The sequence below is a fragment of the Sceloporus occidentalis genome, unplaced genomic scaffold (genome assembly GCF_023333645.1).
Source record: "Sceloporus occidentalis isolate IW3139 unplaced genomic scaffold, rSceOcc1.0.p SCAF_89, whole genome shotgun sequence".
Lineage (NCBI taxonomy): Eukaryota > Metazoa > Chordata > Lepidosauria > Squamata > Phrynosomatidae > Sceloporus > Sceloporus occidentalis.
Window position 1 is genome coordinate 866,290 of NW_028317069.1, and position 144,179 is coordinate 1,010,468.

Below are 144,179 nucleotides of genomic sequence, written 5' to 3' on the forward strand. Positions count from 1 at the left end.
AAATGCCTTAACACTGTGCAGGGGTGTCCATGAGCGCAGACATACATCCCAACCATGACGCGTGACGCCATATCTCTGATATCCACCAATAAATGATAGAGAACAACAGGGCTCGACAAACCCATTCCTGGCGCCCAGCCTCTTGCAGGGTTGCCATCATCAATCTGTCACCCTACGGCCAGCGGGGTCACGTAATACACGGCACTCTCCTCACCGTGTCAGTGTGTGTAGTACTGTAGGGTCAGTGTGTGTATGTATAGTGCCGGGGTCAGTGTGTGTAGTACTGTAGTGTCAGTGTGTGTATGTATAGTGCCGGGGTCAGTGTGTGTAGTACTGTAGTGTCAGTGTGTGTATGTATAGTGCCGGGGTCAGTGTGTATAGTACTGTAGTGTCAGTGTGTGTATGTATAGTGCCGGGGTCAGTGTGTGTAGTACTGTAGGGTCAGTGTGTATATGTATAGTGCCGGGGTCAGTGTGTATAGTACTGTAGTGTCAGTGTGTGTATGTATAGTGCCGGGGTCAGTGTGTGTAGTACTGTAGTGTCAGTGTGTGTATGTATAGTGCCGGGGTCAGTGTGTGTAGTACTGTAGTGTCAGTGTGTATATGTATAGTGCCGGGGTCAGTGTGTGTAGTACTGTAGTGTCAGTGTGTATATGTATAGTGCCGGGGTCAGTGTGTGTAGTACTGTAGTATCAGTGTGTGTATATGTATAGTGCCGGGGTCAGTGTGTGTAGTACTGTAGTGTCAGTGTGTGTAGTACTGTAGTGTCAGTGTGTGTATATGTATGGTGCCGTGGTCAGTGTGTGTAGTACTGTAGGGTCAGTGTGTGTATGTATAGTGCCGGGGGCCGGTGTGTGTAGTACTGTAGGGTCAGTGTGTGTATGTATAGTGCCGGGGTCAGTGTGCGTAGTACTGTAGTGTCAGTATATGTATAGTGCCAGGTCAGTGTGTATAGTACTGTAGTCAGTGTGTGTATGTGTGTAGTACTGTAGCGTCAGTGTGTATATGTATAGTGCCGGGGTCAGTGTGTATATGTATAGTGCCGGGGTCAGTGTGTGTAGTACTGTAGGGTCAGTGTGTGTATGTATAGTGCCGGGATCAGTGTGTGTAGTACTGTAGTGTCAGTGTGTATATGTATAGTGCCGGGGTCAGTGTGTGTAGTACTGTAGGGTCAGTGTGTGTATGTATAGTGCCGGGATCAGTGTGTGTAGTACTGTAGTGTCAGTGTGTATATGTATAGTGCCGGGTTCAGTGTGTGTAGTACTGTAGGGTCAGTGTGTGTATGTATAGTGCCGGGGTCAGTATGTGTAGTACTGTAGGGTCAGTGTGTATATGTATAGTGTTTCATTGAATATACGTATAATGTTAGCTAGTATGTGCCCATGTGTATAAGAGTGTGATGCTAGCATGTATAGCTTTGCTTAAGTTACAGTATGGCATTAGCATGATCTGAGTTCGCCATGGGCGAGGAGCTGGGTGGCGGAGCCAGAGTGACCAGGAGTTCTAGGGGTCCTGTAGGAACCCGCGCTGGAGATTCCTGCAAGACAAGCAAACAATTATATCATTTAGAAGCTAGAATGCGGAATTCTGTTAACATACAGGATAAAAGTTACATATATATACTCTGTTACACTCTGCTACTGTCTCTTTCACTCTGTTACTGTCTCTTACACTCTCTTACACTCTGCTACAGTCTCATACACTCTGTTACACTCTCTTATTGTCTCTTATACTCTGCTGCTGTCTCTTACACTCTGCTACAGTCTCTTATACTCTGGTACAATCTGCTACTGCCTCTTACACTCTGCTACTGTCTCTTACACTCTGCTACAATCTGCTACTGCCTCTTACACTCTGCTACTGTCTCTTACACTCTCTTACTGTCTCTTACACTCTGCTGCTGTCTCTTACACTCTCTTACACTATGTTACTGTCTCTTACACTCTGCTACTGTCTCTTACACTCTGCTACTGTCTCTTACACACTACTACTGTCTCTTACACTCTCTTACTGTCTCTTACATTCTGTTACACTCTTTTACACTCTCTTACACTCTGCTACCGTATCTTAAACACTGCTACTGTCTCTTACACACTGCTACACTCTGCTGCTGTCTCTTACACTCTGTTACACTCTGTTCCTGTCTCTTACACTCTGCTACTCTCTCTTACACTCTGCTACTCTCTCTTACACTCTGCTACTGTCTCTTACACTCATACACCAGACACATCTTTTCTCTCCCTCATACACCAGACACTTCAACTCTATCCCTCATACACCAGACACTTCAACTCTATCCCTCATACACCAGACACGTCGTCTCGCTCCCTCATACACCAGACACGTCGTCTCGTTTCCTCATACACCAGACACGTCATCTCGCTCCCTCATACACCAGACACGTCGTCTCACTCCCTCATAAATTAGACATGTGTTCTCTCTCCCTTATAGACCGGCACTAAAGATCTTACTACCTTAGCAGTGATCCACCTGAATGATCAAAGTCTGACATTTCAAACACTTTTCGTGACATAGAGTATTCCAATTTACCTCTGGATTGATGAATAAATATCAACTTCTCTGAGACCTCTTTAAGAAACTGGTCAGCCACCGGCCGACATGGTCAACCTATAACCCATTGCGTGTCAATAGTGAAGTGCATTAATGACCATGAAATGCGTGTGTTATTCGAGCCATGGAACTCACCTGGGTATTTGAGAGACGGCGGAATAGTGTTTTGTATCCCATTCATCTTCATCCAGCACAACGACCTTCCCAATCTCTGATGATGACCACCCGGCTGTTTCAAACAAGAAAAAAGGGTAAGACATTCAGTAAGTACGTCTGCATTAGCGCCCATCTGTATTTTTAATCATTTGTCCTACATTCTGCCGTCAGGAACCGTACAAGGTACGATGAGCATGCGCTGCCGGAGAATTAACTAGGACTAATTTCCAATAGGTCCCTCCTGTTTAGCTCAGTTAAGCGCGGAATGAAAATAACTCTGACAGCCGTTGGCTAAAGATTATTCATTCGCTGTTGCTTCTCACTTTCACTTGGCGGCGTTTGCCAGGAGGGATTTTTGGATGTAAACTCATTGTGCAGATTTAAAGCGATCTAATAAATATCAACTCTTATATTTTACATGTCATTAGCCTACCTAAAAAATGTTAAAAAAATAGGAGTGTGAATGCGCGTCTGTCCTTGGCAAGGAGATTCATTATTTTTTCCTTTGTTCTGATCTCTCGTAGGCTTAATTTATTCATTCATTTTATGTACAAATCTAAAATTCATATTTATAAATCTTATAGCAAAAAATGGCGTGTCTAGAACGACCTTTATCTTACAGCTGCCATTCGCCGCGAGCCTCTATAATTAATTTAAAAACAAACATTATTCCTGCCTCTTTATCAAGAGAACGTATGTATAACCAAACTGACGTTCGTGGGGGGGGGGGGATAGGAAGGGTTATTAAAGACTTGGTAACAAGAAGCAAGATTTCTGAGCCAAAACATGTAAAATAATGCATCTGGGACAGAGAACGTAAAGATATAATAGCTACAACACTGGTCACAACAGCAGAGAAAGAGACTATTGAGGCTACTCACTTAAAGGATGTAAACGCTGATGTCTTTGTGAGCTCCTCGGTGCGGGTTATCATTTTGATCACCAATGGTTATGGTTAATGTGCTTGTGGTGGCCCTAGGTGGGTTCCCGCTGTGCGTGATTATCACTGGAAGATAAAAAGCCCTCTCTATCTCTCGATCGAAGGGCCTCAGAGTCTCAATAGAGGCCGTGCTGTTTCCGTGGTCAATTAGCATGAATGTTGAAGAATTCTGATGGTCATTTGGCAAAGTAAAAGTAAATGGGGCTCCGTTCTCTGCAGTATCTCTGAAGTCTCGTTGACATGGACCGTCTGAGGCCAGACTGCGTTTTCCCAAACACTAGGTTTGTATGGAGCAGCCAATGCTGGCCCGTTGTCGCTAACATTCAGAAGGTCTCTAAAGACAGTTGCACTTCCTGTTTGAGCTGGGGTACCCTGGTCTGAGGCTACAATCACCAGGTGGTATTTGGAAGTCACCTCCCGGTCTGGGGCTTTCGCCACGTAAAACTGACCGATGACATCAGACTCCGCGTGAATGCCATAAACAAACTGTCCATTCAATGCGGAGTCGGAGTCAGAAGCTGTGACATGCGTAACGGTAGAGTCCACGGTTATATTTTCCAAGAAAGGGGGCACTTGCAAAATGGATGGAATGAAAACCGGAGCGTGGTCGTTGCAGTCCTGTAACTCGATCAGGCAGTGGGAAACTGAAGAAAAATCACAGCCCCGGACCTCAATGGCAAAGTTAAATCTCCGTTCCTCAGGGATCTCATAATCCAGCTTCTTATTAAGTTTAATTATCGCATGTTTATCCTTTTGGTTGCTTTCAATAGTGAATGCGTGGCCTGGGTTTCCTCCAACGATGCGGAATGACAATAAAGCGTTTTCTCCGTCATCTTCATCTACTGCCACCACCTGAAGGATGTTAGAGTTAATGTCACTTGTCTCCCAGATGGTAGCATGCCACGTGTCCTGGGTGAACACCGGAGCGTGATCGTTGATATCTAGAACATGAATGGTTGCCGTAACAGTGGCACTCATTCCTCCGCCGTCTTCAAGGTCTAGGTTCCTGAGGGCTGTATAAATAACACTGGTGGTGGAGTCTATGCCGAAGATGCTTCGGTTAAGCAAATCCACGTGATTATTACTGATGGAGTAAGTCAGAATAGCATTGGAACCCTTGGTTTTATCATCTCGATCAACTGCACTCATCTCCATGCCAGACGCGTTGGAAGGAGCGTTTTCCAGCACATCTCCACTGCAGGTGTATCTCTCGCAGATGAAATGAGGCATGTGGTCATTCACAACATCAACATAAATGATCACATCAGCAAACCCTGTGAGGCCATCTCCTCCTTCATCTGTGGGAAGAACCACAAACCTCCAGAGTGCGTGTTCCATCCAGAGGCTTTTGGCCAAATATTCCTCCTCTCCTTTCATCCATGATAAAAACATTATCGGCTCCGCTTCCATGCAGAAAATACTTCATAATTCCTTGTTCTCAGTCATCTGGGTCTACAGCAGAAACCTTGACATACAAACATGTTTAAAGTACAAGAGACAAGTGGTGTAGACAGGGATACCTGCAGTACCAAAACCGGTAAGTGTGACAGTTCTTCCATTATGTGACCTTGGTACTCATTCTGCGAGAAAACCGGAGTCTCATCGTTTTTGTTCAACACGTTGATCGTGACCGTGGCATAATCTTCCTACTTCCCGTCCGACGCCTGCACAGTGAGTTAACATAACAGTAATGCTGGTGCGCATGAAATGCTGCGATCCAATGAGCAAAAGGTTTGTCTGCTCTGCCGCTAACCAATTTAATTTCTCTTTATTATTTATTTGTGGCTTTAACTGACACGTGACTCCTCAACAATCAGCAATCTGGCCCTAATACCAGACAGTGTTATCAGGCGAGAAAACCCCCTATGTGGCATCAGTAACTCTAATTAACGTGCTGAACCCCTGGTCTAGTGTAGATATTGGTATGCCCCTGTCCTACGGATTGGTATGGCCCTGTCCTACGAATTGGAATGGACCTGTCCTACGGATTGGTATGGTCATAAAGCACTTTCTTTTACACGTGCAAGTTACAGGAATATATGCTATGGTTAGAAGGACCAGGGATATCTGAAGAACATGCGTCAATGGGTGCAGATTTTATAAGTTGGTACCGCGTTTAGTAAACCCAGGAACACAGAGCTATAGGAGTCAGAGTGTGCGTGTGATGAGGTTTCACGTATGAACTCACCTCTCCATTCAGTCCGAGATCTTGGTCAGATGCAGACACCTGGAGCACAAATGTTCCCAATTCAAGCCCTTCTGTAACGGTGGCCTCATATATGGACGACGTAAAGAAGGGCACATTGTCATTCACATCTGCAATATAAACAAGTCTGGCTTCACTTTTGCTGTTCTAGCAGCGCAGGCACAGAATTGATATCCGGAGGTTCTACCTGTAATGTTAATGAACACTGTAGTGAAGGCAGCAAATGGCACAGCAGCAACGGTCTGAGCTCGGATCTTCAGGATAAAAGTCCCGGTTGTTTCATAATCTAAAGGTTCAGCTACAAGAACGGAGGCAGAGCCTTCTTCTCGATTTACTGTCAGGTAGAAACGAACGGGCATGTTAGTCTCCGGGACCAATGCTTCCTCTAAACTGTACATCATGCAAGGGTCTCCCAGCAGTGAGGAAGCTTTAACGGTCTGTAGGACTGGCAGAACATTGTGTAATTAACAGTGAATTACAGTAAAAAGAAGCCCTCAACAGCAGGATGGTCTCCATAACCCATTCCCTCTCACTAGTTTCACATCAGGCCTAACGGGAAGCAGATTTCTAGATGGGAATGATCCCTGGTAGCCGGGCATGAGGGAGAAATCCATATTCAAATGAGATCATTGACCAATGGGTGGAAGCCTTCTATGAATCCTACCGATGGCTGGAAGCATTGTACAGTTCCCACCAACGGGTGGAAAAATTCTACTGGTTTCCAGGTCAGAGGTCACGTCATTCCACAACAGGCGTGTCTCTCACGGTATTTTCTGGAATCACCAGGTCATATCTTTCTTTTCCCGGAACGGAGGGTGATTCTGAGCATCTGTGATTCGAACGGCTACTTCCACCTGCGTGCTTCTATTTCCTCCGTCCGCGGTGGTGACACGAACGTGAGAAATTAATTATATTCACTTAAACCTTCTGCATTTTGCAACCTGCCCGACTGTGTGTTTATAGAGGCCAGGTCTCGCACAAAGAAAAGACAAACCCCCCCCCCCCCCAAAATGCTCTCCCAATTGATTTAAAAGCTTTAAGCGACAGATGGTTGAGGAGCTTCATGCACCACTCACATACTCTGGTACTCAAAGTGTTAATTAGTTGTATGGTACTTGTCCTAGAGGGCTTTTCATTCTATCGCCCAACCAATTTCCAATTGCAGAGCTACCCAGAGGCACATATCAAAAAAACAAACAAACAAGAAAAAAAAGACAGTGGACGATTCCCAGCAATCATATTGTATAAAGGGGTCTGGGGTCAGAAGGCGACCCCACGATATTTTAATTTCACTTGTTGAAATGTAAGTTGGTTCTCTAAACACGGCATGTAAACGCTTACTACGTTACCCGAGGTATTGGCTGACAAACATAAAGCCACCCCGTAGAGGTGTTAATGCTGAAGGCCACAGGTTCCTCTCCAGACACAGAGTACGTGATTGTTCCATTCACGCCATAATCGTCATCACGTGCCACAACGCGGAGGAAGCTGGTTCCCACGGCAGCATCTTCTCTCAGGAAATCTGGGACAAGAATGGCCAAGCTCTTGTGGACCAGCAGATCTAGGAAGACTCTTAACTCTGAATTCCACTTAACGCTATAATTAGAAGAGGACAGAGGAACATGATGGGGATTTGGTGCTTGTAGACATCTCATACTCTACCCACGGAGGCTCAATTACATTTGTAGTGGTTGTTCTCAAAGCTGGGGTCGTAAAGCTGGATCTGTATGTTGATCTGGCACAGCCCTATGAGAGGCTCGGCTGCCTGGTCTGTGGCTTTGATGGCGACGGGGAACTCTTTCTGCTTCTCCCGATCAAAGCTCTGAAGGGTTGTCAGGACTTTTGCGTGGGAAACGTGTTAATGAAAGCACGGAGGCGATGTGACTGCCAATTCCTGCTATAACATGTAAAAAACATTTTCTCATAAGCTTGTGAGAAAAAAAGCTTGGCTGATTAACATGACCTACAACCATGGTTATAACCTGCATCGCCAAGCCTATCTGACGCACTGGTTTTAACAGAATCAAATGAAGCTCCATGATGTCACCTCTGGCTGTTGACCCTGGGGTAGAAGGGTAGAAGCGCTTACACCAATCCAGCAAAAAGCATATTAAAAACCTAGAACACAAATACACTGGGAGGAAAGTGTGTCCTCGGTCACCGTGCCGCAGCCCTTTAAGGTATAGGAGGCTGTGGCACCTGTGTCCGGGTGGATGCTGAATGCAGGAAGAGAGCCCTCGCGACGAACGATCCCGTACTTCACTTGACCGTTGACGCCAACGTCTGCGTCTTTTGCCTCCACCTGCAGCACAAACGTTCCTGGGGGCTGGTTCTCCAGGACTACGGCGTGGTGACGGTACTGGGCACACTGGAAATAACGTTAAATCCACACATTTGTGTTAGGATCTGGAGCCAAGGACAGTTCTAATACGGCTTTAGTTCGTTGGCGTTCAGTAAGGGATTATTCTCCTAAGCGGTTTTCTGGAGTTTGACTTAATGTATGAGGTACCTGATGGAAGACGGGCTTGTTCTGTTTGACGTCATCGACTCTCACAACGACCGTAGTCGTGCTGTTGAGGCTGTGAGGACCTCCCGAAGCGTTGTCATCTGTGGCGGTCACGTATAGAACATACTCGGCTCCATGATGCTTTGGAAGCAGGTTAGAACCCAGACGGATTATTCCTGTTAAATGGTTTGAGGATAAATAAATCACATTATTACAAATCCTTAACCAGGGTAAGTGATACCCCCCTACTCAACTACTTAGGAATGTCAAGTTATAGTTACTGTGATGGAATTCTGGTGAGGAACTTGATTTTATCTGAATTTTCTTCCCAAGGTAGCAGAATATGCAAGAAATAGTAGGTATCTGTAAAAAGCATCGGTGTTATTTTACAAAACAAAGCTCCACGTACCTTTCTCGGAGTCAATAATAACGTTTGCTTCTCTATTTCCTTCCGAAATGTTGTAAGTCACATGATCTCCATCTGGATCAAAGGCATGTACGGTGGCAACCAGGGTGTTGGGAGCCGCTTCCTCCGATACAAACGTTCTGTATCTGGAAAACAGTCCCCGGAGTACATAATCAAGTTCCTCCGCAGAGAAACGCTACCATAGAACCATTCAGTGCTACCTCCTACCCCGAGGCTCGTCCAACACCAAACCTATAGGTCTTCTGAGCCGAAAACTCATCCCAGCCTGGCAAACCACTTGTGAGACGTTATAGAATAAAGTCTATGCAGTCGCCTTTCATTTATGGATCGTATTGGGACAAACTCTCGAGCCTTCGTTGGGAGAGACATGATGATCCACAATGTATTACAACGCATTAGGTTATGGGAGTGAAGCTGATACACCGGCTACAATATTTTACGCCATAAAGAAAAAAAACCGTGACCTCCCCGGCAGAGACGTAATAGACATCTATGCCTGGCTTTAAAACGAAAAGCGCTCTCGTCTCCAAAGAATCGTGGGAATTACAGACATGTCATCGATGATAATAGGTTAAAAAAGAAAAAAAAAAATTGCATGACTTTGTGCAAGCGGAAGAAAAAAGGGTTACCAACGGCCATTACGCGGAGACGTCTGTTCTGTCCGGATCATACGGCTGCAATTCCAAGGAGACTGGAGAGGAGATTATTTGGGAATCCCTTGTTTAATGCAGCAGGCTGGAGGGACGCTAACGCCGCTCGATAGCAAATTATAGCCCAAGGCCCCTGTCTTTGCCTCCGGTCTAACGAGTTTTAAAGCTATAAAATGACGAGGGGGAGAAAGATGGGCGTTTGGAACACTTTGCGGGAAGGTCTCGCAAGACAAAGGAGGCTTTAAAGAATAAAAGTAGGGCAACAATGTGTCGGTCACAGAACGTCTACGTTTGTGATGGGGGAGAAGAAGGGAGAGAAGAAAGGATTCCGGCAATACACCGAGATGCGTTAATGGACAAAACAAACTTTGGCCCCTCGAGACGCCTCTCTTTAAACGACCATCTCACGCTCAATAAACTGACTAACGGCCCTGCAATCATTCTGACAATCAGGGCTATACACGGCACCCCAGGTAGACCGAGTGCAACATACAGGACAACAGAAACGGCATACGCCTCGCAGAGCGCGTGCACCATTACCCCGGCCTGCGGGGGGGGGGCAGTATAGATCACGACATTCAGAGTGGCTGTTAATTACCTGACAACACTATACCTCTTCTAAATTGATCGCCTAGCATTGTATTGCCCTCTACTTCGGAGGTGAAGCTTGGAAAATTGCCCAAAGTTTAACAGTTGGGAAAGATTGCCCAAAACTCTCAAGTTTGAATCTGTTTTGGATCCATTACTTCCACGCTGTGAAGGGGAAATGTTTGCCACCTACATGTCTGCACTACCCTAACTAAGAAGATTCTCGAGAGCTGGACCTACATGGTTTGAGAGAACTCTGGAGCTTCATCGTTCACGTTGGAGACACGGATGCGGGCGGTGGCTGTCCCGGTGTTTCGGTTTTCTCCGTGGTCTATCGCCAGAACCACAAACTCGTAAAGATGGTTGGGCCTCTCGTAATCTAACTCCCGGACGGGGCTAATAACGCCCTCCTCGGAGATGCCAAAATCGGGGCTCAAAGAATAATAGGAAACCTCGCCATCCAAACCGGAGTCGCAGTCAGTGGCTATCACTGGTTAGAAGCAAACATAAACAACAATAAGCATGCGTGGCGCTCTGATACACCATATCATTACACAGCAATACAGCCGGCAGCTGAAACAGCCCTATAGTAGGACAGTCGTACGGTTTTGGGGATTACAGCTGTAATTGAGTCGACGTTCACTTTCTGTGTTCCCAGATATCACTGGGGGGAAATTATGTTGAAGCCTTAAAGGGATAATTACATTTTACCCAATACATTTATACACTTACACATACACACATATACATACATACACACACACACACACACACACATATATATATATATATATATATACATACACACACGCATATACACACACACACACACACACACACACATACATATATATATACATACATACACATGCATATACATACACACACACACATATATATATATATATATATATACACAAACACATATACATGTTGTATATACTTCCAAATATACATACTTTGTATTTACCCCAACAATACATACATACATACACACATATACATATACACACACACACATATACATACATATACATACATACACACACACACATACATACATATGTATACACACACACACGTATACATATACATACTCTGAGTATCTCACCCCATGGGTGACATCTTTCAGACTGATGCCGGAAGCTATATTATACTAAATATTATACTATTGAAATATGACAAAGTCTTAAAATATTGAAGTTTTCCAATCCAAGAATGGAGAAGGGTCCGTCTCGGTTTCAACCGGTTAAGGCGCTAAGCTGCATCTAAGCGAATAATAAAATTCTACCTCCTCCAGTAATTAACAGATAGATCCTCTTCTCAGCCGCTCTCTCCTAATATACCAATATATAGCGAGAGTTATCACCTGTGTAGAGAGCTATAAGACCCCCACGCCAGCAAGGACTATCGCATTAGCCTTGTAAGAGAGCGGCTGCCGCAGGCACCGTTTCAGGTACGTTATCCTTGCTGTAGATTCGCTGCTGAAATTCCGGCTTGCACTCATTAACAGCTGTGATTCCAACCGCCACCTGCAAGATATTTAATGAGAAAAGTATTCAATTTGCACGGAGACATCTCAATAACGTCTTGTGCTGGGGGGCGTTCTCCTAAGTCAGTGATCATGAGTGGCTCATGAGGTCAAAAATAAACATCTCCTGTTTAATATACCAAAAGACTGTAAGCTCTTCAGGGCAGGGAATTAAACCCATAGCTGTGTTTTTAATAAACTCCCTATTGAGAAGTTCTGTACAGAGACGTATACAGAGAAATACTCCTAGACGCCTCCACAGTCTGTTGGGCTACTTGCACGGTGCTCTTCAGGTCCGTCGATTTTCGGTAGTGGTAACTCCCATCAGAAACTGGTGCGGGTCACTCTCAAAATCTACAGCCCTGATGAGCGTCACCTCGCCAGTGATCCGGTCAATGGAGAACAAGCTTTGGGGATCTGCGACCATGCCGTAGCTCAGGGGATTGCTTTGATGTGATATCGCGGATTCGGTCACCAACCTAGAAGATGGAGAACAGGTCAATCCATCACGGGCAGTGGCTCCAAAACCAGAGACCATTGAATGGCGACTTACGTGCTTCCCGGGGCAGCGCTTTCTGGAACGTGTACGGTGTATGAAGCTTGTTTAAATTGTGAGGGTCTGACACTGGCGATCACAGACACGACAGCCGGGGAACCTCTCATCCCAAGCTTATCAGTGGCCTGCACGTTGAGCAGATACTCCTGACCTTCCTGTAGACTCTGGTTAGTTGTCCGTAACCAACCTGTGCTACGGTCAACGACAAATCTGTCTTCTCTACCTGGAAAGCCAATAGATGTCATAAAAATGTACATCAAATCCTCAAGCAAGAACACTCTCGCCCCAATGCCAAATTAAAAACCCTACAGGGGGCTTGCAGAAAAGTTTCTGGGATACCCACCAGAAACGGCACGCATCTGCTCTCTATCACAGCATGTCCTCTATTAAACGCAAATAGAAATCTGAAGGAGAGAGGAACGCGTCGGGATCACATACATTGTGTATATGGAATTACTACCTTCCAATAAGAAATACTCTACTTCTCCCCTCATGCCTTCGTCTTTATCCATAGCATGTAGCTTATACTCGCGTGTTTCCCGGGCCAGCAGAAGGTAACACCGCAGCCAGGAAAGGCCAGGGCTCCATTGTCCACTCTGGGCTCTGTTTATTAACGTCCACCACGGTCAGCTCCAGGTGAATGAGGCGCAGAGCCGCTTCCAAGGGAAGAATTCTGTTATAAAATGTCAACCCGCGCGGGGGGGTGACCCCAGACACAACCCGCAGACAGATCCCGCGAAAAGGGTGAAACAAACAGAGAGAAAAAGGGTGAAACAAACAGAGAGAAAAAGGGTGAAACAAACAGGGAGAAAGAGAGAGGGAGAAAGAGAGAGAGAGAGAGGGGGACAGAGAGAGAGAGAGAGAGAGGGGGACAGAGAGAGAGAGAGAGGGGGACAAAGAGAGAGAGAGGGGGACAGAGAGAGAGAGAGGGGGGACAGAGAGAGAGAGAGAGAGAGAGGGGGACAGAGAGAGAGAGAGAGAGAGGGGGACAGAGAGAGAGAGAGAGAGGGGGACAGAGAGAGAGAGAGAGAGAGAGAGAGAGGGGGACAGAGAGAGAGAGAGAGAGAGAGAGAGAGGGGGACAGAGAGAGAGAGAGAGAGAGAGAGAGAGGAGGGGGACAGAGAGAGAGAGAGAGAGAGAGGGGGACAGAGAGAGAGAGAGAGAGGGGGACAGAGAGAGAGAGAGAGAGGGGGACAGAGAGAGAGAGGGGGACAGAGAGAGAGAGAGGGGGGACAGAGAGAGAGAGAGGGGGGACAGAGAGAGAGAGAGGGGGACAGAGAGAGAGAGGGGGACAGAGAGAGAGAGGGGGACAGAGAGAGAGAGGGGGACAGAGAGAGAGAGGGGGACAGAGAGAGAGAGAGAGAGAGGGGGACAGAGAGAGAGAGGGGGACAGAGAGAGAGAGAGAGAGGGGGACAGAGAGAGAGAGAGAGAGGGGGGGGAGAGAGAGAGAGAGAGAGAGAGGGGGGGGAGAGAGAGAGAGAGAGAGGGGGGAGAGAGAGAGAGAGAGAGGGGGGGGAGAGAGAGAGAGAGGGGGGGGACAGAGAGAGAGAGAGGGGGGGACAGAGAGAGAGAGAGGGGGACAGAGAGAGAGAGAGGGGGACAGAGAGAGAGAGAGGGGGACAGAGAGAGAGAGAGGGGGACAGAGAGAGAGAGAGGGGGACAGAGAGAGAGGGGGACAGAGAGAGAGGGGGGACAGAGCAACAGAGAGAAAAGGGGGAGCGACAGAGAGAAAAGGGGGAGCGACAGAGAGAAAAGGGGGAGCGACAGAGAGAAAAGGGGGAGCGACAGAGAGAAAAGGGGGAGCGACAGAGAGAAAAGGGGGCGCGACAGAGAGAAAAGGGGGCGCGACAGAGAGAAAAGGGGGCGCGACAGAGAGAAAAGGGGGCGTGACAGAGAGAGAGAGAGGGGGGCGACAGAGAGAGAGAGAGGGGGCGACAGAGAGAGAGAGGGGGGCGACAGAGAGAGAGAGGGGGGCGACAGAGAGAGGGGGGGCGACAGAGAGAGAGGGGGGGCGACAGAGAGAGAGAGGGGGGCGACAGAGAGAGAGGGGGGGCGACAGAGAGAGAGGGGGGGCGACAGAGAGAGAGGGGGGGCGACAGAGAGAGAGGGGGGGGCGACAGAGAGAGAGGGGGGCGACAGAGAGAGAGGGGGGGCGACAGAGAGAGAGGGGGGCGACAGAGAGAGAGGGGGGCGACAGAGAGAGAGAGGGGGGGCGACAGAGAGAGAGAGGGGGGGCGACAGAGAGAGAGAGGGGGGCTGTCACGGTCAGGACTACTTGCCAAGCTGTGACTGTGTGGAGGACGTGGGCATGAAAGAGTTAATAGCACCAGTCCTCTGGATTTACTAACTTCACCCCTTAACAAAGCATAAATTACACCAAATTAACCCCCAAATCCTGCCTGTATTCCCCAAGAATTGGTTCCCATCTTTGATGTGCCAATAAGTTATGGTGGAGTAAAGGTGATGGAAACCCCTCCACTAAAGATAGGAATGGAATTCCTATAAATCAGGGTCCTTATCTGTTAGGCCATGAATCACCACAGGGGTCCTTTGGGAAGATGACACCTCTATCCAGAACAGATACAGAGGGCATGCACAAAGAAACACATTTACATCAACCTCAGATTAACTCATTGAATGCTTAAACAAAGAAACTAACCACCTCTACTGGGTTACCCTTCCATGCATCCACTACATTACATGAGTCAATCATGGCAGGGGCGACAGAGTGGGAGGGGGTGTGACAAAGAGAGATAGAGGGGTGGGGGGGCAGAGAGAGGGGGGGACAGAGAGAGAGGGTGGGTGCTTACAGAGAGAGAGAGCATGGCAATAAATATCCGTGGGCTCTGATAAATGCAGGCTATAACAGGGATCGCTCCATAGACTCCCACAGATTTCTCTATTAATTGTTTAAAAGCAAGATTTTACATGTGGGGCAGTCACCATGGAGACCAGTGGGGTGTTAAATGTAGTGCAATCACCATGGAGACCAGTGGGGTGTTTGCCATGTAGCACTTTGGCCCAGGGTTCCGAATGGACCCCTTACCGGTGCCGTCCAGCACTCTGAAGAGACAGCGGTGTTTGGCGGTGGACTCTCTGTCCAGGGTCCTGAAGAGGGACAGTCCCCTGGGGGAGACCGGCTGGAATGAGGAGACATTGAGTTCTCCAGGTTCCAGGGCGCTCACAGCAAAGCCCAGGGCGGCGTCTTCTGCTATGGAGATGGCATAGAACGCCTGGGGCGCACAGGGGATGCCCTCTTCCACCTGAAGAAGCCCGGAGAAGCCTCCTCTTTACTGGGCACCGAAAACATCTTGGCCCTGGGGCAGATCCGCAGCTGTAGGGGGGGGGGGGGGTGCAGCGCAGCGGGGGCTGGCTGTGGTCCCAGGCATACACAGTCAGGTTGAGGGGCTTGAAGTAGTCGCTGGTGGGCTCGGCGAAGTAAACCAGCTTGTCGTTGGTCCCTTGATCCGGATCGTGGGCAGAGACTCTGAACACCACGGAGCTCAGCCCCGCCGTCTCATCCAGGCTGATTGTGGAGCCGTTTGCAGGGGGCAAACCGGGGGGCATTATCATTCTCATCCAACATGTGCACGGTGAGCACAGCCCGCTCGCTGACGGTATGCCTCGGAGAGGAGCACTGCTGGCAGCACAGCCCCAGCCTGAACACATACCGGGAGCTCTCCTCCCTGTCCAGCACCTGGGTGGTCTTCAGAGACAGCTGGGCATACCTGTGGTGGAAATAGACCTCAGAGACCCCCTGTCCCTGAGCAGCTCCAGATGCAGCCGGCGACCTGTTACCCCGGAGCCCAAAGGTTGGGGGATGATCCTGTTCAGGGGATGTTTAACCCATTCACTTTAGTCCCTATGGGCCAGTGCTCCTGCACGACCCGGAGAAGACATGTCTTCTGAGTTGCCAGTGCCGTTCTTTTTGCCACTTGAAGGGTCAACAAGGTCCCAATGATGACAAGACAAATTGCCGGTCAGAGAATGTCCCCCTTTTCTCTATATTTACATGTGTTAAAGTGATATTATCTGATATTATCGTACATCCTCAAACCAGAAAGTCATCAAAAATTTGAGGGGGAGTCCTAAAAAAATACCCATCCCAACAAAAAAAATATATATAATTTTCTGCCTGTAGGCAAAAAAAAAAAAAGTGCAAAAGGGAACTTGAGACGTTTTCTTCTGTTCTAGAAGGTATTTCAAATGTTACGCGTCAGGTTTTTTTTTCTTTAAGACCATTTTTTCCCCCCAATAACATTTTTATTCTTCAAGTGACCTTTGGAAACATTAGTAGATATTTCTATGCGGAAACCTAATGGACACAACATTTTTTCTATTAAAATTATCAAAGGAAAGATCTGGAGGCAGGCTGTCAGTGTGACCGATTCCGAGGAAGAGAGACATAGCCCATCTGTTTCTATAGGAGCTTAACAAGATCTGTGAGCGTTCGGCTAAATAATGTGTGGCAAACAATTACTCGTATAGCCGTAAGCCGCTTACGATGTCATTTTTCCAATGCAGTCTTTGGTGTATGATACCCCAGGGAGTTATTCTCAAGTACTATTTAATGAGGTGCATTACAATTTATTATCTCTCCGAATGGGCTACACATTGAGATTGGCTGCCAGCTTTTAGACCACAAATCTTTAGATAACCCTCATCTTTCCTCTGCGTGAACCCAAGAACCCAAACTTGTAGCCCACTGCTGCCATCAACCTCTTCTGCAGCAGCTGTAGGCTCCGCGGACCACCGGCTATATGGACGCTCCACGGCACTGAGTAGGCGCACGGGCAGCGGGTCTATATAATATAATATAAAGACGCAGATCTGCAGATATAAAGTTATAATATAAAGACGCAGATCTGCAGATATAAAGTTATAATATAAAGACGCAGATCTGCAGCTATAAAGTTATAATATAAAGACGCAGATCTGCAGATATAAAGTTATAATATAAAGACGCAGATATGCAGATATAAAGTTATAATATAAAGACGCAGATCTGCAGCTATAAAGTTATAATATAAAGACGCAGATCTGCAGATATAAAGTTATAATATAAAGACGCAGATATGCAGATATAAAGTTATAATATAATGACGCAGATCTGCAGATATAAAGTTATAATATAAAGACGCAGATATAAGGTTACGATATAAAGAGCCAAATCCAGTGAAAGTAACGCGTGGCCGAGCCAACTACCCACAGCCATCGATTATCACATTTGTTGCACGAAGTCAGAATTATCCGGGCAATTAAACACGGAACGTCCAGTACACGGCAGAGAAACGAGGGGCATCTAGGGGCGTGCGGGAGGCTTTAAATAACACATAGCAAACAAAAATGGCAAACGGCATTATTACTATTATTATTATTACTTATATACACAATATATACAACGTATCAGCACCAAGAACTTGGAACGATCAGCTTTACCCACATGACAGGGTAACCGGCACACCGCGGCCCAGCGAGCGAATCAAACCCCAGAATATGGACATAAACTCTGCACAAACAGTAAACAGCGCTACAATATTAACACCCTGTGTGCCACAGCGGCGTGCGGCACATCGCAAGGCAAACACAATCGTATTGTTAAAGACATATAAGCGAGCGGCAAACATCTCAGATGCTACATCACAACAGCATAAAACACAGGGTTTAACCCTTTCGGCCCAGTTTGTATTTTAAATTTATTTATTGATAAATAAAACCAGATGCTTGTCTTGTAAACAAGCCACTCACCGGCCCTCCAATCCTTACTGTAATAGTTCAGCCAGAGTCCAAAATTTTGGTGTAATAATCCAGACCCCAGAGCTCCGCTGATCTGCAACCAATATTATATTCCAGGGCCTCGGCCTGCTACTTGATTGAGCAGATAATTCCCCAATTCACCCCAAACAGGCTTTTCGGGGGGCAGAAAGTTGACAGCAGCCCCCCACGCAAACTTGTGGGGTCTTTTGGGTTTACATTTCTTAATAGAAAGAGTGGATTAAGCGGCAACATCAAAGCACCCCTTTGGAAATCACTGAACAGCCCAGCAGTCCTGACCCAGGTGGCTCAATCAGGGCCGCCCTCTACCTGCAAGATCCACCTCCATTCCTACCAGGAGATCCTGACAGCCTGCAGGGGGCAGACCTCGCAGTAACAATACGTGAATAAACCATGATATTCATCGGAGGTCAACTACAGGAGCTGTAACAGGGCACCTACCGCATGGAGAGGGGCAATAATAATCATTATTATGTGAACGATGTATAACGGGGCAATATCTCCCCTTTACAGACATGGCGTCTGTTCATCCTCACCCCAGCCTCAGGGGGCACCGGAAAATTAATGGGGTTCATTGTCCACAAACATATTCACTGATGCAACATTTTTTTTAAATAAATGATTGTATCGATAACAATAGTAATAATATTATTAACAATAATAATAATAGCAATACTAATAATAATAATCATAAAATATAACAATACTAATAGTAATATTATTATTAATAATAGTAGTAATAATATTGTTAATAACAATAATAATAGTAATAATAATAATAGATGCTGGAATGTATTAGGGATGTAACACTTTGTGTAATAATGTATCAACGTCCTCATTACTCGTGCTGCATTTTATTATAGCTGAATCGTTACAATTCTCCAAAATGACAAGATTTTGTATCTTTCACTTACATTATCTGCAGCCCTAGCGCACGCTATTGCTGGTGATCATGTGACATTTGGATGCCCCCCCCCGTTATACTCAATGCTTGGTGGATGAGCTCAGTAAATCGCCCCAACACATGTATTTGACCACCGTGCAGTAAGACAAGTACTTTCATCCAAAGTAACCCTTACCCCCATTACCCCTTCACAGTAAGTGAAGTACTTTTGTGTTAAAGAAGACAATACATTTCTCCTGTTTGCTGTCCTTTGTGCTTAATATAATTGGATATATAATAATATATAATATCATATTATTACTGTTTAATATGAGGGAAGCACATGCTTCATCCACAGCTACAGCGGAATCTTTGTGTTTAATATAATTGGATATATAATAATATATAATCTCATATAATAACTGTTTAATATGAGGGAAGCACATACTTCACCTGCGGCTACAGCGGAATCTTTGTGTTTAATATAATTGGATATATAATAATAAATAATATCATATAATAATGGTTTAATATCAGGGAAGCAAATACTTCACCCGCGGCTACAGCGGAATCTTTGTGTTTAATATAATTGGATATATAATATATAATATCATATAATAACTGTTTAATTTCAGGGAAGCACATGCTTCATCCGTGGCTACAGCGGAATCTTTGTGTTTAATATAATTGGATATATAATAATAAATAATATCATATAATAACTGTTTAATATGAGGGAAGCACATACTTCACCCGCGGCTACAGCGGAATCTTTGTGTTTAATATAATTGGATATATACTAATATATAATATCATATAATAATGGTTTCATATGAGGGAAGCACATACTTCACCCGCGGCTACAGCGGAATCTTTGTGTTTAATATAATTGGATATATAATAATATATAATATCACATAATAATGGTTTAATATCATATAATAACTGTTTCATATGAGGGAAGCACATACTTCACCCATGGCTACAGCGGAATCTTTGTGCTTAATATAATTGGATATATAATAATATATAATATCATATAATAACTGTTTAATATGAGGGAAGCACATACTTCACCCGCGGCTACAGCGGAATCTTTGTGTTTAATATAATTGGATATATAATAATATATAATATCATATAATAATGGTTTCATATCAGGGAAGCACATACTTCACCTGTGGCTACAGCGGAATCTTTGTGTTTAATATAATTGGATATATAATATATAATATCATATAATAACTGTTTAATATGAGGGAAGCAAATACTTCACCCGCGGCTACAGCGGAATCTTTGTGCTTAGGCTTTTTATGCAAATTGTCCCATTTATGACAATCTCCAAGCCACTAATGATACCTCCAGACTGAGAGGGTGGATGATTGCTCTGCTATACAAATGCGCAGATTGTAGAGTGTATCGTTCTGTATATACAATACAATTTGTAACAATGCATCCCGGGAACATGAATACAGAAGTAGGGGAAGGCGATTGGAGATTATACAATTGGCCATTTTAGGAATATCAGTTTTAAAGTGTTTTATATGCAGGGAAACGACGGTCCCTCTTTTTCGAATGTATCAGTTTCTCTTGGTCTGTCAATTCTAAATTTGTCACAGCCTTTGAATGTATGGACTGTATGAGGCGCTGCAGAAATAATAATAATAATAATAATAATGAAGCAGTTCTATGTCCAAAAGCAGGCAGTGCTAAGTCGCCCTCTGCTGGAGAAGAAGCACAACTACATATAAATCAAGGTTCTTGTTCAGGATATTTCTGTTCTTCCACCAGGGCTAAGAATATTTTTTTTCTTGCATGTTGACATCTATGATTTGTATTTGTTCTATATTGATGTAAACATGCATGGAATCCATTAGTATTGTACATATGGAGTTGCCCCTATGTGTAAGATATTCTAGAGGTACATGTAGTGTAAATGTATTGGTCCAATTGAGGAATATTTTTACCCCTTTTCTGATATAGAAAAAAGTCTGTTTTTAACCAATGGGTTAAAATTTAGGGCTCTATATTTTTAAGTTGCCACAGTAAGCTTTTCCGTATTGTAAGATATTATTATGAACTGTTAATATTTTGGTACGATGGGGGAAATTTTTTAACTCCCATGTAGAATGTTGAAAAATGACATTTGCTAAGTACAGGGCTGATATTTGGGGCGCTATATCTTTACATTTTCTCAGTAAAAATACATCATATTCTCAGAAATAATAGAGGGGGGTGTGAGGTATGTGCAGTGTAACTGTGTTGGTCCAATGGTGGAATTTTGTAATATTTGCAAAAATGTTAGAAATTGTTATTTGCTGGCTATGAGTGGATATTTACCTGTATATATAAGCACTGTATACAGTAATATAACCCCCCAGCACTGTATACAATAATATAACCCCCCCAGCGCTGTATACAGTAATATAACCCTGAGCGCTGTATACAGTAATATCACCCCAGCGCTGTATACAGTAATATAACCCCCCAGCGCTGTATACAGTAATATAACCCCCCCGCTCTGTATAAAATAATATAACCACTGGCGCTGTATGCAGTAATATAACCCTCCAGCACTATACAGTAATATAACCCCCAGTGCTGTATACAGTAATATAACCCCTCCAGTGCCGTATACAGTAATATAACCCCCCAGTGCTGTATACAGTAATATTAACCTCCAGCACTATATAAAGCAATATAACCCCCAGCGCTGTATACAATAATATAACCCCCCAGCACTGTATACAGCAATATAACCCCCCCCAGCGCTGTATAAAATAATATACCCCCCGGCACTGTATACAGTAATATAACCCTCCAGCGCTATATATACAGTAATATAACCCCCCCCAGCTCTGTATAAAATAATATAACCCCTGGCACTGTATACAGTAATATAACCCTCCAGCGCTATATACAGTAATATAACCCCCAGCGCTGTATACAGTGATACCCCCCCCAGTGCTGTATACAGTAATACCCCCTAGCGCTGTATACAGAAAGCGCCACGGCTCCGGTGCGTTAGTTTATATAGTTGAGACGCTCGGCGATTAGTACTTGTGACTGAACCTTCCGTCACTTGGGCTTTTGGAGGGGACTGATGGCTAGCCTCCTGCCTGCTGACAATGGGCCCTGACATTAGAAGGGGTTCTGTTCTCGGGGAAGTGGGTACAGGGGTACATGTTTTACCACATTTCCTTGCTGTCTGCATGCAATGACTCTAGAATACTTTCATCCATTTTTTTTAATTAGTTTTTGCTAGTTTTTCCTCCTCCTCCATGGCAAGCATTCCCGTGATGCGTGCTTTTTGACCGGCTTTAGCGGCGGGGCCGTTTCATCTGTGGTGCAGGGGTGGGGGTTACGCTGCTCCCCTGTGGCTGAGAAAGCAAAATTCCAAATGTAGCTGTTTCCTTAATAAAAGCACAACTCAAAACCATGATTTTGTAGGCTTGCAAAGCATTGTGCGAGACCTGAGAGCGACAGAATCAGTTCCCATTACTTGGCATTAATACCCTGCTGGAACAGTGCATTACTGACCACTATTTACCATTTATACTTTGCTGCCATCTAGTGGAGAAAATGTATAAAACAGAGCAAGCATTTAAATGATCACTCTGCTGCCATCACGCGGGCAAAATGTATGTAGCAGAGCCATCATTTAGGTATATTAATCCTCTGCTGCCCTCTTGCGGACACAATATATATTACAGAAACTTAACTCTACTACACTCTCTTACTGTCTCTTACACTCTTACGAACCAGCGATCCCTTGTACGGTATGCAGGTTTCCTTACCTTTACACCACCAGGCAGTTGGTCCTGTTTTTTTAGACGTGGGTATATGACCCTACTTTCTCCTGACTCACAAATAATACTCATTTGCGCACACTCTAAAAGTTTCCATTCACACTAAAAAACAAACATATATATACACACAGCAATTATCACACTATAAGTATACTTCATCACCCAGCAGGACTCGAACCGGTGATGCTTTGCATGTAAAGCAGGTTATGTTACCGCTACACCACCAGGAACAGACTATTATAAGTCACCTATACATCTATATATAATTACACACACAGCCCCCTAAACCGCATACAATTCACATAAAGGGGTCATGGGGACTGGATCCAGTACGGTAGAGAAGACGGACCTTTTTTGTCTTTTAGACAGTAATAGTTATGTTATACGCGTTGGCAGCCACAGTTACACGTATAAATTCATGGCCGGCCCCAAGAGAGGTAGCCGGCTGGGAAATTTCCTGGTAGCCAAGTTTTTATAGCATGTTTTGTATTAATTATCAAGTAACTGAATATGCTGAAAGGACTATTTATTAACAAAACGCACACGGAAGCACAGCGCTAGATTAATATTTTTCAATGTATCAAACGAAATCTATGTGAAATAAAACAGCAGGAAAGACTTCTTGGGGTGTAAATGTTTTCTCTTACACCGTATACCTCAACTGCCCAATATCCACATATCCAATAGAGGCTCGCCCTCTTTTTGGACCTCTAGGAATCTTAATAATACCGGGTTTTTTGGAATGAGATTCGGGTGTGTAATTGATATTTTGAAAAAATGAATAAAATGTTCTCCAGCGGTAGGCACAGTCTACTTCAAGTGCAAACAAGGAGCTGATGAATAGTGCCTCTAGATGTTTGGTTTTGCAGTTTGGTGGAGAATATAGTGTTATGACCGATTATCCGTGTCTCCCTGTGCTGGTTCAGATTTGTACAGAAAGAGCCCTTCCGACCTAAACTGACCCAGTGAAGGTAGAGGCCCTTTTGAAATAATTCTGAACTGACATGTGGATCACAGGAGCACAGCAAGGTCACCGTACATTAAGTCGTGTAGATCCTGTAAGTTGTGAGGTGCGGCCTCCATGGATGCATCCTGGTGCCATGTACTCTTAAGGTAAATGACACACGTCCATCCACGCCATGCCTCAGATCAGACCCCTTTCTTCCATTGCTCCGCGGTCCAGTTTTTATGCGCACGTGCCCATCGTAGGCGCTTTCGGGAGTGGACAGGGGTCAGTATGGGCACCGTGACCGGTCTGTTGGTAATCTTTCTATCAAAACCGACAATAACTTTTTCAACAATTTGAACTACAGTAGTTTGTTGTATTTGACCACACAGGCCAGCCTCAATGAGCCTTGGCTGCCCCTGAGCAGGAATGTATGTATTAGGTTATGTGAGCATGAATAGACATCTATAAGTCTGTGTAAGATAGAGTGCGTGTAACATAACTGGTGGGAGAAGGAGTTGGAAGATCTGGTCTTGAACTGAAGGATGGATGAACCCTGCTTAAGAACGATTAAATTATTTATTTATCTATCTATCTATTCAGTATTTGCTCCCTTCCGACAACAAACTCTTTGCGGGTTGTGAAATTGGACTCCAGTGCCAGACGAGTTCAGTGTTTCAGTTCTAAAGAGACTGACGTAAGGAAATCAAAGCATCGGGAGGGTGAGTACAGATGTGTCATTAATGAAAATGAAGGCAGCCTTCGTATAGTCATGAAGGCCAGTTAACAGTTTATTGCTTGTTGCACCCCCTGCCGCTCTCCTTATCGAAATTCCTGTAAAGCTGAAAGGACATCTGGAAGAATTCAGCCAATTAATGGAATTCATGCTGGAACGCCTCTGAAAGGCAGATTACACAAAATCAAAGCTGCCGCATAGACGGTGCGCTCTAATCACACATGTAACATTCATTAGATGTTGCTGGAGGAGAGTTTATATGGCTCTAATGAAAGATCACGGACGGAGCATCCAGCAGGTATGTGTTTCGCTCTATGTGATTATCTGGAATACCCACATAAACACCGCCAAACACTTATCGCCAAACTGTTTGCATCAACAGAATTAACCCTTCAAGACTCACTCAGCTACCTCGTTGAAGAGTTGGAAAATATCCCTGATGAGTTTTATCAGTGACATAGTAAAGTGAAACTCCAGCCATCATATGCCCTTTAGTCCCCCCCCCCCCCATATGCATTTACCCCTTTACGCCTGTGGCAAATGTTACTTGTTTCCTCGTTACTCTCAAACCCCCTGATTGATGTTACAAACATATGTGGTTTTTAATTTACACAAATTCAATCACATTGATACAAAAACAATGAATACAATTAATCACCGAGTCCAGCAGGGCGTTGAGGGCAATATGAGAAGCCACGCGTATCAGTTTACAGGGGTCCTGAAAATAAATTAAAAAACATAAAATAAAATACCGTATCTGCTCGATAAGACGACCCTGATTATAAGACGACCCCCCAAATCTGAATATAAATTTAGGAAGAAAAAAAAAAAAAAGCCTGAATAGAAGACGACCCTATAGGAAAAAAGTTTTACCAGTAAATGTTAATTCATCTAAACTATTTTTTTAATAAAAGCTATGATTGAGAAAAATATTTTGGTTTTATTTCCTTCTATTTTCCAACCTGCCCCCCCCAGTTATGCACATCTGCCCCGGAAATGCCTTATACCCCCTATATGCTACTGTGCCCCATGATATGCCTTTTAACCCTCTAAATGCCACTGTGCCCCATGATATGCCTTTTAACCCTATATGCCACTGTGCCCCATGATATGCCTTTTGACCACCTAAATGCCTTATACCCCTATATGGCACTCTGGCATTAAGGGGGTTAAAAGGCATATTATGGGGCAGAGTGGCATATAGGGAGGTTTAAGGCATTTCAGGAGGCAGAGTGTCGTATAGAGAGTTAAAAAGGCATTTCTGGAGGCAAAGTGGCATTAAGGGGGTTAAAAGGCATTTCACAGAGCACTCTGCCTCCAGAAATGCCTTATGCCCCCCATTTAACACTCCAGCCCCCCCTGCAGCTGCGGGGGATCTGGATCTTTATTCGTCTCATAGTCAGACCTATTTGAGGTCTGATTATAAGACGACCCGATTATAAGACGAGGGGTATTTTTCAGAGCATTTGCTCTGAAAAAAACCTCGTCTTATAATCAAGCAAATACGGTACATACTTCAGAGATAAATGTCATTATATCCATATATATATATATATATATATATATATATATATATATATATATATATATACACACACACACACACACACACATACATAAAAAAACCACTCTGTCCCATGATAATGTCTTTTAAACCCCTATATGCCAGAGTGGCATATAAGGGTAAAAGCATTTCTGCAGGCAGAGTGGAATATAGGGGGTTAAAGGCATATCAGGGAGGCAGAGTGACATATAGGGGGTTAAAACGCATTTCTAGAGGCAGAGTGGCATAAAGGGGGTTAAAAGGCGTATCAGGGAGGCAGAGTGGCATATTATAGGGCACTCTGCCTCCCGAAAAGCCTTATACACCCCCATATAATACTCATCCCCCCCCGACTTACCACTGCTTCTGACTCCCTGGTGTCTGGTGGGGGCAGCGGGTGGTCTGACTGAGCACTGGAAGGTCATGTGACGCCGGTACTCTGTCATAGAAGCCCCAGCGGAAGTGCCAGCACTAGCGGAACCTGCCATCGTCAAAGAAATAATAAAATACATGAAAATAAATCTGTATAACGTCTCAAATAGTTTATTGATTTTTTGGGGGGGACTTTCACTCATTTTCATGAGTAGATTTTGGCGCCTATAGCAAATTGTACATAGCTGGGGACCTCTCTTCCACCCTGCCTCCACCCATCACATTATTTTTACCCCTGTGGCCACAAATCATCCCCATGGAAGCGGAAGATAAGGGGAGAAAGAAAGGAGCAGAATGGGGGGGCAGATGGGTGGGAGATAATGTAGGAGTAATGGTGAGAAGCATCACACGTATGTTCGACCTACTGATTTCCAGGGGCGAGGGGTTCATCTGTACTCCTTTAGAGATGGTCCCTCAGGCATCCTTTTATTTACAGAGCACCTGCAGATTATATAGCGCTAGGATAAACAGGGGAAAAAGAAAATTAACAATAATATGAATGTTGACATTATGCCAAACTGTCATCATCATTAACACAGAAGGCTATAGATCATACACTATTTATTTCATGGAGAACCTGGAAAGGGTTCCAGTTGAAGGACGTGAGTCTATTTACCTGTGACCAAACTAGAGATACATGTGTGTGAGCAACTGGGGTGAAAAGTGACTTTTACTTGGTGACTAATTCTCATGCAATGGGACTGAGAAAACTGTAAGATATTGTCATATACCGGCATATTCAGTCTATAGTGTAACTAAAGATGTTTTATTTTACCAAGAGGATGGTAGATAAGTGGAACAGCCTCCCATCAGAAGTGGTAGAGGCTGATACAGTGAGGGAATTTAATCATGGGATAGGCATAGGGCTCCTGAATCTCAGATGAGACCAACTACCGATTTAGATCTGAGTCTTCACCATCAGGAAAAATTAGGCAGACTAGATGGGCGAATGGGTCAGATCTGTGTTTCCACATGTCTATGTTTTACCAGCACGGGAGATAATAATGAAGAATGAGGTAGAGTAAAGGAGGCAGAGGGAGCGAAGCACAGAAACATCCCACCTTTAGCTGTGAAGAACAGCAGAACATACAGTTGTGATACACCAGTAGATACCATGAAAAAAGAGAGCAAAGGAAAAATGAAAATAAAAACAAAAAAACTAAGAAATAGAAGAAAAAAAGAGAAAACAGTCTGGCAGATATGATAATATTATGGAAATGAATTACTATGTTTCATTTCTCCATTTCTCCATCTATTTCGAATCAGATCAAGAAAATTGAAATATCTGTCTACTTTTTATTTTAATCAAAGAATTTAAGAGAAAGATAATTTTAAGACAAAAAGCATTAATTGGGTTAACTTGCTGAAGACAATAATTGCAGATAACAAATCATAAGTTGCCCACACATATGTATAGGGTTAGTGCAGAAAGGGTTAATATAGGGGGGAAAAACCCACTGAAAATGATGAACTGCACACATATAATGTGTGTACTAGCCGGTACCAGTACATACATGTTCAAGCTAATTGGGACCAGCCAATCAAATCCAAAACAAATACAGACCATTCTTGTAGTGAAACTCCTGATGCTTTGGGCACTTATCTTCCTATGACAGAAATGATAAAGTTTTTGAAGAAAAAAAGACAAATTACAGCTTTTTTTAAAATGACATATATGTATATACATAAACCTATTTTAAACAAAAACTACTTATATATACATTTATACATACATACATACACACATATCTCTATCTACATACATATATACACACACATATCTCTATCTACATACATATATACACACATATCTCTACCTCCATCTATCTATCCATCTATAGATCAAATGTGTTTAGGTGACATTTGTATCTTTATTTATGCCATTTAAAAACATTGGTTTGTGCTAGTCTATGAAGGGTTAATATGTTTACATCTATATACGGCAGAATCCTTACATTAGACATAATTCACAAAATATAAATTAAATATATTAACATGTAGCAAATAATTTCACGTTTTGTTAAACTCTATGGGATTAGCTCTTCTTCAGGGGGCAATTAATGCAAAACAGTGATTTTTCTTTATTATTAATATGCTAAACGGGATTGATAATCCCCAGAAATAATAATATATATATTTTTAAATTAAGACTCTAATCCTGGTGTGTCTTTTTTAAAAATGCCAGAAGGGTTATTATTCTGAAATTCCTTTTGGTACCTTTAAGGATAAATGCAGTTATTAAATGAATGCAATAATTAAATATATCGAGATTAAATACAAATTACATCATAATGTACAGAATATAATTACTACACCCTGGCATAGGAAATAAATGCAGTTATTAAATGAATGCATGGAGAATACATGCAATTATTAAATGAAGGCATCGAGAATAAATGCAAATATTACATCATGGCATAGAAAATAAATATAATTATTAAATGAAGGCATAGACAATAAAAATAGTTATTACATCATGGCATAGAGGATTAATTAAATCATTTAGTGAAGGCATAGATAATAAATGCAATTACTACACCCAAATCATAGGGTATTTAAACCATATATGGAGGAAACAGTTTTTAAATTGTCCCCCGAGTGTTTTCCTCCCCATCCTTTACATTTATCGTCTTTGACAGGGGGCATCAGGGGGTCCTGTTTTAGGGACACGCCTATCAGCCCTGCTGTAACTTCTCATTGGCTACTGTCAGGTACTTATAGGTGACTTACTATGAACCCTGTGATCAATAGGAAGAAGAGACTTATCTTACCCCATGCCTTCGGCTGCTCTCATCTCTCCATTGTTGGTTTATTCGCCCTTTTGTTCTGCAATCCTGATCCCTTGTCCTGAGTGAAGATGCCCCGGGGATTTCTGGTAAAGAGGACTAGGAAAAGCTGTGGGTCCTACAGGATACCATCTGATGAAACAGTTCTCACTGTCCTGACACCCTACACATCCACCAGTGATTTGGGGGCAGGAGCTCCTGATAACCCAGTAGAGAAAGCAGGTGAAGGGACACCTGAAGCCTCCTCTGATGTTCCTCCCATCAGGATGGGTTCTAGAGTGGAACAGATCGGACCCTGGAACCAGATACCTTTCAGTCCAGTGAAACCTGTAGACATGGAACTGAAGAATACGTTCTTTAGAAGGTTCCTGAGTTCTCCAGCTTCTGCCGAGTCCTTTCCTTCTTCAGAGTCCTTTGCCTCCATGGAGAAACTTCTTGCCCAGCACAACCCCTTTCTGCCCCCAGAATCCAGCAAGTTACAGAGAAGCATGAGCTCCAAGGAGACCCCGAGATACCCCAAACTCCAGTGCAAGAAGATAAAAGCCAGCAGGAAGCTCAGCTTTGCAGATGAAGTCACCACTTCTCCGGTGCTGGGACTAAAAATCAAAGCGGAGGAGCCAGATGGCAAATCCCTCCTCAAACGACCCCCTCTGGGGGAATTTATCTGCCAGCTCTGCAAGGAGCAATACCCCGACCCCTTTGCCTTAGCCCAGCACAAGTGCTCCAGGATCGTCCGTGTTGAGTATCGCTGCCCCGAGTGCGATAAGATATTCAGCTGCCCGGCCAACCTGGCTTCCCACAGGAGGTGGCACAAGCCCAGGGCGTTGGGGGCAGATGGGCAGGGAGGGAAGAGGCTGCAAGTCCCGCTGGATGGCAAGGAGAACAGCAGCGGGCGTCGGGATGCGGCTCCGAGCGCACGGGATCAGCACCAGACGGCCCTGGACAGCTCCCAGCAGCCAGCTCAGCCGCTGCACTCCAGCGGCAGCCCCTACCGGGGCAGGGAGGAAAGCATGGCTCACACCACAGCCGAGGACGGGGCATTTGATTGCCCATACTGCCACAAGAGATTCCGCAGGCACACTTACCTCCGCAAACACCTGCTTACACACCAACCATTTAACCCACTGGAGAGGGGGCAGATCACCTACCCATGCCCCCTCTGTGGAGTTCACTTCCCCTCCGTGGACATTAGGGATAAGCACCGACTGTGGCATGCAGTGAGAGAAGAGCTTCTAATCCCTTTAGAAGAAGCTATGGTGGCAGAAGGAGGAGGACAGCAGATCTTCCCATGTGAAATCTGCCCCACGGCCTTCTTTAGTGCCCCCGGACTCGCCTTGCATATAAACAAGTGCCATCCACCAGAAAGCAGGCAGGAGCTAATCCAACAAATCCCTATTGGACCAGGCTGCTAGAACACGGAAGGTGAAAATGTGCATCATAACGATTCTGACTGATGACATCATAATTGTCGCTTATTAATAAACGCTTCACACCCCTTCAATGCCAGCAGTTAAAGATGAGAGTTTGAGAAAACCGCTTTCAAATGATATACTGGCTGAAAATTCTTTAATCTGTTGTACTGTTTTCATTATGATTTTGTTTTAAAATATACATGTACCTAACTTATATAGATGTTATATATATATATATATATATATAATAAAGTGGATCCATATGTGAAACTAATTCAGGGCTATCATTGCAGAAAAAAAATGCATTTACCAAAAATATTGTTTTAGGCTCCCCCTAAATAAACCAAAGGTTGTGTGTATTGGCCTTGTGTTTTTTTGGGTCTGATTTTCTTTTTTTCGTTTTTTTTTTTTTAATTATTATTTAAAATAAAATGTATGTAAAGTCTTACATTGGACAATTTGTTCCATGTTAATGTTTAACCAATTTTTTAAATTACTGTAAAAAAATATATGCATAAGAAGAAAAGGACAATTACACTGCAGGGACACAATATAAATTGACTTAAATGGTTTCAAATAAGGGGAATTATATGGAGGATTAAATTTGTTTTAAGTAAATACTATTACAAAAGGAGAAAAAAAGGACTAAGAAAACATACAAAATTAAGATCTTTAGTAAATCAGACTCCTGGAGGTTTTTTGTTTTTTTTAAAGACTTTGATGCTTTTGAATGACATGCAATTTTATTCAACGCAACACGATTTTTTTCTTTTAATACAAAGTGTTAAGCACTTGTGCATAATTTCAAGCATATTAAATCCTCCCATTAATTGTGTTCTACAAGCTTCAAATAGGTCCCTAAGCTTTTGTTGAGTTTATATTGCTGTGGCAATTTCATGCCTTTGTCCTGTTAAGAAACGTATTCATTCTATTACAGATCTACACCCTAGATTAAAAAGTACATTTTTTAAAAAATGTATTTGTTTTATAACCATTTAACCCACAAACATATTTTCGACATTTGCTTTACAGTTCAAATTATTATTATTAACCTGTGACACACGGCACACAATGGGTTAATCTATACATAATGGACATTATCCATTATATGTAAAGAACACTGCGTGTGTGTCTATGTCTATATACTGTGTGTGTGTGTGTCTATATAATATATATAATATACACACGTCCATTATGTATATGGTATTATATATGGGTCTACACAAGGCTTACCCCCTCAAAATGATATGTAATTTTCTTTAATGTGGGGCATCTTTATCGTCCAAAACATAGGAACCATCTATTTTCTACTATCCCATTGCAATTTTAGTAATATTTAGTATATAAAATAGGGCACATTGGAAATCAAAAAGCTTTAAATGGGTCAAAGGTGGTAAGAAGGCCTTGCTTGGTTATATTAAAATAGTAAACAAAAACAAAACTCAGACACATTTTTTTCAAATAATCTATTATAGAAACATGTTATTTAAAATATATAAAACGCAAATAGAAGTTACAATGAAATGCCAGGATAATTCACCAATTACATATACACACAAGTTTGGGGTCACTTACCTGTTTTCAAGGGCATTTCACGCTGTAACAATTACAAAAAGGTTTTCTAACTATTAGCCTTTTAAACTTCAACTTAAATTAGCGAACACAACGTGCCATTGGAACCCAGGAGTGATGAGAGTGGTAAAGGGCCGTCAGAACCCTGGAGTGATGGCAGTGGTAAAGGGCCGTCAGAACCCTGGAGCGATGGCAGTGGTAAAGGGCCGTCAGAACCCTGGAGTGATGGCAGTGGTAAAGGGCCATTGGAACCCAGGAGTGATGGGAGTGATAAAAGGCCATTGGAACCCAGGAGTGATGGGAGTGATAAAGGGCCTCTGTACACCGGTTAAGATATTCCATTAAAAATCTACAATAGTCATTTACAATACATTTTAATATTATATTATATAATATATATATATATAATATTAATGCAGAAATTGCATTAATATTTATACATACAATAAAAAATGTGCACTGAGCAACGTTTTTGACCTTAGTACGCACCTTCTCTCTATTCGGCTTCCGCGGACTATTGACCTAGCGCTTCTCGACATGTTTCCGGACGACCTCTCTGGTTCTCATCGTAAACTGCTGGCTCACGTTCTTATTGCTGCGAAGATCAGTATCGCCATTGTCTTTCCCCTGACTTGTCTGCTGCTCTTCCGTGATTTTGTGTCTATATTCTACTTTGTCTCTTATTTTTATTTACATTTGTCATTATGCCATATGTATTGAGTGCATTATTGAAATCCTGTTTCATTTGCTCTGGTTTTCTTTTTATTGCCATATTTGCAATCTATGTACCTATTGTTTATCATCTCATCTCTTTTCTCTGTTTGGTCTATTGTAAACGCAATAAACTGTTAAAAAAAAAAAAAATAAAAAAAAAAAATGCGTTTTAAAATCAGGCCCAGTAATGTGTGTAAAATCATGCTATTATAATGGAAAACCTGGTTTTTATTTTTATATTGCATTAAGTATGGGCTTGGGAGAAAAAAAACTATGTTGCCTGAGTTAGTTATACATAATAGTTTACATTATTAATATATACACTACTAAAAGTTATTTTGCCCACTAAGCGAGCATGTTTTAGAATGTAATATTGTTTATGGTATATTGGATGAGTTCAGAAGATCATGGTTTGGAAGAAGTAGTCAATGTATTATGTTTCTGAAATCATATTCACGTTTCATCCTACACATGGATGAGTTAATCACAATCATTAAATATGAAACATTTTGGTGTGTATTATATATATCTAGAAAAAAAGCAAATATTTCAATTTATTGAATGGCTTTGAACACGTAACAAACCAGTAGCTCTCACTGACAATGTATTTACTTAAGTCTGACCCCCCCCCCCAGATTGTACTCACCTACCCATGATCCTCTGGCTTCTTCTCACGATCCGGAAGCCTCCTGGAGCTCTGAAGACTGCAGTGTTGACATCGAACGCAATGAAGCATGCAATGTTATTGTGTCTGGATGGAGGCCGCCAATGGGGACCAACGTCCCATTCGGAAGCCAAATAAGTTGCAAGATACATTAATATTTTTTGAAACATGCAGCCCTGTTGGGCCCGAAGTCTGTCTGGAAAAGGTGTCCAACACCCACGGAAAACTTCAGGTATGTTTTCCAGCTCACGGCATCACCTACATGCTAAGCACACATTAGTAAGTACCCTATGGGTACCATAACTATACTAACAGGTAGGAGTTCACCTTTACAAGGGCCTTTGTAATTCATAGTTGAAGGGATAAGACTGTTTAGTGTGGGAGAGTTTAAGCCCGTAATGATCCAGAGAAAATGGGTCTTCCACCCTCTCCCCCTTGTGCTGTTCTCCCATTTATTCCTTATGGATGGGGTCAAGCCACCATGCAATCATTTCCAAACTTCATAGTAAGTAACCAACAAATAGAACACAACCTCCTCGAGTAGTTTAACATAAGGGACATCATGAAACGCTCCTGATTTTTTGCACTGTAGCATATTTGTTACATTGACTTTGGTCAGGCCATGTTGAAGAGTCTTCCCAAACAATCAAAGGTTGAAGCTTGTTTCCTTGGATGAAGGAAGTAACCATACATACAATCTTCAGGTGTGAAAAAGCCTGAGCCCCACCATGAACTTGACGCAATCCAAAGGAGTAGTAGGGTTGGTATTTGAAGTTCCTATTAAACAACAGGGTGCGATTTGGGCCAAGCCTGCCCAATACGGATCAGAATATTGTTGGCTTTTGTCATCAGATGAAGAGCATGTAATCAATATCCCCTGGAAGTGGCTGTCTTGCTGAAATATTCCAAAGAGCAAGATAGACTTCCAGTAAATGACCCCAGATCATGCCTCTCATCTCGTCACGGTTCATGACTCCATCATCAGAAAGACATCAAGTAAGCTGGGGGATTCGTGAAGCAGAGTAGTAACAACAAACTGCTTCTAAGAATATGAACGTGTATTTAAAAATATTGATTCTCTTCAAGAGTTCTCCAAAGAGGCAAAGGCTTCAAGAGGAGAAGAGGATGCGGTTTCACCATCTTAAGTACCAACAATTAAGCATGAAAACACAAGCAGCTTTACACGAGGACACGTACAAGAAGTTTCGACAAGTTCCAGACTTTGAGATGCGACAGAACCTTAATGAGCAGTTTAACTCCGTAACATTTGTTGCTTTTCAAGCATAAAGCACGGAGGAGTTGGCCTAAATTATTTGCAGAAGGGCATGAAGGCATTTCCTAAGTGTATTTAATAAATTATATTCTGGAAGAAATATCACACACGTACTCTTACCAATTCCCGGCCACTTGCGCTTAAAAGAAAGATTTAAAGCATCAGTAATTGACTTTTTTTGTCATATTTCCACACATTTTTGGAACATTCCAGGAGCATCACAGGAGATCTATAGGGCCCTGTGGGTAAGGGGACTCTTCACATCTTAGAAGGCCCTAAGATGAGGCAACTGATATCAGAGACCAATGACTTCTGTATTTAGTTATTACCAGACAATAGTGTTATCATAATACAAGCCGTATTTTGGGGTAAATTGGTACATTGTGTTTGCTTCATACTACAAGTACTTCAGTAGGCAGGAGCAAGTGGGGCTCCTGGCCAGGTCCCCACATTACCACTGCTTACTGCTCTCCAGGTCTGAGAGACCACAAGTGTGAGGGAAAGTGGAAGCGGCACTTGTCTTTTCCTAAAGAAACCCCCCCAAAAAATATTCTTTCCCCCAGACCCTCAAGTCTTCAGGGCAGACCCAACAAAACTGAGCTGAAGGAGCTTCTACTGATCTTAGATTGGGCAAAAACTTTACAATTTTCAATCTAATATCTCTAAAACCATTAAAATAATTGGAAAAACCTCTACAATTCTGAAATGGCTCCTTAGAGAAAAGTCAGCGGCTGCAGAGAACAGCTAAAAAGGATTACACACTACACAAAAAGTGGTAAGAATATTTTTATTGGATTATTGAGGAAGATGAGGTCTTCTCTAGCCCTTTACAAGTGGGCAGAACAGGCATGAAATGACATTACATGCAGAGGATCGCCACGGCTGGTTTATACACATGCAGGTCATACAGTTGCCCGTGTGACAGTATCCTTACAGCTTTTTATACGGCAGAGCATAAACGTCAGATATCAGGACACGCGACGATGAGCCGTAGGAAACATGTCTACAAGCCCAGTGTGTGTTTGTTGAAGGTACATTGCACCCCCCCCCCAAAAAAAAAAAAATGAACAGGAGAGATGGACTTTGACAAAGATATACCAAGTATGTCTACTCTTAAAATTTTTATTTAAATAGGATATATAAAAATATATATGTAAAAAGGAAAGAAAAAGGTGAATCTAATGCTTTGTCCTCAAAGAAAAAAAATCTGATGATCACATATGTTGGCTGGAAGTTACCAGGAAGAAGGTTCAACAGAAGAGTTTTGGTTTGGTTCCCCGTAGTTTGGTAGAAGCCATAAGAAAAAAATTACTGAATGGCCAAAAAATGAACATTGAGCTTCGTAATCCACTAAGGCAAGCTTTGCCAAAGCTATCCTCAAGTACCATCATACACATCTCAGAAGAACAGAAAAAGTATTAAACAAAGTGGTCTATTCACTAAAGGGAGAGTTGGCTTCAAGTCTCCCACTTGAAAAACCATTATGAAGAGCCAACACTGGCAGGTTTCGCCAGCAAAAATGGCTGAGACAGCCCTGTATAATGTATAATTCAACTGGTGAGTAGACTTAAGAAATCTTGTCGAACAATACATTATACAGGGCCAAGCTCTTCCTGCAGCAGACGCTCACTGGCATTGGGCATTCATAACGTAGATTGAAGTCAAGGAACTGAAGCCAAACCGCCCTATCAAACTACCATTTAGAGAATAAATCCCAAAGATCTTATGAATGATATTATATAGTGTATCTATAGTACTATATAAACAATTACTTTGTCCTTCCCCATGCACTTATCAGCCCACTAGTGAAGTTGAAATATATATATAGCTTACATGTTAAACAAGCATAGTCTATTACAGGTACTTGAGGACACTTTGCAAAAGTCTGAGTAAGATAATGGCTCATAATTTATAGTTTATAACAAATGACAGAACAAGAAGACAGTATGCAAAATATGGCTTGATCAGCCCACAGTTGATGTCTAAACTCAACACATCAAATGTGGATTCAGGCAGTCAAAGATTTACCTACAAAATGATACAGTATCCGGCCTCCAACGCGGACTGCTGCTTGCAGAACAGATATTAATCAATTCAGAGTACTGCATTAAAAAAAAACAAACCCAAACCCTGCAACATTAACAGTATATATTATTTACACAACGTGGTCTATGAACTCAGTTATGCTTAACAGGTACATTACAGATCTACTAAAAACAAATTCTATCTAGGAAGGGACATTTAGTGTGAAATCCTGCAGAGAAGGTGTAACACCTTTACCATCACTTAAAATACGAAACAAATGCTGGTACAGTCTAGCAACTGAATAATGTATATGGTAAAAAAAAAAAAAAAAAAAAAAAAAAGAGTGTGCCCTACAGAGAATACCACGTCAAGTCACGTGGCCATCCCCCGGGGATCTTATTCTTTTAGATAGAATTACTGTACTGACCCGATTCAACTTGTGTGAGTTTAAATAACGCAGCTCAATGCAAAAGAGTGCTAAAGTTTATTCTGCATATGATACATACAAAACACTGTGCGCCGTAAAATATTTGTGACCTAACGAGGAAGCAAAAATGTTAAAAATATAACAAATGCGAATTATATAAAAAACACAATAGAAGGAATAACGGTATATTAAAATAAAAAAAAACACCAAAGCACTATCCAAGTAGCGTGCAGATGAAATGCTATGAGACCGCATCCCCTCCGTCCTTTGGCATCTCTAGAAAAAAGTATGGGGCTGAAAAGATCATGTTAAAAAGAACTTCTTCTGTACATCTGAGGATCCATTTGCGTCACCATAGTATAAAAGGCCTTTGGAAGTCATTTTGTTAACAAATTCTACGCAGCGACAGTAGTTGGTTGCATTGCACGCGACTCGCGTCTAGCGCATGCACGAGGCCATGCGTAACATATTACTTGGTAATGAACCAAGACCGATATAGAATTTAAAACAAATTAAACCTGAAGTCATGGTTTCCTTGTAATGGAATGAAAGGAAAAATGTGAAACGTGGTATTACGTATCCCTACTCTTTAAGAAACCCAGCGGAATACACGAAAATCAATGACCTTCATACATATATATATTGAACGGAAAAAAAAATGTATAAAAATATTAAGCATGTGTTACTTTTAACGTTTATCTCTGCATTCCATTAAATCAAAGACACAAAATAATATAAAACCTACATATATATATATAATATATATTATATATGCAGGTTCTAGATAAATATATAATTATACATATTTTGCACTGGCCTCAAAAAAGAGGGCCAAATGAACGAAAAATATACATCGTGGCAAATGTATAGACTAATTAGCATTCTTTAAAAAGGAAAGTGTGAATAATAATATTAACAGTAGTAATTATATAGATGCGGTTTCATCCAGGTCGGCAGCGCTAGAATGCAATAAAAATTGTTAGAAGCTGCAAACATATACATATGGCACCCAGCATCGTTATAACAATTTAAAATCACATATATGGTCGGGCTAAAATATTAAATAGGTCTAAAAGTCCAGTGTTATTTGCTTAAATAAAATAGAAGTGTATAAAAGTAGTAGAATAAAAAAAAAAGCCACAGGAAATGTGATGGTGCCAATGGGTGTGAGACGCCAGGATCTTTTGGCCTATGGCACTGCCAGTGATCAACACAAGTCAAGTGGAGAACTCAGGAACGTGGAGAGAGAACGTTAGGTCTTGTTGGCCGAGCCGGAGGAGCGCCTTAGCTTTACGGACACGCGGCTTTTGCTGGCCCGTGGTGACATGGGGGACGTCAACTCCGAGCCATCAGCCTGGGGACATATTTTTTCGCTGCTCTGCTCATGATTTGCGCAAGGCCCTAGGATAGAAGCAAGAGGAGGAACATTAGACCATCGGAAGGTCCTACAACAAGAAACAATTCAAGAATATATTAAAACTAAAAACGATGTCAAGCTAAAAAGAACGTGTTTTCGTTTCATCTTTTCCATATATATGGTGGTTTATTTGTGCTCGAATTAGTGAAAAATCTGCCATGATATAGGCGAGTCCCATGCCAACTGAGCCGAGAGCGAGAGCGGACCTGAGCCACAAGGAAGGTTAACAGTGAACATGTGCTTCATGCCTACATAAACAATCCATCCACCAGGAAGGGAAAAAGACCAAAAAAGCAACGAGATTGATAAAAGAGAGAAACGCGGGTTGCTGGGAGAAAGAGGAGAAGAGACAAAAGTGGGGTAAAGGCTGGAGAGGGAAAATATGGAAAGAGATTAAACAAGCATTGTTGCGATAAAAGGTTAAGGGTAGATCTGAAAACGTGACATCACACTCACGTATTATGACGCAAGAACATGTGTGATAACACTAAGGGTTATGCATATATAAAACAACGGTGGTCCGCAGTAGCAGAAGAAGTGGCACAGTGTTGCCAGTGGAAGGGTTCAGCACTGAACTCAATGTCATGGAGGCCTGCCAAACAGAGCCAGGTGCCGCGCAGAACCAGGGGGAAGCTTGGCTTTCATTAGTAAGGAGCTCAAGAGTCTTGCATCACATTGTCCATAACTTAAGTGGCTTTTCAAGAGCGAGCAGGAGGGCTGAAATGCGGTTTTGCCATAAATATCGCACACACTGAATTCCATGGCAGAAAATAGCCATTTGGCTCATCTGGTCCACCCATTTTTCCTTACCTTAATCAGTCGTTGGTCACGTCTTAGATTCAGGAGTCATATTCCTATTCCATGCAAGTTTAAATTCTGTAACTGTATTAATCTCTACCGCTTCTGTTGTGAGGCTGTTCCATTTGTCTAACAACATCTCAGTACAGTCAAACTTCCTTACACTACATCTAAGCCGTCATATGTGTGAACTTGGTGGCGTGAACCTAAATGTTCAATCGGGGGGCTGCCAATTGCGCCCTCAGTTCTCAATAATGGTCCACATTCTTGCGTATTTCATCTATAACACCGCCTATAAGCCTGTTACCACTGTCCTGTTGGCCACTGACCGATCATTAACCTGCATGTTTTAGATCCGTTATAAAGAAGAGGGAACTCCATCACCATCTCCGCGTGTCATGACTGTGGGGCGGTGAGCACAAGGCAGAGAATCATGCACGGGAAAACGCATACATTGCAACAATGGGAAGCGAGCTATACTGTGCCGAGGATAGTTCATACACACGTGGATGGTTGCAGGTTAACCAAGTGGTAACACGGTACACGGATCGCAGGATGACCTAGATTCTGATTTCATGCAGCGAGGACAGTGGTGGCAAGATTGGATGGCATATTACATCGCACAGCCTCGCCTACCACGGGTCATGCAGTGTTAGTAAGAAATACAAGCAGAGGGAGGATTAGAGAAGTGGACAGAAGGGAGAGAAATTAGGTCTTACCTTTCACAAACAGAACAGAGATTTAATGATCTAAGAAGGAAGATAAGAAAAGAAAAACAAAAAAAAAACAAAAAAACACAAATCAAACTCTGAACAGCAATCAAGCAGATCAGCCGGAAGTGTCTGAACGAGGTAAGCATAATCATCATCAAGGACACCCACAAAAGATGTACAAGTAATAAAACAAAAAGCCTTAAGAAAAATTGGTTCCTCATATCAAAAATAGGTAAAAGATGCTATTTAGACAGCCGTGGCTATTTCAAAACAGGAATGATTCTAGGATACGAGAATAAATTGCATTAATTTTCACCGTACAATTTGCAGCTAAAACGGGGCCATCAATTATCTATTCGAATGCCTCAAAGCATTAGGGTTTTCTTTTTTTTGTTATCAGTCTCATCAATTTAGGTCATTAGGCATGTTCTGCTATAATAATTGACACTATTGATTCTTAACAGCAAATTAATAAGCGGTAATTGCCAAGGGACGTGGAAAATATACTTCTATATCTTAATTTACGTTTCAAATGTCAGCTCAAATAATCGTTGCGTTTATCCTTAGTGCTATTCAAAAGACATCGGACATAGTAACACCAGATTACTTATTTTAGCTGTGTTTCAGCCTTAAATTCCCAAAGATTTAATGACGCCAATCTGATTATTCTGAATGTTTTAGAACATGTATAATAGACTATGATTTAAAAAAATAAATAAAAAAGAAAATATATATTTTTTATAAAAATAAATAAAAAAAAGAACCTGTTTGGTATCTAGAATGCTTAAAAAAGTTGTGGCAAGCGGCATGAAGTCCAAACTCCCACTAATAAATGTCCTCGTGTTGTATGAGGAACGGGTTCTCAAGACAAAGGGTGACTTACGTGCATTCAGCAGGAGGTGATTATGCGGAGCCGGGCAGAACACTTGTGCAGCGTAGTCTTCAAAAGTTGTTGGTTCCAAATGTTGCTGAATGATTGAATCCAAGTACCGCATCCTCTCCTCAAAGCTTCATGGAATAAGTCAAGGAGAAACGAACACACTCAGCTGCTTGCTATACAGCCAGTTACCCATCATTGGCCCTCAAGTACCCATTAGAGCACTGGTGCTTGCGAAATTCTCTTACGTCCACAGATGGATCTTGGTACGATCTTGAAACTCTAAGGTCTGACCGGTGGAACCTTTGCTAGAAATGAAAGTTTCCAAATCTCAAGGCGTACAACCCTCTGGCAATCAACAACTCCTTGTTGAGCATCAACGGCAAATATACCGTTTTGGCTCACTCTTTAACTGTTTGGTCAAGCTGTTTTGTCAATTTAGACATTGACTGTACATTTAAGAGCTGACATGGCGATGTCCAAAAGTGTAACTACCAAGTTTACCACTGCTTGACTAAATTATTTGGGGGGGGGGGGGTTTATAATGTCCTCTCACTAATGAAGATCCTTCCTATTACCCCTTACGCCAAGGAAGGAACGTTGGTGTTTCTAACTCTAGGTTTGCTGCATTGTAACACCTTTGATCCAAGCTACAGAAGATGTGCTCCAGCGGTTCCCCATAGATAGATATAGTATGGACAATTTGTTCTACAAATAGAACATCACAAAATGCATAACACACATATCTGGGATGAACAACACGGAGACGCGCACACAGAAAGACGAGAAGAATTGGGTACTTTTGTGATGCGACAAAGCTCTTTTAGTAAATAGTGCTGTGAATGTGAGAGCCACAGGCAGCTTCATACAATTATCAGGAGAAATAACTAGCCTGCTGTCTGTGTTTCTGCAGGTTCCTGATCCGAGAAATCTTTTTACCATCCTCCCGCAACTTTAAAAGTCTTCCCACAGGGTACGACTGCATGGCTTACGCAACCGTTTAACCCTTCCCCCACCAAAGAACCTCATACTATCAGTTCATTCCTCAGCGGTACATGAAACAGAAGGAAAACAACATCCGCAATATTGTAACCAAAGTGCTGCAAAATGAAACCTTGTGGGATGATACATTTTTTTTTAAATCCAGCAAAATTTTAACTTGCGTTATAAAGAAGGGCTGACGATCCCTACTCTATGATAGCCCTGGGATTTTGATAATGTGTTAATGAAATACTGAAACCCGGGGTTAGGTCTATGCCGAATGCTGCCTCGTCAGTGTTGGTAATTAGACCGCTTCTACGTTCTAACTAGATCTGAGAACAGCGACTATTACTGACTGGCTGCTTCTGATGGCATCAAGAGAAATTTTAGGCATCTGAGAAACCCTTCTAAAGAATAGTGGTGAGGAAAACGGGAAACGAACCTTGTCCTGTCTTGGAATGGAGGACGTTGGGTTCTGAGGCCCATCAGAAGTTCAAGTAGTCTTCCAAACTAGCGCATGTAATTAAGCGAATGAGGTAGGCAGACAGCATATATCATTCAGGGTAGGGGGGACTTCCAAAATTGGATCTGGATGTATAATTGAGATAAATAACACGCTCAGCTAGGACACTATTGTCAAGATATCAACTCTGTTGACATGACTGCTGGGCGCTCCATATAGGCAAACCAAAGAAGCTGGAACATCGTGGTATGAAGTCATTCCATGGTGCAACGTCTTCGGAGTATCAATACATTATTATTAATTATATAACGTATCTCAATATTTCAGATACGCATTAAATGCACCAGTAATAATCACACAATCCACGCATTCAAACTCCAGACTGCATTAGATTCTAGATCATATCGGGAGAAAACACAAAGTCAAATATTTATCGTTTAGGTGGCAGGGCAAAAGTTGAACTCTTGTGCAAGTTGTTGAGTTTGCCAGTTCTCGTAAGAGTCAACGGGGAGGGGGGGTGCAAACGTCAAGATGGGGCAGCACTTTTGTTGCTCTTTGTATGGCAGATATTAATCTTTTGATTGGAGGTGCGTGTGCCGGACTATGTATACAAGGAAGGCGCTGAAAGAGGAGCCCATTCTCAGCTGCCGATTTCTTTGCAGTTAATAGAATCCTCGGATTCACAGCGGTCTCCCTCGTACATGAAATACTGCCCTTTGTGTGTTACCAAAACTAATTTTCTATTTGGCTGAAAAGGGAAAGATGATGAAGAAGGAGAGGATAAAAAAAAAAAAAAAAAACCTACTTGTTTCTGTCTCCCGTGGTGCTTTTCATTACGCCTAGTTCGCTCAAGTTCCAAGCTATTCCTTCGAGGGGAAGCGAGGAAGCAAGCAGCCAGGGGGACAAAAATGAGCTTGTTAGCACATTACAAGCGCTAGTTCTAGGTGGGCCTTAGAAAATCCCACTGGTGTGTTAACTTCTCTCTCTAGGCATGCTGGCGAGTAGACGCTGCCAATCGATTACACTCTTTCACACTAGAAATCAACACAAAACTACATAGCTGCCAGGGTGTTAGCACAAACAGCTAGCACACAAATAGGAAAATGCCAGATTATTGCACGGCCTCTCCATCATTTCTATACGTTGGGCGGCTAGAAGATGTGGCTGACACGAGTACATCTTGTTGAATGATCAATTCTGGGCCAAAAGACCTTGATTTCTAAAAAAACAAAACAAAAACATTCCTTTAACAAATCCTTTTTACATTATCAACAAAATCTAGGAATTTACTGGCCACAAATAAGTGTTTATTGGTTAACCAATAAAGTTCAAGGTCAAGGCCAGGGTTGCATCGAAGGGGCCCCTGGGCCACACCACTGCCGGTCGGAAACTAACGGGAAATATTCTGAATTATGCCCACGCGGCTTAACTTGTCACATATGCACAATAGCATTAACACAAGGGTGATGTGCAAATGCTTTGTAACAATCGCGATGGCTAGTAATCCAAGGACTCCTGGTATGCCTCCTTAAAAATCCCACAGGCTACCAGATGACTCGAAATCTGGAACAGGTGCCGATGGCTGTACTAGCGGAGGCCACATTAAGACATCTGTCGTGACGCAGGCGGACGTTGAAGAGGTGCCAAAGTAATGGACCGGAAATATAAATCCTGCGTTAAACGTGCAGTGATGCATTAAATCCGACGACCCCTTTCGAGGCTGTAAGAAATCTTAGAATTAACGAGGAAAAAAGTGAATCCAAAAACATCTTATTAAAAACCTAATCATTGCGCTGTTCTTTCCTATTTCTCAGATTTCAAACTTAAAATTACACATTACAGGGTAAAAAAAACAAACTATAAAACCTACCAATTAAAAAAACATTGTGAATGTTACGAGGCAGATGATGGTCACTTGGTCATCAATTCAGAATAAAATATATTCACGGGGGGGGGGGGGGAATCAACAATAGAATAGAAAAGCTGGTGCCTGTGCAATAGGCGTAAATATTAAGAGACCTATAAAGGAACACTCACATGAACAAAACGGCACCCAACACCCGGAGATTACAATTTCCAGGCTATATCTAGCTTTACACGCTGCCAAGTATGCCGCCAATGCCAAAGTGATTCTGGTGCAAAAGTATTTTTATATATATATATATATATATATATATATATATATATATATATATATATATATATATATATATATATATATATATTTTTTTTTTTTTTTTTATTTTTTTTTTTAAGTGGTCTTATCACCATAGCAATCAACATGGTTATAGTAGTCAGGCCTCTTTTTTAATCATCGGGACCACTAGAATCTTTTGCATTCAATTCCATCGTCAAGGCTACTTTTGAAGTTTAGAAAGCCATTGGATGGCGAGAACGACCACGGTGACCTCCGCGATTAAGAGACACCAGTCTAGGTGACAAAATCGGAAAAGAAAAAAAAAAAAAACGGAATGTGGTGAAACGTTGGTCTGATGCCTCTGCTCACACATTAAGCTCAACAAATCCGATCTCATAACATCAAATGGAAGCATAGAACCTCCAAATCTCCTTGAATATTCCGATATTCCATAACACATCCACAATGTGTGTGTTACGAGTTAGCTTTGCCACCATGACATCTGGTCATGAACTCAACGGACCAAACCTACTCAAGCAAAGGAGCAACTCTACACCAGCCAATGCTCCACGACATCAGGCAACCTTTTGTGTTGGGCATTAACCATGTTGTATTTAAATACAGGCACTAAATATCCTGCGAATGCTTGCTTAAAAAGTCAAACTCAAATAAAAGCACGGAACCTCTGGATCTCTATGAAGACGCCAGCGTTCTATAACACTTAGTATTGTGTTCTACAAGTTAACTATGTCACATGCATTAAGTTAACAGGCCACACCAGCCAAACAAACTAGAAGCCATTCTTCCGCCAACTCCACCAGTCAATGCTCCGGGTCGTGACATCATGCAAAGTTTTTTAGTACCGTAATCATGCTGTACATAAATACAGGCACTAAACCATCTTCATTGTGGGACAATTGTCTGCTCCAAGTGTCTAATAAATTGCATGTAGAATGTGAAGCAGACTGAATGTGTAATTGTGACCTACAGAAGGGTTTCATGAACATTGCAAGGGCTAGTAAATAACCAAACGACAACAACAATGTAACAACTATCACAACAAGTCAAATATAGCTAGACAACCCCTATACACGGTCGACAAACAGGTACATCATCACAAGCTGAATTACTTAGTGCCTATCTGCATCAATGCATAGGGGAATTGAATTAAGGTTCAATTTGATCTTGTAATTGTAATGAACGCACAGAATGTTTGATTGTATTACTTAAAGTGAGCTGTGACAAATGACAGCCAGATATTGTGTCAGACGCCGTCTCTATCTTTCTGATAAGTAGGATATTAGTTTAACCTAATGCACAATATGCCCCTGGGGGGGTCAGCTGGACAAGGCTCTGGAAGCAAAGGTCTGTTATCGTACCATTAATCTATACTGAAGTACAATCTTTACTTATATAGCAGAGGGAGAAATGGTCTTCAATGAATTATCGTTTACAATTAAGGAAGAAATACTTTTGGGTTTGCTGGTAAAACATTTCTTAGAGAAGATGTGTTATGAAGTCAACGCAAACCTCTTTTTACTGTAGCAATGGGCCCAATTAAGAGCAGGAAGAGATACTATTGGTTCTTTTGTGTTTTTGATAGTAACATTCTACACTTCAGGGAGGCAAAGACCCATGAGTACATTAGCCATTCATGTTCGTATTGGCATCAGGGACCACATACATACATACATATATATATATATAGCTTCCTGATATTCATTGCTCTTTTTTTCACCCAACGCAATGGAATGGACATCCTGGGCACCAAAGCAGGGTGCCTTCCATTGTTTCTAAGCATAAACTAAGCATTTACTGATCTGAGGAGATCTGAAAGCGCATCCGCACGGAGAACAGGAGTTCACTGAGAAGTTTGTTGACATCAAGACCAAGGACCTGAGTGGTTTAGCCAGCATTTTGATTCAGATGGATTACATAACGCTGTCCCGGCCACATCATCTTCTACGAGGTGTACAATTAAACAAGAGATCTCCAAGACATTTACGCTGACAAACATCTAACAAGAAGCCCAACAATGTAAGTGGCTTAACTACTAATAAAAGCTGTGACAGCCACAGAAGAAGCACCATCACTAAACATGTGATTGAAATATCCCCTCGAGTAACGAGTAAAGGAACAGTAAGGTTCCCATGCATGGAAAAATGAAACATTTGAACATTAAGGAAAATATGACCATATTTTTTTTTTTTTTTAACACACACAATTTATATAATAATCTTTGGCAGGTTCCATCTAGAGAAGCCACTTCAGAAAATGTGAGGTTATGACAACTTTTCAAGAAATGCTTTTCTACTCATCAATCCTTCTGCTGGAGTCGCTGCGCAGGGTGACAAAAACGTACGCTTTAAGTGGAAGCTCAGAAGGCAGACAAACCAGATCAAACTGTGCTATGAAACTTTTTTAGATAATTAAAAAATAAATCTAATTAGGAATACATTATAAAAACTTGGAAGTGTGAACATTCACACTAAATTTTTGAAGATGCTGTCATTTATCATTATGAAAAAGATGTATTTACACCCCCACCCGAATTAGCAGTGTAAAAAAAAACCAACGTATTATCTAAAAATAATTATTTAGAATCAATCTTATGGAAAAATCTTATTTAACAATCATAAAACCTTTATATTTTTTACTGGCATCTCATTAAGGTCGCAAAATTATTTCCATGACGGTAACCGAAACGATATAATTTATTTTTTTCACATTGTCCTTCACTAAATTATCGAGGCGTCTGTATTAATTGTTTGCATGTTGTCCCAATCTATTTTGTAATAAAATAATTTAATCCCCAACTCTCTCGTACGAGCCGACGCCATACGTTAGTTTAATGCTTGATGGGTTTTAGCTGCCTTCTTGGATTTGGGGAAGAAGAAGAAGAAGAAGAAGAAGACTTGGCTCCTGATACACGTCCTTAGAAATAATCTCCATTTAAGACAGAGAAGGTTATCTCAAAAAGCGGACAACACATGCTATACAAAATATATATTTGGCCCTAAAAACGATCTTGGATATCATTGAAAGTTAGTATTTTTGATAGTATGTGGAAGATGCTGGGTTCTAACCTGCAGATGGTGCACAGCGACAGATTCCTCCCATTGCCTAAACCCCATTTTTTTTTTTTTTTTTTTTTTTTTTAAAGGATCTGTCAAGCTGTTTTGAGAAATTTTTCTCCGCACAATGCTGCTATTGTGAAAGCTGGCGGTCATCTTTTCCCACTGAGAGGAAGCTCACGCTGCCACTGATTGGTGTCTGGAAGAACAAAGACTCCAGATTTAGGCTTTCATCAACACGACCAAGCCAAGCTCTGCTATCGGGCTGTAACATATGCCAACGCGGACGGCCGTTCTCTTGGGCTTACGAGAAGGAAGCGGCCGATTCAGCCGCTATACCCGAGCGCGTCTTCGTGAAAGGCATAGCAAGGCAAGAACGGCATGGGAAGCTTGCGTGGGGACACCGCGTGTTCTGATTGTTTGCACCAGAGACGTAAATCAAACTGAAATCTTTATAAAAACAGCAGTCAGGGCAAATGTCCATGTCTGCACATTTAACCTTTTAAACACCGGACAAATGTAAAGCCATTACACAAACCTAAATAAAAATACATATATTATATATATATATACATACATACATACATACATATATATATATATATATATATATATATATATATATATATATATACTAGAAAATTAAGCCTGAATGAACATATTAAATTGGACAAGATTTCTAAAACGTTATCTGGGGTCTTTTTGTTTTATATATCTATTTATCTTTTACACACAAAGTTATAGGAAAATAAGCAGGAAGCGTATATTCTATTTAGTTGAATAAAAAAAAAATAAAGACCTAAAAAACCAAAAAACAAATATAATTTGTTAATTTTAAGGGTACAGTTTTTGTTTTTTGGGACAATACCTGGCCACCTTATACTTAATTGTCCAGCTTCCTTTAGCGATTTAAAGAGTTTATCTCGTTGTATTAAGGCAGAATACCTTCATTAACTTTGAGGGATGAGTTCATCATAAAACTGAAACGTTAGACTCCTAACGGGTAGTTATAAGGGCAGAAAGACTTCTCTATGACGGACAGGCGGGCTAGGGTAGACTGATCATTTTTGGGTTAATTCCGAGGAAGCCTTTCGATAGGGGATCTGTATCGAAAAAACAAATTACGTAAAATCAAAATAAAACCTGAAAAAAATGTTTATATAGTGCTTATGGTTGAGTGATGCATCATATAGTAACGTTAAAGGGGGTGCAGAGTGTCACCCCGTCCCATACCAGACTTCTCAAGGGTTAAACCAAACAGCTAAATTACGAAGCTTTTAAAGAAACTACCCTTGGAAAAAATAGCTAGTCTATCAAGAGGTAAGTAATACATCGCTGGCCGATGCCGTAGCTTCTTCTACCGGTTCAGAAAGCAGCCATTGTTCCCCTACGCGGCTGCCGGTTGTACTTTTGCCGTGTAATTGGAGGAGGCAGCTATTAAAAGTCAGCACGGAGGACAAAATGCAGCAGCTTAAAGGTTTGGAAAAGCTGGCACCCTCTCTCGATGAGAAGGACAAGAAAGGGGAGGGCGAGAGACCTCGGAGCCAGAGCCACGGGCAGTGATAGAGACAGATTGCTGTAATTCTGCCTGATTGATCCGAGACGCAACTAGCGATCAATAAACGGCCTATTTCGCACAGTAGAACAAAAACCCATTTGTTAAAGCCCTACATTGCTAGGAACAAGGCTGGCAACATTTTTTTCCCCTACCACTGGCTAGTTGAATGTCCACTTAAAACCACCTTACGATGCATGCTTTAAGAGAGATGGAAAACCATAAAGAGAGAGGAGTATCTCAGTACAATTATCCGCGTGCGTGTATTTTTCTTTTTTTATTTTATTTTTAAAGCAGTTCCTCGCTTATTATTATTTCAAACGGCATTATCACAAGATTCTTGTGTTCTACAAAAGTCTATTTTCTATGCCCAGGAACTGAAGCTGCATTCACGATTCGCCAAGGCGCGGTATACTCAAGATTAAGTACCCAAGTATTATTGTAATCCATTCATTTCCCCCAGTAATGCATGTATCACCGATGCAGATGGAGGAACTAGGAAGAGAGGAGAAAAAGGGTGAATTCAGCTACTTTTGTCCACATAAGAGTTATGGTATTACTCCAGACTAACGTTCCATACTTTACTGAGAAACCATAATCATTTGGATCGTTATGACGTTATGGAAGAAACCAGAATAAAAGCGCGAGACCATAAGCATTTCCCAGAGTCCGATGCCGTGTGCATGATGGATATCGCTGCCAGCAACTACATATCAGTACAACACACAAAACCACATAACACATAGCCAGAGTACGGTGTATCGCCGTAAGCAAAGACTTCAAAGATGAAAGGTCACCCGCAACGTGAACACCAGAGCATTTGTATTACAAGATATGAGACCATAAAAACAAAGCTGTTCTTCATACCTGGAATATCAAGACATCTGTAGCAGAGTCTCACTTGGGGTTAGAATACTTTTTAAACATACCGTATGTATTCCATACGCCTTCTCCAGGTGTAGGTAGGCATTTTAAAGGTTAGGCTCCTAAAGAGACCCTCAGTTTTAGAATATCAATGTATCGCGGTCACTATGTATTGTGCTTCCAAAACACAGCTTATGAAGCCATTACACGATCATCAATGCCTTAAATCGGATCACTTTTTGAAGACATTTGGCATTTGCAATGCTATAGCAACCAACCTCTATGAAGCGTGTATAGGGACTGCAGAACAAACCTCACATTATCTACATTGGAGACCACCAAGCCTGACGATAAGGTATGTTTCAACAGTTTTTAATTACTCGATTAATTTGGAGAGCACCAGTTGTTAGCTCCTGCAATAAAACCATTCTCTTATTTACTTTAACAGTGACGGAATATGTGGACTTAAATAATAAATGAAAGTTCTATTAGCCCAATAAGCCCAATAAGACCTACCTCACCCGAGAAAGGATACAAGTTCTGGTACAGTGGGATGAGAGACTTAAGTGCTCTGCTGGCATTGATGGCTGTCACACGAACCAGACCTGGCAGGATTTTACCGTTCACGATGGCTCCATCGAAGAGAGGTCCGAAAAACGGAACCTGAGCGGTACAAAGAAGGTTAGCACCATGCAAGATGGTTGTGACGCAGCTGGGTGTGATGTCATAATCCAGTAGGACTTCACTACGAGAAGCCAATGACACTAAATTTCACCTCAATATAAAATACGTTCAAAATCAGACATGAGCCTGTGTTGTATCGCTTTCCCAGACTAGTAGAAACACACATGATATTAAAAATAACCATTGATAATACGGATTATAATAGGCCGAGCCGTTACTTGGAATAAATAATAGAGAATAAGAGAAATCCTATCAGAAAGAAATGATGACCAAGTATATGACTTACTTCTGGCTTCTTCATTATTTGGATGCTGAACATGTGATTCTTCATGGGGTAAATAACCAGTAGAACGTCCCCAAATTCAGTTGGAATGATGCCACGGCGATACTCCCGACTGTGCTCCGACCAAACTATATGCACTTCATCATTGCCAAGATGACGAAGCTTTAGAAAATGGGGGGGGGGGGGGGGGGGGAAAGTGAATCTGGTGAAAAAAAAGTTTTACTGCCATATCGATTGTAACACATCTGTAGTTTTTAACCTATTTAAATATCACATGCCCTCTCTCATGTTCCCTCCGAACTATACGTTTGTGTTACTCAAACTCTGAAACCTCTTGTTTAATTATTTTTATACGGAAATAGACATATTTCAGACGTTTTAATTGAATCCATTTTTTTTTTTTTTATTTGAAGAAAAGAAAAAAAAAAAATATTCGGGGTGGTTTTTTAGAATTTCTCCTGAGCTAATCGTATTTACGTCTCAGCCGCATGCCAGCATTAAAATGGTACAAATGGTATTTTGTCCCTTGAAATGCAGCCCCGGGGGCATTAACTTCTGTACGTCCAGCTGTTAATCATCATCCTCTATCACTGGCGCCCGTGATGGACCTTATCATGTCAGACCTCATACCGGCTGAACGCAGGAGAAGTGCGAAATAATGAAATCTGTAGGCGAGCTTGGATGTTTTTTTTTCTGATGCAATAATGTTTTATTTTACGATAAGTAATGTGCCTGCCAGAAATACGGGTCCCTGGACACCCTGCTAAGCAGGACGCGACAGAAAAGCCCAACATATCTATAACGGAGACCGTGCAAATCTCCAGGACAAATCTTTTTCTCTATACATGTTTTGGAAGTATTCAGTTAACAATAAACGTTGATACTGTTATTACCGTTAAGTCATACCATTGGTAAGCGAATCCATTATCCATCTCGGATTATTCAAATATTTCCATATTATTGGCTCGTAATATTTCATTTTGTGTCCCCCCCCCCCCCCCCCCCCCCCCCCCATTTTTCAACAAGTTATTTTTCCCTTTTCATTGACCCCTCGCATTCATTACCCTTAAAATCTATGCTTTGACTTTCGTACCGGTTTGGAGAGTTACCGGCAAACCCAACCCAGATCCGAAAGCCACTGGTATCGGCATGACGGATACGCTTTCGACTCTAATGTCAAGAAGGCTTAATAAAAGACCATGAACCGTTTCCAAATATTTCAAGGCAAATGGCTACTTTTCACCCAAAAATGTGCCTTCTTAGTTGGCATCGACTACACTCTTGACCTCAAAATATAGTGGCTTGGGGGAATGCAATTATAAAGTGGTATCTGCCAACTATTAAACTATTACGATCTAGAAAGCCGGATACACGTCCGTTGTGAGGACCTTAACCGGTACTCAATTCTTTATAATTTAATTAGAAGCTCCCACACTTCTTGCAAACCCCCAGCTTTCCAGTCTGTGCTCATTATCGTTTCTGCCGAGTGGATTAACACCTCTGAAGATCCATGTACAGAGGACCTGGGGGGGCAGCTTAATCTCTCCGAGCGTGCACCGTTAACAAGGTCAGGAGACCAAAGACCTTAACTTGTTAGCCTTTACATGGAATGTATCACCAGTAACATACTTATGCAGGCATACAGCCAAAGATATCCAGCTTATTATCGCAAGTAGCTTTAGCAAATGGGAGCATTTTAGCTCATCATCAACTGGTTACCTGAGATTATCGCGCGGAAAAGAATATAAACATGACATTTAACAATTACTTTCAAGGAGGGATATGCAGGCTTTTTTAAAATATTTGATTACCATGATCAAGCTTGACAACCCTCGTATACACAACTGTGATCCATAACTACAGACTGAGCAGGACTATTCAGCAGACATCTTCCACCCAAAACAAGACCACTTGTGTGCCGAAAGAAAGCGTTCGCCGCTTACCTTTTTCGTTAAGCAGTCATCCGAGTCTGAAAGCATCCGCGTCGATCGATCGTGAAACATAACTTCCACATTGGACGTGGCAAAGTATGGCGTGCTATGCCCGGTACTCTTATTTCGCTGAAGTCCTCCTAGAAACCCCACAGTGATTGGCCAGATTCACCTGCATAAGACAATAGAGCCATTCATGCACGTAGAATATTCACTGTATGCATTCGGTTCCGCATTTACTGGGAAAAAACAAACATCGACAGACAATTTTATAATCAAACCTAAATATCTGGCTTTTAAATCTTTTCACCATTGTTTTCCTTCTAAAAGCGTGTCTTGTATTCCAAAAAATACTTGTTACATTTTGTTATTTCCTTTGATGGCTGCTGGTCAAACAGTGTACTTCTCTTCAGGGGCTCATCCTCTTTCATGGGGATGCGTAAGACCATCACACACCTTCCAGAAAAAATAATTTGGAAGAAACGAACGGATAGCAAAAAACGGTGGTGTTAAAAATTCAAAGCTTCCCGAGAGAAGATATCACCTCACTTTACATCAGATCACTTTTCTAACAGAAGTATGAAAGGGGAACATTTAAAAATCTTGTAAGTAAGCAAACTTTTTTGCTGATAAAACCATCATCTATTAAACTGGATAAAATGTATCATCAATAAAATAAAAGAGAAATCTTGCTTGATAATTTCTTTCATCTACTTCTAGAGCACAGGCATTACCGAGTACACAGAGTGCCGACATATGACATCACATCAGAGTTCGTCTCAAACACGTAGAGACCAAAAGCACCAAAGAGAGCGGGGTTGACTTTATTCTCCTTTGTTCAGGGGGCTGAATACATTTGCAAGGTGCTGTCGTTTAAAAAAAAAAAAAAACCCTACACAGCGAGTATTCGTACCTCCCATCCAAGACCAGTCACAAAGTCCTCGTAGTCTTGACTCCCACCAGTGTTCGACAGGATCGAGTGCTTGTCTTCCTGGCCATCCGCAACGTAGAACACTGCAATTTTGTGCGTTTCACGGCTAAAAAGGGAAGCGGCAGAAGAGGGAGACCTTTAGAGAGAATGCGGGTTGACTATGGAAATAGGATATAACCGACTGCAGGGTCAGTGTCCCGACTATAGGCATCAATGCCACCTATAGCTTGAACACTTTGTTTTTGATTGCAATGGCTAGCAACCTAAATTTGACGTTGAATATTAAACTAAGGCACATCTTTCCTCCAGGGAAGACGAGTGATACATCTGGCTACTCAGGAGAGAGTTAAGTTTATAGCAAAGGTGGATTGACAGGAGTCGTTCGATGGCTGTCGAGTCTGAAGGAGCTCAGTGTGGTGTTTGGCCAGTGCAGACAATTTAATATTTATATAAATCAAATAGTGATATAAGTTAAATACAGTAAAACATGCTGCATATGGACAATTAGAGAGTTGCTGTTCTTACCACTGCCTGGAGTCCAAGTTCCTCAGTTCCCGAAGAAGTTTCTCGTTCTTCTTCAAAAGATGAAAGTTTCTCCTGGAAAGCGGGGCACATTTATTTATCCAGCGGATACTCTAGAATATTCTGTATGTTATGCATTGCCTTCTTTTTTCCCCCCCATTACCCATTAAACTTGAATTAAATTCAAGTTCTAGTGAGACTGCTTTACATTTCTATGACATCACTGCGTAGTGAAGAAAATTGTGTCATGTCTAAATTTTCTAAACGTGTAGCAGTCGTTTACAACTATTTCCCATATTTGGCCCTTTTGATGAGCAGTGACCTTAAATACATTAACGCTCCTGTGAATTTTCTTCACAAAATCCCAGCTTTTACCTCTTTTCCCAGGAATTCATGCCAAGGATGCTGAGCAGTAGCCGGGCGTAGTAGAAGGCAGACTGGGGTTTTTGGTTAGCTGGCTCTTCTTGGGGCATCGCTCTCATGTGGAGGTTACCGCAATGTTTCTCCACAAATTCCTTCTCCTCGGCGCTCTGCTTCAAGATGGCGTTGCTGACCTCGTTCTCTAGCTTCTCGGAGAAGCAAGTAGGTGGTGGGGAGGGAACATTGAGAGGGACTCCAGCTCTTTGAAGGCACTCTGGGCCGGTAGCACCCAGGTACTGCAAAAGGCAGTCTAGGGCATCTTCCTCATCTGATAAACTGTCCCACAGGGGCAGAGACTCCCTGCCTCTCCTCCTTGGCTGGAGCGAGGAATGTTCCTCAGTCTCTTTCTGGGTCGACGTATGTTCTTCCTCTTGGGTAAGACAAGGAGGAGGGATGGTAGGAAAAAGGGAAGACTGCTGAGACATTTGCCCAGAAAACGGTAGCGCAGGTCCGTAAAGAATATTAGAATCCCAACTGTACTTGCCGGAGAGATCCCTCAAAATGATGCGAACCGTGGAGTTGGCAGAAGAGAGCTCCTCACCAGGAGGCACTTGCTCGTCTGCTTGGATCTGTAGGCATGACACCAGCGTGGTGTTATTGAGAACAAAGAATTGTAGGTTTGGGCTGTGGAAGAGCTGCGGGGAGAGGTCAGAACTATCGCTGTATGGGTTATCATGGTTCTCGCAAATCTGACTCGTCAGCATGGCAGGATCTCCGCTCATTGGATAGTGGCCCAGATGGTTCACGAGATGTGTGATGACCGTTCGTGCGGCGACTGGAATTAGACCCTGTTGCTTGGGTGTTTTTACTGAGAAAATAAAACGTGTATCCATTAAAAATTCCAAACGCCATTCTTTTATATAAAACACCGCAGTCGGTGGGTGCAATATCTTCTCTCTGCCCACACACTCATGTCTGAAATTACAGTATACTGTGCAACCATTTCATCGTGGTAAAAGACTAGAACAGGATAAAAAATGAAGGTTAACATATTGGGGTATTTCCAAAATATTAGACTCTTTCAGAAGAAAAAAAAAACAAACATTAAAAAAAATTACCTATTTTTGTTTTTTACAATGTTACTAATTCTACTTATATTGAAACAAAAGATTTAAGTGTTTATTATCTCACTTATTTTGTTATGATTTACTACAAAAAAGGAATTCCTTAATCTTCTTTCCACAAGCATCCCATTCTATTGCTTTTGGATGAACATAAAAATTCTAAAACGTAAGTAAATTTTGATTTAACATTACTATTACAGTAGCTCCGATATGGGAACAGTCACATCTAGGATAAAGAATTCAATCCACGGCGATTCTCAGACTCCGACATACTCGGCCATACGTTGGGCGTTTTTGTTTAGGTTTTTTGTTATAGTTTTGTACTAAAAGCGACAGCATTTTGATCATCTCCGATGTTATAAAATGTATATCCGCCAGAAACAAACTGTTTCAAAATGGGGGGGGGGGGGCAGTTTAATCCAGCTATGAAAACCATGACTAATATAAGACAAATATCTTGTACAGTGGTGTATTACATCACACCGTCCACCTAGGGGGACAGTAGCCCCTTTGCTGTATAAGGGGGGGGGGGCAGATTGCCCTGCTCCTTTATAACTAGCCCACTCTGGATCCCTGTGCCTAGCCAGCACATGCACCATAGTACAACTATCTTTAAATGCAGCGTGTGATGCGATATGATGTCATATGATGAAGCGTGTCATAAAGGAAGGCAGACAAGAAGAAAATCAGTGGCAAGCGGATGGTCGAGACCAAGGGCAGCGCGCCCCCCCAGCCAAAATACGCCGCTGATTTTATAGCGCGGCACCAGCATGTATTTAGGTTACGAAACATGATCAAGGATAGTCTGGAAGGTGGCCATTCCCATTTAGAGGCAACACCATGATTAACCAATTGTGCTTTCAAGGCTTTTAAGCACAATGGAGAAAATAAGCGTGACCGGTCAGGGTTTAAGCATAGGTCACCGGGAAAGACAAGTCAGAGAATGATGTTCAAATTAAAGGCCAGAATATCAAAGCCATCCTTTTCAACTAATATACCACTCTTATCCGACAACCAATAATTAAACAATGCATTTGGAAGTGAGCTCACAATTCATCTTTATTTGGGAGCCGAGGCCTGGGGCAGCGGCGATATTAGAAAAGGCTTTGGACGTGCGTGTGCAATTATTATCACTTTGCTTTAATTAAAGCCGGGATGGCGTGACTTTTATGCAAACTAATGGAAAGTCTGATTAGCAAAATTTCAGAAGATGTACCAGCAAAGTGAAAACATGTCCCCAAGTACAAAAAAACAAGACACCTTTAAATAAACAGCGCCCCAAATAGTTACTGGGAGTCAGGATCTCGATCATCGTTACAGACCCAAAGTGTTGTGTTTCAATGTATGGAGAACTATTTTGACGCACAATGGTTATTTACGTGTATTTAATGCTGTCGGAGAGTGTCCTGATTTTTGCATACCGTCCTTCGGAGACAGCGAGGAGAATGGAGAGGTTGGGAAAACCCTTTAATATATATGGTTTGACATATGGCATCTTTATATAAAACCCCGGGGGGGGGGGGGGGTTGTAGCGACACAATCATGGAGGCAACTAAATAGACCGATCAACATCTTTGGGAAAACCATGTATAACGGCGCCTATGGAGAGGCTCGGATATCACTATATTAAAGTAGAACATTAAACCATTTCCAAACCTTAAACATATAAAAGCGGGATAGAGCACATTCCGTCGTCAACATATTTCACAGCCTTGCGATACCGCTGATCATACCGAAAACCCGGTACTAACAAAAGCACTTAACTTATAGAATGTATAATTCTGCGCAACGCTAAACCGGCAGAAAATCATACATAAACGTATATATCGAAAGATAGAAAAGAGGGCGACGTGAAGAGACTCACGGCCAAAAATATGTATTTACAGAGAGGTGCGAGGGAAATGCCATATCGGAGATATATCTTTGATGATGCAGCTTTCTGTAGCTCCTATTCACTTAATAGGAACCTATTCAGACCCGGCTATTCAGTTTTAAACAAACACTCACGCATTCTGCTGCAAACCCAGTAATTACAGCTCATTACGGCCCACTGAGAGGCTTCACGGCCGCAGAAAGCCCGCTGTCCGTCCTGCTGGAAAAGAATACGCATGAAACTAATTGTTACAAGAGTCCCAAATGCTAGCCTCAGATAATAGCGAAAGGTGAAAATGTAATTACGTGAGAATAGATCCAGCCTGGCCTACGGATGAGTAGATTGCGCTAATAAGGACAGTCATCATTTAACAGAGAAAAAAAAAATACATTTCCACATCTGTCATATCTGCCAAATAAACACTATACTTCTATTCGTATTAAAGGCAAATTAGAATGATTTCTCTCATTTTTTTTGAGCCTCCATTGTGACAGCCCCTTCATATCACGAGTACCAAAGCAGACTGAAGTCAAATGTTCATCGTGCGTCATGTTCAGCCATCCGGCCATGAAGCCGTCCAAAACACACATGGCAGACAGTGAGCTTGGCTGTACCTATATAATGCAACAAAACTAAGGTATTAGTGGAAACCCAAGTAATGAAGCCGGTCTTCTACACAATGTTTGTGTAACTTATTTAACTATAGTATTACATAAATGGACCGAAAACGGAATACATGATGGGAAGTCAAATGATTATCATGGTGCCCAACCTACCTGACCCAATAACAGGGCCGGGCGCCATCCCGTGCGACTCGACGGGGCCAGGCGCCATCCCGTGCGACTCGACAGGGCCAGGCGCCTAGATAGAGATGCACAACAATACAACCAGTGGATGTTTTAAGTGCCTATTGGGCATCTACGGCAAGAATAAAAGAATACTGGTTTGGAAAGTAAACATTTACTCCAACAAAAGAAGCGTCACCACTCAGTACCAGTCGTCGTTAAGGACAGTTGCAGTGTAGCCTTTGTGATAAAGCAATAACGTATACATTTGTTCTTTAGAATTAGAGCAGAGACCTTTAATTCCTTTAATCTCAAATCTTCATACAAAAAAGCCTTGATAGGAATATAATTATGGTTTGATGGCCGGTAGAGCATTAAAAAGGCAGCGGCATGAACCTTTTCCGCTCAACACACGTACTCAGCCTCTTAAAACAAGTAAAACTTTAAACTAGTTAAAAAAAATATATATATAAATTAACGATGACCACAATAAATCGTAACGCATTCAATAAATAAGAAAATACATCTAGTAGCTTACGTTCTTTTCTTATAGACATTAAAAATCCAGGAAATGAAGCTGCAGACTAAACAAGGCTAAATCCCATGGATGAATTGAGAACCATATGGAGGTTTCAATCTATTTGCTGATCCAAGAAATGAAATGATTTGTGTATGACTTCCCACTGAGAAACCTTCAACTGGTGCCACGGCTGTTAATAGAATTGCTGTTTTTAACATTAGGGAACCTGGCTTGAAGCCCTCCTCTATTTTTTGGTGTGAAAAATCCTAAATTATGGACAGAAAAGTTTCTTTTGGCACTCGATATTTTTTACTGGCACCGGTGAAGAAAAAGGGGACTGCTGGCTTAAGAGGCAGAACGGGCCAACCTAGTGTGTCTAAAAAGAAAAATGTCATTTAGAATTTATTAACGAAGAGGGATTGTACACAGAAAAAGAAGCGTGTCTTTGGAAGGAAAGGGTGCACAAACCAAGGAAATGGGGGTACCAATGAAGGAAATGTAGTTCTTTACTTTTCACAAAAGATACATACCAGGCAAGCCTTGCTTTAGTAAGAAAAAGAAAAAATGTTTGTGTAGGTTATACCAGAGCCAGACTGGAGATGAAGAGGCAGCCACTGGTCTTAAAGTGACGACGCAAGCCGGGATCTGCATGGCCATATGTGGCCCAGCCAGTGGCCATACACTACTGCACCCAATGTGCAGTATAGAGCAATAACGGGCAGATAGCCAGCCCAGGACGGCGTTGTACCGTAAACTGCTCATTCGCACATTTAACCCCTTACGGACAATGGGCGGTCCCTAAACCCATTGAAAACAATGCATTTTGAGCCCGTACATGTACAGGCTTTGTCATTAAAGGGGTTAAAAGAGTAAAGTAAACTGCATGGTTTGCAAACAGTACAAAGCAGAAACTCACCATGGAACCGAACACCTTTTAGCAGAAAGTACTTTATGAAGCCTCACGCTCTTTGCCTGCGCCTGTCTACTCAGAGGACTACTTGGCTTTCCAGTTTGAGGTTCTAAGAATTTCAAAATTAAGGCCTCTTTGGATGCGTGCGCCAAGGGAACAATCATGGGCTTAGTCTAAAAGACCACTTCAAGCCACGTAAATAATACCAATCGTGGCAGCTTTGTAAAAAAATTTTTTTTTATTTTTTTTTTTTTTAAATAAAACAAAACACACGTCCCTTACGGGCAAAAAAAAAATCATATTTCTTAAAACAAGAGCACAACATTTTTGTGGTTCTACGTTTCAATTATGGTTTTGAATGCACCAACATATGTACTTGTAAGACTTTTCACAACTGATTTTACTTTCTACCTACTTAAAAGCTTTTCATTCTGTATTCCCATTTTATTTTGTTTATTTTTTTTATTTATTTATTTTTTTTTTATTACCATGACACCATTTCCCAATACTGAGAGAAAGCTGAGAATAAAGCAAATTTGGAAACCAAGTGGCAAACCTTGGCCACCAGCTTGGGAGTTAAACGGGGTTTTGTAGAGACACGTCCCTTGACTAATAACCCAGACAATAAAACCAAATACAAACATATTTGATACGTACCCTCAGTAACCGGTTGTAGTTTGGTGGAACGCTCTGAATCCGGGGAATGCAGTGGTTCTGGTTCCTTCAAGCATTCCAGTTGCATGAAGGGATCGTAGTCTTCCGATGCCAGATCAGAAAGACTCATAGGGAAGTACCTTGGATTGTTGAAATGTTGGGAGCCATAGACACAGTTGTGAAGGACCTAGTGTATGGAAGGACGGAATATGGGGTTATAAAAGCAACCCCAAGAACTGTCACTGTATACAACTACCATAAAGCTAGAAACCGTGATCCACCAACAGAGAAGTCTTTATTCATAACAAGAATGGAACACAGAGCTCTGTGAACTAAGCCTGCATTTATTTCCAGCTTAAAACACCCAAGTTTTATTTACTTAAGTTCTTTAACTCACCATAACATACAAAGGCTGCCTGAACCAATCAGATTAAAAATAGGACAGATACATCATAATGGGGAGCGATAAACTAGCAGAGAAGCGTAAATTATCCCTTTTCCTGTGGGGTATGAATACATATTAATATGATTTTAATCTGTTAATATAGCTCCATAGGTGAATCTACTGTATTGATGTGAAAAATGTAGTGTTTTGGGAAAGTAACAGACATAAGTATTTATCATAGTGGGTCACGCTTGGCAATACATTACATTTTTTTTTATTTGAAAATAAGACTACAGTTTAGGTGCTATAATTTGTTCTCTTCCAAGTAATTGAGACAGGGGCTGTCTTTGCGGTATATTTTAACACCTAACCAAATCTTCCTTTTCCACTTAGCACTGCAAATTCATCTGACTTCACGCAGTGCTTATTAGCACCACGTTATAAAAAAAATATATAAGTACATGCACCATGTATCCTTCGATAATCACTTTTTCAAATGCTGCAGCTTATCTGTTACACTCTATTATTATTTTTAAATAAAAAGCACCGTGGGGATTATGCACATAGAGCAATTCTGGTGAAAGTGGTAGAAGTGGCGCAATTAGCAGGAAAATTCCATAACCTTCCGCACACCGACAATGTCGATGTCTATGCAATGATATCACAGGGATAAATTCACGAGAAACACTTTAATAAAACTATAAATATCTGTTAAAAATCCAGTAGCACCACCACACGTTAGAGGCCTTGTTCTGCTGATCACTCCACAGACATTCATGGTGAAGAACTGAACCCCCCCCCCCCCAAAAAAAAAAAACCCCTGTGTTGAAACATACTGGAAATGCAGTGTGCAAATTACGAGACAAAGAAACTGCTTTGATACATGTGATTATGACATCATAAGGCAGAATGGCACAAGTAGTTATGTGCCAGATGGTAAAAGAGCACAGGGACTACACTATAAAAGTTTCACACACTTCTACACAAGCTAATGTGGTAGGCAGTTACCAAGAAAACCTCAAAACGAGCTGGTTTTATTTTCTACCTTGTATGCACAGTTTAAGACAGAGTTTTCTCTGCCTTGGTTTTCCGTCCCAGCATGGCACATTGGTTTCAGTAACACGGGAAGGGGCAGTGCCATCATCCAGTCCAACAAGGAGAGCAGCAGGGATACCACCAGCTGTAAGATAAAGCAGAAGCGCAGAGGACCCGTGAGCTATATGTTACCATATGTGCTGGAGCTCACAGATAAATGTGTAGGACAACCCCAGAGAAAAGAAGACAGTGTCTTCTTACGACCTATGGAAACGGGCCCATGAGACAAGCACCCAAAACTGAATACCCCAAAAATTCTCAACCACCTACCCGTTTATCTTGCTCATAAGATGAAGCCTCGGCAGTTGGGAGCAGGTACGTCACGGTGGCTAGCAAGATCTGGAAAGACATTTGAACTTGTTAAACAGCAACAGAGTGTCTCAAGAGATACAGAATCCAGTAAAAATGACATTATGAAATTGTATGCATTTACTACAAAAGATAGTTTCTACTTTAAAGGGACAGTTTACTGTCCTGCTCATATGTTCCTCGAGCAGGACCATGCATCATTCATATAGCTAGGTTTATATTTCAGATGAATAGTTCATGACAACCACATCTATACTAGGAGAGATTACGTGTTAATGGTGTTTTAAGGATAATCCTCGTCTGGCTACTATTGCAATACAGTTATACTAGACAGGTAATATTTAACCCGTTGCTGGGTCTATGAAACTGGGACTGGTAATCAGAGCAATAGAGCACTCCTGTGGTATCCAGTAGTTAAACGTCTCGTTCAGTCTAACTTATTGCGCGTTATGATGGCAGCAATCACACTGAGGAGTCATCTTTAATTACAGTTTTAATAAACACCTTCTTTTCTCGTAATGAAGGCGCAGACACCGTGACATGCCGCCTACCTCTATAATCTTCAGTGGAAAGTCTGCCTGGTAGATCTGCAGTTCGTTAACGTAGTTAACAAGAACATTCAAGACGCTGCAGGCCACCTGGGCCACCACTTTATTGGGAAACTGAAATGAAGAACATATCATCAGTAACTGATACATCCGCCGTCGCTGGCTAAACCATTACCAGCTTTTTGTTTTGTGCTCCAAGAGGTGCCATCACACAAGGGGAACATTTCAAGGGGAAGTCCGGCATCTGAATTATTTTGGCTAATGGTTGATTGAGGTGGCAAGCTAATAGAGTTGGCGATTTTGACTCTGTCTGAAGCCACAACTCTTGATGATATCACATCTCTATAGACCGCTAAGTCCGAACGGACTTTATGCTTGCGTTCTTACCTTTAGAGACACGCAGATGACATTTAGGGCTTCCTTGATCTGTGGGTGGTGGGTCTGATTAACCAGCTCTTCACACATCCAGATTCCTAAACTACAAAGTGCTACACACCTGCACAAAAATAAATGTCATTAAACATCTAAGCCTCAACAGGAAACACAAAATACTGTAAAGTGTTGGTTTTTGGTTTACCTTGCAGGTCCGGATGGTTCTTCCCTAGCAGAACTTAACACAGTTTTGATGATAAGTTCCTAAACGTAAAGGGTAAGTAGGGTTATAGCAACACGTAGGGAAGAGACAGCATTGTTGCTCGTCTTAAGAGTAAAAGCTGACCTTGATGTCTGTGAACTGCGACATTACGATGTCAGAGCTGCTGGGGTGCAGAGCTGGGAGCTCCTCGTAGAGGTTTGGAAAGCAGACGAGAGATCCCAGGAGAACTTGGGCTTCTACACGAGGAGCCTGTCACCAAGAATGAGAAAACCGGGTTGTGTTCTTTACCAAGAAATGCTTTAATTATTGTCTTTTCAGACAAAAAAGGGTGACTTCAGCCACCACTAAGAAAATATATGCCATTTCCCTCCTCTTGATCCAGAATAACCTGTTAAAAAGGTATGACCTGGACTATTAGATTTACTTTCATGTTACGGTTGCGGACATTTTAACCTACTGATATAATTCAGCAAGAGCTAACTGTTGTGCCATAAAGAGGAGGCCTGCCGCCATCTTAACAGGGCTACAAATAGGCAGCAAGAGGGCACCTACTGTATTTTAGGACATTTAATATATATATATATATATATATATATATATATATATATACATACATACACACACACATATATATATACATACATATACATATATATATACACACATACATACATATACACACACACATGGCTGTGATACTGGACTTTCTGGCTGTAGGATCACAAATACAGAAGTACCTTTGCAGCCCAACCGATCTAATCCCAATTTGACCGTTGGGTCCTAAACATTCCACTACAACAACGCAATTCCACGTTCAGACAACCTTACATTGAGAGACGGCGAGGCAGCAACTCTACCAGCTGCCACAATGAAGTCCATGATCAGAAGGGTCGCCCCTGGGAGCCCCAAGGAGAAAAACTGTGGCGAGCAGTGTTTGATGATGGTGTTCACAATGTCCTGTAACGATAAAACATGCAGTAACAGTCTAAGAAAACCCCATCTACTTTACCAAAATATCACTAACCCTTTCTTACGGGACTGTGGCCACAGTGGAAACCTTTTAACTATAAGAGGTAAACATAATAAGAGTTCCTGTTGCAATGGAACACTAAAGTAAGACCGATGGCGGCTACAGTACTAACATTAGTTCTACATCCCTAATCAATATCTTTCAGGAACGATGCTGTGCTGGAAGGGTCCATTCTTGCTTTTTCGGGCCAATACAGCACACAGTTAAAGTTGCTTGTTTGCATTTTGATTAGAAATTGAGAAAATAAGGTATAAACTTGACGTTTAGCAAGGCAGAACCACCGGAAGATAAAATTCCACTTTCTAATTCTCAGACTGCCAGCAGTCACACCTAACAGTGCACACACAATTAATTAAAGCTACATGTGCTCACAGGAGGGTTCCACGGTCAAAATCCTAGATTTCTACGCTTTGAAAGAATAATAAATGTTACCCATAATTTAAGGGATGTCTAGGTTTACACAAGAATCATTTGAAGATGCCAGACTGCATAGAAATGCATAGTGGTCTGTATCACAGTGCTGGGCAAACGAACGTAAATGTGTAGGTCTTCATCTTCTTAGGGTCACACCACAAATGTATCAGAAACGCTCTTGCATGTTGTATTGCGTATGATACATCCATTGTGGAGGGCATTGCATGCTCCCCCAATCTCCTGCCATAGGACCATGGAGAGCTGCTACGTACGACCCATGACCAGAATCATATTGTTGCAAAGACACAAAGGATAATAATAATAAATATTATTATTATTATTATTAATAATACCTGGTCTGTGTGAAGCAGTCCACAGTGCATTATATTAAAGAAATGTGTTAAGAAGTCCCGGTTCGGCGACACATCTTGCCTCCGCTTCATGATCTTACAGATCAGTTTGTAAGCATGGAGCTTCCCCTGCTTGTACTTGTCTGGCAGCATCGTTGCCTAAAAGATATATTCACATTTTCAAACAAACACTATAAAAGCCTGCAGTTCGAAATGCGACAATGATAAAATATTAAAAGCATATCAAGCCCCCATAAAAGACATGATGGCACATGGAGTAATCAAGTAGCAGGGCTTAGGACCTCTGCGGGGATGGCCACTGCTAAACATCTGCAAATGGAGCAGTTATTTCACCAGAAATGATTAAGGACTGCTCCTTTAAGGTCTATCTAGATTTCTGTTTAGAATCCCAGTAACATTTCTTACTAGATCGGCCGAGGGGGTCTGATCTGCTGTCAAACTCTGATTCTATAACCGAGAAAATGGGCTGTACCATCACTTCACGTCTACAGATATACAAGCGCTACTCCATTTGAACACGAGACCTAGACGTACCTTAAAGAGCCAGGGAGTAAGAATCCTAAGAGGTGGAATGAGCACGGGAGGTGGTGGAGAAGACTGATTATCCAGAGATATCCCCAAATTGTCTCGTATCTGCAGAAGGCATCAAACACATATCTCAAACCCATAAGCCTTTTGATTTCATTGATCATATCTTTAATAAAGCAAAGAGTACCTTTGCCAAGTTCTGCCACAGCTCACAGAGATAATCAAAAACTTGAGCGTGGATCTCTGGGTTTGCGATGTTATTGACATCTCCTAAAATTCCAAGCATTCGTCTCCACATGACCGTTGAAACATCTGCGTGCCATCCGGTGAGCGTCCCGCCAGCCATGACGCTGCAGCTTTCCAATGGGAAATCACAGAGCTCTGGACAAAAGAAAAAAAAATACAGCGGTTGGACTCACTCATTTTATGGAATTTCCATCTTAATTATTGTGCCGTTAAACTATAAGTTTACACAGCACTCAAAGCCGGAAATCAGAGCAAGAACAAGTTATTAGTTGGGTTTGGTAAGATGCCATTTACCAAGATCATCCGGTGTTTGTAGGACTGAATGTTGAAGCTTTTCCTGAAGCTCTCCTTGATCCGCGCTCAGAGCAGCAGGAGACGGTGTCTGGGACCGCGAGCCATGAGCGGATATGGCAGGAGAAGCATTTTCAGAATCTGAAGAGGAGAGAAACAATGTTTTGGAGAAACGTTAAGTCTTAAGTCCATTTACCTTTACGATTAGGAGAGGCAAAATGCTCTTAAAGTCAAGTTAATCTAGCTACACACACACACACACACACACACACACTGCATAACAACCATAATTCTTTACAATACAAGGGCTTCCCAACACTATGCACAACTCTACTGATAAGCATGGGGCCTGATGTGCATTTATGAAAACAACGAGCCCGAGATTTAATTCTCAATACCTGTGACGAGCAACGATTCTGCACACAGGGCCTGCTGGTTAAGACTGCTATTTTCAGAGTCGATGTGGAGCGTCGTAAGACTTACAACTTCAGGCTCGTCGGTACTAAGATGAACGGACCCGGCATCTGCCTCCAGGGAGATGGGGACGGTGGATTCACCCCCGAACGGGAAACCTGCCAGAGCAAAAACCACAAGTAGTAGTCATTGTAGACTCAAAACGTCACATTCATGCCCGCTATAAACACACAATATAAAAAAAAAAACTGCTGAAATGAAATAGCAGATCAGTCTTAAGACGCCATGAAAACTCCACCACTACAATTGCTACCCAACGTAGCTTGGAGACCCTTGTAGTCCATGCGAGTGGAAATTAACTTGTTGTTGAGCACCATCTAGTGATGGAAAGTTGCAGAACAATTCACTTTAATGCCAGCTCAAAGTGAAGTTTTCAACATCCCTAGATCGCAAAAGACATAAAAGGGCCAGCGGTGGTCAAATAAAGATGACCATACAGACAAAGCAGGCATATGGGCTGCTGGACTTTGAAAGTCATAACGAATTGTTTTTTGATCATTTGAATCAGGCTTACTTTTTAGAGGCCAACATCACAAAATAGTGACGTTTGCCCGATTTTCCTTGGCTACGTGTATTATCAGAACATATTTAGACTGTAAAAAAAAGCAGACAGATAAGTAAGCCATCAGCAGAATTTTAATGAGTTTAGTTGTGGTTCACAGGCAGGCCTGGAAATCTCCAGTTAGGAGTTTTAAATATGTCTTTCAAGAAGGATGATGTCATTGCGGTAGCATGATGAAGTCACAAAGATCAAAACAAGGTTCTAAACAACTGGTAGGGTGTGTTTCTGATGTTTAGAGATCTCCATAGGATCCCTTAAATATGGCCTGATGAAATTATAATGGAATGATGTCATAAAGATCAAAACAAGATTCTTAAGGTATGCTTGTGTATTTGGTTCTCTTCATATTAGTTACCTTGTAAAGGATGACAATTCATACTTTAACTTAGTACATACACACACACACACACACACACACACACACACACACACACACTTTTTTTACCTTCAAATTTCCGTCCATCGCACTGGAAAGCGTTAAATGAATCCGAATGACTGTCTGAACTGAGAAGGTCACTGCTGGCCGCGCTGGCCGGTGATGTCCACTCAGAAGGAACCCCGGGGTCATCTGCTGGACGCATCTGGCCCTGCTTGTTAAGGGCATCAGGCAAATCTTTTGGAACTTCTAGACTGCCAGGGCTGCTACCTCTACGGGTTAGAGTCTAGGGGGGAAAGAAACGTCTTATTATCTACGTAAAAAACCGCTATAAGAATATGAGGTCGGACTGCACTCTCCAAGCCGTACACATTGAGTTCTTTTCAGACAATTTTTATCCTGCAATCCGTTTTGTAGCCTTCTCTGAACTCTCTCCAATATATCAATATCCTTCTGGATACGGGGTCTCCAGAACTGTACCCAATACTCTAGGTGAGGGTTACAGGTTCCTAAAGATTTACTCGTATATAAAATTTGAATGTTATAGTAAACACAAAAATGTACTGTTAAAAAAAACAATTACAGAAGACTTGCCATAAATATGTGATGGGGAAACAATTATTAAACATTAATGTATTATTACCAAGCTATAAGTATAGAAAGTCTTATTCACTCTCTTTATTGGGTCAAATATAAGCAGCAACCTTAAAGTCTGAATAGAATATGGGAACAACATTTAAAAACAGAAGTTACGGAAATGCCAAAAACTGTTTTATCAATTTGGGGCAAAGAAGGCTTATATTCAAGCCTTTGGTTCCCTTTTTATAACGCATTTCAGACCCCGAGATTACCAAGAGTAGGTATATTATTGGATATATTGGAGGAAGATAAAAATCTTACCGGAGCAGCCCCAGACCGCAGTCTTTCGGCTATGAATTCGTCCATAAGATCAGGGATGTTGGAGCTAGAACTGACTTCATCGTTTAGGTCACCAGGTTGCGTACCTAAATCTTCTTTGTTGGCTAAAGGAAAAAAAAAAAAATGAACAAGGATGTCAAATGCTTTGTGTTTGAATAGACTTTTAAAGAACAAATAAGAGTGTATAAGGAATGGTTATGGGGGGGGCATGCGATTAGAAGGGGACTTCACCACCACTGTTGAAGCGATATAGTGTTTGGGATTAGTAAATGCTGAAACTCTCCATACTATGTTAACAAAGCTGTAGTTAGTTGAATTTAGGTGAAATCTAAAGCGGGGAATTTTTTTTGGGGGGGGGGGGGATTAATGTGGGAGGTTTAATATCCATGGTGAAGTTTTCAAAACCTTTTGATATCTTAAAAATTAAATAAAAAAAACCCTTATATTTAACTGTTTACTTTGAAATTAATCTTTACATATTTGTATTCTACTTCAGCACTCCCATCTTGCACATAGAATCGTACGTATCGCGTCCACTAACACATTGTTGTGCTTTACATGCCAAGGAGACGCCAAAGGTTATCCCCACAATGTCCCAGTAGGAGATGAGGACAGACATCGAAAGGAACGTTAATGGCTGTTGCGACATTGGCCATTATGACGACACCTTATCGCAGGGTCGTGGACTACTACGAATCCACCACAAAATTAATATGCCTAGAGACTCAACCCGAATTAAAAAAGGCTATTGCGTTATTTGTTAATTACGAGCCTTAATACTTGATCAATATTAGCAAATACTACCAAGATAGAAAGAACATGAATCAATTATATTTAATGTAAATGAGCAGTAGCGATATCCGCTAGGGGTAGTTAACCATGGTTGTCGTGTTTATGAAGACCCATGTGCATTTGGAGGCTTCTTCACGAGACCCATGGCTTGGTACAGGTTGTCAGAGTAGGTCTTTACGCTTCATCACCATTGTTGGCTTCTCACAAGTGCAAGGGCGACACCTTACGGATCACATCAGGTGTGGACCATTGGGACGGCGAAACCAGATACAGGTTCATGAGAAGAGATGATGGAACCTTGACCTTCTGGTGGGTTCCGGGGACTGTGTGTAGCCTGCTCTACCGGGAAATCAGAACCACGACCCTTCATAAAGTGCATCGACGTTGAACGTGTATATAATAAGGGACTTGGCGAGACATAAAAAGTCTAAGAAACTACACAACGCATACAACTTGTAGAGTTGTATTTGCGAATAATCTCAGAGACAGCAAATAAGGCCACTATCAAACTTTCCTTCATAACAAGCTTTCCCCTCGTTCCCAAGAAACTCATCAACTTGAGACGTCCTCCTACTATTTAACAACTCCTGGGTTATAAATCAGCAATCTGGGCCCCAACACCCTTTAGATTGGAGTCTTTTGCCAGTAGAACCCTCATTCTGTAGATATCTGCCGGCAGAACCAGTCGGAACCATATCTCCAGACGCAGCCTCGGACCTTAAATCTATCCTTAGGACGTTCATATGCGTATCCCAGGCATTTTAAAACACTCTCACTGTATTAGCCTCTACCACTCCTGCTGGGAGGCTACGGCACTTTCTGCAAAATCCACACCCGGCGGTGAATGACTTTTACGGTGCATTCTGATGGCAGCCAAAACCTCTTTTTAGTTGGCGAATTTGAAAGCTGTTAGAAGAAAAGCCTTACTTTAAGTTCTGCTAGATAACACTTCCCAGGTGCCAGCGACAAGCCAACAGGAGAGAACACTGAAAGCAAACGCTACAAATACAACCAGGGACGTCTTAAGTTCAGACGAGACATCTCGTTACGCACGGACAAACAGATCTCTTAGAAACCCTTCCAAATTATCATGTGGTGTTAAAGCGTTACGTGTTTTTGGGGCAGGTCAAGGTCTATACCATCTGCGGAGAACAATCGGAGAGGATTGCTATACGTTTTGCTGGGGTTGTATCTTCATGGTTTAAATGGGCTCTGTCCAGAAGTAGAATTGGGGCACTTGGGTTTTCGGTCTCGTTTGCCGAGATGATATCGTATCTTTGTACAGTTGACTTATTCGGCAGAGAGTAATGTAATTTTGTTTTTGGTGGCAGAGCCAATGTATGGAAGTAGGTTTAGGAAACCGGTCAGCCCGGCATGTTTCCAAAAACTAAAGCATCAATTCATATGCTAACAAGCCCGTTGTGGCGCGTGTGTGTGTGTGTGTGTGTTAGTATCTGGAATCGATGCGTCGGAACATGCATTTTATGTGTACAGGGGTGCACTGAACATGCCGAGTGTGTACTCTAAATTGGGGATCTGTGCAATGACATTGGGAATTCGGTTAAAAAGCCTGAATTAAAGACACAAAAAAAAAAACATTCAAGGACACAAATGCTGGACAGATGTCACAGTAAACGAAGACGCCAAGCCTCGCATTTCACAATTGATTTCACGGGTGTGAACAAAAATACTTAATCCCTCCATTTAGATTTAGTTCGAGGCCACAAGCCTACAAAATTAAATATATTCATTCAAAAAGGAACGAGGGCAATACTGAACAACCAAGCAAACTGATTGATCTCGGGCCAAGACACGGTCGCCAGGACATTGCACTCACCTTAGGGAGAGGGGTATTAGTATAGAAAGCAGAGCTGCTGGAAAGGTAAGGAGGGGGGGGGGTAACTTTCAGAGAGGATACACATCAGCCACAAGGAAGCCGCATGCAAAGATCCCAGAGAGGGTGTCAAGGAGGAATAGGTGAGGGATAAGCAGCAAGGCCTCCCCATAGAAGCTTCAGATTGCTGGCAGCTGGGTTTGTTTTTTCGGTTGCAATACAAAGCCAAACAGGTGCTGGGTCTCTGCGTGCACCCTGGGAACACATCCAGAGCCGGGGATCTCACCTGCTGCCTTCCTTCCAAAATAGCCCAAAACATGACCGTACAGGTCCCTCAGAGGAGCCTCGGCTGCCATCCTTTGCTGCTTCTGCACGGAAACGCTGGCCTTAGGTTTTGAGAGAGCATGGACAACAGTTTTATACACGCCGCCTAACGAGGCATGAGAAGACGCCCTCTCCTGACTACTAGATCTCGGCCGTGTGCGGCCGCACTCCTTCTGCAACGGAGAGGGCGCGAAAGATACCGTGTGATCGCTGCCTGGTTGGCCGACTCCCGACGCTATCCTAACTGCACCAATGGCTGCGTATGCAGTCGACTTCCCGGGATCTACCGCCATGGAGGAGCTAGAGCTCAAGCCACTTATTTTCCGCAACCTGGCCCTCCAAGGGGCATCTTTGTTCTCTGCGGAGTTGCAGAAAAGTACGGCTTCAGTAGCTGGTCGGAAAGTGACCTGCACGCTGCTGCGTTTCCGCCGCATGGCTTTGGCCTTGTGCGTTACCGACTCGCACAAATTCTTTATGGTGGGTCCGTGCTCGCTGCCAGGAGACTGTTGGGAAGTTCGACAGTCCGAAGCTCCATCTTCCTCCTCTGCATATTGTCTACATAGCGCTCTCTTTCGTTCTCCTTGGTCCAGACCTCCTTTATCGCTTTCAGCGTCCTCGTCAGCTTGAATTCTCACATGGACATCCCTTGTTTTGCCTCCCTTTCTCAACCCCCCAGCTCTTTTAGTTGTACACCCCTCTCCCCTTACACCGTTATCACTGTATTCAGAAGACATTGCGTTTATGTGCCCGTCTGAGTTAAATTCTACTCTACAAGACGTCTCTGCCCGCTCAGGATGCTCATCCTTGCATTCACTCTGGCCAGATCTCACCTTGCTTTTCTCCTCGCCTCCTCCTAGCATTTCTTGTTCCTTCAGATACTCTCGCAAACGAGGCAAGAGATCTGAACCCTCTAATTCCTCGTACCAGCCCTGTTCCATTGCTGCATCTTCTAATCCAGCTGAGCCAGCTAACTGGCAAAGATGGTCATAAATGCTGCCGTCGACTTGGGTTAGGGAGGTTTCCTGGCATTGCGTGTTAGAACATTGGGGTTCCGAAGCCCGAGGGGAAGGATGATCTGGAACGAGCACCGCACCTTTGGCTTTTTCGGATGAGAACGTGCCCAGGATATCAGAGGTGCTGCTGCTGCGCGGCAAAGCCGGCGTCTCCTCGTTGACTGCTCCAAACGTCTCGCTGGGGGTCTCCTCGCTCTGTGAATAGTGCCTTACACGAGGAGTGCGCGGAAGCGCAGGGGTGTCCTCCATATCTGCCGGACAAAAAAAGAAAACACACAAGTGAAAACAAAGGTTGTTGTATTTTTTTAAAAAGAGACAGGTCAAAGAAGCCATACCTCAGGGTATTTTAAGGATAACGTGCAAAAAAATTAAGACGTTGGGCCCAAGCCTTGTAGCCGTGTAGAAAGAAGGGATATTCTCAGGAATTAGAAAAATGTTTTCACGTGACTATTCACAAAGCGAATAAAACTCAAGTGATCTGCTGCTATCCAAAGGAAAGGAGGAGTCCCTATTTGCTCAGTTTAAGAGAAATTATCACCATTTTAAACACAACTGCCACAGAAGACGGTCCTTAAACAGCCAACGGGCTATAAGAAGAAATTTCGGTAACAAATTGTTTCTTTTTTTGATATTGTTGTAGTTGACACAAAGTAAAAACACTCGGTAAAGAGAAGCAAAGTTATATTAGATAACATACGCTATCGTTCAAAAGTTTGGGGTCACTTAGAAGTGTCGTTTTTGAAAGAAAAGCAAAATTTGTCCGTTAATTAAACACGAAATGGATCAGAAATCCAGAGTAGGGGTTGATGTTGTAAATGTCTATTGTTGCTGGAAAAGGCTGATTTTTAATGGAACGGTAGTGTATATCCAAAATTTGGGACAGAGTTATTCTGCAGTGATATGTGCTTGTGATAATTCCCCTTTAACAGTATTTTCTCACCTATTTTGAATGCTCACAGGCTTCTCTATACACAGAGAGCGTTAGGTACGCTTATCATGTAAGAATACACCAAAGGGACATGGGTTAATAACCAGGGCTAGAAGGATTTGCAATTAGCAGTATGCATAGGTTCATACAAAATCATCCACATGCATACGGCAGGCAGAATGGGGTCAAACCAAAAGAAAACACAATGCTTTTGCTCAAAGAAAGTTAAAAGTAACCTAAACAGGGTGAGTGTGCGGGCATCAAGCATGGGAAATAATCTCTATAGAAGACGCGTGTAACTTCCCGTAAAAGTAAAGGTTAGTTTGGTTGGTCCTCCGTCATATCACCACGTGGCATCACATGCAAACGAATATCAAATGCCGTAGGTTATTTGTATCATCGCGACGATTACAAAACCCGGATTCTATTGATCTATACCAATGCCAGTCCTCGTGGGCCTGAAACGGGCAAGTAACTAAGATTCCAAATTTTTTTTATTAATATAATAAATAACCAGGCATATTTATAAAGCCAGCTTACTACATAGTACCTACATAGAGGAATTTGGATATAAGAGTAATGTAGGAACCATATGTTAGACAGTTCTGGCAAAAATGCCAATTTTGGCACAAGGGTTGATTATATACAACCCCACGGTAAATACATGCCACTTTCATAGTATGAGGAGTTCATGGCCACGCCACATTCACGAAACAGGCACGGTGGGTACACGCAGAACAGATGAGTTGACTTGAATAAACCTCATTGTCTTATTTTGTGGCCAACAAACCCAGTGACAAGTTACTTTAACAAGAGGTAAGAAGTCGGAAAGGGTAAAATGGACTTGGTTAGAATACGGTGACCGGCGTTTCATCCTATATTAGAAGCTTCCTCAACAAGAACAGATTAATCTCATTCTACAGCAAGCTTAAAAAAAAAAAAAAAAAAAGGGGGGGGTTTCTTAAATTTTGCATTTATAGCGACAGAGGGTTAGTCAATTTAATCTAACTGTTAAAATCAATAATTTACACACACACACACACACATTTACAACAGGTATTCTCAAACCTTTTAGTAATTTTTTACTATTTTATTTTTAAATCAATATATTTTATATGGCCAAAAAAATGTTTCATGAATATTCTATTTTATTTCAAACATACACTAAATGAATGGTCAAATTGAGAATTGAAAAAATTCCATTCATTTAATGTATGTTTGAAATAAAATAGAATATTCATGAAAATTTAATTGTAGCTTGGCTAACAGCTACCTTTGAAGTTGCCATACATGCTGCACAGTTGTAAGACCAAGAAATCTAAGCTTTATGAGCTCTGCCTTTAACAAGAGGGCATGGAGAGTGTTCCAAGTCTTTACATTTTATTTGTGTTTAATTAGTACTACGGCACCCCTGCAGATTCACAGAAAAAAACATTTACACATTCACAGCTAGGGTTCACTTATATACGAGGTCCTAAGAAATATAGGAGTTTTTCTTTAATTAAAGACAATTAAAAATATAATAAATATAAAAAAAAAACAAGAAAAAAAAAAAATTAAAAGACTACTTCTGAGACTGAACTAATTTTAGTTTTCCCAAAGTAGCCATAAATAAGTTTGAGAATTCCTGAATTTAAGCAGTTTTGTCGTAGAGAGATGACGTGCAGAGAGAGAAGTAAATTCGGCCAACTACACGCTACCCCTCCGGATCAGCAAGCATCCGGCAAAGATAAAAACCGTTCTCTGTACATTAGAAGGGCTGCGGACAGCGAAATGGGAACGCAGACAGAGTGCCACTACCTGACAGCTCGTCGGAAAGCAGAGTGAGAACAATATCAGGCAGAAGGGGTTTGGAGGGATGGATCAGGACAGGTGCACTTTTAGCGCTGCGGATAGAGGCGGATGGCAGGGCACTGTCCCCAATGGATCGGCTCCTCATGGCTTTGAAAAGAGAAAGAAAGACAGAGAAAAAGGGGAGAAGGAGAGATCGGGAAGAAAAGGGGACCGGAAAGAAAAGTGACCAATGAGAGAGCTGCAAAAAACACAGAAAGCAGGTAGAAACGTCTAAACACTAATAATGATCATTTAAGAAAAAAAAAATGGGGACGCAGAAGATAAAATTGGGTGGATTTGCGCTTCTAAGAAGAGGCACTCAAATAAAATAAGATAAGGGAACTAATAAAAACACAAAGGAGAAAGGACAAATGCGACAATAAAACAAACAGAACACATACAGTAATAACTACAATTATGCAGAGAAGACACATAGAAGCAGAGAGTATCCACCTAATTCTAATAGTACAGAGAGAAGTGAGGAAAGTGAAGTGATTGTTAAATCATGACGACGATTTAACAAGACACAGCTGGGAAATTTTGAGGGGGATCAGAACAAAATACGCCGTTGTGACTTATGCGCAGTGATTGCATTTGTGTAAGAAAACACTCGGTTAATCATCGCTTCAATAAAACTAAGATTGGAAACCTCAGATTTAAATCACATGTAATGAAACGGCAACAGCTCAGAGACAAACTTTTTCATGGCAACTGCAATTTTTTGACAATTTTTTTTTTTTTTTTTTTTATGATTTTGATAACCTGAAAGGAAACAAAAAAAAAAACCCAGATGACTTTATAAATGTATTTTTGTCATGTTTTCTGTCCACAAGTGTTTTAAAAAAAGGTTGTGATCAGCAGGGTGTGAAATTTGTAATACGCCCAAGATATAAAAAAAAAGTGTCAGCATATCTGGCAATAGGACGGGCAGAGAAGATTTACATTTAAGGATCTACATATTAAATGAACAGAGAATGTGTCGGTCCCATACAACCCGATAGCAATATGTTTTTGTAACCGGATATAATACAGCCAACCGAGAATCTGGAAGGCAAAGGGAAGCTAAAATGTTTTTTCTATGTAACCACTGATTTATAACTATATATTAGAACTATCACTGAAGGCATGCATTATTAATTAGGATTTTGTCCCTTTCAGGATTGAAAGGAATTTAGAATATTGTAGATTAAAACATCATTCTAAATTTACTGGAATAGGGATCTGTTGTGACCTTACTACATAAACAGAACAGTTTACTGCAATTCATCATGACTGTTCATTTGAATTATTTAAACAACAAAAAAACACAATGTACTTTACCAGTAAAATGTGTCTGGTAACATACCAATGGTTTTCTGGCGCACAATGCTCCGGGCTTTCTCGGTGCCTGGAGACCCTGTGGTGGTGGCGCTGCGTTGGCGCATTGGAGCTTGCCCAGGTTGCTCTCTGCTCCATCCTCGGGAGAATGACTTGTCTACAGATACCTTCTGGAAATCAGGTCCAGACCCTGCACACAGAACCAGATCACATAACAAGAATTAAGGACTTGCAATACCTCAACTGTGCAGTCTCATGAACGGCTCTACAAAGAATCCCCATAGTTATCTGCACTAAACAATTTATGGGTTAGACCTTTGCCCTTGTGTTTCTTCTGTTTTTGCTCGCTCATCTTGTCCAAAGGCAACTCATTCAAATCAAGGTGGTAGACATTTTTGGCCAAAACTTTAGTGAGAGTTTCCATGGTGTGGGCCCACTCTGTGGCCTGTTCTTCCCAGTAGGTCAACGAGGACATCACTGCCAGTAAGTCATCCCACAGCTCCCGAGAAACACTAACATGTAGACTTGACTTGATCCAGGCCACAATCAGCGTCTAAACAATTTAGAGGACAAAAAATAAATAAATAAATAAAGAAGTTCTCCAAAACAAACTACATATTTATCACAACTTCTCTTCGACATCTGTACCATAACACTTTTTAGGAGGCAGTTTTGTATATTGCTCATTTTAACGTTATTGTTCATTTTGTATCCCCCACCTACTATAATAGAATTAAAGAATCCCAAAATTTAAGTATTTGCTCCTAAAATAAGGGGAGAACTTTAAGGTTATACATCTGTGCCTGCTATGGATGAAAGCAGCACTTGGCACAAGGGATGAATGTTGTACCTTCCGGCGTTACTTATGACGAAGCAGTAGCAATTAGACCAGGGGGCGTACAAAAAAAATAAATGTATCTTCATTCTCTTCTTCATCTTTATCACCTAAAATAAAGAACTTGCCTGAAACAAGGGCCCTGCCAGCCGTCCAGCCAATATCTGATTCTTTCTCCCTTGGTATTGAGCTAGAACTTGTGATGGTATCTTCAGCACAGACTCTGTGACCCGTAACATGACAAGCAACAGCTGCATCCTGCGGAGACGGCCAAGCGATATTAGGGGACCAAGAAAAGTCTGAATACAAGTGCTTGAAAATGGAAACAATTTGAAAAGTCTTGGTAGTATAGGCTAAGTTGTCATACCCAAGTTTAAAACGGAGGACTGACCCAATCCAGAAGAACCAGTAACATTAGAATAGGGATGAGATAACAGAGGTACAGGCTTTTTTGCTTAATATTTTAAGACATGTTTTGAGATGTTTACATATTAAGATACATAACATTTTAATAAAGAACTGTAAAACTTAGGATTTTGGAAAAGTGACATATCTACTTGTCACTGAAAGCTTTTCAAAGTGATCTTCGATTTTTAACTACAAAAAGGTAAGAGGCACCATTTAAAGTAGTAGTTTTTGTCAATGTTATTCAAAAACTAGATAATCTTATAAAAGAAAGCCCAACACATTAAATGCAAAGTGCCAAAGTCATGCACTAACCTTGACTTCTTAGTCACATGCAAACATTGATTAGCCCTGGCAACTAGCACTGTAATTATGGTAGCGAGGAAACATCTATTACCATAATAGCGATTCATTATCTTGGCTAACCTACAAATATTAGCAAGGAATGGGTATTTCATTTAAAAATTATATATAAAATATGCACATGTTGGTATTTTTAGGTTAATATTTTAAATACGTATGAAAAATGGAATTACCAGGTCGTCTTATCCATGGAGACTTGCACCACCATGTAACGATAAATATTCAAAACCCTTTTGCACATATCCGTATGTTCGTTCAACAGAATTGTATTCTCATTGGCTGGTTCAAGCAAGATTATGCTTGCTGCATTTACAATAAAGACCTGTTTCAAGAAATGTTTATTTTTAAAAAGTTAGTAATTCGGGCTTTTCGATGCAATTAAAAAAATGTCGCAATTGATAAAGCTGGGCTTACGCCTTTACCTGATAAATTGCCTGGGACCCTGCCCGGACTTCTTTTTCAGCGGTCTCTGTTTCTGAAAGTTTTCTAACGGTTTCCTTTTTGCTCCAGCTGGGGGTCCTTATGTGTCCAGTAGAGACAGTTATGTTCTCCTATAGTAAACAAGCAAGAACAAAAAAAGGATACGAAATTCGAGAACAAAAAAAAAAACCAGTATGTTTTAGGAAGGGACCAACAAGCTTACAATTAAAATAATTAAAGGAACGTCCCTTTAATATATGTGATATATTGCAAAATATCTGCCGACATTGTAACTGGCATGATTCTAGTAACATACCATTAATTTAAGAGAAAATAAAAATTTACTGAATTTCACATGCCATTTCATGGGCCAAACCGATGCAATCTCCTAACAAGATCCTTTTGGTGCAAATACCTCCAAGTGCAAAGACAAAAAGTCTATAAAGCACTGAAATGCTTACAATGCAGCGTGAAAAAAAACCATGAAATCTACAAAAGAGATAACATATTTGGTTAAAACAAATCGTCTCACATCTTCCCTGTCTTTTCCCTTTTCCAAGTTGCCATTAGACTCTTCCAGACGCTCGACGCACACCTCTCCGTCATCCGAATGGACAGCGTCTTCCGGCTCTTGCATGAAAAACGGCTTCTCTTTTTGTTTAATCCATTGTTCGAATACTTTTAAGACCTTGCGCATGGCAGCAGCCTCACAGACTGGTAGCAGGAAAGCCTACCCAGAAAAAAACCAAACTAATCAATAACTGTAATGGTGCATTCACGGCGTGGAGGAACACAACGTCCAAAGCTCCAATCCCGCATGAAACCAAAGATTATTCCGACATCGCTATCGTGCAGCATTGAGGAAGTAATGTAGTGCGGACTACACAAATATCAATGGGAACATACTCACCTGACGAAAGATTTCAACGAGAAAGTTGACGTTTCTGCGCTTGCTTGAGAAGAACCTGCGAATGATCTCGTAGTCTGTAACGTGCTCCTCGGCGATGCTGCAGAGACTGGACACGCTGGGTTCACGCTCGGTAAGGGTGCTGGTGTTGGAATGGGACTGTTCTGGTTCTTGCGTCCGCTCCGTGCTCTCGCTTCTACTTTCTTCCTGGGCAGCAAAGTTGGCAGCAGCTCTCTGTAGAGCAAGATAAGTAAAATATTCAGAATTAAGAAAAAAGCAAAGGACAAAACTGTAAGCCACCTCAAACTCAAGCCCCGTGTTACCCTGCCGAAGGAAAAAAAAAATCATTTTACGGGTAGCAGTTTTGGCTGAAACTGCACTTTCAAAAATCACAGCTTTTAAGATAACTAAATTCTTTAAAACTACTACTAATTTTCATTTTTCAATTGGTGACATTGTCTTGGAGTTATTTAGTTTAAATGTCTTTTTAATGGAAACCGAGATCTGTGTCTCAGAGTGCCAGGGCCACCAGTATCTCAAACTGCCCCCTCCCCTCCTTAGCCCACCTATAAAAGGCTTTATGAGACAAGCGACGACAATCAGCAAAATAGAAGAAAGATAACTTAAACTGGGAGCGATAATCGTGCAGATCCTGAGAAAAGGATTTTCACTCAGTCTATTGGGTTTCTAACACACATTTGGAGCGTAAAAATGTAGATTTTGGGAAAAGTGAAAATGCGCTTTATGTATCCCAGTATACAATCTTGCCATTGTAAAATTAACCTCAAGTACAGATAATAAATCCATTGTACCTGGAAACACATCCTCACCGCACTGATACAAACACTTAACGCATTTTAAAAACACGCAATAAACATCCAATGCCAAACCAAAATGATTTACATTTTTGGTTCTGTAGATCAAAGAACGAGATTTCTACATCTTAATTATACCGACAATGACACATCCTTTTGTCACCAGCGTGGATCTGCGGTAACCTAGTTCGCTCAGTTTGGGGATCTTTAAGACTCTTTCCGTCCTTTATAAGGAGGAAGCAGATCTACGGACAGGGTCTCCAGCAGATTCTCATGGAGTGGATATTCAAAATCGGGGACGAAAACGGTCAAGAATCTAACGGTAGCGACTATGAACCTATGAAAATGCAAACCAAAAACATCAAGACTGGGGATGACGATGGTTTGTTCATCATAGTATTCAATAATATAAAGCTGCTCTTAGGATATCACTACAATGGACACCAGGAACGTTAATGAAGTGTCCTTCCAAGAACAGAATGTCTGCTTGGGAACCCAAATCCCTCTCGTCTCTCTTTCCCAGTAACGTCATCTGTTATACTCTACCAGTCGTGCCACAAACCAGAAATGCCCCTCTGGCCAGCTGGAGTTTTGAATTGGATATCGTATGAATCAGAAAAAGCAACACAGCCTTTGGATTGGTGGTGACCCAGTTGCCGTCATAAAAGGCTATTCTGGTTAGTCAGGTTTAGCAGCCATTAACAATACCTGTATGTTCTTTGGCACATTCTCCCCTTCGGTCCCAGGAATGTGAGGACCGGAGTGAGGCTTGGGTTCGAGCCAAAAGGACACCAGCCACTTAATGACGATCACACGGGCATTAAGAAAGGGCTCTTTGGTGCAATAATGAGCCTCGTTGCTCTCTGCATCTCTCCGGATGAGCACGTAGTGAGGTTTTGGTCTCATCTGTGGGATCTCTGTGACATAATTATACAAATATTAGAAAAATATACATAATTACAATAATGCAACCAGATACCGATGCTCACACGTACTACTGATTAACACAAACTATAATATATATATATATATCCAATTTGACTTGGCAGGACGTAATTTTCTTTCTACCCCATGTAGTTAAATCTGGTTCTCTCTACTGCAAGCACGCGGTAACTATGGGCTTACCAAGGGCAGGGTTGTATAGGCTGCTTTCTCTGCTCATCGCAGGGAAAATATAAGGCATGTAATATTTCTTAAAGTTAGAAAACAAGAAGGCAAAGCCATTTTCTTCTTTCGCCTTGTTGCGCCATTCCAAACTTCGGACCTGTGCAAGTACAAAGCGTGGGAACAATCCAACGTTATAATTCAACTGATCATTTCTGAAAATTTAGCAGGCATGCGATACGAAAGGCAGCTTAAACATTCATTCCTAAGCGCTTTTGCCAGTATTTGCACATGCATGAGGCTGTAAAAGAATAAATCCCTGCTTACGTACGGTGTAAACGTCTATACCTTTGTATCTGCATGCAGTTAATGCTATATGCCCCTTGGTAGACCTCGGTCTGTCGAGCTGTCGCTGAATTAGAATTTTGGCTTATTTTCTGCTTTCCATAGTCTGTGGGACCCAAGCAGCAAAACATGGGAATGTTACCTGTATCACCATGTATTTTAACAAGGCCTCCAAGAAATAACTAGTATGATCTTCCTGCACTTTGTCTCCAGACTGCGGTGGAACAAGCGGAGTGATTTCCTCAATCGAAACTTGGTCTTTAATATAAACAGATACAAGATCAGTCTATGTCGGACTGAGCGATTAAGACCGAGACATTCTATTGTTTACAACAGGCAGTATGAAAATGACTGGGAGGTGTTTGGGTTAATATAACAAAGCTAGAACATATAAATGGCCAACATACAGCTGGCCGAAGACATATTAAGCAAAAATTAAAAAAAAAAAAAAAAAAATTCAATATATTTTTAAACTTAATTTTAATTTGATACTAGTAACACAAATTGTGGTGGGAGTTCCGCTTTAAGGGGGCGTTGAATTTGAACCATTATTTTATAACTTGGTAGAAACACTAAAATTGGGTCAGATACCACACCACCTTGGGAATCCAGATGCTACAGATCACATGACCAAAAAGTTTGTAAAAGGTCTTACTTTCCTGAAGATTCAAAGGAAGGTTGATTAGATTATCTAAGGTGTAATGCCCATGATCAGAGACAGGAGTGGGGAATCCAGGGATGAGACAGGCGAATATACACAGCTGCTCCCAGCTACAGTTGTTCTGCAGAGCTTGAAGCCACAAGAGGAACAAGCGAAGTCCTTCAAGGCGGATCTGTAGAGCAAGACAGTAATCAGCAAGTAGGAATAATTTAAAAAAAATAAAAAAAATAAGGTTTCAAAAGCTCTGGTATTAGATTGCGTGTTTCATGGGATCACCGGACGGGATCTTGGGGGTTGCACAAACGCGTTTTGTGTGCCAAAGCCCACTAATTACTAGGAGGGCTCAAGATCTTCCTTATGGAGGGCAGCTTCAGAGATTCAGGACAAGTATATTTCAGTTCCTGAGTCTTGTTTTGTAGTTGCCCACCAAGCCACTCCAGTGACGATCCTAAACAAGAGGTTTTTTTAGCCATTAGATACTAGAAAAAATGGCCGCCTGTTGACTCAAATGAAAATAAACACAGATAACACTGCAAAAAGTCACCTCACCTATGCAGGTGCCTCTAGGGTATATTCGGTTTTTGTATTAACAGTAACAATAATTTAACCCCTTAACGTCCATTGCCGGGTCAGGCACGTCATGCAAAACGGTCACTTAACGACCTATGACGTGCCTGACACGTCATCAGACTTAAACAAGCTTAGAAAGTGATCAATGATCACTTTCTAAGCTTAAACGGTGTTGCTGTAATGCCTCGATGTCGAGGCATTCAGCAACACCGAGATCGGCATGATGGGCCATGTCTGGCCCCTCCCCGGGGCGTCAACAGCCGCCATACATTGTATGGCGGCGGACGCCCGTTTTAAAAGCGTTTAGGAGGCGATCAACGATCACCTCCTAAACTTCAATGGTGTCGCTGGAATGCCTCGATCAGGAGGCATCCAGCGACACCAAACACTTACCTCTTGATGGACTGTGACCGCTCCGGAGAGCGGTCACAGCCGCAGCTGCACGCAGTCTTCACCATCCGCAAGATGGCGGCGGTCCGGGAAAAAAATAATAAAGTTGAAAAAGTTCGCTAGACAGTCTCCTGACCTTCTAGAGAACTCTGGCTCCACTTGCTGGTTGAATACAGGTACTGCATTCAACCATACAAGTCAATGGAGGCCAGCTTTCTAATCACTATGTGATTAGTAAAATATTTAAAAAAAAAAGAAAAAAAAAAAAGAAGAAAAAAAGAAAAAGCTTAAAAAAAACATGGTAACATTTAAAAATTATTATGCTTTAGAGGAACTATCCAGTTCCAGCAAAATGTAAAAAAAAAGTCCAAAAAGAGTAAAATAAATAAAATAAAAAAATAAAGTTTATTATTATGAGCAAGTGCTAAAATTAGCGCTGTATCTTCCCAAAAATCCTGACGTGGAAAAATTTAAATAAAAGCATTTCAAATACCCAAGGGGTGTCTAATTTAAAAAAATGAATGGTTTGATGGGGTAAATTGGAGTGGCCGGGCTCAAAGATAGGGCATAGGCACAGACTGACCGAAATGGGGAAAAAAAAAAAAGCGCACTTCCAAAATGTGGCATTTTAACCTCAAACACCAGACAAACCCATACATGTGGGGTATGAATGAACTCGGGAGATGTTCCTGAACACATATTAGGGTGTTGTTTGATAGTGACGTATACCTGGAGCTATAAATTTATACCCAAAGTACAATTTGTGTGAAAAAAAAAATAAAAAAAAAAAATACTACCACAAAGTGTGGCAAAGGCTGGTGGTAGAATCTGATGCATGGAAAGGGTTAAATACTACCATTTTAAGTACCTTGGGGTGTCTAGTTTTCAAAAATATATGGTTTTATGAGGTAAATTGTAGTGGCCAGGCTCAAAGATAGGGCATAGGCACAGACTGACCAAAATAGGGGGAAAAAAGCGCACTTCCCAAATGTGGCCTTTTAACCCCAAACAGCAGTCAAACCCATGCATGGGTGGTATCACTGTACTCGAGAGATGTTATTGAACACATATTAGGGTGGTGTTTGATAGTGACGTATACCTGGAGCTATAAATGTATACCCAAAGTACAATTTGTGTAAAAAAAAATAACAAAAAAATACTAACACAAAGTGTGGCAAAGGCTGGTGGTAGAATCTTATGCATGGAAAGGGTTAAAATACTAGCATTTGAAATACCTTGGGGTGTCTAGTTTTCAAAAATATATGATTTGATGGGGTAAATTGCATTGGCCGGCTTCAAAGATACCCGAAATGGCACATGGGGGGAAGAATTACCAGATTTGGAAAAAAATGGTTTTGAAATAGCAAAACGCTACCTGTACTTAATGCTCCATAACATGCAGAAAAAAGCAAAAAAACATAAAAACATTGGGTATTTCTAAACTCAGGACAAATAGTAGAATATATTTAGTAGGTTTTTTCATTAGCTTTTTTGGATGAGTAAAAGATTTTTGGGGTAAAAGTCAGAAAATGTGGGTTTTTTTTTACATTTTTCATCATATTTTATTATTTTTTTTATGGGAAATTAGATAATATGATTAAAATCTGAAGAAAGCCCTTCTTGTCCTGAAAAAAACAACATATAATTTGTGTGGGTTCACTAAATGAGTGAAGAGAAAATTACATCTAAACACGAACACCGCAAAAGTATTAAAACAGCCTCGGTCCCAATGGTACAATAGGTAAAACACAGCCTGGTCCTTAAGGGGTTAAAGAAACACAAGAGTTAAGATATAAGCCATTACCTTTAAGGAGTTCCCCGTGTGAAGCAGTTTTTTCAGTATCAAGCCTTCATAGAGAAAGAAAAAAATAGGTACATTTGTATTATTGTTCAATTAAAGGGACAGATTAATGTCCCTATTGGCCCCACAACTGAAGGACACACATGAAAGTACCTCGTGAGTACATTAATATGCATTCTTCAAACACAATGACATCATTAAAGCTTGTACCTGAAGCAGCCAATCAGTGGCCAGTGAACTGACCTCCGCCGGCAGCGTTCGCCGAGCCATCGCTGGAGCCGACTGGAGGTAAGTGTATCACGTGCATTGAGATTTGACAGGGGTGGGAAAAGGGGTAAATCCCCCCCCAAGCGTTTGCAAGGGGCGCACCAGGAAAATTTAAAGGGACCTCACAGCTATCCTATGCATTAAAATCGCACATGATGGTCGGCGTTTACCCTTAACAATAAAAGATACCAATTAAGGCAGCCACATACCCCAGAATCACAAAATCTGTGGACCCGTCTCGTTCCTCAGTCTATTCTATGACAATACAATGTCTCAAAATAAAAGTCTTAAGCAGGCGCTGGTCCTTGCCATCCCACAAGCCATAGACAAGATAAACCTATTTTCTTTTACTCCTATTATATCCCCCAAAGTTATATTTCTTCTCAATCTAATCAAAAAGGTACGCAATTGAAAGCCTAACTGCATCTTCACCAGTTCTAGAGAGAAAAAGGCGTGTGTCGGAGGTCTCGGTCAGACACCGTCACGGTCTTTATTACAGGTCCTTGGCATCCTCCGTTTTATCTTGGTGATCATGAAAAATCCTTCAGGCAACAACTCATGCCAGAACGAAACGAGGCAGACCACCATCATATAACACAGCCAACACAATAACTGCGTATTCATATCTTACACAATTTAATCTGAGCTGCTCCGGAGAGATGTCGGGGTTATTATATAGAGAATAAACTCATTAATAACCGGAGGTCCCACCGGGATACAATAGGTTTGTTATGTCATTGACCCGGTCCTCCCAGTACTCTATGGTGGCCAAGTGTCTCTTATCTATTACCTTTTTGTTTTAGGCGATAAGGCACAACCTGATGTATTTAGAAAACGATAACCTGTGTCTTTTCTAGATCTGGATTCCCTCAAAGAGTTTAACCTGACAATGGTAGTCGCTTCACAAGAGAAACGATGGACCAAATCTGAAACATCTTGGGAGCAAAAATGAAACAGACATGTTATCTCCCAGCTTCAAGCACAGGCGTTGAACATTGTAATCGATCATCAATACCCTTAAGAAGCTTGTGAAGGAGTCAGGTAAAAAGACATAGGAGATTGTGCGCTATACCGTTTAAAAGGCTATACGACGATGATTGTTGGAAAATCCGAAGAGGGGAGACAAGGTGGTAGTCCGCGGAATCGTAAAATTACGATTTCCGTCTTTGGCTACTCAAGGGCAAAGGGGGAAAAAAGCCCATTACTGTATTATTGATCACCTATTCAGCCACTGGCATAGTAGGCAGGCATCCCGATAACTATAAGCAATAAGTCTGCATGGAAACTTAAACAGCTTTTTATCCTCTGTCTGTTTGTTCTTCCAGGAGTGGAAGGTCCAGTTATCTTGATGGCTATGGGGTACAGGGGAAGAACAAACCTCGTCCACGGACCAAAGGAAACCAGAAGTACACAGAAAAGTCATGGAACAGCCATGTAACGGGGGCAAATGTAATGTACAATGAGACTTTACATGTGTAAGTGTCCTGGAACTACATAGGACCCCATCTACTGCTTGTGACATAGTCAAGTGTGAAAAACATTACTTTCAATCCATATTCATAAACCAACCACCCATCATTATGAATATTTTGTTATACAAGACAAAAGAGATAAAAAGCATAAAAAATACACTCACTGATACTGTGATACTGCCATCGTTGATGGATTCTCTCAGGAAGGAGTTGCAAGATCTTCTAAAAAGGTAGAATAGAGATAAGAAGTTGTTAAAAACATGGAATTAACAGAGGAAAACACATTTTTCTTAAAATTAGAGACAAACATAATGCCTGGGGATTTCAGATTAGAAATTTATGTGAATAAATATTTTACATATTTTATCAGCCTTATCCGTCAAAACGTTAACTTGGAGAGAAGCAGCTCTAAAGCCCCCTGAAAATAATGGATAATAAAAAAAAAAATATAAAAATTTCATATGTCCTCCAAAAATATAGAAATGCTAATAAAATTTAATGTATTTTTGTTCACCCTGCCACATATACAGCGGACTTACCTCAAAAATAAAGAGTATGGCATCTAGCTCCTCTCTCTGAGATTTATGCCCTGTATCAAAAAAAGGCATCATTCATTAGCCGTAAACGACTGTTTTTAATCGTAAATCTCAAACCGTGGTAGCTGAATGATAAAATTGCAATCATTATAATGGTGTGATCATTTCGTGCTAGAAGAGCAATTTGCACACAGACGAGTCAATCATAAAAAGGCAATTTACCAGATTGTAAATTTCAAATAAAATCTTATTTTTGGGCAACAGTAATAATTATAGCTTTGTGCCAAGGTTTTAAGCGTTCAGTCCTCAGGGCTAAAAAAAGAAGTGAAGTAAACTACTACAAGATAACAGTAAGTGCTATTGGCATGGGCGTCATTGTAAGTACATCTTATTATCGTTACTATGTCGTCACTGGCATGTTCGGGCATAGAAACACACATTCCTGCAGAGTTTCTGGCTCAGAAAGTTATTATAAGACAATTACCGTATTGGCTCGAATATAGGCCGCACTCCCCCCCCCCCCCCCACTTTAAGTCTTTAAAGTGGGGGTGCGGCCTATATTCGGGACCTGCATCCCACTCTCTGATGCGCTCAGACAGCCTCCCCTGCCAGCACTTCCCACAGGGGGGGGGGGGGGGGTGCCGGCACGGGAAATTGTCCAAGCGCATCGCGCAGACGTTCACCGGCAGCGGCGATGCGCGTAAACAGCCTCAGCTAACAGCACGTCTGCACGATGTGCTTTAACAATCTCCCTTGCCGGGAATTCCCACGGGGGGGGTCCTGGCAAGGGAGATTGTTAAAGCACATCGTGCAGACGTGCCGGCAGCGGAGGTTGTTTCTGCTCGCATCGCAGCTGCCGGTGAACGTCTGCGCAAACAAACTTCCCACGGCGGAAGTTGAATACATTTTATGTGTAGATGTCCCCCGCAGGCCCCGCGGAGTCTGCACCGGTAAGTCTGGTGGGGGGGGGGGGGGGACAGAGTGGCAGCATATCTCGGGGGGGGGGGACAGAGTGGCAGCATATCTCGGGGGGGGGGACAGAGTGGCAGCATATCTCGGGGGGGGACAGAGTGGCAGCATATCTCGGGGGGACAGAGTGGCAGCATATCTCGGGGGGGGACAGAGTGGCAGCATATCTCGGGGGGACAGAGTGGCAGCATATCTCGAGGGGGGCAGAGTGGCAGCATATCTCGGGGGGGGCTGAGTGGCAGCATATCTCGGGGGGGGCAGAGTGGCAGCATATCTCGGGGGGGTACATCTTCGGGACAGAGTGGCAGCATATCTCGGGGGGGGGGGGCAGAAACTTTTTTCATTAAAAAAAAGCACCTAACTTTTAAGGTGCGGCCTATATGCGGGTGCGGCCTATATCCGAGCCAATGCGGTATTTCAGACACATGCTAAACCTTTAGTCATTTATACAGTGTACTTGCCAAGCAGAAACAAAGTAACATGTACAAAGTACGCTACGTAGCGGTAATATGTATACCTGTAATATAACAAATAGCAGTCCTCCGCAGATAGTTTTTTTAAATTTTACACCGTGCTGGTATATGCCTAAAAGGCATTCGCGTTACTTGATGTTTATTGCAAATGAAATTTATCTAATTTTTATTTATTTTGTTTCATTGTATCACATTTAAAGGATATATCCCAGGTGGCCACAATGTATTATTTTATTTTTATTTATTTTAACTAGAAAATCATTTAACATATTTTAATTTGTAAACTCAAGTTCTACTGTTTATACATACAGGATATTGTCACTTTTTTGGCGCACCGTGACACACTAACCCAGAAAGTATCCTGAGATCCTAGAAAATAGGGGCATTGGGGGATAGAAGAGAGCAGAGACAAGTCCCTCTTGAGGAAGACACTCGGCATGTACACTTTATAGGCTTTCTAAAATTTAAATACTTCAGGATTCAAGCCACGCGTTTACCTTTTTGTTTCAAAGACGTTTCGATTATCACAAAGTTTTCAAAGAACACGTAATAGATGAGGGAATAGTTCTGTTCAAAAAACTGTTTGAGGTCAATGGATTCTGCGTTCTCTATAAGAAAGAACAAAATACACAGGTTAGAGAAGTGCTTCAGAACAAGTCAGAACAGCCTTCCCTTCACCGAAAGTCAAGTGTCTCTCAAGGGTTTTTTTTTTTTTTTGTGTGTTTTTTTACTAAAACAGCTTCTGCCTAAAAATATCCAACATTTTACCTTACTTGCTCCTTGGCCTTATTTTATGTCAGCGTAGCCTTATCCTGGATCATGCCTAGTCTTAAAGAAAGCATTTTAAGTAAATAATTATATAAGTCTCTGCAGGTTCTGCTGAAAGGGGTTTCCATTTTTCCCAAACATGCTATCTTACATTACATCTCCAACGTTGGCCCCTCTACTAACATTTCTCCTCCTCGGAGATATCCGTCCCTTTTGTAAATAAAGACTTTTGCTTAGAAACATGGCATTTGATGGCAGATCAGACCCATTTAGCCTGCCCGATATAAAAGCTTAGACCTTATTGGATCCTTGCTCTGATCTTAGATTCAGGATAGCTATAAGTCTATCGCATGCATGTTAACATTCCCTCGTGGCATCAACATCTACCACTTCTTCTGGCGTGGCCGTTCCACTGATCCAACACCCCCTCAGTAATGTTGAGATCCTTTTGTGATTTCTGATAGCGCAGATTTATAGATTAGATAGTAAAGTTTGGAGTCATCCAAGTTTCCTTGGGGTCTCTACATGAGCGAGCACCAAACCGGGCTCCTATTTCCACAGTTACCGGCACTTGTACGGACAAGATGGACAACTGACGCATGGAGGGAAACCCTAATATGTTCCTCAACATCTAGGTACGGTGTAGTAATGATGATAGCTCTCTGTATCAGAAAGGTATCTACATACAGAATATATTCTACCAGGAAGAATATATATTATATATTCTTATGTTTTAATGTTGTAGACATATTGTTCAGCGAGTGTGTGATTTACTATAATGACTAGGATTATTTGCAAGTCTTGACTCATGACATCATAAACTGATTATACCATCATGTTTTACTGGAAACATGCACGCTGACTGTTTCCGGGAAAGACTGCTAGCCGGTGTTCCTAGCCACCACGGCACATGGGTCACTTACTTACACATTTAGCATACTAAAGGGTTAAAACTGGATCAGAAATAGGAAAGCAACGGAATCAACACAAAGAACAAACACTCCCCGGCTGGCTGTAAAAAAATGAGAAGGTCAAGCCTTGCCTACTACCGAAATAATTCACATTCCTTGGCACAAACAACCCGTGCACAGAAGTGTTTTCCATGCAGGCCAGAGATTGTATGCTTAATGAGATGTGTCACTATTAAACAAGACGCTTACAGGCTCAATACCCTTCTAAAAGGGTGCTGTTCCACATAAGCGATGCTCTTACAATATCCCCTGATAAGTCCTGCATCGTGTAAAGAGAAGTAAATGTAAAGCGGGTCTCAATATTTATTGAAATACTATAGTTGCTTAGAAACATAATCCTGTCATTGCTCCAAAACCCTTCCCTATGTATTACATCACAGCAGTTTGACCACCTACAGCCACACGGCGAGGTGTTGCGTGATGGGAGTGAAGCGTGATGGGAGTGAAGCGTGATGGGAGTGAAGCGTGATGGGAGTGAAGCGTGATGGGAGTGAAGCGTGATGGGAGTGAAGCGTGATGGGAGTGAAGCGTGATGGGAGTGAAGCGTGATGGGAGTGAAGCGTGATGGGAGTGAAGCGTGATGGGCAGGTTGAGCAGTGAAGACAGTTTTAAGAGGCCATGGTAACAAAAACAGATTAATTTTGGATAAAATTGAAAAACAATTCAAGTTCAACCTCGTTGCAGAGTATTTTGGGCACTGTTATCAGTGCGATATGATAGGGTCCTTTAGGGACCTCTCGCACATCTGTACACACTGAAATTGCCAATTGAACAGAAAGCAGTGAGTCTAACAGGGCTCGCCTGACGACAACAGATGTCAGGTCAACATGTTTCAGAAGAATGTGCTGCGGAGAATAAAGACTGTACAACATAACATCAGTTGTATAACTTAGGTGTCTTTCCCAGCAGCACAGCTGGAGTTGCACATGCCCTCCTCGGGCATAGATCAGACCTTTGCAGACATGGTGACCGAGTACCTTTAATGTGTGAAAAATCAGCTCCGGAGACACGTTTATTACATCAAAATCTGCAAGTTAATAGCTAATTGACTACAGCTTTTGTAGATTCCAGGCATGGAATAATAATAAAAATAATTAATCTCAATCTATATACGCAAATAAAAAAACCCAAAACAAACAATATACATAGACATAATAAATAAATTTGAAAGTGGACTTTGGGTATGACATTTAAAGAATAATGCCTTTGTAAGAGGAAGGGGGTACGTGCTTTCCTACATTGTTTTTTGTGGGGGGTGTTGGGGAGCATGGTGTTTTTGACCTTGCTCATGGATTTGCATATATGTTCCTGTTAAAGAGACCGTTTACTGTCCCTAACAGTCCCACTACAGAAGAAAGAATATTAAAGTACTCTGTGAGTAACCTTACCCTCAGTGAGTACTTTACTGGGGATGTGCGTGGGGGTCCACATGGATGCAGAATTCACCAAGATCGGCAAGTGGCAAGTTCGGCCTAAAACGTCTCTTGCATGGAAAATAAAAGGTGGGGGGGGGGGGGGCAAATGCATACATGGGAATGCTACAGAACCCCCCCCCCCCATGCATTTACAGAGGGTACATCATAAAACTTAAGAGTGCCCCTCTAAGCATGTTTTTGTGGCAGGTGTTCTTAGTTAGAGATACGCACGATGCATCGTCCACCCCGATGAACGCTTTCGTTAATCACGCCATTCACGTGCGTCTGCATAAATAGCATGTTGTTTCTGGCAGATGTATCCGCTATCACAGGCTTGTACATTTCCTAGAGTGGATATTAAGATTGGCAACCAATAGCTTAATCCTCAAGAGACTCAAGAAGAAGAAATATATGCTCCAGCTTCCCATGACCCCACTTTCCATATTAACATATATGATCAGACGAGGAGAAGGCATCCATCTGGACGCAACTCCTTCCAGCCCCCGTGTGACACGGGACTCGTGTAAAGAAGCGATACAGCACTTTACTTGTTTGACACCGACCTGCGGCAGACATTTTCCACGTGTTTGTTATACTCGTCTCCATCCTGTCGGTCGGGAGGCCGCTCCATTGTCGGCTATAAATATTTACTGCTGTTCGGGGCTACGGGAGGATGTGGAAGAACACAGCGGCACCCATTAGCCGCGCACTTACCTTTGTTTCGGCATTTTTTTTAAGAATATACTGGGATTGCAGCCAAGCCGCTAAAGAAAACATATTGACGGACAACAGGGTGGGAAGGAATCGAACCGATTATCGTACGACCAGTTACCTTGAATTAAGCTTCAATTTATTGACATTCTATTAAAATATATAATTATTATCTTTTACTTACATAGTACAGTTCTATCTTAATTCTGTACTTATTTATACCACGGGCATACGACAGGCAAATATCTAAAGTCCTACTGCTGTCGGGAAAGCAATTCTGCCACTTTGCCAACAAATAGTTATAAGCGTGATGAGCCATTTTTTATGGTGATTTTGTGGCTTTTGAGCTGCATAGAAATTCATGCTCAACGCATCTGAATATGGCTTCCAGGACTATTTGTGGTGGTACACGGGGTGAAAAAAAAAGGTATGTGAAACTATTGGATATGATGCAATGTTTGAAAAGTACTCAGGTTGCCGTCTGACAGGTTAATTTTTAAATCTTCTTCTGAAAGTCTGAAGCGCCGGCTATTCATGCTATGCTACGACATCATATCCTGGCAGTCAGCAATGACATCACAATCACCAGAGAGCCCTGACATCTGCAGGAACAGACCTCCTACCTCAGAAATAAAGAAGGTAGGATGTAGTATGGCAAAGAGACATATATGGGATGGATATATTGAATAACCTTCCTTTCCATGTGTTTTGTGCAGTTTGGGAGGTCTGCAACTTTGTTTCATGGAGAAGATCACCATCGCCACCATAAGCTGGTGAAAAGCACCTTTCATCCATTCCGTCGGATGAAACGATCAGCACCAGCGTTTTCTACCTTCCCCAAATCCTACAATTTCCAGTTCCCTATACAATGATGCTTAAACCGGGACTGGCCGCCTGGTGGGCCACTGGCCGACAGCACCAGACAATCCCCTCATCTGCTGCTCCAGCGTGTGCCTGCCCAGCAACACGCCAACGTCAGCATCCAAACGTCCCGTGCGTAGCTTGCCATCGCATGCACTTCTGTCACCATGTGGCTACTGGCTTTAAAGTGCCAGTGCCCCCTTGTCACTGCCAGTCTGGGCCTGATAATGTTTACAGATTAGAGTCTATACACACACAAGGAGTATATCATGTGTAAGGAGATGTTTTCGGCCGAACACGCAAAGCTGTCTTTAACGTAGATGATATTTAAAATTAACCAAAAAGCTTTTTTTTTTGTTTAACTGCCTCTTTCATTTGGCCAATCATATTTCAAGTATATAATCACCCGGGGGAACTCTTTTTTTTATTTATTTATTTATAGAGAGCAGCTCATCTCACATATGCGGTCAAGTAATTATTTCACAAACGATAACCCACGTCATATATGCTGTAAATACTATTTCCATCAGACCACGAGAAAAAGCAAACCATGCAAGAAGTAACCAGGGTTACACAGTAAAAAATATTTTCAGAGGCCGGCTGCCAGTGTATTTTCTTAATGTTATTTGATAAAAAATCAAAATATTTAACATTGGCTTTTTATTTATTTATTTATTTTTTTTTTTTAAACAGGAGTTTCCCCCTGCCATCTACCAAAAGAGAGAAGTGTACTTAAGTATGCTCAGCGCACATGTGCCGTAGCACGACCAATCAATTCAATGGTTAGCGTCAGCCAATCGCACGGCTACATACTCCAGTATTAGCAGGCAGGAAGTGTACTTAAGTATGCTTTTTCCTTTCAGTAGAAGCAGGCAGGGGGCAGGAGGAAAACGAGGCAAGGCTCCTTTTCTAATGCATTCACCAAAGTTCATGTCTGTTCAAAAGTCCTCAACAGAAGTCCAGATAATTACTAGTAACGCTCTGCTCCAGGACAGTGTCAGAAACAGCCAAAGGGCAGGTGACCGTTAGACAGACCACCATCAAGCAGAAATAGGTTGGACTCCCAGTCCCATTACACGAAAGAGGGAGGCTCATCACCTTAACCTATCCTTAAATCCCTAATGCCTCAATCCACGTGCCTTCCCAAAAACGACTATAAACAATTCACTAAAGAGAATATTCTAAAATTATCTTTAGAATCCAGAAAGAGAAAATATCACCCATTCTATAGAATTTAGGGGGAGAAGTAGTATAAAAGCATATTTTATTTAGGGTATATCAATTGAACACATGCAGCAATCCAACTACTCAGCTGGATGAAACATTATTTCAGGGGGCATGCGCTGCGTGGTTACTTTTGATACTGAACAGCGCTCCCTACTTCATGTGATACATTTTCACAAACCGACCCTGCGCAGCTCATAACATTCCTCAAATCCTACTCCATCTTGGAGACTACCTTGGAGATGAGTCCTCATCTCACTAACTGGCCGGCTACTCCAGTCCCAGTCATCAAAGTACCAACACAGTTTGTTTGGACCGTACCTTTTTTTTTTTTATAAAGTCTGAGGGCCTCTGGCTTGACTGCCTCTCTCCCCGTTTTCAGACCCCTAATGCCTCCAACGGCCGCCCTTTAAACACCTCGGTGCAGGTTAATTGGATCCACCTGCTGACTTCCAGCAATTAACCCCCTCATGCTGGAAATGAGCGTTCCAACCTGCCCACTGACAGACTCCATTACCGCGCCACACTCCCTAATACTTAAATTGTAAGCCTGGTGTCCGTAGTAAGCACCTTAACTTATGAATATCTGTGCTTGCAAAGCCCTCTCGTGATGAAACAGCGGTAGGTTTATCCAGCAAAAACAGCTGAGCTGGCACGTGTATAATGTATAACTCAATGTGTAGAGACTGAAGAAGTCACACTGGTTTAACTATACAGGATACAGGGCCAGCCAGGCTCTTCCCACAGCAGAAGCTCAAGGGGGTCGAGCCCTTCATAATGTATAGCTAAGTCAAGGAGCTAAAACATAACTCCTGCTTTAGTGAATAGACCCCAACGAGGGCCCCGCTCAATGATTTACAATTTGGCGTTCAAGTCTTAGTTTTACCTCATTTCTCGATCATCGTCCCTTAAAGCTTATTCACTTTCCATGCTACATGGTTACTTTAATACAGGCTTTCCGCTCAGACGGTGGCCTGCCCCTCATCCCTAATGGCTGCTACCGCACCCCAAACACCTTGCAGCAGCCATCACCAAACAATTGTCTCCCCTCTTACCTCTTGCCACACCCTGCCTTCCTTGCCTCTCACCACCTTCTTACTTTTTTACCACAAACCCCCCTAATAAAGGTCAGCATCCACCCCACCGACCCACAAGCTCTCCATACTACCCCCTGCACCAAACATACCCCCACCAGGAGTTCCTCACCTATCCCTGCACCCCCACCCCACATATGAAGCCATTACACCCCCCACTCTCACCAATCACGACCCTCAGGTGTTTCAGGCGGGTCAGCACATCCTTCTTCGGATCCAGCACTTTCTGGGTCGATTTCTTTACATCCCCGTGAGTTTTTTTAGAAAACATCCCGGACCACAGAGAAGGGGGTGGAGGACACTCCCGGGAAGGAGAGTTTGAGAGAGCACACTGCCGGGAAGGAGAGGGGGATTCACGGCTCACCCCGCGAGAGGCCACGGGCTGCCCGAACCCGAAGACGCGCTGGAAGGGGTGCGGGTCGCCCCGCTCTGACAGCAGCAGGTTACACCAACACATCCAACATGGCCGCCCCCTTTCTGTCTCCAGGATCGCAAACCAATCGATCGCAGAGCAATTCACCGCTCACCAGGCTCTCAGCCCTGAAATAGACTAAGGTCCTGCTGGGTTTGGGCGGGCCGTATGTTTACTGGGAAAGGAGTGGGGTCTAAAGGGGCGGCACACGCCATGTCAGTCACCTCACAGGATTTGGGGGGGGGGGGGTCGTTGGCCTGAGAATAAAACCTCAAGTTCCATGTCGAGCCCAGGTGTTACACCTAGTTGGCCTGGACATTCAGTGATGAGTGCCGCTATTGGTATGGTCCAAATCAAGCGGGTTGGACATCATGGAAATCGTGGCCGCTGACAACCCGAGTGCCAATGACTTAAGGAACCAGAGACCTTTTTAGAGCTCCATAAAAAGTTATTAAGATGCATGCTACATATAGTGCCCTTATATGGTCAATGCTCAAGGTGGCCCATGTATTCTTGGCCATAGGTGAGGGACGATCTCACACATTTCAATGCACGTGCGCACAGTTGTTGTGCTCTAGTTAAAAATGATGTCATTGCCCATCATCTCCATAATTCCAGAATCTTGACATGGCATGGCATGTGGATGAAAATTGGTGCGGCTGAAGGGGAAGTGGAGTGTGTTGGAGTTGCCCAGGGATGACCCGGATCCCCAGAGAAGCCCCACTCCACACAGTCTAGGGGCGAAACCAGGAGAGCTCCAAGGTATGGTTTTGGTGAGTAGTAGTATTAAAGGGAGGCTGATCGTCCCAACCTGACCCATCAACACTATGGGGGGGCAGTGCAGAGTCAGCTTCTGTGCCAGGCTTCCTTTAGAAGTGGAGCTCCAGGATATGAAGTTATGTCCCGACCCCCTGTAAAAAGGACAGTGGTGTGATGGTCCAACAAGCGGCTTTGCCCGGGATCAGACCCATTAATTGCGATCCCTCTTCATGGTAGGGTGATGACATTGCAACCGCAGAGCCTTTACATGTGTGGTGCATAGGGTGACCACATAAGCCATGTTGTCCAGGACACAACTTTTACATATTGCTGATCAGCCCAGATTAAGTGATGCCCAGCCCTATGGTGGATGTATAGCGGACCAATTGGTTCCCTTCCATTAGTCTATACATCCCACATACTGCAGGACAGCACTTTATCGGGGCCAGTCAGCCCGGTGTTCAGTGTCCTTGAACACATGACCAATGGTAATGGTCATGGTCAACAGTGAGGTGAGTACACACCGCCACTGGGAGGTTTCCACCCATGGCCCCTGAGAAGTGGAGCTTCTCCTGGGGTGTCTGTGCAAAATCCAGAGAGCTCCCATGTATGGTTAGGCCAGCACCGAAAATATCAATACGCCACTGGTGGAACCTTCCCCTCATGGATGTCTGTTCTAGGGAGCCTTTATAAAAGGAGAAGGGAAAAAATAATGGTTGTATATGCTGGTTGGGCCACCTTTTGGAACAAACCTCATCTTTCGTAAAAGGTATCAAATATATGTTTTGAGGTTTAATGTAAATAGTTAAAAAAACATTGAAAAGGTTTGTTATCTTTTATTTTTATAGCGCCAACAGTTCACACAGCACTTAATACAACACATATATTCAAGGGGTACCTTCTGGTCTTAACATGTATGTCTATAAGCATATATTTAAGGATGAATATAAAAAGAAATGGCATGTGTCTTCACTGATCCAAGTTTAATAGGCTAGTTGATGGTTAGAAACCCCTTTTGTGATTATGTTACAGCTAGAAATTTCCTTGTTTTCCATGAAAACCAATGTATTATCTTCCACAAAACGATCAACATTCTCTACATCAGTTGGCCTTGTAACATGGGGATCCTCTATGACATCATAAGCTAGGGGTGCAGAGACAGACATTGTAAAGCAAGGCAACTCACTGCATATTTTCTTATGATATTACCACTTATATAACCAGAAGCAATGTTTTATCATTAGAGCGTCACCACCTCTCAGAAAAACATTACGAAACGTAGAGAGGGTGGTAGACAAATAGAACATCCTCCCATCACAGGTGGTAGATGCTACTACTTTAAAGTACTTTAAACATGCATGGGACAGGCTACAGGTACTAAATGCTGCTCAGTATGTAGAAGCCACGCAGTTATAGCAGTCAAGCACACCATTTTAAACCCTTACATATAAGAGCAGAACACACAATTACCTAACAAAGGCAGAACATGACATAACACTGCTGCTGTGATGCCACAAAACCATTGCATACAAAAGATCTTAATGGAGTAGAGACTGAACGGCTTCATATACTAATTATAGTCTTTGGGTTATTGGAAATAAACAAATGATAATAAAAACGTTTTTATAAACCGTGTACCAACTGTGGAAGTTCTGATTTTACTTAACACACTAATTAACCACCTAGTGTAAAAAAAAACAAAACCATAATAAATGATAATACATTCTATTAAAATTCATACATTTTAAAAGTAAAGAGAACCGCCAAAAAAAAAAACCCTGGGGGAAACAAAATGACCCAAAATGTCCAAAAGCAGCTCCAGACCTGAGCACGCTAACATCGTAGGTCGTCGATTGAGAAGGACTGCTGCACACTCTGTTTATAAACCGCCCGTAAACCACGTTGTTTCACAATGCTCTATGGGACTTGTAGTTCACTGCAACAGATTAGTGCCAATACGCCTGAAGCAAGAAAACTACAACTCCCAGCATGCATTGCTCTCCGTAATATCTAGGCCAATCGGAAGATAGAATTTTTGCGGCACAGCCAATTAGAGGCTTGCGGAGTGAATAAAGGGCGGTGCTGAGAGGGTGGAAGGTTTGCGCGAATAATTGTGCGTACGGGAGGCAGGCGGCTACCGGAGGAGTAGTTTGCCGGCCCCGGCGTTTTCTTTCTTTTTATTTATTTAACGAGCGGGGGTTGTACGATAGAAATGCCGGTGCATTCGCGGGAGAAAAAGGAGAGTAATCACAATGACATGGAGGTGGACTATCCCGAGAATGAAGGCACTAGTTCGGAGGACGAGGACTCTGATAGCTCTAGCGGGAGCGAGGAGGGGGACACCTCTGGTGAGTCCGAGCGCCTCCCCTCACAGGCCCGTTTATTGATAAATAAATGTATACATTTTACATTGAAACATGCATGTGTGTATAAACCTGTTACATTGTGACATGCATGTGTGTATAAACCTATGTTACATTGTGACATGTATGTGTGTATAAACCTGTTACATTGTGACATGCATGCGTGTAGAAGCCTGTGTTACATTGTGGCATGTGTGTGTAAGCCTGTTACATTGTGACATGTGTGTGTATAAGCCTGTTACATTGTGACATGTGTGTGTATAAGCCTGTGTTACATTGTGACGTGTGTGTATAAGCCTGTTACATTGTGACATGTGTGTGTATAAGCCTGTGTTACATTGTGACGTGTGTGTATAAGCCTGTGTTACATTGTGACATGTGTGTGTATAAGCCTGTGTTACATTGTGGCATGTGTGTATAAGCCTGTGTTACATTGTGGCATGTGTGTATAAGCCTGTGTTACATTGTGGCATGTGTGTGTATAAGCCTGTTACATTGTGACATGTGTGTGTATAAGCCTGTTTTACATTGTGACATGTGTGTATAAGCCTGTGTTACATTGTGACATGTGTGTGTATAAGCCTGTGTTACATTGTGACATGTGTGTGTAAGCCTGTTACATTGTGACATGTGTGTGTAAGCCTGTTACATTGACATGTGTGTATAAGCCTGTTACATTGTGACATGTGTATAAGCCTGTTACATTGTGACATGTGTGTATAAGCCTGTGTTACATTGTGACATGTGTGTGTATAAGCCTGTGTTACATTGTGACATGTGTGTGTATAAGCCTGTGTTACATTGTGACATGTGTGTGTATAAGCCTGTGTTACATTGTGACATGTGTGTGTATAAACCTGTGTTACATTGTGACATGTGTGTGTATAAACCTGTTACATTGTGACATGTGTGTCTAAACCTGTTACATTGTGACGTGTGTGTGTCTAAACCTGTTACGTTGTGACGTGTGTGTGTCTAAACCTGTTACGTTGTGACATGTGTCTAAACCTGTTACGTTGTACCATGTGTGTACAAACCTGTTACGTTGTACCATGTGTGTACAAACCTGTTACGTTGTACCATGTGTGTACAAACCTGTTACGTTGTACCATGTGTGTACAAACCTGTTACGTTGTACCATGTGTGTACAAACCTGTTACGTTGTACCATGTGTGTACAAACCTGTTACGTTGTACCATGTGTGTACAAACCTGTTACGTTGTACCATGTGTGTACAAACCTGTTACGTTGTACCATGTGTGTACAAACCTGTTACGTTGTACCATGTGTGTACAAACCTGTTACGTTGTACCATGTGTGTACAAACCTGTTACGTTGTACCATGTGTGTACAAACCTGTTACGTTGTACCATGTGTGTACAAACCTGTTACGTTGTACCATGTGTGTACAAACCTGTTACGTTGTACCATGTGTGTACAAACCTGTTACGTTGTACCATGTGTGTACAAACCTGTTACGTTGTACCATGTGTGTTGCACCGTGACATGCGTGTGTGTATAAGCCTGGGTTGCACTGTGACATGCGTGTGTGTTTATAAACCTGGCTTGTGTGTGTGTGTATAAACCTGGGTTGCTCTGGGACATGCGTGTGTGTGTATAATCCTGGGTTGCACCGTGACGTGTATAAACATGGGTTGCATCTTAACGTGTGCGTGTGTGAACGTTGGTTGGGTTGTAACGTGCATATGTAAACGTGGGTTGCTCCGTAATGTGCGTGTGTAAACGAGGGTTGTACCGTAACAGGCTCGTGTATGTATAAACCTAGGTTGTATTTTAATGTGTGTGTATAAACCTGGGTTGTAACATGCGTGCGAGCGTGGCGCAATAACACATGTTGGAGCAAAAATATGCGAAATGGACTAAAATGAATGTAACCTGATAACAGGGGCCGCAGCGTTCCAGTGTAGAATCTTGAATACTGCGTCTTTTTCCTTTTTCATTATAACCGGCGCGTTGTATTTCATGTTTTTACTATGGAGCTACTGGTCTAAATTAAATGCACGGCTCGGCCTTTGTTTTCCGTTCTGTGGGAGAATATGGCTTCATGGAGAAAAACATTAAAAATAAATATTAAAGGGAAAAAAAAAAACTAAAAAGTAAAAATAAGAAAGGAAATAAAGTAAAAATAAGAAATTAAAAATTCTATATAAACTTTATTACTCTGCTTAATTTTGCCTTTAAAATGTATCAATTTATTTTTTCAGAGATGGACGATGAAGATTGTGAAAGACGCAGAATGGAATGTTTAGATGAAATGTCCAACCTCGAGAAACAGTTTACAGATCTGAAAGATCAGTAAGTGATGGACAGACAGGGGGTCAATAAATAGAGCTCGCGTATGGCGACTTAGAGCGCTGTCTATTCTGTAATATGGCTACATCCAGTAATATCCCTAGCGTTGCACTGCTGAGCAGCCCGCTGTCATTAAACTGCCTCCCTACTTTGGAAGGCCTCTAATTTTAGCGTATGCGTGAAAAGTCATTTAATTGCGTTATCGAGCTGCTGTGTTGTGCGTTCTTAGACTTTACAAGGAACGGTTAAGTCAAGTGGATGCCAAACTCCAGGAGGTGATCGCTGGAAAGGCACCCGAGTATTTGGAACCACTGGCGACATTACAGGAGAACATGCAGATTCGGACAAAAGTGGCAGGTATGGAACACGATGGCTGTGTCTTAGACCTAGGGTGGCAGCCCCTTGGCCGCTTTACTAAGGGACAAATATGGCCCCCCCTTGTTCACTGCTCTTAGCGGGCCGTTTGGGGTGATCAGACATTCCAGCTTTAGTAAAAATATACTGTTTTCCTTTCTCTTTTCCCCATTTCTTAAGAGCAAGTTATTTCGAGGGTAATGCCATTGGGGGATCCACCATATTTTTTTTTTCTTCTCCAATTTCTTCCCCTGGCACAAGTGTCACAAATCTCTACTTTTTTTTTTTATGCCAAATGAACAAGCCGGCAACAAAGATTTATTGTAATAAGTAAGTTGAGCCCAAAAATTATTATTCAGTTCCCCAGAAATCCACTCTAACCATATCAGATAGGATGGATCTTAAGACCATTTGAAGGAACATAATGTACTTAAACCATGGAATTAACAGTTTTATGTTTTTTTGTTTTTTTTTTCTGTGTAACCAATAATTATGGGTTTACAGAATAGTTTATATTTTAATATTTTTCTTTTAGGGATATACCGTGAGCTGTGCTTGGAATCTGTAAAGAACAAACATGACTGTGAAATCCAAGCTGCTCGTCAGCACTGCGAGGTACGTCCGTCTCTTTGGCCGATGAAAACCTAGTACATTTTTATGAAATGACATCATAGCTCCATCTTTACGAGTTAGTCAGATGTGGTATTCAGTCTGGGCTTTTTTCTTTGGAAGCAAAACCTGGCAAATTCTTGGGCTGCTTAAGCTCTAGCATCCTGCCTTCAATAAAACTTATTTAAACACATCCATTCTATTTATGAGTTTAACGTCTTAACCTTGTCGCAAAGAATATTTTTTGCACGCTCGTTTTGTGTAGCACAGAAGTTTAATTATTAAACATAAATATATACATTCAATAAAAAAAATAAATATAAAAAAACATGTGGTATTTGTAAAAATCTTCCCAGTTTCTCTATACTGCCACTGGCACCCTAACCTCATAAGCACTGCTAGAATCCCATGCGATATACATCTGCTTGTTAATGCATGCGCCATTACATTCACTTATTAATCAGGGATCAGCGCAGCACTCCACTGATCCATGAGCAAAACAAATTGGGATATTTCCCCCAAAATCTTACATAGATTACAAGTAATCAGAGCAAGTTATTCATATAAGTTTCCGGTAGATCTGTCTCAATCTATTTTTTTTTTTTTTTTGCTGAACCGTTTGGACCTTTTTAATTATGAGATGTCAATTTGCGTTAGAACTACAATTCCCGCTGGCTAATCGTTTGAAAAAAAACATCATAATGAGCTTTCTTTCAGAGTGAGAAACTCTTGCTCTATGATACCGTCCAAAGCGAATTAGAGGAGAAAATTCGCCGGCTGGAAGAAGACCGTCACAGTATTGACATTACCTCAGGTATCCCTTTAAAAAAGGATATATTGTCATTTTTTCCACTTCTATACAATTATAGGCTTGCATAATACAAGTTTTTTGACGCCTCAGTGTTAATACATGTGCGTGATTTGTCTTGGGTTTTCTTAGCCCAATCATTCAAACAGGGACGTTATCTTACTGTGGCCGGCATTGAAGGACCATCTGAATAGTGAAATTCTATGAAGGAAGGACTTCATTAGTTTTGCAAAGTGGAACAGGGCAAAGTTAACTTACTGGTGCTGTGTGATTGAGCAGATCCCGCAAAGATTCACTGGCGATCATTTACCTGCTTTACTATAAACTAATATGTAAAGAAAACAGTTAGAATTATCACGAGGTTAAAGAATAGTCGAGAACCGATTTCTTAGTACATAGTCCAAATCGCAGAAAGATATTATCCCAGTTTTAGAATGGGAGCTAGAGCCCCAGATTGTAGCTACAAATCTATCTACACTGTGGCTACGATCTACAAGGGTGGTTGTTACCTCCTGAGGTTGAGCTACAAGTGGTCTGAAGACAGCTTTTTTTAATGCTACAGACATGCAGCATAGCATTTAATGATAACGGCTAATGTGTATATCCGTTCTTCTCTTTGTAGAGCTATGGAATGATGAGCTGCAGTCGCGGAAGAAGCGCAAGGACCCATTCAGCCCTGATAAGAAGAAAAAGCCTGTTGTGGTTTCAGATATCCTTTTGCATAACATCATCCCTGGTGTTAACATATTGTTGTTGTAGGTTCTCTGTACCCCACGAGATGAGCAAATCATGGATGTTCCTGAGTTTGAGATTACATTAGAGAGGGATGAGCTGTCCCACTCGTTTAATACAGTGAGATGACACGGTCTCCTTTTACACATTAGAGACTTAAGTCTACTGAGTGAAGCAAGGCATAACTGCTAACGGCATTGCATTTGCTAGAAAAGACACAAAAAAAACTATGTATCCCTCGTGGAGAACATGCAGGGATGTCATGTCACTTTCATGTAACCAATGCTACCAAGAGACACAGGGAGAAGGATGAATTCATATTCATAGATAAACCTGCCCATATTTATTGTAGCTCTGTAATGTCTAATGTATATGGAGAGGGGGAGATGGAAATATAGCTTATTTTTCAAATACATTGTTAAAACCCCTTACTCTATTGTATAGTGGTTTGGATGATATTTCTTTATGACAATGTTCACTTTTGTCTTCTCTCCTGTTTCCCCCCTCTGTCGCTGTCCTCTGGTTTCCCCTCTGTCGCTGTCCTCTGGTTTCCCCTCTGTCGCTGTCCTCTGGTTTCCCCTCTGTCGCTGTCCTCTGGTTTCCCCTCTGTCGCTGTCCTCTGGTTTCCCCTCTGTCGCTGTCCTCTGGTTTCCCCTCTGTCGCTGTCCTCTGGTTTCCCCTCTGTCGCTGTCCTCTGGTTTCCCCTCTGTCGCTGTCCTCTGGTTTCCCCTCTGTCGCTGTCCTCTGGTTTCCCCTCTGTCGCTGTCCTCTGGTTTCCCCTCTGCCGCTGTCCTCTGGTTTCCCCTCTGCCGCTGTCCTCTGGTTTCCCCTCTGCCGCTGTCCTCTGGTTTCCCCTCTGCCGCTGTCCTCTGGTTTCCCCTCTGCCGCTGTCCTCTGGTTTCCCCTCTGCCGCTGTCCTCTGGTTTCCCCTCTGCCGCTGTCCTCTGGTTTCCCCTCTGCCGCTGTCCTCTGGTTTCCCCTCTGCCGCTGTCCTCTGGTTTCCCCTCTGCCGCTGTCCTCTGGTTTCCCCTCTGCCGCTGTCCTCTGGTTTCCCCTCTGCCGCTGTCCTCTGGTTTCCCCTCTGCCGCTGTCCTCTGGTTTCCCCTCTGCCGCTGTCCTCTGGTTTCCCCTCTGCCGCTGTCCTCTGGTTTCCCCTCTGCCGCTGTCCTCTGGTTTCCCCTCTGCCGCTGTCCTCTGGTTTCCCCTCTGCCGCTGTCCTCTGGTTTCCCCTCTGCCGCTGTCCTCTGGTTTCCCCTCTGCCGCTGTCCTCTGGTTTCCCCTCTGCCGCTGTCCTCTGGTTTCCCCTCTGCCGCTGTCCTCTGGTTTCCCCTCTGCCGCTGTCCTCTGGTTTCCCCTCTGCCGCTGTCCTCTGGTTTCCCCTCTGCCGCTGTCCTCTGGTTTCCCCTCTGCCGCTGTCCTCTGGTTTCCCCTCTGCCGCTGTCCTCTGGTTTCCCCTCTGCCGCTGTCCTCTGGTTTCCCCTCTGCCGCTGTCCTCTGGTTTCCCCTCTGCCGCTGTCCTCTGGTTTCCCCTCTGCCGCTGTCCTCTGGTTTCCCCTCTGCCGCTGTCCTCTGGTTTCCCCTCTGCCGCTGTCCTCTGGTTTCCCCTCTGCCGCTGTCCTCTGGTTTCCCCTCTGCCGCTGTCCTCTGGTTTCCCCTCTGCCGCTGTCCTCTGGTTTCCCCTCTGCCGCTGTCCTCTGGTTTCCCCTCTGCCGCTGTCCTCTGGTTTCCCCTCTGCCGCTGTCCTCTGGTTTCCCCTCTGCCGCTGTCCTCTGGTTTCCCCTCTGCCGCTGTCCTCTGGTTTCCCCTCTGCCGCTGTCCTCTGGTTTCCCCTCTGCCGCTGTCCTCTGGTTTCCCCTCTGCCGCTGTCCTCTGGTTTCCCCTCTGCCGCTGTCCTCTGGTTTCCCCTCTGCCGCTGTCCTCTGGTTTCCCCTCTGCCGCTGTCCTCTGGTTTCCCCTCTGCCGCTGTCCTCTGGTTTCCCCTCTGCCGCTGTCCTCTGGTTTCCCCTCTGCCGCTGTCCTCTGGTTTCCCCTCTGCCGCTGTCCTCTGGTTTCCCCTCTGCCGCTGTCCTCTGGTTTCCCCTCTGCCGCTGTCCTCTGGTTTCCCCTCTGCCGCTGTCCTCTGGTTTCCCCTCTGCCGCTGTCCTCTGGTTTCCCCTCTGCCGCTGTCCTCTGGTTTCCCCTCTGCCGCTGTCCTCTGGTTTCCCCTCTGCCGCTGTCCTCTGGTTTCCCCTCTGCCGCTGTCCTCTGGTTTCCCCTCTGCCGCTGTCCTCTGGTTTCCCCTCTGCCGCTGTCCTCTGGTTTCCCCTCTGCCGCTGTCCTCTGGTTTCCCCTCTGCCGCTGTCCTCTGGTTTCCCCTCTGCCGCTGTCCTCTGGTTTCCCCTCTGCCGCTGTCCTCTGGTTTCCCCTCTGCCGCTGTCCTCTGGTTTCCCCTCTGCCGCTGTCCTCTGGTTTCCCCTCTGCCGCTGTCCTCTGGTTTCCCCTCTGCCGCTGTCCTCTGGTTTCCCCTCTGCCGCTGTCCTCTGGTTTCCCCTCTGCCGCTGTCCTCTGGTTTCCCCTCTGCCGCTGTCCTCTGGTTTCCCCTCTGCCGCTGTCCTCTGGTTTCCCCTCTGCCGCTGTCCTCTGGTTTCCCCTCTGCCGCTGTCCTCTGGTTTCCCCTCTGCCGCTGTCCTCTGGTTTCCCCTCTGCCGCTGTCCTCTGGTTTCCCCTCTGCCGCTGTCCTCTGGTTTCCCCTCTGCCGCTGTCCTCTGGTTTCCCCTCTGCCGCTGTCCTCTGGTTTCCCCTCTGCCGCTGTCCTCTGGTTTCCCCTCTGCCGCTGTCCTCTGGTTTCCCCTCTGCCGCTGTCCTCTGGTTTCCCCTCTGCCGCTGTCCTCTGGTTTCCCCTCTGCCGCTGTCCTCTGGTTTCCCCTCTGCCGCTGTCCTCTGGTTTCCCCTCTGCCGCTGTCCTCTGGTTTCCCCTCTGCCGCTGTCCTCTGGTTTCCCCTCTGCCGCTGTCCTCTGGTTTCCCCTCTGCCGCTGTCCTCTGGTTTCCCCTCTGCCGCTGTCCTCTGGTTTCCCCTCTGCCGCTGTCCTCTGGTTTCCCCTCTGCCGCTGTCCTCTGGTTTCCCCTCTGCCGCTGTCCTCTGGTTTCCCCTCTGCCGCTGTCCTCTGGTTTCCCCTCTGCCGCTGTCCTCTGGTTTCCCCTCTGCCGCTGTCCTCTGGTTTCCCCTCTGCCGCTGTCCTCTGGTTTCCCCTCTGCCGCTGTCCTCTGGTTTCCCCTCTGCCGCTGTCCTCTGGTTTCCCCTCTGCCGCTGTCCTCTGGTTTCCCCTCTGCCGCTGTCCTCTGGTTTCCCCTCTGCCGCTGTCCTCTGGTTTCCCCTCTGCCGCTGTCCTCTGGTTTCCCCTCTGCCGCTGTCCTCTGGTTTCCCCTCTGCCGCTGTCCTCTGGTTTCCCCTCTGCCGCTGTCCTCTGGTTTCCCCTCTGCCGCTGTCCTCTGGTTTCCCCTCTGCCGCTGTCCTCTGGTTTCCCCTCTGCCGCTGTCCTCTGGTTTCCCCTCCGCCGCTGTCCTCTGGTTTCCCCTCCGTCGCTGTCCTCTGGTTTCCCCTCCGTCGCTGTCCTCTGGTTTGCCCTCTCTCTCTCTCTCTCGCTGTCCTCTGGTTTGCCCTCTCTCTCTCTCTCTCTCTCGCTGTCCTCTGGTTTGCCCTCTCTCTCTCTCTCTCTCTCTCGCTGTCCTCTGGTTTGCCCGCTCTCTCTCTCTCTCTCTCGCTGTCCTCTGGTTTGCCCTCTCTCTCTCTCTCTCTCTCTCGCTGTCCTCTGGTTTGCCCTCTCGCTGTCCTCTGTATTGCCCTCTCTCTCTCTCTCGCTGTCCTCTGTATTGCCCTCTCTCTCTCTCTCGCTGTCCTCTGTATTGCCCTCTCTCTCTCTCTCTCGCTGTCCTCTGTATTGCCCTCTCTCTCTCTCTCGCTGTCCTCTGTATTGCCCTCTCTCTCTCTCTCGCTGTCCTCTGTATTGCCCTCTCTCTCTCTCGCTGTCCTCTGTATTGCCCTCTCTCTCTCTCGCTGTCCTCTGTATTGCCCTCTCTCTCTCTCGCTGTCCTCTGTATTGCCCTCTCTCTCTCTCTCTCTCTCTCGCTGTCCTCTGTATTGCCCTCTCTCTCTCTCGCTGTCCTCTGTATTGCCCTCTCTCTCTCTCGCTGTCCTCTGTATTGCCCTCTCTCTCTCTCTCTCTCTCGCTGTCCTCTGTATTGCCCTCTCTCTCTCTCTCTCGCTGTCCTCTGTATTGCCCTCTCTCTCTCTCTCTCTCTCGCTGTCCTCTGTATTGCCCTCTCTCTCTCTCTCTCTCTCTCTCTCTCTCTCTCCTCTGTATTGCCCTCTCTCTCTCTCTCTGTCCTCTGTATTGCCCTCTCTCTCTCTCTCTCTGTCCTCTGTATTGCCCTCTCTCTCTCTCTCTGTCCTCTGTCCTCTGTATTGCCCTCTCTCTCTCTCTCTGTCCTCTGTATTGCCCTCTCTCTCTCTCTCTCTCTCTCTCTCTGTCCTCTGTATTGCCCTCTCTCTCTCTCTCTCTCTCTCTCTCTCTCTCTCTCTCTCTCTCTCTCTCTCCTCTGCGCCCCCCCCTCTTGGGAATACAACTTAATTTATGCCACTAAACATTCATTCTTTAGACTGGATGTCCCTCTCACCATTTTTTCATATCCCCCTTCTCCTTTGAAAAACAAGCTGCATATTTAATATGTATGCCAGTTTATGCCATAAATATATGGCTTGTTTTCCATCCCATGAAATTCTTAACACTGCAATGTTTTGTAAAACACCTTTTTCACATTTCTTTTGACGCTTGTACTGCTTTTGTGATGCACCCTGATTCTGAAAGCTTTAACTGCTTACGCTGACCAACTTAACAAAAAACACCCTTTTCTGTATTAATCATTTAATTGTCTCATATATTGAGCTGTTGGTAGTCGGTCAATCTTTTTTTGAAAACTCCCTTACTGTGAATTTGGCACAATGTCAGTTTACTGCCATCATGACCAATTATCTGATTATTCCTGCAAAGCCTTTTAAGTGTTTTATGTACATGAAATGCTCCTACTGTGTGTTCGGTCTACCCACACAAGAGGAGATTAGCTACTTTTGTACGCTGGAAGGGGAGGCTACCTGAAGACTTAAAGACCTGCTTCTGATGACTGAACTCACAAGTGACTCACGCTATACTCTCTATCCTCCGTTTACAAGCAAATTGCATAAAAAGTAGCATCTAAAGGTTATTTTTAGCTTTTATTTCAGAATTATGTAAATTAAATTTTATTTGCTATTTCTCCCCTTTGGTGATCTCTGGCGGGTCCACCATAGCATAGAGCTGGGCCCAGATGTGTGCACCTCTTTGCGCCTACCTCACCCCACTGATGTGGCCCATGAAGGCGATGTGTGTACGTCGTTGGTATCCCTCGTGCAAAGGAAATTTGTCCGTTAGAGGAAAGATGGCCGTTGACACAAGCGAGCCAAAACTTTCCAAGCAGGGACCCTCGCTGCAGGGCTGGTTATAGTCGCTTGTGTTCAGGCAGAGCTTCTTGTACCTTTGCTTGTATGGTATGTAGTAGTCATATTTAAGAATGTATCACTATTTTCAGTACATTCTAGAGCTTTAGAAGGCATACTGTTCAGCAAATGTACATAAAGAACCGCAGAACAGCATATACATAATCAAAGCGTCGCTGGCAAACGGCTGGGTCTCCCAGCTCTAATGTGTCTAAATGTGTTAAATTCATTAGTCTAATAGTCTATGGGAAATGGCTAAATCTACTTGGACAACTTTCCTTATGGTTCCTACGTCCATATATTGTTTACATGTTACAAGACCTGGATATACTTGAAGACTGGACAACGATACGGAAGGTAAGTGGCCGATGCAAATAGAGAATCGATAAGAGAACTCCTAATAATAAATAAGCCAAGGCAAGATGTTACTATGTGACGACGGTTTTGCACGTGAAAAGATAAACATACTGTGAGTCTGGTAGCCTTTGTAAGAGCCACGCTAAGGGCTAACATCAGGACAAGAAACTGATATGCTAGTTTTGCCACACTTTCCCACATGGCAGTTTAGGTGAATTGAAATAGCCCCTTTCTAAATCCTATCTTTAAATCCATTACAGTAGTTATAGGTAGTTTTTATATTTTCTTACACCAAACTCCCTGCTAGTGGCACTTCCTCTTAAATGCGGACATTAAAGACCTTGATGGTCTGATTTGCTAGTTGGTGTATTGTGTGTGTGTGTGTACTGGAGTTAAACCAACAACAAATCTAGACGCTAGAAATGTCTTCCACTGGTTCTGATTGTTTTTAATATTCATATTATAACAATTAGTTTTATAGGTAATTGCCCTATTTCAAAAGACTTATTTCACTCACTCGTTATGTCGAAAGTATGTATCGTAGCGACGCATGGAGACTTCAGTTATATTGCTGTGTATCATTTCAAAATGAAGTTGGAAAGAATACTGTCTTCAAGGATGTTTTATCAAAATGTTTGATTTTGTGTAAACCTTATTGCTCCATAGGCCATGGCCACGCTTGGACCTCACCGTGTAAAGCCAGAAGGTAACATGAGATTAGAGAACCGTCTTTACGGCAATTGTCTTATTTTTTGGGGGGGAAATCCCACAAAAATCTTCCCTTTGCATTTATAAGGGGGACACCATGTAAAGGGACCTCTCCGCTATTCTATGCATTAAAGTGCAAATGGCTGGAGTTCCCCTGGAAAGATAGTTATGCCCTTTTTTAAACTGATCACTTTCATTGACATCTACATTTTTAGTGAATAATGCTGCTCCGTCTCTCAGCAGGTATAGACAGACTTTTGTCCGCCAGCAACGGGTCTTCTGCACATGTGCAGAAGGAATTTGGAGTGAGCGCTTAACTCCCGTAGTGCATTCCTCCCTGGGAATTAGTTAATGGTTGAACGCAGCCATGATCCGCTTGTGCCATTGCATTTTTAGCCATGAAAGCGGAACCGCAGAAGGATGATCAGTATTTATTCCATAAATCAATTATACCGCCGTCTTAAATATGGCTAATATAAAATCCAGAAATACACGTCCTAATTAAATTAAATATCACAGAATGCTTTGGATCTGTTAAAGTACTTTGGTTGTTTTTTTCTTTATAAAAAAGCTATATTTATAGCAGTTAAGATTTCTTGAGTGACAACCAGATGCTTTTACCTGTTTGGGGGTCTTATTTCTGCAGTCATCCCGCATGCAAAACATTCACTTTTGTGATTTTTGTTAGCTATTTTAGGATTTAGCAAATTGCCTCCTTGCTGCTTTTATTAATCCGACCATCACTTTCACAATGATTCTAGCTGTTGAAACACAGAATAAGATACTATTTCAATTGAGATTATAGACTAGATTATACGCCAAATTGATATGCCCTTAAACAAAAAGTTTATATTACATTTTGCGAGTTTTTATATTCATTTTTTATTCATTTTTTCTTAATTATTTTTTCCTTTCCATTGCAGATAGTATTTAAAAAAAAAAAATGTATTTGTATGATGGTGTTTGCAGAAAGAAAGATATATAAAACTTGTGCATATATATATTTATATTTTTTTCTCTTTATGGGCTTTTAATATGCATATTAAAGGGGCACAGAATGCTGCATTTCTTTTAGAATGCCACTCACAGTAACTGCAGTTACTAGTCATCACGGAATAATCTTTCCTTTTTCCCTTGGCCAGTTACAGTAAAGCAGGAGAAGCATCAACACGTTGCAAGATCAGAAGAGGGTCGACTACACTATGATGGCGAATGGTATGGCCGGGGGCAAACCATTTCCATCGAAAAAAAGGATGAATTCCCAACAAGGTATTGATCGGTCAGAATTGGGGAAATATTACTTTGGGGGGTAAGTTAATTCTGTGAATAACATAAATTAGGAAAGTCTCTCATCGTTACCAACGTACATGGCTACAGATTTTTTTTCCCTTTTGGTTTTTCTGGGAGAAAGATTCCTACTTTTTTTTTTTTTTGGGGATATTTAAGGCTATGCAACATAAACCAAATAAATGTCAAAGCCTTTGAGCTTAATTTTCCCAAATCCGTGGTAGAATATTACAAATCTAACTCTCTACCTGCGGACGCTTATAAGAGGCGCAGGCGGAGAAAGGGGAAACTTGAAATGTGACTTAAAATATTTCTGAAAACTGACCTTCTTTTTATAAAACTTTCTCTTTTTAGTGCTGTCATCACAACAATTAACAGCGAAGAGGTTTGGTTTAAGAGACAAGATGGCAGCAAATCCAAACTATACATTTCTCAGCTGCAGAAAGGGAAATACAGCATCAAGCTCATCTGACCTAGTATTCATACGTATGGTTCAAGCTGCCAAATGTCTTATTCTGACACATATATATATATATATATATATTGCCATGAAATGGAATAGATATATATTTCCTGTATCTGCGAGTATTACCGGGACTGTATACGAGAGTGCCTAGTGTGTTATGACAGTACATGTGTTGTGGATCTGTGTATTAGATCAAGATGATAATCATTAGCGGAAAAACATATGCATATTTGTCTTTGATGTCGTAAATGAAATACCTCGTGACCTTTATTGCCAAACCCTAAGCTCTTACTCTAAGATGTTTTTGCTGGAAAAGTGATAAGATTTTATATTGTTTGCAAACTTTGTACAATACGTTTAGCCGTGACCTGGGACGGAGTTGGAAGGGATGGACTGAGAAATGATGCATTGCACATAACAATCTCCCGAATCCGTTCGACTCCCAAAGGACGGCAACTTTGACGAGATCATCCTCATGTTTGTACGTATACATGTTTCTCCAAGAAATTAATCAAAATCCACATAGATCATAATTCTTCCTGTAAGCTTCATAACCTCTTAGTAAGAGGTTTGGCTGATGTTTGAAATGCGTTGGCTGTGTGAGGAAGTGTACAGTAATGCAAAGTTGATTAATACTGATTAATTCCCGCAGTAATGCACCGGTACTTAAATCAGTCCTAAGGTTATTTGCCCCTTCTAGGCATTGGTAAGAATATTTTATACCTAATCATGTGTTAATGTGTGCAAAAACATCATGTAGCCCCCTGAATGTTGCTTCCTAATCTTTAACAGTATGCAAGGGCAAATAAACCGTTTGATTACAATTCACATTAAGATGATACGATTCTCTTATGTTTTTAACTGGGAGTGTTTTTTTTTTATCTAGTCCAAACTATAGACTTAAAGGGACAAAAATGAATAGAGATAGCTGTAGGATTGGGTTATGTAGAGATTATGGGGAAGTATTACTTATGCCCATATCATGGGACACTTAATGCATTGCCACCACATTGAAATAGTGGCTTAGTGGTTGGAGAAATCCTATGACGAGTGGCTAGTATTAGTGGGTGCTTCTACTGGCGTTCACGTTACATGGTTTACTCATTGAGTGTCCGCAGATTCCATAGCGGTATTATATTGAAATAACCACCAGTAACATTAAAGGGACGCTCCAGCAATCATATGCACTTTAAGGCATATAATAGCAGAGTGGTCCCCGTTACAAATGTATGGGGACATTCTGCAGAATACTTTCATATGCATTTGCCCCTTACAAATTACCGTCGGCTCCGGGCAGGGGTCTGATGAGAACCCTGTGCACGTTGAAAACGCTTCCATTGATTTCAATGAGAGCACTTTCTTGCCACTGATTGGCTGCTTCAAGCGTTCTGCTGCAGCTTCTACTAAAGGTAGAACATGCATGTAATGTAATACTGGTGCAATCTGCCATACAAATGTTTACGTTCAAAACTGTACATTTTTTTTAAGCTGTTGAAACAATTATGACGGTAAAATGTGGCAGGCATATCTCAGAATAAGCCTAATATTGACTAGACGTTATTAGAAAGCTTCTCGTTTGGATGGTTCGTTTCTGTGCATTTGACTGATACTATCTGTTTTTGAGTGGTATTTGGACCCATGATCAATGCTAGAGCGGCTAATCAATACTTGTATCGTGTATCGTACTTTAATGCTGTCATTAAAACGCACGTTGCCATGTGGATAATTTATAACCTTTTACTGTCTTTGGATATGAAAGAGGTTACTATTCATTAACACAAAAGGTGGATCACATTTCCAGTTGGTATTAAGAAAACCCAATTATAGATATATTAATCCACGTGAAGTACTGTAGGGTCGTTGGCTACCCTGACATGAAGAGCAAAAACCTTTCTAGATGTGCCAGTGTATTATATTTTCTTTGTGTTGTGGACTTATTTAGCCATATTTTATCCGAATGCTACCTCTCATTTATATGTTGATTTAATCATTGTCTGCTAATGAAATCTAGAACTTTTTACTGATCGGTGTATGTCCAATGTGGTTTGTTTTTTTTTCTCAACATGGTGGTCTTCTGCTTGCATTTATAAAATATATTTTTCTTTTCACAAACCATGGGACGGGGCAGCTTCTGCTATGTTTCTCCCCTATATGCATAACACATTCAAAACGAGTAAATTGTAAAGTCTATCGGTCTATTATGTGCTGTGCGTGACAGCCATCTACGATGTTCTAGTGGTGCTGGCTACACCAAAAACACAGAATATTCACTCCAGAAAAAAGTTCTTATTAAAAAAATCACTTTATTGGCGTGCAAATGGGGGAGAAATATATAAAAAAACTATTTGTCGACTGACCGTTCTTTTTATTCCAACAACATTTACGTATTCGGCAAACATAGTTGTACTTCCATCTCACTGTATTAAGCATGTACAGCACAACACGCTCGGCCCTTTGCAATGCATGGTTAATGTGGCAAGATTGCATTTTCGATCTCCGTTACTCACGGTTTAATGAATAAACTGGTGGCCGATAAGATGGTGGTAGACCTCTCTAGTGACCACATTCTTTTCATGTTCTTTGCAATTTTTTTAGACAAGTACACTTGAAAACCATGTTTCTCACCCCCATGGTAAGCATAGCCGAGCAGACCCTGCGTAATGTATAGTTAAATCAGTGATGTCAATTTTGAGATGTTGCTAATTTTTACTTTTTATGGACTCTATTCTTGGAGCAGAAGTTCACTGCAGTGGGTCGTTCAAAAAGTTATTGAGATAAAACTCCAACTCTCTCCCACTTTAGTGAGTAAACTCCTACATTGTTTTAGCTGAAGGTACTTGAGCCAAAACGTACCACTAGACGTCGCTTACTACGTCATGGCTCGTCTGATATTCTTCAGCGCACAAGAAAAATATAACCCTTATTGTATATGGAGATAATGTGTAATAGGACATTTTCTCAGTGTTTCAGTTCCCTTTGTCTTCTGAAATGTACTTTTAGGGGTGTGTAACCCTGTATTTCTTCTGTTCACATCTAAAAGAATAAAATGCCGCAAGGGTATTTAAATTGCTTTTTTATGTTGTAAATTCACATGTTTGATTCAGTAGTGGTGCGTATCTAGGGATTTGACTGATCCTGTTCAGTAACGGAAATGCTGCTCTCTCCTGCCTGTATGATGATATCCTTACCTTGTGTGTGTTACATGCTTAGTGTTCGAAATAAATGCCACATTGTAATTCATTGCATTCCGTTTTAATTCAAGTACTTTTTGTTATGTGTCATTATTTGACATTAGCGAAGTCTATTTTTGTGACATATAAACAATAGGTTATGATGACATAACTATTCGAGTCAATCTGGTGGTGATCCTTTACTTTGAGGGCATTGTGTACAAAAACGAGTTGTCTAACCTGCTCCAAGGTGTCTCTCCTACATGTTTGTCCCATGCTTACACCACAATAAAATCACTAGATTGCATATGCTGACTGACTTCAGGTGACCTGCTTACCTTACTTTGATGTGTAATACCACCCTTGGACCTAACCAGCACATTTGGATCCACAATCTGTTGGTGTGTCTTTTCCACTTTTTTATATCTTGTTCTGGAATCTTGACCCCCTTTGGTTTTCTTAAGTAAGCAGCGTCTCAAAATACCTATTGAAACAGAATGATACTGCATTTTGGTATATTCCGTGGCAAATCTTTGAATTCCTCATGACCGTGTATGAAATCTTAATGTCTAACTGAAACGTTACACGCATGTGGTTTCATTTCATTATAATGGAGTTCGAGTGAATTTAAAAATGATGATGGTGTATGATGTCACACTGGATGAGAAGGTTAGTGAAACAGGTTTCCTTTTTTCTTTTCATGGATTATTCAAGCCAACGGTATTTGCTTTAGGGGGGATCCCTTGCTTTTAGTTTTGGTCGGAAACGTTGTTCACCAGTGGATACTGCTTGCCGTGTTTGTGAATGCATCTACGTGCATCTCTTTGACAATATGTATATATGCTAATTTATGATCATGTAGTGCATTTCAAAAGGGTTTAGAATGGCGTGTAAATAATATAAGAAAAGCTCTGAGAAATTTACATTTGTGTGCACATAATGAGGAGTGAATTGTAAAACTGGTGGCTCCATCATGGCTTCTATAGGGTTATTAGCTACAAGCTAGTAAAATGCTAACCAGGTGGCAAGTTTATTAATGAACCTGGAAATGCCCCTGAGTAAAAGACGCAGGTAATTAAGAGATGGCCCACAAGAAACATTACCATCTGGTATGTTCTTTTCAGAAACAAGCCAAGGACAAATTCTATTCAGTCCATATAAGCCGAGGGAGATGCCTTATTTTATACAATGCAGATGATTAGCACGAAAGCAGGGACAATTTACTGGACAAAAGGAATACGGCTAAGAGTTTACATTGATGTACAGATCATGAGGTTAATAGAACCTAGAATTCAGTTGAGCACAAACTGCCAAAAAAAAACCAATGAAAAATGCTGAAAAAAATACTTTTAATCATAATTACAAGCCACGTATTAAACGTATCAATATAAAATTGTTAATGTGGAATTTCTTATTTATTTGAGATCACTGGATGAATGATTCTGGATAAATGCACTGTTGAAGCCAATGTCCTCCTTGTTGACGGTAAAGGTGGGTGATGACATTTTTGGCCACAATCTTCCATTAATTAAAATAGTTTTTCTGTAGAGGTGCACAGGAACATCTGATCCTCCTTTCTAGCCTTCTGGCTTGGGAAGGGCAGGAACAGTGGATCTCCTGAACCTTCAAGGTCAGTGGTGAACCTCATTTTGAGGAGGGAGGACAAGACTGGACCAGGTAATGTAGTTTTGGTTTTACTGTTATATACCTGTTATGGACCATGCACCTCAATCTTTAATATATATTCCTGTTATGTTATATGAAGAGGTGGACAGGTTACCATAGGACTTCTGTCTAATGAACATATGAAATACGTTTGTATACAGGAATATATAATATATATATGCCACGTCAAAGAAATTATGTATGGCAAGATCATATATGAAAAAGTAACCGCTTCACAAATTGTAGCTGTATGATACAATGTAAATACATGAGTTACACACAACGGAATATAAACAGTTGCAATTTTAATACGGAAATAAATTTTGTCGGCTATTTCAGTTACCTCTTTAAAGACATCGTGTGCGTTTTTACATGGTTCAGGCTATAATTCTCAGTTAAAATATAACTTAAAGATGAACTCAACATCTGTCTACTTTTACTGAGATTTCAGTCAATATGGTTGATTAGATTAAATGTATAAATTTGTTTTCCTAAAACAGAACATTGTATTCTTTTAATACTACATTATTTTTTTTTAACAAGCAACTATTCCAGCTTTACGGCAGCATCTATAAGGCGAAATAATGCAATTCATTCATTTGAAAAGGATGATAGTTCTTAAAATATCACCAGTTAATGTAACAAGTGCAAAAATTGAAAATGATGCTGCACTTTTCCAAGTATTAAGGTTGTTACGCATTGACTCCAAAGGAGGATTTATTTCTAGAAGGTTGTAAGCAGAAAATGTTGGAAGAACAGGTTTCTTGCCAATCGGACATCTCTTAAACATATCGAATTTGTTGACTTTGCTCAAACTAACTTAAAGCTTTCCTACTTTAATACAATATTCAGTTTCACCATAGAAAAGGTAAAGTAAACACAGCTCCTTTTAATAGCGGTGGAAAGCATTTAGACCGGCTTGATGGGTATGGTCCAGAAGAAAAAGGGGGGTACCCAAGTAAAATTGTTACATTTACTAAAGATTGTTATATTAATCATAAATCGGTATTGGGAGACCAAAAAATAACTCAGTCATGAAAGTATATAAAGAGGATTGAAATGGGCTTTAAACCTAGGGCTAAACGAATGGCCTTACTAAAATGAACATAAAATGCAGTACCATTTTTGCATTGTCCATTTATGAAGGGGGCTCTGCACTAATAAGCTTATTATTGAAGGTTTTTGTGACCGTACCGATGGGCCAAGATGCTTCGTAGACATCTTTTTTTGCATACCCAGACTTTCTTGTGTATTACAAAAATCAGTATGAGATTATTCGTTAGAATCTAGCTGGTCAGATATTATTCGGTTCAACGGCTGTATCTGTCTCATTCACGTTTTTTTTATTTGTGTTTAAAGTTCCTAAAATAGAAAGTTAAAATTTTTAATCAGATTAATTATCCGTTCTAAATATTGTCCTCTGCTTGACTAGTCTTAGTCCGTATCGGAAGAAACAGACAACGTAATAATTGGTAATCCTACTGGGAGCTCCGTTGGAGATGCACTGTATGGACAAAAGTATTGGGACATGTGACCATTACACTTTTTTGGGACTTTTGTGACTTCAAATTCTAAATACATCGACAATGTGTTTGGTCCCTCCTTTTTCCAGCTTCCACTATTCTGGGAAGGCTTTCCACCTGATTTTGGATTTTTTTGTGGTATTTTTTGCCCTTTCATCCAGTAGAGCATTTGTAAGGCCAGACATTGATGATTGATCAGAAGGCCTGGCTGTCAATCTTCATTAGTTTATCCCAAAGATGTTCAATGAGGTTCTGCTTTTGATGATGTGTTAAGCAGTTTCTATGTCCTTGAGACGTTTGTGTATTTTTTTATATATACTTTGGAATATGTTTTTCATACATGTATTTTTAATACTGGATCAAATATCCAAATAAAGACACTTATTAACTATGCATTTTTTGACCTTGTCTTCATGGAGTGCCATTGTTTCTATCTGTCCTGTTCAATGAGGTTTAGGTCAGGGCTCTGTGCGGCCGGCCAAGTTCTTCCACACCAAGCTCATCCAACCATATCTTTATGGACCTTGCTTTGTGCACCACTGTATGGACAAAAGTATTGGGACACACCTCTTAATTATTGAAATCTGGGTTTGTCCCCTTCCAATGAAGGCAAGTCTTAATGCTTCAGAATACCAAGACATTATTGACAATGCTATGCTTCCAACTTTGTAAGAACGATTGAAGGAAGACCCTTTTCTATTACAGCATGACTGTGCCCTGTTTTTACATAAACAAGCTTTTTGAGAAACTCCACTTTTTTTTTTTTTTTTTAAGTGAAGCAGTGGTCATGTCATGTTTACCCATTGTACAGGGCTGTAGAGTGGTGGTGCTATAGAATAAATAAGAAACCCACCAGCACTGTAATTGCCTGTAGGGGGCAGCAAACTCATATAAAACGAATGCAGAAATAAGAAATCTGAGCTAGAAACAGTGTTTTTTTACACATTTTTCATGACAAATTGAATTTTTTTTGCTTTATATATATCAATTCAACGTTTAAAAAAAAATAAAAATAAAAAAATGCGATGTATTTTAGTGATTGCATTGAAGTTGAATGCGATTGTTTTGTGATTAGCTATGGATGCAGGTGTTGGCGCAAAGGCTGGCCTATGTGGTCAAATCCAACAGATGAGCAGCCTTAAGTTGCTGAAAAATTTAAGGCTGGTTCTGATAGAAAGGTGTCAGAACACAGTCCAGTCAGTGGGTGCCCATGCTGACCCCCTGTCCAGTGCTGAAAGTGCCTACAATGGGTACGTGAGCATAAGAACAGGACCACAGGACAATGGAAGAAGGTGACCGGAGCTGATGAATCGCATTTTTCCACATCACATGGATGGCAGAGGTTTGCTTACTTGGAGAACACATGGCACTAGGATGCACTACAGGAAGAAGGCTAGCCGGCGGAGGCATTGTGATGCTTTGGCAATGTTCTGAGAATCCTTGGGTCCTGCCATTCATCTAGGGTTTAATTTAACACATACTCCTACCCAAGCATTGTTGCAGACCATGTACACCCTTTATTGGACATGGTATTCCATGATGGCGTTGGCCTCTTGAAGCAGGATAATGTGCCCTGCCACAAACCAAAACTGGTTAAAGAATGGTTTGAGGAACACAAGTTCAAGATGTTGACTCGGCCTCCAAATTTCACAGATCTCTATCCGATCTAGCATTTGTGGGATGTGCTGGAGTTGGATCCATGGAGGGCCCCACATTGTAACTTACGGGACTTAAAGGGTTTGCTGCTAACATATTGGTGCCAGATACCACAGCACACCAGAGGAGGGGTCTAGCGGAGTCCCTGCCTCAGTGGGTCAAGGCCGTTTTGGCAGCAAAAGAGGGGCCAACGCAATATGAAGCAGGTGGTCATAATGTTATGGCCGATTGGTGTATATACCTATACCTGAGCCTTCTCATTGTTTGGGTCGTTCAAGGTCCCTGTCATGGCAGTCGTGAAGAATACCCAAACACACACAAATCCAGGCAGACATGATCACACGCAAACCCAGACATGCGCACACACACAAACCCAGACAAACATGCTAACCCTGACATACACATATACCCATGGCACACATGCAAACCCATGACACACACACGCAATTAACTTATTCTGTCTTCTGCTTACATAACATTACATGAACCTGCTCAACTCTTAAAACTAGGAGCATAAAGAGATGTCCATGACTCAAGACTTGATCACTACTCGTGAAGAATGCTGTCTGCTTTCTTGGGGGGCTGAGCAACAATTGCCCAGTTGCCCCACCCAGATGTGCCCATGGGACCTATGTAAGGGCCGACGCAATAGGAGTGCTTTCCTCTTTTATGGGTTGCTCCAAGGAACCAAAAGTGGCAGGAAAAACTGGACCGTAGAGGGGGGCAGTGCACTTCAGCTTTGTTGCTGCAGCTACTCCTAAAGTAGGTGCTGTTTTTCCATCAACCGGTAAAGTATGCTTATTAAAGTACTTGCATAGTACTGACATATACATAGCTTGGCACTGTATAGAGACACTGAAGTGTCTCTTTAATTACCGATGGATTGAAATTTCAATTATACTGATTATACTGCATTTTTGTTTACTTCGGAAAATAGACTCAATTTATCAGGAGCAACTGTATAACATACGTGCTTAACAGTGATTTAATGCTGCATAGATATAACATAATGATAACATACAGATGAGCCCTCACTGCTAATCCATAAGATAAGTGGAGCGGAGACCTCGGAGGGGCTCCCTGCTTATTTGCAGAGTTATGTGCACTGCCTGCAAAATCCCATCATGAAGAAGGGAATTGAAGATGCATCTTCTCTGTGAAGCAGACTGATACATAGGCTGAGCAGCAGATCCGAGTGTGGCAATTAACCTGGGGAGATGAAAGTCTGAGCTTCCAAATCCAGGCAATTTACTGCAGGGGAGCTGAACGAATTTACTCTTCCCCTACTCATGCATTTATTTCATCTTTCTCTGTGGCTAAATCTTGTAGAATTATACCCCCTCTTTCTAAGATTCTCATCATAGCTATGCTTTTTTTATCCTGTATTTTTGAAGCCTCATGCTTAACCCTTTCATCTTACAGTAACTCTAGGACTATTTGCTAAGACTAAGCACTATAGCGTAACCCTTTTTGGTACTCGAAGAGAAAGTGTTGAAGCTCTCCCTTTTTAGTCCAACTTAATGCTTGTGTATTCTACATTCCCATGATGCTTTGCCAGCCATATTCGCATCCCTCTTTAAGATATTTGCAGAGTATCATGGGCGATTGGAATTCCATAAAAGCCAAACACCTGCCTATATTGGCTGCTCATACGCTATGCAAAAGTTCTAATCCAGAATCTGAAAAGGTTGCTATATCTTTAAGCGACATATTGACGTACATACCATTGAGTGCTGTAAGGGGCAAACTGTATTGCTTCTTGACCTTTTGGCTAAGTTCAAGTGCGTGCATGTGCCATCTTTGCCCTCCAAACAGTGTGCATGTGCCATCTTTGCCCTCCAAACAGCTTACCAGTGCCTCAAATCGCTTATCACCATACAAACCAAATCTCCCTGCTGATTGGGCCGCTTTGTTTAGATGATATCCAGTGTGCTTGAATTAGTGGAACTAAATAGTTTGGTTTTTGGACCTTAACAGTTGTCTCAACAAATACTTCCTCTATCCTGCTGTTTCCTTATTCGTCTAATATATGAATATTATATATCGGGGCTAATAGCCTCTGTGCTATTATGCTATGATCATGATTTTTTTTTTTTAATTCCTCCTACTCAGGTATATGGAATTTCAGTATTTGTAATGCGCAGTTAAATTGCAATTCACTGTATAGCTCTCTGATGTTTCCTTGCTTGATGGCTTCAAAGAAAATCAGGAAACATGAAAAAAGTATCTATGGCAAGCTTTGTATCAAATATACATTCCCTTGGTGAAGATGGAAATGACATTAATTACCACTACTTCTGAAAATGTAGAAAAGCCCCATGACCTGGGTTTCAGAGTTGATTTCCTATTGAATGTAATGGCAACTCAACGTCACACAATTACATTACCATCTGGAGCAGATATAACCGCAGATTCAAGAACTAGAGTTCTTTTGGTGGGTGCATGTTGGACGTCAGCTGAGACTCCTAAGCTTCACTTGTGGTAATGGCTGGGACAGTTTTGTTTGTTTTTTGTTTGGTACATGCGGCACCTTCAGAAGATATTGTCAATGATGGTTGCTGACAACCAGAGAGGCAATGGATCATAATTGGGTGCCTCAGGAGAGAGCGTTTCTAGCCAGGACTGGACACGAGATAAAAATTTGCAAAGGCAAATTAATTTGGGAATCGTTGAATCGTTTTATTGTATTTATCTTCCCTCCTTCCATCTCCACCCTAGTACCTGAATTCTCTCAGAACCCACTTCAGAGAAGCCGCACCGTCTTAGCTGCTAGAACTTCATTGTCACTGATACGACCTACGCACTACCCATCACCCTTCCTGTCTTCCTTATGTTCGTCACCCCGTTCCCTCTAGATTGTAAGCTTGTGAGCAGGGCCCTCTCCACACAATGTATCGGTTTGTCTTAGTCTGTCAATTCTTGTCTTGTCAGACCCCTTGAATATATGTATTGTAAGAAGCGCGCCGTAAATTGGTGGCTCTACATAACTGAAAGATGAAAATAGTATAATTTTACGTATATTTTTTCATCTGTAGTTGAAGTTTGTTTTAAAAATGCTTTTTTAAAAGATATTTGAATTTTTTACAATTTTCCTGCTCCCCGTTGATGCCACTACCGAAAAAAAAGTTCAGGTAGGAATCATTCTCTGTAGCAGCAGCCAATAACATCTTGCTATTTAAATATTAACTCAGCTCCCATTGACGTTAATGGTGCTTATATTCTATCTCCACTAACCACAAATTTAATATCATGTACACAGTTTATTTATACAAATTTTCAGCATTTTATATCTAGAAATGTTGACTTGAATATGTACCTAATAACTTCTGGTGTCAAATGCACTTTGGTATAGTGGATTAGCATTCATTTACATAAAGCAAACAATTACTCATCTACTGGTATAGGAAATCCATGATGGTTGGATAACCTTCGTCTACTTGTTGGAACCTTTACACAATACTTGTCAGAACATTCATTCAAGGAAAACATTTTGGGACAATGAAGTGATGTACACGGAGCTCCGTTACTTTTGTCTGGATGGATGGTGAGTTCTTGTGCGTAATTATATAAAAATAAATGTCAGATATAAGGATTTATTGTGGTTTATAATCAAATTTTTTGTACTATAGTCATAAGGACGGTGTGATCTACTTTCCTCTCTAAAGATTAATTAAAAACACTATTTGCTCCAACCTCTTGCATTTTCTTACAATTCTTTCCTAATAGAAGTCTGGTGTCACTGATATTAGCAGCCTTGTCATGTCTTAATTAGTAATTCGGTAGACAATCTTGTATATCTTCCTTTCCTTTCTGAGAAAATACATTGTTCTGATGCCATCTCTACCTTCCACCATTGATACACAATCTTTCATTCCAGTCTTTCATTTATCTTGCCCCAAACTTTAATTATGCTATAGTGTACTTAATGGCACAAAGCCCAACCTACCTTATACAAGGTTCTCTTATTATGTGAACCTCTTTTCTGGAGCACCTACTTCTTTTAATGAAACATACTTTTCGGAACAGAGGCTTTATCACTACCAAGAAACTATTTGGGACAAAGTTCTAAATATGGAACAGTTGACACGTAGATTTAATTGGGTTTCATGGTCATTGCTTCAATATTTTGAGCTTTGTCTCATAACACCAACATAAATATATTCCAGTATTCCATTTTTGATGAACGCCAACATTTTATATTGGGGGAAATTGACGACCTTAACTCAGCAACAATGTCACCTCTCAAGGTGTTGCCTGCTCTGGATAATGTGTAAACTGCTAAATACTCCTTAAGCATACTCTACATATGATAAACATAATTCAACCCAAAATATTATGTATCAATCAACTAGGCATTATCTATTCCATCCCATTTTATAAATTGATCACAAAGGCTTCTGTTTATCGTGGCGTGGGACATTTCATAAGAGATTAGCCAATAGTAAATGGGTTGTTTGTAATCTTAAATATATTGACATTTAATTATAATGCACAAACCATTTCTGACCATGCTTGCTTACTAACAGTAACTAGAAAACAGCTCTTTAGTTGGGTTTACGGCTTATCCTTCCTATAACCCTTCCCTTACTCCCACACTGGCTGACTTTAACAATAGAAGATACTTTGTAGGAAGAAGACACGGGCAATAGGACAGTAAACTCTTAAAAGCGACATGAAATGATCCCTAATGAAGCAATTATCAAAAGGTTTTGGCTGGCTATGGGAAAAGAACAGCACAGGACTCATTAACCAGAGGCTTAATTTAAGGATGAAATAATAGATCTCTTTTGTATGAGCTGTGTGCACAGGTGCAAGCACTCTGCCACTGCACTGCTGCAGCTGCATACGCACTAGCGGGTTGCGGACTTAACCTCTTCCCTCCTAGTTATATTTGCATCATATTATATATCACCCCTGTCTGTCTTTGACAATTTCAGTATACAGTTCTACCTAGGAATAAGAATTGGATTTAAAATTGGCAGGGGTCAGATGTTTAATGAAAAAAATTAAATATGAAGAAAAAATGTTTCTTCATCATCAGAGTAGACATCTTCAATCAGATTGAGTTTTCCTTGTATAATTAAAAAAAATCACCTGGGTTTCGTATAGAGAGGCTGAACTCTGTAGCTCACAGCTCATTAACCTCAATTGCATTGTGCTCTGAAGAGACATTTTGGGAAAAAAAGTGTGTTTATTAATTCATCTTGGTTTGCTTATGGCGGTGCTGTTTAGTATCGGAGCCCAAGGGTTAAGAACTTTTCTGCTACTTAGCTGTAATAGGCTGAGCTGGCCTTATCCAATGTATAATTTAATGTGTAGGGGGAATTTAAAGATTTAACTTTACATCATAGAAGGCCAACGAAGCTCTACCTGCAGCAGAATAGATTGAACCTTCATGATATGTTATGAAGTAAAGGTGTAAACCCAACTCATGTAAACTTGAATGAATAAACCTCATTGCCATTTATATTTTCCAAGGATAGGGATTTCATCTTTATCTTCATGTAAGTATAATCAACATATAGGATGTTTTAAGTTCATGAAGACAAAGGAGAGTTTGGTGGGCACCAGGTTTATGGGCTCCAACCCCATGCTGTAGATACAAAAAGCCTTTGTAGATGAAATACAGGTGGGAAATTATTGGAATGTTACATATTAATGATGGGCACACCAAAACTTATACTCTAGAAGAGTGTGGCCCCAGGGAAAAATGCTTTTTAACAGGATTACACAATATGTAGTTGTATTGATTGTCAATAGGAAATGCGTACTAGTAGTTAATATTGATCTAACATCTTTTATAGCATGAATGTATACCTTTTTGATTTATATCCTGAACATCAGCTTCATCCCTAGCTAATCCAGTTCCCTTTTCTGAATAAATTACCTTGTATAATTTAGAATCTTTAGTTGCAATGCCAACTGCAAGATAATTAATAAACCAATTAAAAAGTGGACCAAGAGAGAACACTTGGGCACTCCAAAACTTAAGAGGAACCAAAGAAAATGCAGCATTAAGAATAGTATGCTTTCTATCACATTCTCCACAACTACAAGTGTTGTGATCAGGGATTATGCCACATAATTAATATTGAAGCTTCCTGGCACAATACCAGAGTCTTTCATTCATTTAAAGTGCTTCTATGTTTTGTTTTCTTCTAGGTATAGATTTACACCGGTATTATCATTGCCCCCAACCAGAGGCTAGGATAGGCAAGGACTCGAAGTAGCGGTATTACTTTTTAATAGGGTTCAAGATGGGAATGGAGCCTGGAGGCACCAGAGCAAAAGGAGAGATGACCAAGACGTTACGGCCATGCTGATATCCTGCCCCAATCAACAGGTAAGGAAATGTATTTTCATTCAGACCACTCCCGGCAGCTCTCCTAGCTGCTAGTGTGAAATTAAAATATAACAAGCTACGGTGACTTCACAATGGCCAGGTTCTAAAGCAAATTGCATCAGTAGAGTAAACATCTGGGGAATATCTCACGTCCCTGGAGAACCAGCAGCCACTCCTCAGCATCGCAAGGTAATAATTTGTATCATCCAAAATTGTTACTACTGCTAGTTGTTACTAAGACCATCACTGGTTATCATAGCCACAGGTGTTGGTTTGTTTTGTGTAAGGATGTTGGGTGATATTTGCCTAGATGAATAAATGTGTCCATATTTTATTTCCTCTTGTTTTTTTGGCCCTGGACCAGTCTTCTTCCTCATGAACCTTCTCTGAACTGACTACTGACCCACCTGACTTCGTCTGCCTTATCTACTGAGTTTATAGTTGCTTAGTGGTTAAGCTATACAAAGCTAGAGCTCCAAACGTGCAACACCAGTTAGGTTTGTACATCTCCAGGAATGAAGCTCCCTTTTCTATACGGATTGCCACTAATTCCTGCCCACGTGATAACAGCTTCTGGGTCCATGTCTCTCTTTTGATCATGATGACCAGGATGCAGGTGATCCATAAAAACTACATTTCAAAAGCCTCCAGGTATGTCAATGCAACTCCGTAGACTGAGGCAGACGTATTTTCTACTGGATTGCATACAAAGAATGTCGAGGTATATAGGATTGAAATAGTTATGCTGTATACATAAAATATATAAAGTATTACCAAAAAATCTAATTTCTGTCCCTAATTTCTGGAATCTTGATTGTGCATATACATTTAGATTAAAAGATAAGTTAAATGACTGCAAACTTACTCGTATAATTGGTTTTAAAAGCAATAACAAAAAACCCCAGTGTTATTGGATGACATTGTAGGATGTCTAGGGAATTCTGCAAAATACTGCCGATATGAAAACGCAGCCGAAAAATGACATTTTTAATGGTAATTATTAAGCTTTGTTTAATTTCTGAAGCATAATTTGTCTGTAAATACGCACAATGACCCCACAAATCGGTAATCCATTTGGACAAACTTTAGCATCCGCAGAACACAACTGTTCTCTGCTCACTATTTATTTCATTAAATTTAATTGCGTTGGTATCAGCAAGGTTATTAAAGGCATTTTTGTTTCTGCTTCAATTAATCTAATTGATGTTGGGGAAGGGCTGTGTCCTTGCTCTTGTACAATACAATTAACTCTCATTAGCTCTCGTTACTACTCTGGCGGGCTGATTGCACTTGCATTCAGAAAGTTAATGATATCAAGAAGTATAATGTAATCATGTGAAAGCAGGAGGATATTGCTTGTTCCTATAAACTATTATTTTGGTCCTAATGCTGTAAAGTAGGCTATACGGGTTATTGTAGGTATCCCATTCACCCCACCTATCCCTGGTGATCTCAGAAACCTAAAAACATAGAATCTGGTTCGGCCCCGTCTAGTTTGCCTGTTTTTTTCCTGATGTAAAGACTTAACCATTAATCAGTAGTTGGTGTCATCTTAGATAACCGTATGCCTATCCCATCTGTGTTTAAATTCCCTCGCTGTATTAGCCTCCCTCTACCACCTCTGATGGGGAGGGTATTTAATCTATTGCCCAGTAAATATGGCATTGGTTTTAGAATTTTAGAATGCCTCAACCTTATGGGTGCTGTAAAGGTCACAAGGATTTATACCATCCCTGCCCTTTGGTTTTAGCATGTATATGGGTTGTCGGCTCTCCTGTCAAGACGACTCTGGGGTGCGCCTTAAAGCTTTTGGGTCACTGCCTGAAACTTTCCTGGGGTGTTTACTAGCCGTTCCACATACAGCCAGCAGGCTTTGTAGGGTTACAACAGCTTTCGATAGCATTTAAACCCAGACTATCATTTTTGTCATCTTTGAAAGCAGACCATTTGTTAATGGCGTATATAGTTTGAAAAAAATGAAAAATATGATTTTGATAAATTTAACATATAATGCGTTATTGTCCCTGTTTGCACTCAAACAGTTAAATTGCAGGTACCACAAAAGAAGGGTAAATTCTGAAGAGCAATTCAGTGTTTTAACGGATGGTGCCAATTTTAAAATGCACTCGCGAAGAGGGAAAAGCAGCAGGCAGTGCGGTGGGAGATGTAGTAGCGCTCCATGAAAAAAAAGCACAAGCCAAGCTGCCTGTAATGAAATGAAAACTATGCAAAAGCCATTAACTCCTCTATGGGAAATATCTGTTCAATTTGTGTCTACGCCCACACCTCGCCGTACGCCCTGATATTATGCTTCGCCTCCCTCGCTGTTACCGGCAATCAACCCTTTCGGCTCACACCTCCTAGATAAATCTCACCGTCGGGCTTTTAAAGCAGTTTAGTCACTTTTCCCAAACCCTCCATCTGAATGGGTGTGTGTGTATGTATAAATATATATTTGAACATCCTTAAAATCCTACCTATGAATAAGCTGTGGGAGCAGCGACCTTAACGTCCTGTTAATCTAAAGATCTAAATGATTATTCCTCCCCACTAAGTTATCTGTCTCCTATTACGTTGCTGGTTTTCAGAGGGTCAGATGAGGAGACGGGTAATAACTTTATAGGAGATTAGATGTTGCTGCCTGTGTTACCTTCTACCACAGATCTCAGCTTCTCTAAGACAGAAAACGGACATCATGTCACCTTAGTATAACAAAGGGGTCGTCCCGGAATGAGGTTTCTCACTAGAGCCAGACCTGGGATCATGAGGTGGCCCTGGCATTTTTTAAGACTGTCTGACCTAAATCACTGTTGGGTATGAGATAATGCTCCTCTTAAACCTAAGGGTAATTTTAAGTTACTAGTTGTATTTAAAACTTATTATTTTAAACAAATACTGTTAAAGTTATTGAACATGTTCTGTTTCTGGAAAATACTTTCCCCAGCCGATACAATTATGCATCAGTATTGGTTTATTTGGAATGACAAATGTTTCTATAAGGACTGATAATAGAACAATTTGGTCGACACATTTGGCAAGTCAAGATTGTAGGCTTGCGAGCCGGGCTCTCTCCACCTAATGTATCGGTGTGTCTTAGTCTCTCGATTCTAGCCTTGTCCTACCCCTTGAATGTATGTATTGTAAGAAGTCTAAGAAGGGTTCTATCACCCTTTGGGTTTAAGTGGATCTATATGAAGTCCATCACATGGGAGGCCCTAAAACATTTCTTTGAGATTCTTGTACACATAGTCGGCAAAATGTGCCGAATTAGCATTGTACCTGTATCATTGCTTAGAGCATGACGGCATTAAGAAGCCCAGCAGCAAGGAACTCAAGGGAAGGCGGGCAGGTCACATTGTCCACTGCATGACCTCTGTGCATTAATGACCTTTGTCTCTTGTAAGTGTACGTCTCTGAATAGGTCAGAGCTTGTACTCTATTAACAAGGACGATTCTCAGCTTAGCTGAAGACCACCCACAGCTTCTTGATACCTCGTAGTCGCCAGCATCACTGGTGGCCCATTCACGTCACTGATCTCTCGGAGACATTGGACTTTCTCTTTTATTGCCGCTGACAGGACTTTGCTACTTTTTATTGTATTCTATTACGGAAATACAAAATGCAAGAAATGAATAGGAGACCATGAATTGTCAGGCGGTCAAAAACGCTGATTTCCATTTGATATTCTTAAAAGTTGGGTAATTGTAGAGTCGAAATAAATAAGTGGCTTCATATTTAGAGATTCCAAAATGTAACTCTGACGAGAAGTACTTGCAGGATGTTGAGATAATTAATCTTGATTACCCTTCGTAACATTAAGAGACATTTTCATTAAAATGCAATAATAATAATCAGGTTGTTATTATATGAAAAGCCTAAATGAAATCAGTTTTCCCAGTAATGGTGAAGGCAAGTTCAAGCTAGACTTTATATTTATTTTGATAATTGGTCCTTGGCCTATATTAGATCTTGCATTTACACGAGGGCTGACAATGTTAAGCCTCTGACAAACTCAGCCAAATACCCTGGAAATGTAGCAGTCCTAAACGTGTTTGGCATGCAGTGTGTTCTAACTGTGCTTAGCACGCAGTTTCCAGAAGGATAGGCTTTCTACAGAAGGAGAAAAGAGGATCTAGTGATGGTGGAATTATTACTGAACAGCTTTTACACTGGGTGGCTCCCTTTGTGGTTAAATATGGCGGACAAAACCCAAACACAAGCCTGCTGCCAGTGTTTCAAAACAACCAAGCCGCAATTTCCCCACTAATAATGTGAGACTTTTGATAGACCCCCCTCTGCAAGTTTCTACATAGAAGTCACAAAAGGTGGAATATAAATTGGTAGTTTGGTTATGGAATGTTCTTCCAAATCTTGGTGGATCGGTGTCCAAGATTGTTCTCGGTATTGAAGGGTTTTTTGAGTTGTAACATTAATGCAGTAAGGTTGGAAAGACAGATGGATTTCACGTTTTTTTTTTAATATAGAGTTAAAAATCTAAAGTTTTCCTTTTGTCAATTTCCTTGGAAATGTATAGTTTTTGTTACGTCAGTAGAATGAGCAGTAGATGAGCGTTCAAGCTTGGAAGTTACGAGCAGGAAGGTCAATGTATGATAGCAAGTATTTGGATGAATGAGAACTACAAAAAGAAACGCTGGTTTCCGTGGCAACGGGAACTCGTGAGACAGATCTGTGGAAAATGTAGGGGGCTTTGAGCCGCGTACCTTGAACTTCGTTCAGTTGGCCTGGTGTGTTTGGGATCTGTAGGCTAATTATAAGGTTATTTTTTTATTCCAGTACAATAATAATTGCAAAGGCCTTCCCTGAACATACGCATTTTAATCATAGAAAAGAAAAAAAATGTCAGTGCGGTCTCATTTATATTATGTTTATACATTTGTTGCCAACTTTATTAGGGTAAGAACATTTTTTGTTTTTGTATGCATTTTAATCATAGTTTGTACCTAAACATTATCCGTCTCTGACACCGATGTTAACCTTGCCCTTCAGGTATGCCAGATGTTGATGGCAGTTGGATTGTTAGTGTGTTTCTTGATGCCCCTTATCACTATCTCTCGTTAGCCTTATACCTAAATGACTTAATCCAAAAACTTCTTGAGATTTAGACAAAGCGTGTAACCCATTGTGGTATTTTTTAAATGTTAGCATTGATCTAGACATTCATGAACGCAAAAAACCTTTAGATTTGAGGTAGCTATGATTTTATGCTTTCGTTGTGCATGGAATTGCTTGCATGGATGAATTCTGACGCCATGCTTTCCAGTAGTGAGGAGACATCTTGTTGAACTAGCTATAAAAACTTCAACTGCATTCATTAATTAACAGTGTAGTTTTTGTTTTTTAATAGATATTGGAGTCCATTTTCCATGGACCTCTGTGTCTCATTTTCTATCACCGATAACTGAAGGATGTATGCACGGATTGGCATGCGTTGTACAAAATGCACTCCAATACGACTAACATGAAAATAGGGCTAGAGTGCGCATTTAAGACCAAAATGTGAAGTTTCCATACCACTGGTGGTAGGAAAGTGACAGTAAATGAATGAAATATGCCTGCCCAGGTCCTGAATGGCGATGACGAGGCGCTTTGAGGCTCATTATGTTTTTATGATCACGTAGTGTGTGACTGGACCCTTTCTCTCAATTTCCTTCTGAATTTCCTTCCTTTAGCCAACACCCCCTTTTGTCCTTCTGCCTCTTGTGATCCTTTTTTGCCGTATCTCCTTTTTTGCCGACATCTTTTCCTAACTTTTTGTATCATTTATCTTGCTTGCCTGCCTTTTTTAGTTTTCTCATCTTCTTATATACAGTACTTTCCGCATCCTTCTCTTCCCTCCTGTGCACTGCACGAGAAGTGCCTGTGAAAGAGGATGATGGTCGCATGTTGCAATTGCTCCATGTGCTCTATCATTAGTCCAGCCCTGGCAGCACCAGTGGTAGATCAGGTTACTATGGTGTGGCAATGACCACTGTCCCACTAGGCATTTACTCGGTGTGGCCGGGTGGCCAGTCCTGTGCATGCCGCTTTAAAGAGCATCTTGCAAAGAGGAAGTGACATGTCTACAAACTGCCACTAGATGACAGTAATGCACAAGCATATTGAGCATTCTTCCCAGAAGGATTGTCTTAAATGAGTAGCAGTTGACTTTTTGGGGCATATTCGCTAAAGTGTCATTGCTATTATCTGTTGATAACAGCCACTCATTTGAATGGCCATTGAGAATCCCTAATAGCTATCATACTTTGCCATAGTCCTTTGTTTCTACCAGAGAGCCAGGTTTTTTATTTTTTACGTAACAAAGGGTTAATGCCTCTGTTCATTTAAATTGTGAATTTCAATCTGTAGACGTACATGTTACATACTCTAGTATTGCTAACCAAATGCATTTCTCTCTCTATAGCTATATCTAAATTACTGCTGCACATAAACAAAACATTTGTTTTCACACGGTGTCTATGGTTTTTATTTCAGACCGTTCTAGACAATATCAAACAAAGTAATAAGAAAGCAAGTGCAAGCTGTGTCAAGATGCATAATGATAAATCAAGGATCCTGCTGGACTTCTGAGCTGTGAGCCCCGAGTTGGGGCAAGAGCCAACCCTGTGCAATTTTTAAGCCTTTCAAAAAACCCAGTTGACAACTCATCATGGGTTTTGTATACTAAATAGTGGGAACTTTAGATACCCATATCCCGTAATCACTTGCGCTGTACTTGGCCTTGCTATAGAGGCAAAGAGTCTTCTTTTTAATATACATTGACACATGTATCCCATAAATTGGTGTCAGTGGGGCAGAAGCACTACTATAGTGCCAATGATTTGGGGTAGTTTTGTTTTATAGCATTTAAAACAAAATATCAGGTTACTTTGTAATATAGTTTACATTTAGGCTTACCGCTTAAGGACCACTTCTGATAAAAAATTATAACCAGGGGCTGATGTCCAATGAAAACGGACATCTGCTTGGGATGGCAGGCCATGGGGGCAATTGTTACGTGACCCCGGGGAAATGGCACAGCCGCTTGCACAGTGTGCCAACAGTTATACAGAACAGCTTCAAGCTGTAGTATGATAGGTGTGATGGAGTGGGTGTGTTTTTGTGTAAGTGTGTTTTATGGTGTCTATGCTATTGCGTATGTTACTGGGGCAAGTGGCCAGGGGGGCATACAGCAGACCACCTGCCAGAAGGTGTGAGCCTTCCCCTGATCTAAGCTATCATATTTTATATGCTGGTTAGAAAGTTTAATCTGTTATTTTTCTGATCTTATTTTAAGAGGCCACCATGTCTGAAAGATCATATTTGATCGTATCTTTGAATTGTTTTAATTTATTGAAAGTGTTCTTGTGACAAGCCGTCGTCTGGTTAAATACTGGCGAAATTATTTGCCTCCATGGTAACAAATTCATGACCTGCGTTATATTGATATGAAGAAAGCATGGTAACGTAATCGGAAAAGATGACAATAAGGTACCCAGAAGCAGGTTTGGTGTTACTATTAAATAGCTGGCCTACATTATCACTCATTCATTCTAGTTAACATTTTGTTTATTTTGTGGCTGTATTACAGTATTAGCTGCTCATGTGCCAGATTGACTGCATTTCAGAGTAAGGCTCCCAGGGGAGATCTGTTAAAGTGCAGACAGTTACAGCAGATGCAATGTTTATTCTTTATAAATGATTTGTTTTATTGACTTACTGTTGGATTATTTTATCCTGCTCTTGAAATGCTGCTTTGAAACGGACATCTTTTTTCTTCTCCTCCTATTATCATCTTTCTTCTCCTCCTCTTATCTTCTTCTTTCTTCTCCATAGCCTATGTACATAGCCTCCATAGAAAGCATTAATGCATGATTTTTTCCTTTTTTTTTTTTGTGCAGTGATTTATGAAATATTCTGACTATTTTTTTTAAAATTTGTGAGAAGATTTAATTTTTTTTGCCAATTAACCAATGGGTTCTACTGAGCCAACGCAGCACTCCTTGTCCTAGGAGTTCACTATTAATGCCCTTTTTATAATGAGTAGGCGAGTTGGTGATATGAAAAGTTTAGTGTATATTCTTACATTGTAAACTGGTTACGGTAGGATTTCTGAGTAGATACAGTAGATGCCTGGCTTGGCCACCATATAGACTACCTGAAAGTTCCTTGGAAAAACATGGAATTCAATAAAAACAATGAAACATGAGCAATCTACCATTATTTAATACTTTTTAACCATGCATTGTATTGAAACAAAGGAATGGTAGTTTTTGAGATTTGGGTTTATTTTATCTAATTCTTTGTCTAAATGTGTTAATGGTATTCTATAAAATGCTTGCCAAATGTATGAAATAGCCTTTGTATTATACGCATTGCCTAAGAATTGCGTAACTTTGCATGCTTTTTTACTTTTCTGAGTCCCAGCATTGGCTGCAAATTAACCTGCACATAATACTTAATTAAATGTAAGATTAAAATGCCACAATAAGAGCCACCTTAGGTGGAATATTCATAGTTTGAAACACAGCTGTATTTGCAGACTTTGCTTTACCCATCAACACTCATAATGTCTTTACGGATGGTAGAGCTTTACTCATGCTTTGAGAAGTCAAGAATAGTGTTTTTTGGGAAGCAAAAGGGTTTTCGTGAAGTGAAGAAGAGGCAAAGTGCTCGAGGTGCATCTAATAGCACTCAGTACCTAGGAACCCTTTAATGCAGAGGTGTAAGAATGATGGGCTAAGAGATATTCAAAGAATCTGCCTCTTTCACACCATTAGGTTAAAACCAAGCTGGTCCCAGACAATAGAAGCGGATATCAGAATATCTTATATTCTGTTCCAATGGTAGGGAATCGTACAAGTGGAAGATACTTTTCTTTCTGTATCATAGTGCTCTTTACACTCCTTGGGTCTATTTTTTGGATTTTTTAAAAACCCTTTAAGTGCTAGGAAGTGTGTCCGTTAATGGTGAGTTTTATTGCTTGCAGTGTCCATTTTTTCATATTGTTTTGTCTGATTTTATTTTTGAAAATATTTCTTGTCGCTTAACCCTATGCATGTATTGAAATTATTTTCTGGCTTTTTGATTGGACCGTCCTTTTCCTAACCACCTTATTAGACAGTGTCTTATTTATTGACTTTATGTAGATTTTTTGCTACTTTTGTCTGTATTTTGGATACATTTGCAAAATACAATAAGGCAAAACAGGATTGATAAGTGTGCTCAGTGTCAGAAACCGTAATGAATTCATATCCGTGTCCTTTGTACATAACTAACATGAATGCGGCAAGACTAGATTCATCTTACTAAATAGAGAATTCTTGAACCCGTTACGCATGAATGGCTGATCCCAGTAAGAGTCTAGCTGACCCCATATAATGTATAGTGTGTGTGAGAATATCCATTATGCGGGATGTGAAACATGCACTCTGATTTTGTTTGCTACACACATTACCTTTTTCTTTAAAACAAATATTACTGCGGTTCTATTAGTTGTCTACTTATCCCACAGCTGTCTTCACTGGACGAATAGTTTGCATAATTTATATAAAAAAAAAGTGTGATGTATTAGTATTTCCTTGACTTGTTGTGTTAACTGGTTTATTTAATATAGCTCATATATATTTTACCCTATACAAACACAGAAGAGAATCCCAGCACTCAACAGCTTCCAATCCTTAGGTTATTTTATTCAGAGAAAGCTGAACAAAAAAGCAACGTTTCGGCCAAACACTGCCTTTGTCAAGCTCTGTTTGGCCGAAATGATGCTTTTTTTTTTTTGTGTGGGCAGTGTGCTTTTACGATGTCATGGGATAATTGGTTATGGACGTCTCAGATTATCTTTATCTTTAACAATATGCTGTTCTTCTTTAGTCTTCTATAGTGTTGTAGGTAAGTCAAGTTTAAATGTGCCTTCTGTAGCCTAAATATATTCAAGCTATTTTATTATGTTCCATAAGTTCTACTGAATTTGGGAGACTCCATTCTTTTGGTCTATTACTTTTTTAAATACATTATCTTTAATGTTTCATTTGGATACTTTTATAGCTACTGTTTCATTATCACCCCCACCTTCTAGAAATTCTTTTTTGGTTTTAAATAAAATCTTGATGGAAGAATGAGTAATGTGTTACATGTAATGCTTCTGATTATATAACTGACCTATTCTACTGCTTCCCCTTGAGAGGATAATGCTTTTATCTTTCCTGCTTCCTTGATTAATAGAACTCCCGGTATAGTGCAGGATTTATGCAAACACCCAGCGGTGCTACAAGAAACTCTTGATAAGCATCTTATAAACGTGCTATTCTCTTGAGGAGGTCCTGGGGATTCCACAACCTTTAGTATTTGGTCACCACTTTGGGGGGGGGGTGTTAAATATCAAGCGTAAGACATGTTCAGAAGCAGAAATCACTATTTTATCTTATAATACCTTATTCTAAAGGGATATTCTTAAAAAAAATTATTAATTACCCTAAATGTCTTGCTACAATTGCATATGATAGGAGAGGCAACAACTTTAATCCTTTGCGTTATTTGTTGGAAAACTTGGTAGAAGGGATCAGACATTATCTCAGTTCTATCTGCTGAGACGGTTTGAAACTTGTCATCAAAATAGATATATAAGCTAGAGCGAGGCCGTACCGTCCATCGGACAATGAGTACAGTTGCCCCAGGTGCCAGAAGGTGAGGTACCCACTTATGCTGCTGGAAGGCAATGACCTAGTGTGCCTCCATTCTGCTTTAAGGCGAGGATGTGACATCCGTGCAGTACTGGACCTCCAATACAGCCAAGGTGCCAAGAGTTGCAATTACGGCTCACTGCCAGAGGAGCAAATATACATCTACTACTGACCATTATCCACATTTATTCGATGTCAGAAAATCCACCAATCTGGAGGTCTATGCCCTGCCCCATATATCTATCTCTATTTACACATACGCAAGCTTGCCATTATGCAGACATGATTTTGCTAGACCCCTCTCCCATTCTTGCATCTGATTGTCTCCTATTTTAGAAAATGAATATTTAACATAGGTGACTAGAACACTTTACATTATGTAGAAAGGAATTTTGTGCATAGGGTCGAAGAGAGCAATGGGTATTTCTGCACTAATAAACAAGGTCTGATTACAGAATTGAACCATAAACCATTTATCCGTCTTGCCTCCATGGGGGAAACAAGTAATACAGTACTTGCTCTTGGCATGCAAAAGGTTAATTAATTCAATAGAGTTCCTTCCTTGTCACAGAAGGGCTTGCAGGCCAGTAACAGAAAAGAAATACACAATAAATGATTGAATTAAAACTCTCATCAGGATAATCACAAATGGGGGAGATTTGACATCTCCTTTGGCTGTGTTGATGAATTTAATAAAGAAGTAATCATAGATCATTAGAAAGCCTTTGTGCCGGGTGCAGATTTGTAACAGGATTGCATTCTAAATGCACCCTCTTTAGCTTCTAGGTCTGCACAAAGAGCACAGGGTAAGTCTATGCCTGGCACATATATAATGAAACAGAGAACAGGGCAGCCACTTATTTGGTAATCACACCTGTGTTATCTTGTAATGTTTTTTTTTTTTTATTTCCTTGATGATTTTGTAAGAAAAAAACTTTATTTTGGGTTAAAGCACTTCTCTAATGTATGGGAGCTGAATAAATCAGCATTACATAGCCGAATGGCCAAACGTAAAAGAAAAACGTGGGTGACGCTATCCAGCGGGTTTTTTTTAATTGGCATTTATATAGCTTTCTGTAGTGCTGCACAGTTCAGAGAACAAGCAGTTGAGAGATGTTTGGAAGAAAAAGCCGGTGGTGGCAGTTATTTGTCATATGGCTGTATGACATCATGCACTGCGCCATATGACCTAACAAGGCTTGGCTATTACACAATAACAGCTGAATTAATAAGGGAGCATGTAGAATCTAAAGCAATACAAATGTGGAAAAAAATAAGGGACTTTTATTATGATCACATGTAGACTTGTTGACGAAATGCTGATTGTCAGTTTATTTTGCAATTATCATTAACATCATGGAAACTAGGCGCTGTATATTAACCTATTTGTGCAGTTGCACATTCAGTAAGAAATTTTCCAGGTGCTCCTTTGCCATTCATACTCTTGCTCACCATATTTTTTTTTTTATTTCTAGTATGCAGATCACAACGGAGAGGACCTCCCAGCTGCACCCAAGGCTTCTTTTCAGCGATCCAAGTTGATGAGCCAGTTCTTTAATGACGACCTGGCAGTTGCAGTTAAGGGACACCATTTTTTTTCTTTTCTTTGAATGCCAGGTTGAGATTAAAATGTACTCAACATCAGACTAAAGAGCACAGGGGACATCAACAAAACCTGGAAACATGTCAGACTGGCTGACCTATGGAAAAATAACTGATAACAGGTTTTCTAGCCCCGGTTAAACCAAAAAAGGGATAGTATGGTGTCATTACAATTATTTAGAATATCCTTTCTAGAAAGTTCTATAAAATGTTGGTCATGGGTTCCCATTTTAATATGAAATGTGTAGGGTGTTTTCGATACATCAATTATGCTATTGGAACATATCATAATCACATGTTTCAGAGCAGAAAACATATACGTTTTTAATTTAATACATTCCTACAAATATGTACAGTATTACCAAAAAAAGTTGATTTACAAATTAAATTTTCTAGAGAGAAAAAATGGAGGAAGAAAGCCTTAGGAAAACCTATGATATTTTAAATAATGAAGTGTTCAATTAATATTTCATTACCATCAATTCATTGTAATTAAGAATACTGGGAAATATATTGATATTACATTCAGCGTTTGAATAAATTGAGGTGCAAATGTTCCACAGTCCCAATCAAATCATTATAGTCCCACTGTGATTAAGCAAAGCATAAATAGAGACATAACAGGTATCGGGGGTGGGGGGGGGTGGGAGAGAACATTTCAATCTACCATAAAACACAATAGGGCAGATTTATAGGATCCTAATTGAATGCCAAATTACACATTGTCTAAGAAATTTGGTTAGACAAAGTGTCCTATCCTAAGTGTGTAGCAGTAAAGCTAAAGGACATACATGGCTAAGTAGATCTCTACTCTTGTTTTTCCGGATTTTAGAAATAAATATGAAAGTACCATCAACCTGTTTCTAGTGACATCTGTGCTAATGCCGGCTATGTGGAATCATTTTAGGGACTATTTCCTTATTTTTGCTTATGTTTAGCTTTCATTCGCAGATGTCCAACTTCAGCTATACTGATGTTTTACCATGTGTCCCCTCAATTGTTTGTGTATTAGATGTCTATGTGGAGGAGTATGGGAACCCTGAAAATTCCAGCAGTCTTTGACCTATGTTTTTGCGGAACGATTAACACCTGGATGTGCTACTACTGGTTTTTCGCTCTCCAGTAAATGGAAGGGTTGGGTTGATGTTGGTTCCAGAGCCAATGCATTTTGCCAAAATGCCTTCTCTGTGCAGTAGGGACCCAGGCACTCGGTAAGGGTCTTGTTTAGAAGGATAATTGTTACAATTAAATGCTAAAGAACCATAAAACCATTGAGATTCTCTCATCACTGTAAACATTTAAATATAAATAAAAACAATAGTAGCCGGATATTTCTAGGAGGATAAAATTAAAGCATTGTTTTTCAAATATTGACCGTATACCAAAAAAATGTAGATTCAAACCTTAACTTTATATTTCCCAGATCAAAATGGGTGGTCTGTGTGGTCAGGGCAAGACTGGCTATGATGAGATGGCACTGGCTCTTTAAGGCCAGTGGCCGCTCGATGACGTAAATGAGGTCGATTGGTGGATATACACTGTTCTAATACTCGGGTTGTTTGTCGCCGGGCATGTGCTGGTCGCACAAGTGAGTGTATGGCTCTGTTGGCCGGACGTTTGCCCAATGTGCCAGATGGGCAGTCTGGACCTGTGAATGGCTACTGGACCTACTTTGACTGCTTTTATTCTACCTCCTCTTTATTTTACTATAAAGCACTAAGTATCTATTACATTAAAAAACATACAAACCAAGTATTCTAATATTGTTGTTCTATTCAGACTTTGATTTTGTAAACTGTAACAATGCCCTCAACATAAATTTCAAGTGATTGCAAGGATTACTCATAGGGAATAGAGGACAATTTTCTGTGGAGACCAGACTTTGGCTATGGCTTCTTATATTTTTCATCTTAGCAAGACCTACGCTAGGAAATTAAATACTTCCCCTTTTCTTTGGGCTTTCTAGCTCTAGATGAAGCTTATTGACATGTGCATTGTTACCATGATTGAACTTTAACAACAAATCTTAGACACTTCAGATTCTCAAGTAGAGTTCTGTTTTATAATAGCAGGACCTTTATTATACTATGATTTTTTTGATACAGAGCGTTGAGATGTTGGTGTTTGGTAGCAAAGAGTCTTTTTTAGGTGTGAGACAAATTGTTTAACATTGTGACACTAGCCTAGGTTTTTCTGGATCCTTTGTGGGTTCCTTGTTATGCTTTTTCTCTACAGTTCCTTCTGATGAATATCTTTTGGCACTGGATTATTACCTTTTGAGCAAGTTGTCTTTTTTTTTTTTTTTACTGCTATGTAACTGGGCCATATGGCCTGCTTTGCTCCACAGGCTGAAAGTTGGCCATCGTCTTCTATGCCCTGCCTTGGAAAGTAGTACTAATGTGGGTTTACATAGCCGTAGAAGCCACATGAAATAACAAATTGCTGTGGCTTGTTAGAATACGTTCTGATATAATAGTGGGATAGTTAGCTCAAATACTTTGTAAAATCATTCAAAAGATTGCATATTTACACCAATCCAAGTACTCTATAGTACTACATACTAGCTATTGCTTTTGTGATATTGTGAGAATATATACAAGGGGGCTTGGACCCTCTGAGAAATAACTGGTTAACACAGACTTAATGTAACTAGTAGAAGAAATGGTTGGTAGCTAGAATTTATGGTTAGAACTTATTCAACTCATTGAGATAAAACGGGTTTAATTAAGCTACATTAGCTGTAAAAATGTGTCCAGATCTCCTTGATACAAAATGAAATTGAATTGTTCACATATGTCTTTAAAACGTTACACATTATCATACAATTGTTTTTTGTGTGTATGTAAGTTTGTTTCAGTGCATTGAAGTACCTGAGGGCTTTCACCATCTATGAAAATTCTCTTATCTGGGCTTCTTACTGGAATCCCATCAGTCTTCATTACTCAAGCAATTATGCAATGTAAAAGCTTTGATGTAGTTATTTCACATGGTAGCTTTTGTAACAAGTTCCCGGTAAACATCCCAGAAATTATAGTTATGCATATTAAACTATCTGGCAATCATAGAATTTGCCAATGTTAAGGTCTATGTAGACTCCCCTACCCATGAGCTCACAGTATCTTAATTAGATTTAGTTTAGATTTGTCTACAAATCTACAAGCTCTGACTAAAATGTATCAGTTTCACATGGCCTGATTTTTCAGTGAATGCTTCCTTTAGTGATTTTCCTGAGAATCCGATTTTAGACAAGGCATTGATTTGGAAACTATCCATTTTTCAGCTCTGTTAAAACCAATTAAGATTTAGATGGTTCATTGAATTCAGACCATTTTTTTTTTTTAGAAATGAATTGAATGTTCAATTGAGCTTAAAAAGAACAAATTGTAACATGCTTTAGTTTATAAGCAGCTTTAATAGAGGCGACTTTACAAGCCTTAATTGGTAACTTAGACTCGTGGATTTAGTTTAGCTTTAAAGGCGATGTATCGAGTATCAAGTCTTATGCTAATGCAGTGAATGCTATAGTTTTCCCTTATAATCAGCCCATTGAGTTGTGGTGCCCCGGAGGAGACATGATCACCCAAGAGGATGATCTGCCCCTTAGGATTGTGGCAGGGGAACCGCAATCCCCTTGGACCATTCCTACTTGGCCTAGACCAGAATATGTTTGCTGATCATGTATGTTCTAATTTTAATCAATTGTACTTGAGGAGGTAAAGTGTGTTAGCTCTCATTCCCTGTTCCCTCATGCTGTTTACATTCTCAGGTCATCGCCAAATGTCTCCTCCTGCTCCCTCCTTTCTACAAATATTCCATACCTGTCTACCCAGTCATGCTTTCCCTGGACAGCAGAGTTGCTGGAGACCTGGTCTTTTGTGCACACACTTTTTCCTATAAATGGGTAGTTCAAGGGGCCATATCTGGTCTCCTTAACTGGCTCACTGGTCTGACACATCGTTGAAAAATCCATGCATGCTTGCAAACATTTTCGAATGCAAGAACTCAATATTCTGACACAAAACTTAACCGTCCCTTTAAGTGAATCAAATGTCATATTTTTAACGTTTTAAGTAAAAATGTTGAGGGGCTTCGTGAGCTTTTAACATTGGATGTAAACAAATATGCGACTCACCCAGGTTCAATCAAAGTTTCTACATCTTCCTACCACTATCATTAGTAAAACAATTGTTTGTGTAATCAATAACAGCTCGACAAACCACTTATTATCTGCAGTCTTCGAGACATGATTTTCCTTCTCCTTCAGAGACAAAACTACTAAGCAAGGCCAAATTTTCTCAATCAATTCCCATAAGGTTTTTGTCCAAATCCCAGGGCACCTACAACACAACCCTTTCATCCATCCATTTATCGATCCGGTTGAGGCTTTCAGTGCACTTGGCTTACAAGACGTGCTGTATGCTACTGCGTTTCGTCACAGCAGCTCTGTAGCGAACCCCATTTGGAATTCTTATACACAGTATTAAACTATGTGACCTTTAAGATTGATGTAGCTGACATAGGTTTGAGCGGAACGGCTTTGCAGAAGCTCATGCGTATGTCGGTCATCATTGATGCTTTGCTTATAGCCAGGCATGATGTCTAGTAGGCTGGTGCCAGATAATCAAAAGTGGAACTGCAACCTGAGCCCAAGATTTCTGATGGCTGCCCTATTTATATAAAAAGGTGTATATATATATCTCACATGTATGTGTCTA

The 144,179-nt window shown here is 41.5% G+C and overlaps 2 protein-coding genes and 2 pseudogenes across 2 annotated transcripts; 2 read left to right on the forward strand and 2 right to left on the reverse strand.

Moving 5' to 3' along the window:
- Nucleotides 1-3,607: 3,607 nt before the first annotated feature.
- Nucleotides 3,608-15,698, reverse strand: LOC149284663 (neural-cadherin-like; annotated as a pseudogene).
- Nucleotides 15,699-29,112: 13,414 nt separating this feature from the next.
- Nucleotides 29,113-30,453, forward strand: LOC149284664 (insulinoma-associated protein 2-like). The gene has a single exon (XM_089496297.1). The coding sequence runs from the start codon at nucleotides 29,113-29,115 to the stop codon at nucleotides 30,451-30,453; it is 1,341 nt and encodes a 446-aa protein (XP_089352423.1).
- Nucleotides 30,454-38,380: 7,927 nt separating this feature from the next.
- Nucleotides 38,381-96,415, reverse strand: LOC149284665 (ral GTPase-activating protein subunit alpha-1-like; annotated as a pseudogene).
- Nucleotides 96,416-99,527: 3,112 nt separating this feature from the next.
- On the forward strand, nucleotides 99,528-112,828 carry LOC149284666 (breast cancer metastasis-suppressor 1-like protein). The gene is made up of 10 exons (XM_089496402.1): nucleotides 99,528-99,663; nucleotides 101,904-101,994; nucleotides 102,221-102,348; nucleotides 102,881-102,960; nucleotides 103,672-103,768; nucleotides 104,385-104,471; nucleotides 110,297-110,361; nucleotides 111,028-111,067; nucleotides 112,212-112,338; nucleotides 112,711-112,828. The coding sequence occupies exons 1-10, from the start codon at nucleotides 99,528-99,530 to the stop codon at nucleotides 112,826-112,828; spliced, it is 969 nt and encodes a 322-aa protein (XP_089352528.1).
- Nucleotides 112,829-144,179: the final 31,351 nt, after the last annotated feature.

Coding starts and splice junctions, on each gene's coding strand:
- LOC149284666 (XM_089496402.1), top strand. CDS start 99,528: ATGCCGGTGCATTCGCGGGAGAAAAAGGAGAGTAATCACAATGACATG. Junction 101,995..102,220: donor TTTACAGATCTGAAAGATCA/GTAAGTGATGGA, acceptor GTGCGTTCTTAG/ACTTTACAAGGAACGGTTAA. Junction 104,472..110,296: donor AAAGCCTGTTGTGGTTTCAG/ATATCCTTTTGC, acceptor TATGGTTCCTAC/GTCCATATATTGTTTACATG.
- LOC149284664 (XM_089496297.1), top strand. CDS start 29,113: ATGCCCCGGGGATTTCTGGTAAAGAGGACTAGGAAAAGCTGTGGGTCC.